This window comes from Herpailurus yagouaroundi, unplaced genomic scaffold (genome assembly GCF_014898765.1).
Source record: "Herpailurus yagouaroundi ecotype Mexico unplaced genomic scaffold, PumYag 28, whole genome shotgun sequence".
Classification (NCBI taxonomy): domain Eukaryota; kingdom Metazoa; phylum Chordata; class Mammalia; order Carnivora; family Felidae; genus Herpailurus; species Herpailurus yagouaroundi.
This window is the reverse complement of record NW_024412376.1, coordinates 138,017,735-138,161,913: the sequence shown is the minus strand read 5'-3', so window position 1 is coordinate 138,161,913 and position 144,179 is coordinate 138,017,735.

Below are 144,179 nucleotides of genomic sequence, written 5' to 3'. Positions count from 1 at the left end.
TAAACATTTTTAAAAATTGCAATCTGCCATCATTGAATACAGGAGAAAACTCCTATAGCCTAGCCACTTAATTCATGACTGTTACAATAATTCGAAATCACCACTAAAATAATTGTTCTAAGTCATTGCCCTATAGCTCCATTTTCTTTGAGAACATTTACTTAAGTTTTATTGAGTGACTATTAGATGCCAAGAACTATTCTAGCAATGAAAATCAGCAGTAAACTAAACAGACAAACTCTCCATCTTCATGGAGTAAATGTTCCAGTGCATTTAAAAAATATACATAGATTTGGGATGCCTGGGTCACTCAGTAGGTTAAGCTACCAACTTCATCTCAGGTCATGATCTCATAGCTCGTGAGATCAAGCCCCATGTTGGGCAGTATGCTGACAGCTCAAAGCATGGAGCCTGCTTTGGATTCTTTGTCTCCCCCCCCCCCCACCCCTCCACCTCTCTGACCCTCCTTAACTTGTACTCTCTCTCTCTCTCTCTCTCTCTCAAAAATAAATAAATATTAAAACTTTTTTTAAAAAATTAAAAAATATATTTACATAAGTTCAAACTGGAGACATAGGAAGCTTTGAACTCACCTCCTCCACAGACACGATGAATCTACACCTACACGTAAAGCAAACTCTCCTGAAGAACTGAGTGCTGACTAAACAGCTTCTGAACAACAAAGGATAGATAGAGGGATCACGTAGAGAATGGCAGGAGAGACAGAGACATGGTAATGAATCTTAAAAGCAGTGAGAGAAACAGAAAGTTACCTGCAAAAGAAAATCTGTAAGGCTATTAGTTGATTTTTTAGCAGAAATTTCGCCAGCCGGAAGGAAGTGGCATGATATATTCAAAGTGCTGAAAGAAAAACTTACAACCAAAAACAATCTACCTGGCAAGGCTATCATTCAGAACTGAAGGAGTGATAAAGGAGTTTCCAGACCCACATATGAGTGAAAACATATAATATCTTTGACTGATTTATATCACTCAGACAAACAAAAAATTAAGAGTTTATCACCACTAAACCGGCCTTATAAGAAATGTTAAAGAGTAAAGAAAAAAGAAAAAAAAAACCAAGAGGTCTTAATTAGAAGAAAAATATGAAAGGAAAAAAAAATTCAGAAGTACAAACACACAATAAAAGTAATAGATCAACCACTTATAAAGCTAGTATGAATGTTAAAAGACAGAATTAGTAAAATAAATTATATCTAAAAAATTAGTGAAGGGAGTTACAAAATAAAAAGACATAAAATATGACATCAGATACATAAAACAAGGATGGGGAAAGTAAAAATATGGTGCTCTTAGAATGTGTTCAAACTTAAGTGACCATCAACTTAATATAGACTGCTATAAATTTAGGATAATACATATGAACCTCATGGTAACCACAAACCAAAAACATAATACATAAAAAAATAAAGGAATCCAAGCATAACACTAAAGGAAGTCATCAATCACAAGGGATATGATTAAAAGAAGAAAGGAACAGAGAAGTTCTACAAAAAAAAAATTAATAAAATGGCAATAAGTACATAGCTATCAATAATTACTTGAAAAGTAAATGGTCTAAATGCTCTAATTAATTGATATAGGGCCAATGAATGAGTTAAAAAAAAAAGACACATCTATATGCTGCTTACAAGAGATTCACTTCAGACCTAAAAACACATAGAGACTAAGAATACAGAAATAGATAAAACATATACCATGAAAATGAAAGTGCAAAAAATAAAGCGAGTGTGGCAATATTTACATTAAACAAAGAAGACTTTAAAATAAAGACTGTCGGGGTGGCTGGGTGGGTCAGTCAGTTAAGCAGATGATGGCTGACTTTGGCTCAGCTGCCAAACAAATTGGACAACCTAGAAGAAATGGATAAATTTCCTAGAAAGATACAATCTTCCAAAACAGAATCAGGAAGAAATAGAGAGCTTGAACAGATTGCTAGTAATGCAGTTGAACTGGGAATCAAAAAAAAAAAAAAATTCCCATTAAATAAAAGTCCAGAACCAAATGGCTTCACAGTGAATTCTACCAAACATTTAGAGTTAATACGTAGTCTTCTCAAACTATTCCAAAAGTAGAAAAGGAAGGAGAACTTTCAAATTCATTCAATGAGAACAGCATTATCCTGATACCAAAACTAGACAAAGACACTACATAAAAAGAAAACTATAGGCCATCCCTGATGACTTGATGCAAAAATCTTCAACAAAATACTAGCAAACCAATTTCAACGATACATTAAAAGCATCATCTACCACAGTCAAATGAGATTTATTCTAACAGTACAAGGATTGTTCATTATCCACAACAATCAACATGATACAGCACATTAACAAAATGAAGGACAGAAACCATATAATTATTTTAATAGATGTAGGCAAAGCATTTGACAAAATTCAACATCCATTTATGATAAAAACTCTCAACAAAGTGGGTTTAGATGAAACATGCCTAAACATAGTAAAGGCTATATATGACAAACCTACAGTTAACATCATATTAGTGAAAACTCAAATATTTTTCTCTGAGATAAAGAACAAGACAAAAATATCCACTCTCACCACTTTAAAAAAATTTTTTTTAATTGTATTTTTGAGAGAGACAGAATGTAAGTTGGGAAGGGATGTAGAGAGAGGAGACACAGGATCTGAAGCAGGCTCCACTCTCTGAGCTGTTGCTACAGAGCCTGATGCAGGGCTTGAACTCAGGGACTGTGAGATCATGACCTGAGCTGAAGTCAGACACTTAACCCACTGAGCCACCCAGGTGCCCCTGATTCTCATCACTTTTCTTTAACATACTACTGGAATTCCAAACCATAGCAATCAGTCAAGGAAAGAAAAAAGCATCCAAATTCATAAGGAACTCTCACTATTTGCAGATAAAATAATATTATCTTTAGAAAACCCTAAAGATTTCACCAAAAAACCCTATTAGAACTAACACATGAATTCAGTAAAGTTTCAGGATACAAAATATACAGAAATCTGTGACATTTCTATGGACTAATAATGAACTAGCAGAAAGAGAAATAAAGAAAGCAATACTCATTCACAATTACACCAAAAAGAATAAAATACTTAGGAATGAGCTTAACCAAGTAGGTGAAAGACTTATACCCTGAAAACTACAAAATACTGATGAAAAAAATCAGAGATGACATAAATGGAAAAATATACCATGCTCATTACCTTTAAGAATTAACATTTTTAAAATGTCCATACTACCCAAAGCAATCTACAAATTCAATGTAATATTTATCAAAATAGCAATAGCATTTTTCACACAAGTAGAAGTAATCTTAAATTTGTATGGAACCACAAAAGACTCTAAATAGAACAATCTTGAGAATGAAAATAAAGCTGGAAGTATCACAATCCCAGATTTCAAAATATCCTACAAAGCTATAGCAACCAAAACAGTATGGTACTAGAACAAAAACAGACATGTAGGTCAATGGAACAAGATAGTTCAGAAATACACCCACACTTACGTGATCAATTAATCTACAACAAAAGAGGTAAAAATATATAGGGGAAAAGACACCCTCTTTAATAAAGGGTGCTGGGAAAATCGGATTGCTACATGCAAAAGAATAAAACTGGATCACTTTCCTATACCATACAAAAAAAAAAAAAACTCAAAATACATTAAATCCTAAATATGAGACCTGAAATCATATAAATCCTAAAGGTAAACATAGGCAATAATCTCTTGCACATTAGCAACATATTTATAGATATGTATCCTCAGGCAAGGGAAAAAAAAGCCAAAATAAACTATTTGGATTATACCGAAACAAAAATCTTTCTCACAACAAAAGAAACCATCAACAAAATAGAAAGGCATCCTTCTAAATGGGGAGTATATTTGCAAATTATATGTTTAATAAGGGGTTAATATCTAAATAATATAAAGAACTCATAGAACACCAAAACCAAACACAATCTAGTTAGAAAATGGCTAGAAGATATGAATAGCCATTTCTCCAAAAAAACACATACAGATGGCCAACAGACACATGAAAAGTTGTACATTACTAGTTATCAGGGACATGCAAATCAAAACCACAATGAGATATCATCTCACACCAATCAGAATGGCTAGTATCAAAAAGACAAGAAATAACAAGAGTTGAAAGGATATGGTAAAAAGGGAACCCGTGTGCACTATTGGTCAGAATGACAACTGGTACAACTGCAATGGAAAACAGTTTGTAAGTTCATCAAAAAATTAAAAATAGAAATACCATACAATGCAGTAATTAATAATTAAGTTAAATATACTAATAAATAGAGTAATAAATAAAAATTTTGAAAACTAATTCAAAAAGACATATATACCTCTGTTTAATGCAACATTATTTGCAGTAGCCAAATATGGAAGCAACCCAAGTGTCCATCAAGAGATGAATGGATACAGATGTGATACCTATGCACACCCACACACTACAATGTAATATTACTCAGCTATAAAAAAGAATGAGATCTTGCTATTTGCAATGGCATAGATGGACCTAGAGGAGATTATGCTAAACGAAATGTCAGACTTCCAAAGACAAATACCATATGCTTTCATTCATATGTGGAAAAGAAGAAAGAAAACAAAAGGACAAGCAAATAAACAAACCAGAAACAAACTAATAAATACAGAAAATAAATAAATGGGTGGTTCCAGATGCGAGGGGACGAGGACTGGCAAAATAGGTGAAGGGGATTAAGAGGTATAAACTTCCACTTATTAAATAAATAAGTCATTGGAATGAAAAGTACAGCATAGGGAATATACTCAATAATATTGTTATAATGTTGTATAGTGACAGATGGTGACTACACTTAACTGTGGTAAGCACTGTGTAATGTATAAAATTGTTGAATTACTATGTTGTACACCTGAAACTAATACTGTATGCCAGCTCCAATAATAAAAATTTCATATATATAAAATAAAATATATGTGTATATGTATATATGTATATGTATATGATGTATATGTATATGTATATGTATATGTATATACAGCTGATTTAAGAAGATAAAGAGTTTTGGGGTGCCTGGGTAGTTCAGTCAGTTAACCATCTAACTTCCTATCAGGTCATGATCCTGTGGTTCTTGGGTTCGAGCCCTGCATTGAGCTCTGTGCTGACAGCTCAGAGCCTGGAGCCTGCTTCAGATTCTGTGTCTCCTTCTCTCTCTGCCCTTCCCCTGCTCATTCTCTCTCTCTCTGTCTCTCTCTCTCTCTCTCTCTCTCTCTCTCTCTCTTTCTCTCAAAAATAAATAAAACATTAAAAAGATTTTTTAAAAAGAAGGTAAAGAGTTTAATACATTTTACCTGTTATCACAAATATCTTGAATTTTACTTTGGTTATTAAAAATTTTAAGTTGCTTATTTTCTACCTAAGATATTAAGGATATGCTTGATTTCTTCTAGGAATTTAGCACAGTTTAAGTTAGTAGCATAAATGACTTAAATAAATTTAAGAACTAAATTTATATAATGTTTGAAGAGATTTACAATAGCAAAGAAACATTTTGTTTAAGCCAGTCATGCAAATACAGGTAGGCAAAAGCAAATTTTTTGATGAATTATTCCTTCGACCTACTCAGTCTTACTCCTAAAACACTGCCCCCACAATCATGTGCATTGATTTTTTTCCATAATAAAACTCCGTATTACTAGTTCTTAAAAGTTCTTTGCTTTCTAATTATATTACATTTGCCAATCCCTAGAAATAGAAGTAGTGTTAGACATATATTCTTCTTTATAAGTGTTTATTTTGCTTTAAGATGCTATCAATGTAAGAGAAAATTTTTGAAATGTAGCGAACATTTCAGCATTTTCACTTTTTAACACAAAAGCAATTTGTCAGTGACTCAATACCATGGTCCCTAAAGCATTACCTGTAATGACAATCTTTTCTACTGCCAGAAAACAGACTTGAAAATATGGTTGAAAATGGAACAGCAGAGATTTCAGCAAGGCCTAAATCTCTTGTGTCCACTAAATACTAATGCTTCATTTTGAAAATTACTTACTATAAGATGCTTGTGTTACCCCCACCAATTTCATATGTTGAAGCCCTAATCCTCAAGGTGATGGCACTTGGAGGTAGGCGTTTTGGAGGCCATTGGGTCATGAAGATGGAACCCTCATAAATGGCAATTGCCCCTTATCAAAAAAAGGAAATCATCCACTGTCTGTCATGGTAAGATACATCAAGAAAATGTATTATCTCTAAACCAGGAAGAGAACTCTTTCACTAGACCCCAACCCAACCATGTTAGTATCTTTTTTTTTTTTTTTATTAAAATTTTTTTTTTAACGTTTATTTATTTTTTGGGGACAGAGAGAGACAGAGCATGAACGGGGGAGGGGCAGAGAGAGAGGGAGACACAGAATCAGAAACAGGGTCCAGGCTCTGAGCTATCAGCCCAGAGCCCGACGCGGGGCTCGAACTCACGGACCGCGAGATCGTGACCTGGCTGAAGTCGGACGCTTAACTGACTGCGCCACCCAGGCGCCCCCCAACCATGTTAGTATCTTTATCTGAAGCTTCCAGCCTCCAAAACTGTAAAAATATAAAATTCTATTTTAAGCCACCCAGTCTATGGTATTTTGTTAAAGCAGCCCAAACTGACTGAGACAAGCTACTTTCCACTGTTCATATGGTTCTTATTACCAAACCCGTATTTCAGAAGCATGCTCAAAAAGATATGTGCTAAAACTCCTAGTCAGACACTCAATTTGTGGGTTTTTTTTCCCTTCCCTGAATTACTAGATGTATGCACCCATGGGTTGTGGGCCAAATCATGTTCCCTCCCATTACCCCCAAATTTATATGTTGAATTCCTAAATCCTACTACCTGAGAATGTAACTGTATTTGGAGATACAATCTTTAAAGAGGTACTTAAGCTAAAATAAGGTCATTAGGATGGATCAGTATCCACATGACTGATGTCTTTATAAAAAGAGAAAAATCTGGACACAAAGATGTACAGAGGGAAGACCATGTGAGAACACAGGGAGAAGATGATTATCTATAAGCCAAGGAAATAGTTCTCAGACAAACAAACAAACAAACAAACAAACAAAAACTGACCCCACCTACACCTTGATCTCGGATTTCTAATCTCCAGGATTTTGAAAAAAAATAATTCTGTTGTTTAAGCCACCCAGGATGTGCCACTTCATTATGGCAGCCTTACCAATATAATATGCTATCCTTATGTTGTGTGGGCCAGTTTGACAGGTGGGTTAGTTGATTCTCCTACTCGACTTTTTCTACAACCATGACTATGATGTCATTTCCTCTCATTTCCACCTAGAAAATTGCTAATCGGTTCTATGTTTTTTCCTCATCTTTACTTTCTACTCATCTCTTCCTTTCAATTTGTTTAATTTTTTCTACCACCATAGTTGGATTCTTTCTTTCATTTTTTTCCTCATTTCCCCCACTTTTTGGAAGAATAAACTCTACGTGATAACTTTCTCATCTCCTATATACCTATCACCTCAATATAGTCAGAATAATACAACAACCCTGTATTTGGTTTAGTCTTTTGTGGTCTTCAGTGAGCTAACGGCTAAATCCAGTGGGTATTCTTTAGTCTTTAACTTATTTTATACTTTTACAGTTTAGCACTCTCTCCTTAAAACTTTCCACTGGTGACCATACTTCCTTTTCAATCTTTGACCAAGTAACCTATTCTCCTTCACAAACTCTTCAACTCTTCAGTCTTCATATTACACAAGTTTCTTTCTTTGGCCCACCTTCTCCACCCTTTGATACTACATTCCAGGTAACCTCAGTCATTCTGATGATTTAATTGATAGCCAAGACCATCAATATGTTTATGACTCTTCCCTATTATCTTCCCTCACCTCTGCCTAATCTGTTCATTTGTCTGTTGTGTGCCTTGTGCTTGAGGTAGGAATTCCTCAATTTTTCTTTTTTCTCTTAAATCGCTGCCTGTCCCAGTATTCTATCAAGTAGTGATTCTACCATCCCATTAATTGTCTAAATTAGAATACTGGTAGACAGCTTCAGTTAAAATAAGAAACAACAGTGTTTGCTCATTGGTGAGCACATAGTAAATAGTATGTCCTTTACAACGTGTATTGTCTCACTAGCACCTGGTGCAAAGCTTTAAATGTAGACGTTTTTCAGTAAAATCTCATTAGCTATACGTTTTCTTTCCTAAGTCTTTGGGAACATCCTACCAAATGTGAGCAGAGTAAGATAAAGTTAAGATGGAAAGATGATGGAACATAAAAAAATAAGCATTCAGATAATTGTGTTACATACATACAGACAGGATTTTTAAATTTTTCAAACATGAAATTTCAAGAAATTGAATTTTTTTCTGCTACTTTAGCAATCAGACATCCTGAATATTGTGAATAATAAATGACTTCCCTTTCAATTTCGGAATATAAGAGGTAGAGAAAAAAACCTTTAAATCCTTCAAATAATTATACTGAGTAAATGTAGGTAAGTGTTCTCATTTATAGTGTTATAACAGTAAGAAAGGCCAAAGTAGCAGTACAATGTAATGCCACAATGCGAGGACAAAGTCTTGACTTTTAAACTTTATGACACATGTCTTAATATAAATGCTAAATTCCTGGCAAATATATAAACCTTCAAGTATATGTTTGTTTAAAATAAAGATATTTAGCAACTGTTTAATAACATCTAAATATGCTCCAGGTTAATCTGTTTGTAGTGCATCAAATACACTTCCATAGCCTTTATGAAACTTACTCCTCTTGGGAAGTTCCATAGTTATTAAACCATGAAACTGTGAGTTGGTTAAGCACTACAGTTCACCAAATTCACTGTTTTATAGGCATCTGTAATCTAGATTATGCTAGATGATACCAAGTAACTTTCTGGGGAATACATCTTTATACACTGAAGCTTAATATGCTAAATCACCATTTAGAATTTATAATATTTTAATTTATTTTCTGACTTCTGCACTCTACCTCACTTCATTACCCACCCTCCCAATGGTACTAGAAAGGGCTGCCACATATAGTTGTCTAAATTTTGTACAGAAAAACTTTACACAGAAGGAAATACTTGAAAATGAAGGAAACCAGATGTGTCACCCCCAAATATGCCATAAAATTACTTTGAGCTGAAGGAAATTAAAAAGCAGTCAATGTAGAAAAAGCTCCCTTCTTTCTGTGAAATATATTCTTCCTTTACTGGGAATAGACTCTTAGTCCAGAGGTGGCATGAGGGGAATCTGTAAACAAGCCTTGTTAACCCTACTTAAGGAAGAAAAAGACTACCTAGCCCTGGTTAAACATCCCCTAACCCAAACCTCTTTGCCTTGTCAATTCTTCATAAATTATTGTTTCTTTATTTAAAAGGTATAAAAGTTTCTTGCTCAGGGCACTTCTTCAGTTATTCACTCTTTTTGAATGCTCCTCATACATGTAAAAATTCAATAACATTTGCATGTTTTTTCTCTTGTCTTTGTCAGTTTAATATTAAGGGTGAGGACCCAAAAAGGGTGGAGGAAAACTTGTCCCCTACATTTTTTTTATACATATACAGAATGATCTTTAAAGCATGGACATTGGAAAAAAGTGGAACAAGTCCAAGAACTGGATCTAGAATGCATTTATTGTATTATTGATGCCAGGTACATAAACTCTTTAAGTTTATTTCATCATTTGATAAATGGATATATTAATAGCACCTCTTTTACAGATGGGTTTGTAAAATAAACATAGTGATACCTATTATCATTTTTGTATGAAGCACCAATCTGAGAGAAGGTTTAGTTTCATGACAAAACATGGATAATGTGGGGAAAATCTTCCCCGCAGTAAGAAGACTCAAGAACAAATTTAGTTTTGGTGCTTGAGGAGTCTAATGAATAGCAAAGCTTTCTTCCATATGAATTGATTTATGGACAAAGAACTTTAACAGATAGCAAGCAGTAGTCAGATTTATGACTCCTAGAGATTTTGAATTGCATGTTGTGCAGCAAAGTGGGGTTTTGACTACTTAGCTCTAGAATTAGCCAGCCTCTGCTAGACTCTTACATGCTTCCTTTGTAACATATATGACATAAAGGAGCAAAGAAGATCTGGGATTCCCGGGCAGGCTGACTTCACAAAGAACAGGAGCTGAGCTTTCTTGGCACAGTTCTTTTCTGGGGTTTTTTCTTTTGTTTTTTGTTTTTTGGGTTTTTTTTATGTTTATTTATTGTTGAGAGACAGAGAGAGAGAGAGTCAGCAAGCATGAGTGGGGGAGAGGCAGAGAAAGGAGACACAGAATCCAAAGCAGGCTCCAGGCTCCAAGCTGTCAGCACAGAGCCTGACTTGGGGCTTGAACCCACGAGCCAGCCATGAGATCATGACTTAAGCTGAAGTCAGATGCTCAATCTACTGAGCCACCCAGGTGCCCAGCACAGTTTTTTCTTCTAACTTCCCATACAGCTAAGCCACTTCTCTTTCTAAAGGAGAAAGTAAATGATCATATGTAAGAAAGTCCAGGGTATTACTCTAAAGGAAAGTCTCTCATATGAACAATCAAGAGTGAGCAATAACTAGGATATTCTAATCTGTAACTACAGAGCATTGACATCTTACTAGAGACTAGAACATGGAGGCATTCTAACCCAGTGTGATTCACAAAAGGGATTAGACTTTGGTTTAAAGAATTTTTGTTAAGAAGTGGAATGGAGAATATAACTTTATAAGTCTCTTGCTTTGCCACCAAGAAACATGTACTTTCACTTTCATGATAGTGTGGCATCCTGTCATCGTAGAAAAAGCTTAGAAGTTCTTACAATCAGACCTTCAGTTGGAATTCTGAATCAACCACTTAATAACAGGATAAATTTGGGAAAATTGTTTAATGCCATGGAAACACAATGTCTTCATCTGTGAACAAAGGACAATAGCTCCAGAATGGGTATTATAAAGATTAAAAGAGATATATAACAAACATAAAGTTGTATTTGATTCTTACTTCACCCCCCTCCAAATATGTCACCTGTCCTAACAAAATCTAATGTAATTATCATAGCACCTACTAACATAGATAAGAGGACAAAAAAGAAAATATCCAAAAGTTCAGAAAACCAAAGAAGTCTGCATAACCTTTTCTTGTTTCCCTACTATGCTTGGAAAACTTCTTTACACTTACTTATTCACCCATTATAAAGGATGGCAGTAGCAATTTTGATCTCAAGTACCTTCCACTTGGGAATGCAATTGCTAATTCTCATATAAAAACTGTATTAAAATTGAATATAATGAATTAAAATCAAGAAGTACACTGTAAAAAGTTTCTGTTGTCTTTAAGTAATAGACATTTCCTTTGGCCACTTTACATAAAAATGAAATTTGTTAGACAGCTATAAAAGCTTTCTCTTAATTATAGAAAGGAGCTAAAGAACAAATCTGAGAGAAGGCAAGATCCTTGGAATTATGGGCGCCAGTACCAGGAATTCATGAGTTTTGACCTGGAGAGCAGCTATTAATATGATTCAGCTATAACAGTTCTCTCTCTTGTGACAGGCTTGTCCTGAGTGCCTAACCATCTTCAGTCAACTTATGGCTCTGACGATCTCATCACACTGCCCTGGCTATCCTCATGAGAACAACAAGATTGGGAAAGAAGGCAATACCCAGAGAAATAAAATGAGAAAAAGGAAAAACAAGCTTAATCCAACCAAGCAAGAAAATTGAGGGTAAAGGGAAAAAAGCAGAAAATATGATACAAATAGGAAACCCATACAAAGATTAAATAAAAATATCAACAATCACAACAAAGGTAAATAGACCAAACCATTTGGTTTTAATACAATTATTGTCTGATTTCATTAAAAAATTATTCCAGGAATAAGTTGATTAAATGAGAGAAACATAAACCATGAAGTCTTAGAAAGTTTGAAAATCAAAAGGTATAAAATTATATCAAGCAATAATAATGAAAAGAAAGCTAATAGCTACTATTATTCAAAATAGACTTTATGCACAAAAGCGTTGCTAAAGATACAGCGGGTCACAACATAACACTAAAAGTTCCAGTTGACCAGGATGATAAGCTGGTTGAAATTTTGCACTTATAACTTCAACACATATAAAACAAAGATTGACAAATACACTATCATAAAAGGTGATTATAACACCCTTAGAAGTTGATAAATCAAGCAGATAAAACAATGACGTTATAAAATATTTGAACAGCATTATTAATAAGTTTTATAAACAAATAGACCTAATGTTATATCTGACTTTGGAACTGACTTAGATGAAATGGTAAATTGATAGTCAAAGACCTAAAATTAAGAGGAGAAAAAGAATTCTAATATTTTAGGACTACATTGAAAGCATTAGAATTTATTATAAATGAACACTGTTCATTAAAGGAATCAGTGTAACTGATGATAGTTTGTAGGATGGCAGTTGTTGTCTAGGCTTTAGTGATTTCCTTCTTTTTCATCCTTCAACTCACTGAGAGTCATTTCTAGTAAATTCTAAATGGCTTCCTAATGATCAGACTCAATTCTTTAACTTCCTTGAAAAAAAATGGTCAGATGCCTAAGAGGTATATGTACAGCAAAGCCACCACCATCATAACAGCATCACCCAAGCCAATGATTTTCTATTCTGTTTGACACTGAAATTGTCTAAAGAGATCTAAAAGAATATGTGTTTCTACATCCCAATAAGATAATCTGATTTAACTCCGCTGGTTTGAAGACCAAATCTTAATGTCTTTTTAAAGTAGCAAAGGTAAATTTAGCATGTATTTAGGATAGCCACTGTTCCAAATTAGCAATAATCCACACAATTTTAATGAAGACTGAGCGCTTATAAGTTGCAACAAATTGAAATAGTTACAAGTGAAATGAAATGTTTTGTCATCTTAAAACATGGTCCCTTATGGTTCGTACTAACTCATCACAGTATCATTTTTGAAATTATAATTTTAAAATAGACAATTCAATACCAGGTGTTATCCTTGGCAGGTAAAAAATATAAAAAAAAAAATATACACAACTCACATAAAACTTGAGACAACAATTTGGATCTATTCACTGCAAACAATGATGGAATGGCCAAACCATGTGCCACACAGAAAATACATAATTGGCAATGTTGTCTTGAAGACAGTTCAGGATAGGATGTGCTTAAATTCAGTTTTCTTTACTGCTTTTATTTTTCCAGTTCAATTTTTATCTAATTTTTCTCCCAAAAGAAATAACTGGAATTATTTATTTAAATTTTTAAGACTTTATTTTTTCAATTTTATGGAAGAATTGACAAATGTAATTGTATGTATTTAAAGTACATGACATGATGATATGGTATACATATGCATTATATAATGATTACCAAGATTGAGACAGTTAACACATACTTTACCTGATATAATTTACATAGTTAATGTGTGTATGTCTGTGTGAATGTGTATATGGTAAGAATTTAAAGGTCTACTACTTTTAAATTTGACCCTTCAGTTTAAAAGGAAGGGTCTGGTTCCTGGAACATGGAATGCTTTACTGTGACTGCTTTCTGTGGGAGAATTTGGGGCTTCATAGCATTCAAAACCAGATCTGCTCTTGTGAAACATGCAATGATTTGCTGTGAGAAGGTCATCATTTGTCCATCTTAAGCTTACTTGGTAGAGAGCTAAAATCGAATTCTTATAAAAAAGATATGGTTTCTTTTAAATGGCTTCTCCAACTCTTCTGTTTGTTTTTACATTAAAATTGATCTTAAATGAATTAAAACATTATCAGCTTATATTAAGAGTAATGTGAAAGGCAGATACCAGAGGAATGCTGTCAGTATGAACAAATTACTTTAAAAGAATATTTCTTTGGAGATACAGGTGTGATATGTGTGTGTGTATATGTGTGTATAAGCATTTAGACATGGCTATTTTAACTGATAAATATAAAATGAAGCTCAAACAAGGAGATAAATGAAGGATAAGGTCAGTATAATCCAGTGAGATACATACATTTGTCGTCATATGTTACATGAAGTGGTCAGAGGTCAAATGAAGGCCAAGAAATGTATTTCTATCCCATTCTATACCAACCACCAATGAGCTAAGGCAAATTATAAACTTGTATAGAGGGCAGCTGACTGCTTGTCAATAACAGACACTTTGAATGGAACATAGTTGATTTCTATATTCAAGATCCAGGAAGTGATGAGGTAAAAGAATGATTAGAAATTTAATGAGGGGTGCCTGAGTGGCTCAGTTGGTTAAACGTCCAACTTCGGCTCAGGTCATGATCTCACAGTTTGTGGGTTCGAGCCCTGCATCAGGCTCTGTGCTAACAGCTCAGGGCCTGGAGCCTGCTTCAGATCCTGTGTCTCCCTGTCTCTCTTCCCCTCCCCCACTCGCACTCTGTCTCCCTCTCTCAAAAATAAACTCATATTAAAAAAAGAAATTTAAAGAAATTTAATGAAACTCTAAAATTCTAGTAAAGGTGACTTATAGTAATAAGGCATATTGCATGATTGAATCTTTGAAAAATATCAATTAAACTGTACTAGTATTAATATTTTCAGGTAGCCCCAGTTTTAAAATTTAAAATTTTAACATATTTAGTTAAGTATGGGTTATATCTTAATATTCAGAGAGGACATGATTATTTCTGTTTAGGCTATCCTGTACCTTTACCTACTGAGAGCAAAAGAAAGCTTTTAGCATGGTATCCAAATTGTAATTATAATTGTCTAGCTATAGACAGTTAACTGTTATTTTGGTCTAAGGCTCCAACCCCTAAAGGAAATTCATCTATTTGTCAGAAGTAGTAAAACATTTGAAAGATGCAATTAAGGCAACTACGTCCTCAAATAGGAGGATTTTTTTAAACTATCAGTTTGAAGAAAATGGGGGTAGTAAAAAGCTGTTACTAGAAGATTGGTATTTGAAAAAAAAAAGGTAGAAAGCATTGCCTTAAAGTGACTTCAAAGTTGTGTTAGCTGAGATTTTAGATGGTTCAATACATAGCACTCTCTTCTATTTAGTTCTGAAAAGTTAGAGAGAGATCAAGAGGTGGAAAGAAAAAATATCATCTTTGTTAACAATAAATGCTACACTGGAGAAGATTCTTTTATGTCTGAGATTGAAGTGGATTCATTAATACTGTATCTCATATCAAGGAACATTTACATCTCAGTCTCAGGCAGCATTAAACAACAGAGGCACCCATGTGAGAGCTGGCCCCTATAAAGCCATGGAATGGAAGACCAGAGAGGAACACTATTTGCAGGTAGGCAGCATCCCAAAAGGTGGAAAAGAAGGGCATAAGATACACATCTTCACTTCCTCTTACAATCTAAGTGATAAAAATAAGCTATTCCTATACCTCTGAGGCATGGAAGTATACATGCAGAGAGACCAAGGGTGTTACATAATTAATGCAGCTGCATTAACACAGGAGAAAGGTGGCCTCTCCTCCTCACATGTCAGTACTTTGGTATATTCTGGTATATATAGTCACTAGGCAATATTTTGGGGTTTTATTTGCCTAGTTTAAAATGCTATAATGAAAAGATGGAGGAATAGGAGGATTCCAAGCTCACCTTGTCCCATGGATACAACTAGATAACACCCACATCAGTGTAAATAACTGAGAAAATGACCTGAAAACTGACAGAACAGACTCCTCCCCACAGCTAAATATAGAAACGAGTCCAAACTAAAAAGGGTGGAAAAGGCAGAGATGGAGTTGGGAGCCAAATGGACCCATAGGACTGTCCACAGAAGGGAGGAATGCCATGGGTACAGATTGGGGAGAAGAGTAAACCTCATGTAGGTCACTTGAGGCTTGGGGGACCCACATGGAGAAGATGAATCCCTATAACATTTGGCTTTGAAAACCAGAGAGACCTAAAAATCAGTGGAACTTAACACCTCAAACTTTAAAAATCAGCAGGCCTTGTTCTGGGAGAGCTGAAAGGGCGGAGTCCCTGCCCTTAAAGAGACAATACAACAAATAGCCCAGCTGAGATACAGCATAAAAGAAGCAGGTTGAAAAATGCCTAATCTCACAGCCTGTGCTGGAGGGGTAGGGATCTTTGGGTAACTTCTCCAAGAACAAAAGAGCTGGTGGGTTCCATTTCCCTCTCCTGTCCCCTACCCCAAACACACAGATACCTGTGGGAGCCAGCATGCAATAGGAACACTTTCCACCCAGCTTGCTCTCTGCTTCCATCTCTCCATCCAAGCCTGGGCAGGAACTTTCCCCCAAGCAGCTGTATACCCTCTCCAAGAGTAGACCAGGGCAGACCTTGCTGGCACCACCTGCCCCACCCCTGTGTTCTCTTATGGACCTGACCCATCTAATACACTCTTGGTCGCAGCTCATCCATAGAGATGCCACAAGACTGGCAGGGTACAAATAACCATAATAGGGGCCAGCAACACTCCAAAGTGACTCCTGCCCTAGGGAGAGGGGAAGATAACCACACATACAGGTCTGAGACATCAGGTCTGATTGCAGGCCCCACCCACCAACAAAGGCATCTCAAGGCACAAAAAGGGGAATGCATCTTGCAGTTTGGTGCTACTGCATCTCTGGCAAATGCCTAGTCTGATTCGATTTAAGCCCAAGGCAAGCCCAATCTCATCCACTAATAATACAAGAACCAAACCCTGCCCACAACAGGCAAAGACAGTCATTGCAGATGACTGGACTGAAGGCAAATGTAACTCAGTCACAACAGTAGGGTGCATGCAACACACATAGGAAACAACCTTGAAGGGCCAGGTTCTGGTGAACAAGGGACAATGCACTGCAGGCCACCACTGGATCTTCTCTCCTTAAGGCTATTACCTTCAAGAGCAGAGGATGTATCTAACTTTCCTAATACATAAAAACAGGCATAGAAAGTTAGGCAAAATGAGGAAACAGAGGAAAATGTCCCAAATGATAGAACAGGACAAAATGACAGCAGGAAAGCTAAATGAAAAGGGGATAAGTGAGGCACCTGTGTGGCTCAGTCGGTTAAGCCACCAACTTCAGCTCAGGCCATGATCTCCTGGTCTGTGAGTTTGAGCCCCGCATGGGGCTCTATGCTGACAGCTCAGAGCCTGGAGTCTGCTTCAGGTTCTCTCTCTCTGCCCTTCCCACACTCATGCTCATGCTCTGTCTCTCTTGCTCTCAAAAATAAACAAACATTAAAAAAAATTAAAAATAATAAAAAATAATAATAAAAAAAAAGAAAAAGAAAGGGGGATAAGTAACATGCCTGACAGAGGATTTAAGGTAATTGTCATAAGGGCGCCTGGGTGGCTCAGTCTGTTAAGCGTCCTACTCTTGGTTTTGGCTCAGGTCATAATCTCATGGCTTCATGGGTTTGGGCTCTGTGCTAAAAGCATGGAGCCTGCTTGGTATTCTCCCCCTCTCTCTGTGCCCCTCCCTGACTTGTAGTGTCTTTGTGTCTCTAAAAATAAATAAATAAATAATAAATAAATAAATAAATAAATAAATAAATAAATAAATAAATTTTTAAAAAAGGTGATGGTCATAAAGTTACTCACTGGACTTGAGAAAGGAGTGGAGGACTTCTGTGAGACTCTCCTCAAAGAGATAGACAACATAAAAAAGACCCAATCAGAGATGAAGAACTCAATAACTAAAATTAATAATACACTAGATAGAATAAACAGTCGACTAGAGGAAGCAGAATAGATCAGTGGCCTTGATGACTGAGCAATGGGAAGTAATCAAGCAGAACAGGAGAGAAAAATAATAATAAAAATGAAAATAGGCTATTTAATTCAGTGACGCCATTCAGCATAAAAACATTGTTATTATAGGGATCCAAGAAGGAGAAGAGAGAAAAAAAAGGGGGGAACAGAAATCTTATTTGAAGAAACCATAGGTGAAAATTTCCCAAGTCTGGGAAAGGAAATCAAAATCTAGACTGAGGAGGTACAGAGTCTCCAACAAAATTTACCCAAGGAGGTCCGCATCAAGACACATAGTAATTAAAATGGCAAAAAGTAATGATAAAGAGAGAATTTTAAAAGCATTGAGAGAAAGGGATATCAGCTGATTTGTCAGCAGAAGCATTGCAAGCCAGAAGAGAGGGGCATTATATATTCAAAATGCTGAAAAAAAATACTTGCAACCAAGAATACTCTATTCAGCAAGTCTGTCATTCAGAACAGAATAAGAAATGAAGAGTTTCCTAGACAAATAAAAGTTAAAGGAGTTCATCACCATTAAACTAGCCCTATGAGAAATGTTAAAAGGGACTCTGAGTGAAAAAGAAAGGTCATAAGTAGGAGTAAGAAAGGTGGGAAGCACAAAGTAGTAAAATTAAATATACCTATAAAAATCACAAAACAAATCACAAAACAAGGAAATCACAAAACAAAAGGACATAAAGTATGACACCATATACCTAAAACATAGATGAGAGGGAAGAGGAGTAAAGAATGGGTTCAAACATAAGTAACCATCAACTTAACATAGACTGTTTTGTGCACAGATGTTATATACAAACTTAATGGTAACCACAAATCAAAAACCAGTAACAGATATACAAAAATTAAAGAGAAAGGAATCCAAAGAAAGCCAGCAAACCATGCCAGAAGAGAGCAAGAGAAGAAAGGAACACAAAATAACTACAAAAACAACCATAAGACAACAAAATGGCAATAAGTACATACCTATCAGTAATTATTTTGAATGTAAATGGACTAAACACTCCAAAAGACATAGGGTGATATAATGGATTAAAAATCAAGACTTATAGATGTTCTGCCTACAAGAGTCTCATCTCAGACCTGAAGACACCTGTAGATATTACATGAAGAAATAGTAAAATGTTTATCATGCAAATAGAAGTGAAAAGGAAGCTGGGGTAGCAATATTTATATTGGACAACACAGACTTTAAATCAAAGACTGTAATGAGATACAAAGAAGTACACTATATAATCATAAAAAAAAAAATCCAAGAAGATAGAATTGTAAATATACACCCAACATGAAAGCACCCAAATACATAAAGCAGCTAAAAACAAACATAAAGCAAGTAATTGATAGTAACAAAACAGTAGGGGACTTTAACACCCCTACTTATACCAATGGATAGATCATCTAAATAGAAAATCAATAAGGAAATAATGGCTTTGAATGACACATTGGACCAGATGGTTCTAACAGATATATTCAGAACATCCCACCTTAAAACATTGGAACACAAATTATTTTCAAGTGTGCGTGAGACATTCTCTATAATAGATGACATGCTATGCCACATCACATATCTCAATAAATTAAAAAAAAAAACTGAACTCATAACATGCATCTGATCCCAATGCTATGAAACTAGAAATCAACCACAAGAAAAAGTCAGGAAAAAAACACAAATACATGAAGGCTAAATAAAATTCTACTAAACAATGAATATGTCACCAAAAAAAAAAATCAAAGAAGAAATTAAAAATACGTGAAGACAAATGAAAATGAAACCACAATAGTCCAAAATGTTTGGGATGAAGCAAAAGTTGTGGGGAGAAGAATGTTTATAGTAATACAGACCTACCTCAGGATGCAAGGACAATCTCAAATAAACAACCTAACTCTATAACTAAAGGAGCTAGGAAAAAAAGATGACCAAACAAAACAAAAAATCAGTACAAAGAAGGAAATAATAAATGTTGGAATAAAATAAACAAAACAGAAATGAAAAAACAATAGAACCGATTAATGAAACCAGAAGCTGGTTCTTTGAAAAGATAAACAAAATTTATAAACCTTCAGCTAGGCTCATCAAAAGAGAGAGAGACAGACAGACAGACAGAGAGACAGAGAGAGAAAGATAGAGACAGGAAGGAAGAAAAGGGAAGAGAGAATACTCAAAATCGTAAATGAAATTGACACCACAGAAATGCAAAGGATTATAAAAGAATATTATGAAAAATTATATGACAACAAATTGGACAACTTAGAAGAAATGGATAAATTCCTAGAAACATATAATCTCCCAAAAGTGAATCAGGAAGAAGTAGAACATTTGAACAGAGCATTTACCAGCAATGAAATAGAATCAAAAAACTTCCAACAAAAGTCCAGAACCAGACAGCTTTGCAGGTGAATCCTACCAGATACTTAAAGAAGAGTTAATACTTATTCTTCTCAAACTATTCCAAAAATTAGAAGAGGAAGGAGAGCTTCCAAATTCATTTCATGAGACCAGAATTACCCACATACTAAAACTAGATGGATACTACAGAGAGAGAGAGAGAGAATTATAGACCATTATATCTTATGAACACAGATATGAAAAATCCTCAACAAAATATTAGCAATCAAAAAATCATTTACCCCAATCAAGTGATATTTATTCCTGGGAGGCAAAGGTGGCTCAATATTTATCAATCAGCAGGATGCCTCACATCAACAAGAGAAAGGATAAAATCCATATGATCATTTCAATGGCTTCAGAAATAGCATATGGCAAAGTACAACAACCATTCATGATAAAAACCCTGAACAAAGTAGGTTTAGAGGGAACATGCCTCAACAAAACAAAGACCATATATGAAGAAACTGTAACTAACATCATACTCAGTGATGAAAAACTGAGAGCTTTTCCCCTAATATCAGGAATAAAACAAAAATGTCCACTCTCACCAAATTTATTTAGCATAACATTTGAAGTCCTAGCCACAGCAATCAGACAAGAAAAAGAAATGAAAGACATCCAAATTAGTAAGAAAGAAGTAAAACTTTCAGTATTTGCAGATAACATACTATATATAGAAAACCCTAAGGACTCCACCAAAAAACTACTAGAACTGATAAATAAATTCAGTAAAGTAACAGGATAAAAAATCAATATACAGAAATCTGTTGCATTTCTATGTACTAATAATGAAATAGCAGGAAGAGAAATTAAAGAATTGGTTCCAATTACAATTGTACCAAAAAGAATAAAATAATTAGGAATAAACTTAACCAAGGAAGTGAGAGACCTATATTCTGAAAACTGTAAAATATCGATGATACAAGTGGAACACAACACAAAAAAATGGAAAGATATTCCATGCCCCAGATTGGAAGAACAAATATTCTTAAAATGCCCAAACTACGAAATGCAATCTCTGGATTTAATGCAAGCCCTATCAAAATACCAACAGATTTTTCACTGAACTAGAACAAATAATCTTAAAATTTGTATTGAACCACAAAAGACACTGAATAGCCAAAGCAATCTTGAAAAAGAACAAAACTATCGCAACCCTGGATTTCAAGATACACCAACAACCTGTAGTAATCAAAACAGTCTGGCACTGGAACAAAAATAGACACACAGATGAATAGAGAAACCCAGGATAAACTCATAATTATATGGACAATTAAACTTTGGCAAAAGAGGAAAGACTATGCAATGCAGAAAAGACAATCTTTTCAACAAATGGAGTTGGGAAAACTGATCAACTACATGTTGAAGAATGAAACTGGACTACTTTCTAACATCATACACAAAAACAAACTCAAAATGAATGCATAAATGTGAGGCCTGAAACCATAAAATTCTATAAGAGAGTGCAAACAGTAATTTCTCTGACGTTAGCCAATAACAATATTTTTCTAGATATATTTCCTGAGGCAAGGGAAACAAGCAAAAATAAACTACTGGGATTACATAAAATTAAAAGCTTCTTCACAGTGAAGGAAATAATCAACAAAACAAAAAGGCAACCTACTTAATAGAAGATAATTGCAAATGACATATCTGCTAAGGGTTAGTATCCAAGATGTATAAAAATCTTATACAACTCACCACCCATAAAACAAGCAGCAATCCAACTTAAAAATGGGAAGAAGACATGAACAGACATTTCTCCAGACATACAGACAGCCAACAGACATATGAAAAGATGCATAACAGCAATAATCATCAGAGAAACGCAAATCAAAATCACAATGAAATACCACATCACACCTGTCAGAATGGCTAAACTAAAAAATAAGAAACAACAAGCGTTGGCAAGGATTGGGAGAAAAAAGAACCCTCACACGTTGTTGGTGAGAATGCAAACTGGTGCAGCCACCGTGGAAAACAGTATGGAAGTTCCTCAAAACATTAAAAATAGAACTATCATATAATACAATAATTCCACTCCTGGGTATTTACCCAAAGATACAAAAACATTAATTAAAAAAGATATATGCACCTCTATATCATTGCAACATTACTTATAACAGCCAAAGAAGGAAGCAGCCCAAATGTCTATCTATCAACTGACGAATGGATAAAGAAGAGGTGGAATATATACACAATGGAATATTACTCAGCCATAAAAAGAATGACATCTTGCCATTTGCAACAACATGGATGGATCTAGAGGGTATAATGCTAAGTGAAATAAGTCAATTAGAAAAAAACAAATATGGAAAAAGAAAAAAAAATTGAAAAGAAAACAAATAAAGTCTCTTAACTATAGAGAACAGATAGTGACCAGAGGGGTTGGGGGTGGGAGGATGGGTGAAATAGAAGAGGATTAATAGTATATTTATCACAATGAGCACTGAATAATGTACAGAATTGCTGAATCAGTATATTGTATACCTGAAACTAATATAACACTATATAACTAATATAATACTGCTGGGCTGTGACTCCATAAGTTCTGAAACTTTATTTGCAAAATTCTTTTAGTCCCTATTTGCTTATTGACATCTGGCCAATTCTTTAATGTTATGCCATGAAATACGCTTTCTTTTCTCTTGTCCCTGAGAATCATGTTCTCAGCAGAACAAATGCCTATAGCATTGACAAGGGCATGAAATGAGAGGTAGTGAACAAACTCTGGAGTTCATTGTCCAATATGACTCTAAATCCTGGCTCTGATACTCATTAGGTATGAAAATTTGGGTGTATGAATTACATTGTCTAAGCCTTAGCGTCCATATCTATAAAATGGGGCTGTATTGGTTTTCTATTGATGCTAGAAAAAATTACCACAAATGTGATGACTTAAGACCATGCAAATTTATTATATTAACAATTCCGAAGACTATAATGTTAAAATGGGTTTCACAGGAAAAGAAGTGAAAATGTGGAAAGAGTTTCATTCCTTCTCAAGACTCTACAAGAGAATCTATTTCTTTGACTTTTCCAGTTTCTAGAAGCCATCTGCATTCCTTGACTCATGGCCCCTTTCTCCTTCAAAGTTCATTATTTTAACCCTGCTTCTTTTGTGACATCTTCTTTGTGACTGTGACCTTCCCTCTTATAAGGACCTTAAGATTACATTTGGACCCATTTGGAAATCCAGGATAATCTTCTCATTTTAAGACCCTTACATTAATACTATTTCTTAACATATTCACAGGTTTTGGTGATTTACATGTGGACATATTTGGGAGGCTAATAGCTTAGCACAAATGCTATAATGGTATCATCTCTTAGGATTAAATGAAATAATACACAAAAATATTTATAACATAGTAAGTGCCCAACTAATATTACTTTTTTAGAGTCCTGCTTAAAGACTGCTGCTGCTGGAAACCCTAGAAAACATATAATCTACACCACATAATTCAGCATTTTATACCATAACATAAGGGCAATTGTATTTAATTTGCTTTAGTGTTGTCTAATGATTAATACTCATTCCTCTTGAATGCTACTCCAAACCTTTAAACACTCTTCCAGTATTGGGGGATTTCCTCCCTTTGTGAATTTCCACTACAGAAGTCAGATACTGGTATTCCCAGACCTTCTTTCAGCTAAGGTGCAGGTAGTGGCCTGGGCCAATCAGATGTATCTGTGCTGAATTCTGAATTAGAAGATGATAAAGCCAAAATGCAGCTTCTTTGTAAGAACCATTTAAGTGATGGCGGTGGCATCTCTACCGCCAATTGGTGGCAGCTCCAATTGGTTTCCAGAGGAACAATTGAAGACATTCAGGCAGGAAGAATCTAGAGCCCATCATCCAAAGGGCTCTAGTCACCAGCCCCAGTGTTTGGCTCCAATGGCAGCATTACCAAATCCCTTTGAGCAGTACTTCAGTGTGATTTAGGGAACTGTTTCTGGTTTCACAGCGTCCAACCTTGGCTTCCCAGGAAAATATGTAGACTATCTGATATCTTGATTAAAATAGATATTTTTTTTGTTTTTTTTTTTTGTTTTTTGTTTTTGTGTGTGTTTTTGTTTGTTTGGTTTGTTTGTTTGTTTTTTTTGCCACTACAAATCCAGATGCTTTTATCTTGACTCTACCATTAAATTGTTTTCTGAGGACAGAAACTCTACATTTTCCTTTATATCTTCAAAGTAGCCTAAAGCATGATTATATAGAGTATGCATGGAAATCAAACACTGGAAGCTTGAAAATGGACACTATGAAATTGTGTTCTCTATTAGCACAAATAAACAAATGTAACCAAAATTATAACAAAGAAATTTTCTAGACACCAATATCAGAATATCACCAAGAGAAGTTAAAATCAGTATGACTACACAATCATCAACCAAAGCCTCAAAGCTCAATACAATTTTCCTATTTCTAGACTTACAGTGAAGAAATGGGTTTCAAAGAGGCAAAGTAAAAGGGCCCCATTAGGGAAAAGATATTAGTACTAAGATGTGGGTTTCTCTAAAGTCAGAGCTTTCTCTCTCTCTAGCAATCAAACTGCTCCAGCTGAAGTAGCAGACGTACTGTTGAGTGCTTTGGACGAAGTGGGTCCACTTGTGCTATTCTGAGAAATAATCAGCTAAGTGTCATTTCTTATGATGTTACAAGTTAAGAGGTTCAAGATATTGATTTGGGGTAGTTCAAATTGCACAAAATGAAAGCAAGAAAAATTTTGCCATTTTCCCAGAGCAACATTTTTAAAAATGTCATTTTAAGATGAAATTACCAAAGTGCCTACTTCCTACTTTGTTGAATGGATAACATTGAAGTTTCAAAAATATATTTGATTGAATGTCTGCTTAGGCTTTTATCTTACAGATGTATGAAAATACTTATTTATTTATTTATTTATTTACACCACATCATCCAGATCTTCACTACTCTCATCTAACTCTGGCCTCTGGTTAGCAAACATACATCAACTTTAGAAGAGAATTGAGATTACAGTCTGTACACTGATTAGAAAGAAATATGCACAGACTTTGAGACAAAAGACCTCTTATAGAGAATTATGTAGTAACTGTGCCTTATTAAAATGACCTACCGTTAAGCCACAATTTTTTTCTATAAATAGACAAATGAAATTAGCTTTAATTGTCAACTTCTCCTTAACCGTAGTGTTGAGTAGAATGTTTTCAAATACGTGACTTTGTTAATGGTCTAATTCTGATGTTTTCAGTTTTTATTCATATATTTTCCATCTCTTTTTTTCCCCCTATTGTTGTCTTCTGTGAATGTGCATTAGGGGAGGAAGGGGGAAAATAGTAATGAGACCTTTCACATTGTTTCTGTACTGATCTGTACTTAATAGTTGCTATTTTATAATATAAAGGCTTTAATCAAATTCCTGGGTAAGAAAGGTTTAAACAACTACTCAGAGACTTTATTGAAGGAAAAGACACAGGTCTTCTTAGGAGCTGAGAGATTCACACTCATAAGAGAATGAGTAAATAGAACTGTTACCCCACATCTGATAAAGACTTAGTATCCAAAATCTGTAAAGAGCTTATAAAACTCAACACCCCAAAAATAAATAATCCAGTTAAAAAATGGCCAGAAGACATGAACAGACATTACTCTAAAGAAGACATACAAATGGCTGACAGACACATGAAGGAATGCTTAACATCACTCATCATTGGGATACCACCTCACATCAGTCAGAATGGCTAAAATTAACACAAGAAACAACAGATGTTGGCAAGGATGAGGAAAAAGGAGAACTCTCTTACACTGTTGGTGGGAATGCTATTATAAAAATACTGACTTGAAGGGGCACATGCACCTCAATGTTTATAATAGCATATCAATAATAGCTAAATTATGGAAAAAGCCCAAATATCCATCGACTGATGAATGGATAAAGAAGATGTGGAATAGTACTCAGACATCAAAAAGAATAAAATCTTGCCATTTCCAATGGCATGGATGGAGATAAGTGTATTATGCTAAGTGAAATAAGTCAGCCAGAGAAAGACAAATACACATGTGGAATTTAACAAAATAAAACAAAACAGATGAATGTAGGGGAAGGGAAAAAAGAGAGATAAGCAAATCACATGAGACTCAGAACTATAGAGAACAAACTGAAGGTTGATAGAAGGAGGTGGGCAGAGGATGGGCTAAATAGGTGATGGATATTACGGAGGGTACTTGTGATGAGCACTGGGTGTTATATGTAAGTGATGAATCACTAAATTCTATTCCTCAAACCAATATTACCTTATATGTCAACTAACTAGAATTTAAACAAAAACTTGAAACAATAACAAGAAAAAAATAGAACTGCCATCCAAGAAAAAAGTGATAAGGTTCAGGAAAGATAGCCCCAAAATATACACTTTGCCATATTGAATATTTTGAATTAAAATTACTTAAGAAACAGCCAGTGCAAGAAAAACATTCTGACTGTCCTTTGTCCCCTGAAAGTGGGAAATAAATCTTCCATGTGAAAGGTAATTTCCCTGTACTAGGAAGAAAAGAGACATCCTCACCAACAGAGATAGCGAATTTAGAACCTACAAAGCCGTATAAACCAATTTTGTGACTTCTTCACTAATTTACTACCCAAGCCCCAACTTGTCTTATAAATTCTTCACAAATTTTTTGTTTCTTTGTTTAATAATGTATAAAACTTGCTTGCTTCGATCACATTTTAAGTCTTATATTTCTATGAACTGCCCGAATTAAAATTTCTTTCACCTGTTAATCTGTCTATGTCAATTTAGTTATTAGACCAGCCAAAGAACCTAAAATGGAAGAAGGGAAAGCTTTCCTCCCCTACAAAGGCATATCAGGGTATTGAGCAAATGCCTTGGGATTATTTGCATGCCCATCTGAGGGAGATGAGGCTGAAGAAAGGAGTTAATTATGGGAGCCCTGGTATTAGAATTCTTCTCCCTCCCCCCTCTCCTTTTCTCAACCAGAAGATTAGGTTAAAGAAGAAGAAATAGGAGAGATAGAATGCATGATAGACCGTGGGACTTTAGTATGCATGAAATCAAAGTATTGAGGGCTCCAAACTCAGAAAAGGCTGGGTTAAAATGTTAGATATACCACTCCCTAGTTAAGAAACCTAGGATAAATAATGCCATTTCTCTGTGCCACACTTTTAATATCTACAAACTAGGTATGGAAACAGTAACTGCCTTTTAGTTTACTTAATGATAATTAACTTTTTTAAAATAAATATATGGAAGATACCATCTTGCTAAAGAAGTTAAAAGGGTGAAAGTCACTCCAGTGTGAGCAAATGATGTTGGAACACCTCCTAGTATATCTTTTATTTTAGTAATCTAGTTTTGTTCTTTTCCTTCCCCAGCAGCCCTTCTGCAATAAAAGCAAGGCCATGAGGCTTATTGCTTTAAAAAGGAGCAGCATTGTAGAACACAGAGCAGAGGACTGTACTACATTCAGAAATATTCAGTCACCACAAAAAGGAAGTTGAAAGCCTTTCCTCTGATTATAGACACTGACTGAGAGAGGAGTTGTATAGTTTTTAAAAAAGACACTAGGTAACTGATTTCTCTTTTTGAGTAGAAGGTTGGAACTCCTGAAGGTATATAAACTTAGATGCTTTGGGGGAGACAAAACCCCAATGTAAGAGGCTATCCATCTATCTGCTGGGGGATATTTCTCTGCAAAATGCTAAGCCCTCAAAGAAACCACATAGCATGGTGTCATATCTAAAGAGACAGAGGGAAGTATATTAGAAATGGTTGAGGGAAATATACACAGAGATGTTGAGCTCCAACCTCCTCAGAACCTGCATAAACAAAGGGGATCCAAAAGTTCCTGAGTGTGCCCAACAAGGACACAGGATATGGCTGAGGGTGCAGGCTGGCAAACTCGTAGGAGATAACCATCATGAGGGGTGACGTGACCCCAAAGTAGAGGTCTTCAGGGTAGATTTCCCAAATTTGGGATTACAAGAGAGTAATGCCCATAACTTGGGACATATAATTAGTAAGAACAAAGGTAGGGTGCCTGGTCAGAAGGAGATGGCTAACCCCTAGAACTGCCATGTCTTTCCTTTATCAAAGAGAATAAAATGACCATGACTTAAACAATCCATGGAGAGTTCAGCAGAAAAAGAATTGAGATTGATGCTAAACCAGAGTCATGTTGGAGGACTCTAATTAGGTAGAGGCAGATGAAACACAGTCATCAGCCCAGTACCCAAACGCCATAAGGTTATCCCCCTTTCTTCCTATACTCAGACATGATCTTGGAAATGAGAACAAAATAGGACAGCCCCTTAAATGGAAAGTAAATTTGATGAGAACTTTGAATCTTGAAAGGACTATTTACCTATAAGAAATTTTTAAACTGGACCTGGTGGAGGCATCTTTACTGAGAAATTGCTGTGTTGGAGCACCTGGACGGCTCAGTTGGTTAAGTGTCCAACTCTTGATTTCAGCTCAGGTCATGATCTCATTTGTGAGATCAAGCCCTGCATCAGGCTCTTCACTGACAGCACAGAGCCTTTTTGGGATTCTCTCTCTTTCCTTGTCTGTGCTCCTCCCCTGTTCATGTGTGCACACATGCACACAAACTCTCTCTCAAAATAAATAAATATTTTACAAAATGAAATTGTTGTGTTTGTTTAATTAGTAATTGTAATAGTTCTTCCATAAGAGAATTAGTACTCTAGAGCAAAAGGAGATAGGTGATGCAAAGTCAAGAAAATATTGTTTTTTTCTAGTTTACCTCATTCATTTTGAGACTAATGGAACTCTATGCTTTTAAAAATATGTCGAAAGAGGAAGCCATTGGTTAAGGTACTCAGAGTATAGCAGGGTGGTATGAAATTCACAGAAGACTAGTCTGGCTCTCCAGTCAGTAGGGACAGAGCGCCACTCAGGAGGAACAAGAATCTCTGGGTGCTTCCACTGCATGTCTCATGTGGTAGTAATGAAGTTTCTTGAAGAAATCTAGTTCCCAAAGATGAGGACTATATTTCCTCTAATAGAAAAGTGAGAATTTCCGACCTAGCAAAGACTTCTCTGCTGGCGGTAAAATGGACATGTGCCAGGAGTCAGTCAACAATCAAGTACTCACTATTTTTTTGGAGGAAGTAGATGTGCAAGGATCTAAGACATATAGTCCAATTGTTTGATTTTGATCTCACTTCCCTCTCTCCTTGACTTGGTTAATGTATGTCATATATATTTTTTATTTTTATTCCTAATATTGATATGTTCAACTAAGAAAACTGGGAATATAATAAAAATAGGAAACAGATAAAAACACCTGGTATGATGCATTACTCTCACCCCATAAATACTGTTTTACATAGGTTGAGATCATAATTTTGTGAATTCTTTTGCCCTTTTTAAATCCCATTATATATATATTATATATATATTATATATATTATATACCCCCTTACTATATTATAAACATTTTGTTTCTTTCATTTCATTTTCTTTCAGGGTTTGCCCTTAACAGAACTTTTAGGAAGCATTGAAAGACAAGATTTTCTGAGCACATTAGTGCATGGCTTTTCTCTAGAATTTCAGAATTATCTAATTAATAAACCTGAGAACATGCTGACTTAAAAATACATGCTCCATGTTAGTTTGGGTCAGACATCAAAGTTGGATTAACACACAAGGATTATATCAAAGAGAGATGCTTTTGCAAATAAATAAATAAATAAATAAATAAATAAATAAATAAATAACAGAGGGAGGGAGGGAGGGAGAGAGGGAGGGAAGGAGCAATTTGAGAAAGACTGGAAGAGCCACACGACCAAGATGCTAGTCTGACATTGGAAAAGGAAATAGAAGGTTGGGGGAAATTTTATGCCCCTGCTGTAGAAGGGAGTCATTGAGGTATAAAGGGAACCCTGGTCTTCCTAGCATCTCTCCCTACCCTTCACCTCCCACCTCATGGTCTGGTAACAGTCCCATGAGAAGGATGGCCTCTGTTTAAAACACACAATGAATTTCAAATCTTAGGATTTGGAGCCTTTGGTCAATTTGTGGTGTTGTATTCAGTTCTTCCAGGGATATTCTTACAATAGTCACCTGGTTTTTCACAGCTAGAAAGTTTCTCACAGATAATAAATGATGGTGTGGTTGTGGAGAAAAGCCCTTGTGAACTGTCGGTGGGAATATAAATTGGTACAGCCACTACGGATAACAGTATGATTCTAACCAATAAAAAAAAAAAAAAAAAAAAAGAAGAAGGAACTACCATATTACCATATGATCCAGCAATTACACTTATGGGAATATATATCCAAAGGAAATGAAAACACTAACTTGGAATGTTACCTGCACCCCAATGTTCTATTTATGATAGCCAGGACATGGAAACAACCTATGTGTCCATATGTGAACAAATGAAGAAGTTGTGGTATATATATGCAATAGAATATCATTCTATTGTAGAGAAAAAAGATCCTATCATTTGTCAAACATGAATGGAACGTGAAGACATTATGCTAAGTGAGAAAGGCCAAAGAAAGACAAATACTGTATGACATCACTTCTATGTATAATCTTAAAAAAACCACAACGCATAGAAAAAGAAATCATACTTGTGGTTACCAGAGGCAGAGTATGGGGGGAGAGAAATTGGAGGCAGGTGGTCAAAAGGTACAAACCTCCAGTTATAAGATAAGTACTAGGGCTGTAAGGTGTAACATGATGACTCCAGCTAACACTGTGAATGATATATAGGAAAGTTAAGAGAATAAATCCTATGAGTTTTCATCACAGGCAGCACCTTTTTTTCCCTTTTTTTCTTTTTATTGTATCTATATGAGAATATGGATGTTGGCTGAACCCATTGTAATCATTTCACTCAATGTATATATAAATCAAACCATCATACTGTGCACCTGAACTTACGGTCTGTTATTTCTCAGTGAAACTGAAAAAACAAAATTGTTTTAAGTTTCTCACAGATTTCTATTTACAGAAGTGGTACTAATTCATTCTTGGGCCAAACTTCCTTTACTTTAGGAAAATGACCAGAACAAACCTTTAATGTTGGTTGAAGCCACTATTTAAAAACATAATATTTGGCATCCTGGAAAAAAATCGAACGAAGTTGAGTCAGAGCTTACTTCGAATTCAACGTTGATAGAAAGGTGAGTCTGAAGTCCAATTCTCTCTCTCCCTTTGTCTTCCCATTTCAAAACTTGGTGTACACTTTTAAACACGGTCAATTACTTTTGCTTTCCTTCTACAACCTTGTCTCCGACATCATCATTCTTTCCTACCTATTTTGTCTACTTTGGGGCAGTTTGCTCCCTCGCATTTATGTATAATTGTAGCTCTTACCTGAAAGCACCTTTCTGGGTCTGTAAAATGTTCTGTGCTTCTGATGCAGTAGAAGTCTATTGTTAAGCCATCCAGTGCTACAAAGCAAAGCTCTGGGAGCTGGACGCTGAAAGGCATTACACACTGAATTCTTTTGTGCAGGGGTGATTTGCTGCTCTTTCAACAGAAGTTTTCTAGTGGAACTAATTTTTTGAAGCTAAAGAAAGGTCATTTAAATTTCTCACAGATTTCTGTTTATGGGAGTAGTAGTACCAATTTATCATTGGACCAATCTTCTTTTCTTTGGGACAGTCATTAAAATGAGTCTCTTATTTATGGAAATGTTAAAGAAACAATGTCCCATTCTTCCTTAAAAGAATTATAAAGCCCAGACTAACCTGAAAACAGAGCGTTGACTGAAAATACTGAGCGTTTGCTTCAGACATTTAAATATGATGTATTTTAAGATTATAGCATTATTTTTATTTATTCTTTATATTTTGTATTTATTCTCCTAAACTTGAACTTTTTCTGCTTTGTTAGACTTAAGGAGATATTTCTTTTTTTTTTTTTTAATTTTTTTTTCAACGTTTATTTATTTTTGGGACAGAGAGAGACAGAGCATGAACGGGGGAGGGGCAGAGAGAGAGGGAGACACAGAATCAGAAACAGGCTCCAGGCTCTGAGCCATCAGCCCAGACCCCGACGCGGGGCTCGAACTCACGGACTGCGAGATCGTGACCTGGCTGAAGTCGGACGCTTAACCGACTGCGCCACCCAGGCGCCCCAAGGAGATATTTATTCATATATAAGTGCTAAATTCTTCAAATGATTTGGGCAAAAACAAGCCTAAACTTGTGTTTAGACTTAAATCTTTCTGATTCCGTTTGTTATTTTTTTGGTGAAGTGACTGCTGTTTTAATCCAGTTATTTTCTCAAAGGGAGTTTGTGAACAGAATTTTCCTGGGAGTATGTATAGGACTGATGTCTCATGCCTCAGGTCAGAGGAAGGACTCAGGAAGCAGCTGGACCAAAATGCCAGAGTCTTATGATGCTCTTTTTGAGTGAATCTCTCACAATTTAGGAATCGCTCTGTCATCCATTTTGATTTTCCTCTCTCAACCACCTTTCTGTTTCCAAAGGAAAAAAGAGTGTATTTCCCACTGCCAGTCACTCTGTAGTGTGAAATTAAGTGGCTCTTGAAAGTGGGAGGCAACAACTTTCCTCTAGATCTAGTACCATTGTGGAACTCAGTTAGGATGGAGCTTTCTGGGGTTCCCCTTTGGTGAGGTTTCCATCGTCTGGAAATCTGAATATTAGCCTTTCTAGTTACAACTATAAACTTTTTCCAGTATTCCATTCTCTATAAACTTTCAGCAAAGCACCATACAGAAGACTGCTGTTCCACAAAGAAATCTGTATGAACCATGCTACTAATTTTCTCATTTTAAAACACTTCTGACAGTTATAAGAGCTCTGATTTTGTGGCTTTGACAATAATGAACGTGGTTTGTGTGGAGCTGTGTGTGTATGCATGCACTTGTGTATGTATACACGTTGCCTAATATGTGTCTATAACAAGTATATCACCCAATATAGAAGTTGGTTTTGTATGCTGGGTTTAGGTTTATAGGCTCTTCAACTTACCACCTTTTCTCCCCTTTATATATTGATATTTTGATGCACATATAACAAGTGGCCAGATTAGATTATCATAAAAAGGTGCTAGTTAATGGTAATACAAACAACATAAATTACATAATAGAACCTCTATCATAAGTGCAAGATCGAAAGTACAGATTCATTTCCATAGATGTAATAATTTGAATTGAGATCATTGTACCAGATTCAGAACTCCGTGTATATCATTAAAGTTGGTTGCTACAAAAGGCCATATTTCATTCTTTCTCATTGCCAAGTAGTATTCCATTGTATATATAAACCACAACTTCTTTATCCATTCATCAGTTGATGGGCATTTAGGCTCTTTCCATAATTTGGCTATTGTTGAAAGTGCTGTTGTAAACATTGGGGTATAAGTGCCCCTATGCATCAGCACTCCTGTATCCCTTGGGTACATTTTTAGTAGTGCTTTTGCTGGGTCATAGGGTAGATCTATTTATAATTTTTTGAGGAACCTCCACACTATTTTCCAGAGCGGCTGCACCAGTTTGCATTCCCACCAACAGTGCAAGAGGGTTCCCATTTCTCCACATTCTCTCCAGCATCTATAGTCTCCTGCTTTGTTCATTTTAGCCACTCTGACTGGTGTGAGGTGATATCCTAATGTAGTTTTGATTTGTATTTCCCTGATGAGGAGTGACATTGAGCATCTTTTCATGTGCCTATTGGCCATCTGGATGTGATGAGAATGAAAAATGAAGAATGAAATATGGCCTTTTGTAGCAACGTGGATGGAACTGGAGACTGTTATGCTCAGTGAAATAAGTCATACAAAGAAAGACATATACCATATGTTTCACTCTTATGTGGATCCTGAGAAACTTAACAGAAGATCATGGGGGAGGGAAGGGGAAAAAAAAGTTACAGACAGGGAAGGAGTCAAACCATAAGAGACTCTTAAAAAATGAGAATAAACTGAGGGTTGATGGGAGGGGAGGTGATGGGCATTGAGGAGGGCACCTGTTGGGATGAGCACTGGGTGTTGTATGGAAACCAATTTGACAATAAATTTCATGTAAACAAATAAATAATAAATAAAGCTGCTGTGTAAGGGGAATTGGTGTGGTAGAGATTGGGGTGGCAGTTTCCTGAAGACTATCATGTAGTAGGTCCAACTAGGGGGATTTTTTTTTGCCCCCTTGAAGACATTTAGTAATGTCTGGAAACATGTAATTGACACAGCTGGATTGGGGAAGCATTGCTACTGGCATCTATTGGATAGAGGTGGGGGGGTACTGCTAGGTGTCCTAAAATGTGCAGGATATTCCCCCCACAGCATCCTCCCACAGCCGTGGTAATTGTGCTGCATCTGGGGAAACCCTGTGGTAGTGCAGCATGCCCTGGGGCAGAAGGGGGGGAAGGGGAAGCACGGCCAGGTGCTGAGGAACATCCAAGGTATTCCTGAATATTCACACAGTCAGAAGGGCGGGGCTTGGATGCTTGGTAGGAATGTTCTAATTTCTCTCATCTGTTTATAGATTATACAAAGTTGTTTTCCAAAAACTTCATGATAGTTATCTACAATAGGAGAGAAGTCTTAGTGCTGAGGGATCAGATGAATGTCTCAAGGAGTGTTATCTGGCATATGTTTTTTACATTCCCATAATTACTTACCTAGTACTGTTTCTCTTAGGTTTTATCTGATATAAATTAAATTTGAAATGTTAATAAAAATTAAACGGAGATTATAGTCAAATATCCAAAGAATCTGAGCCCATTTTATACTTTTTGAATGTAAACAAATGAAGTAATATTTTTTTAATGGGAAAAGATTTTTATCACTGAGAGAATAGTTTCATTAATTGCCATTGATGAATCACAGATTATTTTTTAATTCTTAATTTAAGATGTGGCAATGGTCAATTTCACTTTCTCTGAGGCGTGTGATTGTAAATTGCCTGAGTCTACATATGGTAAGTTGGCAATCACGATGATAAATCTGCAATACAAACAACCTGCTAAATTCAATTAAAAGGTAGTCCTGTCAGGAACACCTGGGTGGCTCAGTCAGTTAAGCATCTGACTTCAGGTCAGGTCATGATCTCATGGTTTGCGGGTTCAAGTCCCACATTGGTCTCTGTGCTGACAGCTCACTCAGAGCCTGCTTTGGCTTCTGTGTCTTCCTCTCGCTCTGTCCCTTCCCCACTCATCCTTCTCTCTTTCTCCCTCTCTCTCTCTTTCTCTCTCTAAAAAATAAACATTAAAAAAAAGGTAGCCCTGTCAGTGAAAACCTCAATCTGGATATTTGACAACAGGCAGAATGATGTCCAAATGACAAACATTTATTGAAATGCCTGATTTGTTTTGACATTTTTTTAAATGTTTATTTATTTTTGAGACAGAGAGAGACAGAGCATGAGTGCAGGAGGGTCAGAGACAGAGGGAGACACAGAATCAGAAGCAGGCTCCAGGCTCTGAGCTGTCAGCACAGAGCTAGATGCGGGGCTCAAACTCACAGACCGTGAGATCATGACCTGAGCTGAAGTCAGACGCTCAACTGACTGAGCCACCCAGGCGCCCTGTTTTGAAATTTTGATGACACAGGCTATATTTACAATTTTCCTTTAAGATTAGCTCTTATGTTTGGTTTGTATTCTTCTACTCCAGAATGAAATCAACAATGATGTCAACAGGAATGGTGATTTTTATTACATTTATTTATTCTGATATAGGAAAGAGTATTCTTGTTTTCATTTGTTTTTTTGTTTAAAAAAAATTCTATTTAGTTAACAGTGTGATATTAGTTTCAGGTGTAGAGTTTAGCGATTCATCATCACTTCCATACAACACCCGCCGCTCATCACAAGTACCCTCATTAGTACCCATCACTCGCTTCATTCACTTTTTTAATGGTGGAGTCTCCCATATATTCGTCATCATTAAATCAGAGATTAAAAGCATTAAGGGAATCATCACACTTGTTTTTCACCAAATCATTTAAAGAATTTAGCACCCATATCTGAAGAAATGTCCGTTTATGCCCAACACAACAGAAAAAGTTCAAGTTAACAAGATTAAAGGAGAGACAATTTAGTTTGCTTCTTATTGGTGTCAACTACTGTTCAATTATCATGTCATCTGTGCCAGCCATTGATTATTTTATACAACTAGGATTATAGTAACATTTATTACTGTCCATGTGTCAGATATTGATCATATTGGTCTACATGTAGTATGCTATTTAATTTTTATAAGTCACTTAAATGAAAATCACCATTGTATAGTTGAGAAAACTAAAGCACAAGTGTTTAAATAATGTTCCCACCTTACAATAGAAATAAACACCGAAGCTTTGGTAAATATGGCATAAATGAATGAGACCCTGCTACTATCCTATAAAAACTTTCAGGATAATAAGAATTTAAGATGCATCCCATGACAGTTTTTTCATTACCCTTTGCACTAGCAGAATTTGGATTCATGAAATAGAAATGCTGATCTGACTCTGCCATTTAGAGGCTGCTTTATTCTAAGTGTGTTACATTTTCTAAACATATTTCCTACTGGGTGAAACTACCTATTCCACAGGACTACTGTGAGAGAAAGGTGGCATAGTGGTTGTGCAGTGCTGAAAACTGAAGTTGTTATTGCCAGCTCCAATAGTCATGATGACACTCCAGTTTTTAATTATTGTGACCTCAAACTGATGAAATGATTAACTTAATTCCTATTTTACTTCCAATATTTAAACCACTGGGGAGTGGTGAAAGACACACTTTTTTTTTTTTAATTTTTTTTCAACTTTTTTTTATTTTATTTTTGGGACAGAGACAGACAGAACATGAACGGGGGAGGGGCAGAGAGAGAGGGAGACACAGAATCGGAAACAGGCTCCAGGCTCCGAGCCATCAGCCCAGAGCCCGACGCGGGGCTCGAACTCGCGAACCGCGAGATCGTGACCTGGCTGAAGTCGGACGCTTAACCGACTGCGCCACCCAGGCGCCCCCACACTTCATTTTTGAGAGAGAGAGAGAGAGAGAGAGAGAGAGAGAGAGAGAGAGAGGAAATGAGTGGCTGAGGGGCAGATAGAGAAGGAGACAGAGGATCTGAAGCAGACTCTGGACTGAAAGCAGAGAGTCCAATGCGGGGCTGGAACTCACCAACCACAAGATCTAGACCTGAGCCAAAGTCGGATGTTTAACCAACTGAGCCACCCAGGAGCATTTATTAGGTAAATAAAACTACCCTGTGATATTCCTCTCCCCCACTCCTTCCCTCTTTCCTTAAGTTCAAATCTCTTGTATTATTAGCTATTGCTGGGTAACAACCACCCCAATGCTTAGTGGCTTGAAACAACCACCGTTTATTATTTATCATGAGTTGAAGGGGTGATTGATACAGCATTCTGCTGATCTCAGTCAGGATTGGCTGGGGGCTGGGTGGTCTAGAGTGTCTTCAGTAAGAATGACTTAGCACTGGATTCAGTCACTTCTCATCTTCCAGAAGCTTAGCCCAGAATTGTGCTTTAGGCAGTGATAGACTTTTGAGAGACAGTGAAATGTCCACAAGGTGTCTCAGGGTCAACACTTGAAACTGGCACATCATCACTTCTGGACACCCTATTAATCAAAGCAAGTCACAAGGCCAGCTCAGATTCAAGGGAGTAGATTAAGAGACTTCTCCTTTTAAGAAAGAGCATTGCAAAGTTGCATTGCAAAGGGCGGGAACACAGAGAGGTATGGAGAACAGAGACCATTTTTGCAAATGATCTCTCAGGCTTCCCATGTTTAGTGCCTACAAATTGGTAAATTCTCTTTCATGTCTTTAATCCTTAACGTACTTAATAGTCTTTGGCTAAGGTATCCTTCAGTTTCAGGAAAACTTCTGTTTCCTTATACATTTACTTATCTGAATCCACTAGTTTTTCTTTGTTGTTTTATGGCCTGTAGTGGATATATTATTATTTATGTCCCCTTCCAGGTTTTTATCCACCACTCTTGACCTCAGAGTGTCTGCACAGACTGGTCTTTGCTGCTTCCAGTGCTCCATGTGGTGGCTTTCAGGGCTAGGGTTCTCTGGAATCAATCTAGCAGGGATTTGGCCTGAAAAATTCATCCCCTCCTGCTGGACACCAGGAACCATTACATTATTACTTGCTTTTATAGACTTTAATTAAAACAAGAATTATGGGTTTATGACTCATTGAAGCCTACGAGCTGGAGAGATAGTGCCTTTGTCATATCTATCAGTCTAGTAATCTTAATTCCCCTGATTATATCCTTCCTATTAGATCTCTAAACCTGTCTGCCCAGCCAAAGTGGTTTTTTGAGTCAGAAGGGAATGTTAGAACTTTCCTTCTTTCAATGTCATGCTCAATTTGGGACAGTACAAAACTGCCTGAATCCCAAGAGTTATAAATATTTGAAAACACGGTTCTTCTTATTTACCCATTCAACCATTTCCCACCTAGACTGATTTAGAGTAAGCCAACTGGGACATGCTAGTCAACATCCGTGACTACACCTAGACCCAAAAGCCTGGTATTGATGCCGAGGCAGGGATAGGCATGTCAAATCTTATCCTCTTTCATGGTGACATTAAAAACTTTTTCAAGAATTAGGCACCAAATATGTGTGGGCCAAAAAAGTCTGTCATGCCTTATTTCCTTACCTCAGCAGACATGTAACCACTGTTACAAGTTTCTTGCATATTCCTCCAAATTTTTTTATACAAATACCAAGAAGTTATAAATATATACAGTTGATTCTTGAACAACAGGAGTTTGAACTGTGTAGTTTCACTTAGATGCAGATTTTTGATTATTCAGTACAGTACTGTAAATGCAGTTTCTCTTCCTAATGATTTTCTTAATAACATTTTCTTTTCTCTAGCTTACTTTGTTATAAGAATATACTATGTAATATATATAATAGGTGTCACTCAACTATTTATGTTATTGATAAGGCTTTTGGTCAACAGTTCACAATTGGCCCGTTTTAGGGAGTCAAAAGTTGTACACAGATTATTCCTGCATTGCTCAAGGATCAACTATAGTTTTATTGTCTCCTCTTTTTATGACAGATATAGCATTCATACTTCTGTGCAGGTTTTTTTTTTTTTACTTATTATATCTTGAACATTTTTTTCATCCCAGTCTATAGCTCATTTTCTTTTACACTTGCAAAGTACTCTATTGTATAGGCACATTTTAATTTAATTCCCCCATTGATAGAAAAATTGGTTATTTTCAGTCTATTGATATGATACATAATGTGTTATGTCTTCAATAAACATTGTTTCACATATGTGCAATTATATCTATAGGAAAAACTAACTACTTGAATTGTGATCACTGAATTAGAGAGTCTATACCTTTGCAAATTTTATATATAAGCATACCTCATTTTATTCCACTTCACTATATATGTTGTGCTTCACAGATGCTGTATTTATTTTTAAAAATTTTTAAGTTTATTTATTTATTTTGAGAGAGAGATAGAGAGAGCAGGGAGGGGCAGAGAGAGAGAAAATCTCAAGCAGGCTCTGCACTACCAGCACAGAGCCTGATGTGCGGCTTGAGCCTGATGTGCGGCTTGAGATCATGACTTGAGCCAAAACCAAGAGTCAGTCGCTTAACCAATTGAGCCACTCAAGACACCCCCAGATGCTGCATGTTTTATAAATTGAAGGTTTGTGCAACAAGCAAGTCTATCAGTGCTATTTTTCCAACAGCATTAGCTCGCTTTGTGTCTGTCACATTTGGGTAATCCTCACAATATCTCAAACTTTTTCATTACCATTATATTTGTTATGGTGCTTTGTGATCAGGGATCTTTGATGTTACTATTGTAATTGCTTTGGGTGCCATGAGCCATGCCCATGTAAGATGGCAAACTTAATGAATCTCGTGGGTCTTCTGACTGTTCGTTCTATCAAGAGACTATTCCCATCTTTCCCTTCTCCTCTGGCCTCTCTTTTCCCTGAGACACAACAATACTGAAATTAGGCCACTCAGAAATCCTACAATGGACTCTAAGTTTTCAAGTGAAAGGAAGAGTCAGTAAATGCTACAAACTTCACTGTTGTCTTATTTTTAAGTAATTGCCACAGCCACCCTAGTCTTCAACAAACACCACCCTCATCAGCCAGCAGCCATCAACATCAAGGCAAGACCCTCCACCAGCAAAAACATTAGGACTCACTCACTGAAAGCTCGGAAGATGGTAAGCATTTTTTAGTAATAAAGTACTTTTTTAAAATTAAGGTATGTACTTGGGTTTTTTTAGACATGATGATACTATACACTTAAGAAACTATAGTATAATATAAATATACCTTTCATGTGCTCTGGGAAAACAAAATATTTATGTGACTCACTATATCATTATATTCACTTTATTGCAGGTGGTCTAGAACCAAACCCACAATATCACTGAGGATGTATGCCTATATTTCCAAATATAGAAATTGTACAAACCTACATTAGTGCCATCAGTGAATGGGAGTATCTAGTTCACCAAACCTTAGCAATAAGGCTCACTCTCGAGCATTTTATTTCATTTTTCCCAAATTGATGCATAGAAAGCAACATCTCAGTGTAATATTAATTTGTGCCTTCTCTTCTTGGGAATAAAGTTGAATACTATTTATATGTTTAAGAACAATTTGTGTTTCACTCTCTTTTACTCGTCCATTCATATTCTTTGGATTATTGATACTTAGGGATTTCTAAGAGTTCTTTACATATTAGCCTATGTTTGACTGTATTTTAAGTATTTTTTTTCAACTTATCTTTCATCTTGTTATTTTGAAAATAGTGTTTTTCTTTTAGGTTTTGCAATATGGAAGTTGCATACACAGTCAAATTCATCAATCATTCTTTTTATAATTTCTAGGCTTTGAGTAGTGGTAAGAAAGACTTTCCCCAACACAAGGTTTCAAGATATTTTCCAATGTTTTATTATTTAATTTAAAAATTTGAAGTATCTGAGCCATTTGAGGTGTATTCTGGTGCATGTTGTAAACTACAGACCAGAGTTACTTTTTCTAAATGCTAATCCAGTTGTTCCAACACCGTTTATTGCACCCTTCCTTTCCAAATGGAAGAACCCCCATGTATTCCTGCCTTGCTTCATTTTTATCATTAATGAGCATTAAATTTAATCTAATTCTTTTCCTGCATCAATTGTTATAATCAAATAATTTTCCTCTATAGTGAGTTAATATGGTGATGGTGCTGATTGATTTTCTAATGATTTTCAGGTTTTCTGAAGAAACTCTTGTTTTCCTGACTGCCATAGAGGCAGTGTTTAGCCTGCCTCCTCTATTCTCTGATTCTAACCACATCCAGAATTAGTTTTTGCCACTAGCACTGTCATCCCCAAGTCTCTCAACAACCTCAGTAAAGGGACACAATCTATGTTTCTCAAGGTCAATCCCGGAGTTTAAAGTCACGCATGTATGACTTGTGGTGTTTGGGATGTCTACTAATAGTAGGCTTTCTTCATATACTGTGTGCTTCCTCCTGTCCTCCCTCATACCTGCTTCTCCTCCATCTCATTATTACTCACCCCAGCTCTTGTTACAGCTCTCAGAGTAAACCTTTCATAGCTAATAGCCAAAAAGTATATTCTGGGATCATTTTCTAAGATATTTTGTCTCTAGGAACCCTGGACATTCCTCTCCTTTTTCTGCTGTGACTTGACCTGTCTTGGCTATTTTTTAGTTTTAAAACATGAAACTTGCATAATTTGGCTTATTGGGTTTTTTAGGTTGCTATTATTGTTTTGTTTTATTCACAGATGGAGAGAGAGATACTGAAATATGCCACAAGTATTCATACCATAGAATTTTTCTGGAGAGTTTTCTCAGAAACCACAGCTGTTTTTCCCACAATATGGATTCAAGCCACACTGATTAAAGGGACATGTTGGATTTTTTTTTAAATAGTCTAGATTTTGAATAGAAAAAAGTGGGATCTTAATTCTAGTTCCACTTCAACAAGAGTCTTTTCCACCCTTAGGAAAATTCAAATACTATAGATTTAAGAATAAATGTGGCAGAACACAATTGCCAAATTCTGACTCAAATGCAAATATGTCAATACCCAGTTTCCACCAAATGTCAAGCCCTACTACACTAAAAAACATCAAACACACCTTTTAAGACACATTATTAAGCACACATTAGCCAATCAAAATGAGGTGACGTTTCTAACTGGTCTAGATATCACCTTATAGAGAAATGTGATATAATTTTCAAGCTGAGAATAATCATGTTTATTATTTTGCTTGTCACTGCTGAAAACTATAAACACTTTAGGAGGGAGTCAATATGGCAGAGAAGTAGGAGGACCCGAAGTTCCCTCATCCCTCAAACACAGCAGTATTGAGGCCAGAAGACTTGGAATTCTAGGAATCCAAGCTGTGGAGTGACAGAAACATCTCCAGAGGCCCCAGGGACAACTTGGTGGGCCACAGATGCATGATTGCAAAGGGAGACATAAAATGGGCAGCATAGGCATGGAGGGGAGGGATCCCCTTCTGTGGAAAGACAAAAGGAAGAGAAAGACTGTGGAAGTGTAGGATTGTATTTGGACAAGAGGAAAACCTCTCCAGACCACAGACCAGACTGGGGAATGGAAAAAAATGGAGAAAGAAGTAATTTCTAACTTGCAAATAGCATTAAGAGTGAGGATCAAGGGTTGTGGGTCTTCCTCCGGACTGGGGCCAGGCGCCCTGTGCACATGCCTGGGGAGGAGGGGAGGCAAGCCCCAGGCTCAGTAGCCAGCTTATAGGCACAGTTGGAGAGAGCAGTCCCCTCCCTCGAGTGCTGTGGGAAGTAGATATATACATACCTCTCCAAGGACAAAAGACCCTGCAGGTTCCCACCAGCCAGAGGCTCTTTGTCAGCTGGGTGGAGTGGCACTACCCCAAAACCAGGGTGCACATGATCCTTTAAGACATCTGAGTTTGAATCCCAACTAAGTGCCTGGGAGGTGCGGGAAACTGTGGAGCCAGACAAATCTGCCTGCGGGTGCCTGTGTGGCACTGTGAGGACAGCCTGAACAGAGTGGTTTGAGACACCCATCTTGGGGGGTGGGGGGGTTGGGGATAGACTGAGGTGTGGCCATTTTTCTCCCCATCACCAACAAAGTGGGGCTTCAGGGAGGGGACAACTGGGCCCACAGTGGAGGCGGGATCCGTTTACACCAAATCCCGCCCCTTTGTGCCTGGTAACTGCTTATCTACCAGAGCAAAATTGACACTGACCAACCAGACAGTCCCTCCTCCAGACCAGCACAGCCACTGGTTCCAAGGCACCGTCAGATATCAGTCCAACATTTTTGCATTTTCTAATTATTGGTCAATTCTTATTTTTTTTCTTTACTTTATTCCTCTTATTTCTTCCCTTCTCTATTCTGGTTGTTGGTTTGTTTAAGCAGATATTTTTAGTCTATTCTTTTCACACCTCTTCTGTAACTCCTTCTCTATTTTCCCCTCTCTCTCTCTCTCTCTCTCGATTAAGCAGTATAGTTTCTCTGAATCTCTGCCTGGTCAGTTTCTTTATTTCTTTCTTTTTTTAATTTTTCTTCTCTTGTTCACCACCCATTTCTCTCTTTATATGGGATAAGGCTTCTTCCACCACTCTCCCCTTTTTAAATTTTTTCCAAGTTTACTTCAATGAACAAATCAAAGCACATCTGGTGGAAGGTCCAAACCACAATGACAAGTAGGGAGACAAAGCAACCAGAATCACAAAAACAGAGAGCATGCAACACACTCCAATAACACCTCTTGAAAGGTCAGGCCCTGGACAGTGTATGACCCCTTTTTAATATAGTAGTGCTCACAGCTGCAGGACACATAACAAGCTATTAAAACATGTAAAAGACAGAAAGCTAGCCAAAATGATGAAACAGAAGAATTCTCCTCAAAAGAAATTACAGGAAGAAATGATACCTAGAAAATTGCTCAAAACAGATATAAACAATATATATAATCAAGAATTTAGAACAATAGTCATAAGATTAATAGCTGGGCTTGAAAAAAGCATAGAAGACAGCAGGGAATCTATTGCTGCAGAGATCAAAGAACTAAGAAATAGTCACAACGAATTAAGAAATGTTGTAAATGAGGTGCAAAATAAACCAGATGTAGTGACAGCAAGAATTGAAAGAAGCAGAGGGGAGACTAAGCGAAATAGAAGATAAAATTATGGAAAATGGAGGGGCACCTGGGTGGCTCAGTTGGTTGAGTGTCTGACTTCAGCTCAGGTCATGATCTCACGGTTCGTGAGTTTGAGCCCCGCGTTGGACTCTGTGCTGACAGCTCAGAGCCTGGAGCCTACTTCAGATTCTGTGTCCCATTCTCTCTCCACCCCACCCCTGCTTGTGCTCTATCTCTGTCTTTCAAAAATGAATAAACATAAAAAAAAGAAAAAAATTATGGAAAATGGAGAAGCTGAGAAAAAGAGAGATAAGAAAATCCTAGACCACAAGGGAAGAATTAGAGAACTAAGTGATTCAATGAAACATAGTAATATTTGTATTATAGGAGTTCCAGAAGAAGAACAGAGAGAGAAAGGGGCAGAGGTTTATTTGAACAAATAGTTGAGAATTCCCCTAATCTGGGGAAAGAAGTGGACATCCAAATCCAGGAGGAAAAGAAAACTCCCTTCAGACTCAACAATAGGTCTTCTGCATGGCATATCATAGTGAAACTGGCAAAATACAAAGATAAAGAGAGAATTCTGAAAGCAGGTAGGGACAAATGGGCCTTAACCTACAAGGGTAGACACATGAGGGTAGTTGCAGACCTGTCCACAGAAATGTGGCAGACCAGAAGGGAGTGTCAGGAAATATTCAGTGTGAATAGGAAAGATATGCAGCCAAGAATTTTTTATCCAGCAAGGTTGTCATTCAGAATAGAAGGAGAAATCAAGGCTTTCCCACACAAACAAAAACTGAAGGAGTTCATGACCACTAAACCAGCTCTGTGAGAGATCCTGAGGAGGACTCTGTGAGTAAAATGCTGCAAAGACTACAAAGGACCAGAGACCTCACCACAAGCATGAAACCTACAGAAACACAATGACACTAAATCCATATCTTTCAATAACTCTGAATATAAATGGACTAAATTTCCCAATCAAAAGATATAGGATATCAGAATGGATTAAAAAAAATCCATCTATATGCTATCTACAAGAGACTCATTTTAGACCTGAGAACAACTTCAGATTGAAAGCAAAGGGATAGAAAACCATATGTCATGCCACTGGAAGTCAAAAGAAAGCTGGAGTAGCCACACTTGTATCATGCAAACTAGATTTAAAAAAATTTTTTTAATGTCTATTTATTTTTGACAGAGAGACAGAGAATGGGGGGGGATGGGCAGAGAGAGAGGGAGACACAGAATCTGAATCAGGTTCCAGGCTCTGAGCTGTCAGCACAGAGCCTGATGTGGGGCTCAAACTCACAAACCATGAGATCATGACCAGAGCCAAAGTCAGACGCTCAACTGACTGAGCAACCCAGCACCCCCCTTTTTTTTTTAATTTTTTTTAATGTTTACATACAAACTAGATTTTAAACTAAAGGCTGTAATGAGATATAAAGAAGGGCATTATATCATAATTATGGGATCTATGCATCAAGAAGATCTAACAGTTATAAATGTTTATGCACCCAATTCATAGCACCAAAATATACAAATCAAATCAATTAATCACAAACATAAACAATCTTATTGATAAGAATACAGTATTGTAGGGGACTTAAATACTCCAGTTACAACAATGGACAGATCATATAGGCAGAGAATCAATAAAGAAACAATGGCCTTTAATAATACACTGGACCAGATGGACTTGACAGATATTCAGAACTTTTTATACAAAAGCAGAGTACACATTCTTCTCAAGTGCACATGGAACATAATCCAAGATAGATAACATACTGGCTCACAAAACGGCCCTCAATAAATATAAAAGAACTGAGATCATACCATGCATATTTTCAGATCACAACACTATGAAACTTGAAATCAACCACAAGAAAAATTTTGGAAAGCTTCCAAATGCATGGAGGCTAAAGAACATCCTACTAAAGAGTGAATGGGTCAACCAGGCAATTAGGGAAGACATTAAAACATATATGGAAGAAAATGAAAATGAAAACACAGCAGTCCAAACTCTCTGGGATGCAGCAAAGGCAGTCAAAAAAAGAAAATACATTTCAATCCAGGCCTATCTCAAGAAACAAGAAAAATCCCAAATATGAAACTAACTGCACACCTTAAGGAACTAGAAGCAGAAGACCAAAGAAACCCCAAAGCCAATAGAAGAGAAATGATAAAGATTAGAACAGAAATAAACAGTATAGAATCCAAAAAAAATCCCCACAGTAGAACAGATCACAGAGCTGAATCTAAGAGCTGTTTAAAAAAAATAAATAAATAAACAAAATAAACCCCTAGCCAGACTTCTCAAAAAGAAAAGAGTAAACAAATAGATAAAATCACAAATGAAAGAGGACAGACCACAACAAACACCACAGAAATACAAACTATTAGAGACTACTATGAAAAATTATATGCCAAAAAACCGGACACTGTGGAAGAAATGGAAAAATTCATAGACACCCACACACTACCAAAACTCAAATGGGAAGAAACAGAAAATTTGAACAGACCCATAACCAGTGAAGAAATTAAGTAAGTTATCAAAAATCCCCCAACAAGTAAGAGTCCTGGACCAGATGGGTTCTCTGGGGAATTCTACCAGACATTTAAAGCAGAGTTAATACCTATTCTTCTCAACCTGTTCCAAAAAATAGAAATGCAAGGAAAGCATTACCTTGATTCCCAACTTAGAGATACCACTAAAAAGGAGAATTACAGGCCAATATCCCTTATGAACATGGATGCAAATATTTTCAACAAGGTATTAGCAAATCTAATTCAATAGTATATTAAAAGAATTATTCACCATGATCAAGTGGGATTCATTCCTGGCCTGCAGGGCTGGCTCAATATTTGCTAATCAATCAGTGTGATACATCACATTAATAGAAGAAAGGATAAGAACCATATGATCCTGTCAGTAGATGCAGAAAAAGTATTTGAAAAAATACAACATTCTTTCTTAATAAAAACCCTCAAAAAAGTCGGGATAGAAGAAACATACTTAAACATCATAAAAGCCAAATATGGAAAGCCCCCAGCTAATATCACCCTCAATGGGGAAAAACTGAAAGCTTTCCTCATGAGATCAGAAACACAACAGGGATGTCCACTCTCACCACTGTTGTTCAACATAGTGTTGGAAGTCCTAGCCTCAGCAATCAGACAACAAAATGAAATAAAGGCATCCAAATTAGCAAAGAAGAAGTCAAATTTTCACTTTTCACAGATGACATGATACTCTACATGAAAAACCCAAAAGACTCCACGAAAAAGCTTCTAGAACTGATACATGAATTCAGCAAAGTCACAGGATACAAACTCTATGTACAGAAATTGTTTGCATTTCTATACACCAATAATGAAGCAACAGAAAGAGAAATCAAGAAATGAATCCCATTTACAATTGCACTGAAAACCATAAAATATCTAGGAATAACCCTAACCAAAGATGTAAAAGATCTGTAGACTGAAAATTATAGAAAACTTATGAAGGGAATTGAAGAAGACACAAAGAAACAGAAAAAAATATCCCATGTTCATGGATTAGAAGAACAAATATTGTCAAAATGTCAATACTACCCAAAGTAATCTACACATTCAGTGCAATCCCAATCAAAAATTACACCAGCATGCTTCTCAGAAGTAAAACTAACAATCCTAAAATTTGTATGAAACCACAAAAGACCCCAAATAGCCAAAGTAATATTGAAAAAGAAAATCAAAGTGGGAGGCATCACAATCCCAAACTTAGCATTTAATACAAAGCTGTAATCATTAAGACAGTATGGTATTGACACAGAAACAGACAATGGAATAGAATAGAGAATCCACAATTGGATCCACAAATTTATGGCCAACTAATCTTTGACAAAGCAGGAAAGTGTATCCAATGGAAAAAAGACAGTCTTTTTGGCACACGGTGCTGGAAGAACTGGATAGCAACAAGCAGAATAATGAACTGGATCACTTTCTTTAAAATTTTTTTAATGTTTATTTATTTTTGAGACAGAGAGAGACAGAGCATGAGCAGAGGAGGGTAGAAAGAGAGAGGGAGACCCAGAATCTGAAGCAGGCTCCAGGCTCTGAGCTGTCAGCACAGAGCCCGACACGGGGCTCGAACTCATGAGCTGTGAAATCATGACCTGAGCTGAAGTTGGACACCCAACTGACTGAGCCACTCAGGTGCCCTGGATCACTTTCTTACACCATACAAAAAAATAAACTCAAAATGTATGAAAGACTCAATGTGAGACAGGAAACTACCAAAATCCTGGAGGAGAAAACAGGCAACAACCTCTTTGACCTCAGTCACAGAAACTTCTTTCTTGACATGTCTCCAAAGGCAAGGGAAAGAAAAGCAAAAGTGAACTTTTGGGACCTCATAAAGATAAAAATCTTCTGAACTGCAAAGGAAACTATCAACAAAACTAAAAGGCAACTGATGGAATGGGAAAAGATATTTGCAAATAACATATTGAATAGAGGGTTAGTATCCAAAATCTATAATGAACTTACTCAAAACCCAAGAAACAAATAATCCAGTGAAGAAATGGGTGGAAGACATGAATAGACACTTTTCCAAAGAAGATATCCAGATGTCCAACAGACACATGAAATGATGCTCAACACCTCTCATCATCAGGGAAATACAAATCAAAACCACACTGAGATATCACCTCACACTGGTCAAAGTGGCTAAAATTAACAACTCAGGAAACAAGAGATGTTGGTGAGGATGTGGAGAAATGGGAACCCTCTTGCACTGTTGGTGGGAATGCAAACTGGTGCAACCATTCTGGAAAACAGTGTGGAGGTTGCTCAAAAAATTGAAAATAGAATTACCCTATGACCAGCAATAGCACTACTAGGAATTTATCCAAAGGTTGCAGGCGTGCTGATTCATAGGGGTACATGTTCCCCACTGGTTACAGCAATGCTTTCAACAATAGCCAAATTATGGAAAGAGTCCAAATGTCCATCAACTGATTAATGGGTAAAGATGTGGTTTATATATACAATGGAATACTACTTGGCAATGAGGAAGCATGAAATCTTGCCATTTGCAACAACATGGATGGAACTAGAGGGTATTATGCTAAGTGAAATAAGTCAGTCAGAGAAAGATAGATATTATATGTTTTCACTCATATGTAGAATTTGAGAAACTTAACAGAAGGCCATGGGGGGACGGGAAAGGGAAAAAATAGTTTCAGAGAGGTAGGCAAACCATAAGAGACTCTTAAGTACCGAAAACAAACTGAGGGTCGATAGGGGGTGCGAGGGAGAAGGGAAAATGGGTGATGGGCATTGAAGAGGGCATTTGTTGTGATGAGCACTGGGTGTTGTATGTAAGCGATGAGTCACTGGAATCTACTCCTTAAGCCAAGCACACACTGTAAACACTGCATGTTAACTAACTTGACAATAAATTATATTAAAAAAATTATAGACACTTTAGGAAAGTGTTAGAGTAGGAGGATCTTAGCTCACCTTCTTCCACATACATACTGAAGCAACAACTACGTGTAATGCAATTCACTCTGAAAATGACCTGAGACTGGCAGAGCAAATCTCCCATACCTAAAGGCATTAAAAAAAAAAAAAAAAAAAAAAAGCCTACACCGAGAAGGGCAGGAAGGGAAGAGATGTGACAGGGACCCAAACCCCCAGTGTGGCAACAGCCTACAAGTAGGAGGGATATCACAGGCATGAGTACTCCCTGAGAAGGACATCAAGCTGCAAATCCCAGGGCACTCTGGCCCTAGGAGCCTGTACTAGGAAGACAATCCCCCACAAAGTCTCACTTTGAAAACTGTTTGGGTTTAGCTCAGACACCTTTGAAAATTGGTAAGACTTAACTGTAGGAGAGCCAGAAGGTTAAAGGAAACTGAATCTCTGCTCTAAAGGGCAAGTATGCTATATCCCTTGGACCAAGTTCCAGTGTGGAAGCAGCAGTTTGAAAAGCACCTGTGAAGGAGAATGACTATTTTTAGAACATGTCCCTCCAGAGGGACAGGGATCTGCAGAAGTTTTCTCTGGGAATGGAGGTGCTGGTGGGCACCACTTTTCTAGCCTTCTTTCAACCTAGCTACCCAGACACTTGCAGAGTTCTGACACTCTCCATCTACCTTGCTAGCACAGATTGCCCAGTCCAGGTATTCCACCATTGACCTACCCTACTGAACCCATCTTCCCTCCAGCATTGCCCCTCCATCTGGTCACACTCAGCAGGCAATCTCAGTTGGGACTAGCATCCCCCTAGAGTGACTAGTGCCCTGACACATCTGCTAAGCAGCCCTGGCCAGACATGGCACATACCCAGATCAACTTCTGCTTTGGACGGTTGGGAAGCTAGCCCTGTGCAGCAGCCCACCTGCAGTAGCCACAGGTGGGCCTCTCACTCAGCAGCAGCAAGAGATAGACCTAGCAGTGCAACTGTAGGAGCTACTGTGGAGCCTTTTAGTCCACCTTGCCAGGGGCAAACCCTGTCCACTACTGTGCCTACAGTAGTCAAGGCTGATCATTGCAGGCAACTAAACTGAGCACTGGCCCTGCCCACCAGAATTCATGTAGCAGTTTCCAGCTCAGCCACACAGTAGAGCACACATAGTACACATAGGGGACACCTCTGGAATATCTGGTTCTCATGACCAGGGTTATCACACTACTGGGCACCAAAGGACATCTTATACATAAGACTACTACTTTCTAGACCAGGGATGTAGCTGACCTACCAAATACATAGTAACAAGCACAGAGAGTCAAACAAAATGAGGAGACTGAGAAATATCCAAATGAAAGAACAAGACAAAAGCCCAGAAAAAGAACAAAGCACAATGGAAATAAGCAATCTATCTGATAAAGAGTTTAAAGAAGTGGTCATAAAGATACTCACTAAACTTAAGAGAAAAGTAGATAAAACCAGTGATAACTTAGAAAATATAAAAAGTGGGGCGCCTGGGTGGCTCAGTCGGTTAAGCGGCCAACTTCGGCTCAGGTCATGATCTCGTGGTTCATGAATTCAAGCCCCACGTCGGGCTCTGTGCTGACAGCTCAGAGCCTGGAGCCTGTTTCAGATTCTGTGTCTCTCTCTCTCTCTCTCTGACCCTCCCCTGTTCATGCTCTGTCTCTCTCTCTGTCTCAAAAATAAATAAAACATTAAAAAAAAATTAAAAAAAAAGAAAATATAAAAAGAACCATCCAAAACTGAAGAATACAATAACTAAAGTGAAATATACATTAACAGGAATCAATAGCAAATTAAAGGATATGAAAGAGTGAATTAGCAATCTGGAAGGATAATCACATATTAGATCATAAAACAAGTCTCAATAAAATGACTGAAATCATACCATGAATTTTTCTTACCACATCCTGAAACCAGGAATTATGAGATAAATACAAGATAAAAAATATAAAAAAATAAGCATGTGGAAACTAAGAAGTTAATTCACCAACAAAAAACAAAAACAAAAGCAAAAGCAAAACAAAACAAAACAACCAAAGCAGAAAAGAAAAAAAAAATACATGGAGCCAAATGAAAACATAACAGTCCAAAACCTTTTGGATGCAGTGAAAATAGTTCTAAGAGGGAAGTTTATAGCAATACAGGCTGACCTCAAGAGGCAAGAAAAATCTCAAGTAAATAATTTAGCCTTACACCAAAAGGAACTAGAAAAAGAAGAACAAAGCCCAAAACTAATAGAAGAAAGGAGATAATAAAGATCAGAATGGAAGTAAATAAAATACAGACAAAACAAAGTAAAAAAAATAGAAAAGATCAATGAAACTGAGAGCTTACTCTTTGAAATAAATAAATAAAATTGATAAGCCTTTAGCGAGACTTATTAGAAAAAAGAGATGATTTTTTTTTAATTTTTTTTTCAACGTTTATTTATTTTTGGGACAGAGAGAGACAGAGCATGAACGGGGGAGGGGCAGAGAGAGAGGGAGACACAGAATCGGAAACAGGCTCCAGGCTCCGAGCCATCAGCCCAGAGCCCGACGCGGGGCTCGAACTCACGGACCGCGAGATCGTGACCTGGCTGAAGTCGGACGCTTAACCGACTACGCCACCCAGGCGCCCCAGAAAAAAGAGATGATTTAAATAGATAAAAAATTAGAGGTTACAACCAATACCACAGAAATTCAATAGATTATAAGGAATTGCTATGAAAAATAATATGCCAACAAACAGACGACCTAAAAGAAATGGATAAATTCCTGGAAACATACAGTGTTCCAAGCCTGAATCAAGGAAACACAGAATATCTGAATAAATTACGAGTAACAAAATTGAATTGGTAATTTGAAAAAAACAATTATTAAAAGTCTGGGACCAGGGGCGCCTGGGTGGCGCAGTCGGTTAAGCGTCCGACTTCAGCCAGGTCACGATCTCGCAGTCCGTGAGTTCGAGCCCCGCGTCGGGCTCTGGGCTGATGGCTCAGAGCCTGGAGCCTGTTTCCGATTCTGTGTCTCCCTCTCTCTCTGCCCCTCCCCTGTTCATGCTCTGTCTCTCTCTGTCCCAAAAATAAATAAACGTTGAAAAAAAAATTAAAAAAAAAACAAAAAGTCTGGGACCAGATACCTTCATGGGTGAATTTGACCAAATACTTGAAGAAGAGTTAATACATATCCTTTTCAAACTAGTCTAAAAAATAGAAGAGGAAACAATTCCTCCCTTTCATTTAGGAGGCTAGTGTTACCCTGATGCCAAAACCAAACAAAGATACCACAAAGAAAATTATAGAGCAATATCCCTGATGAACATAGATGCAAAAATCCTCAACTACATATTGACCAATTACAGAATACACTGAAGGATCATTCATTACAATCAAGTAAGATTTATTCCAGAGATACAAGGATGATTCAAAATTCATAAAAAATAATAATAATATACCACATAACAAAATGAGGGATAAAAATCATAACTCAATAGATGCAGAAACGCATTTGACAAAATTCAACATCCATTCATGATAAAAACTCTGAACAAAGTGGGTATAGTGGGAACATACCTCATAATAAAGGCCACATATGACAACCCCACAGCTAACATCTACTCAATGGTGAAAATCTGCACATAGGTCAATGGAACAGGACAAAGAGCCCAGAAATAAACTTACATTTATATAGTCTATTACTATACAAGAAAGGAAACAAAAATATATTATGTGGAAAAGAGTCTCTTCAATAAATGGTGTTGGGAAAACTGGACAGTTACTTGCAAAAGAATAAAAGTAAACTAGCTTCTTACACTATAAACAAATATAAACTCAAAATGGATTAGACACCTAAAATAAGGCCTGAAACCATAAAATCATTAAAAGAAAACATATAGCATCTCTTGGACATCAGCCTTAGCAATATTTTCTGGATATGTCTCCAAGGAAAAAAAGAAAAAAAGAAAAGAGAATTAAACAATTGGAACTACATCAAACTAAAAAAAAATATTTGCACAGTGAATAAAATCACCAACAAAAGGGAGAAAATATTTACAAATGATATATTTGATGATGAGTTAATATCCAAAATATATTTTAAAAACTTACAAAACTCAACACCCAAAAAACAATCCGATTAAAAAATGCACAGAGGACCTGGATAGAATTTTTTCAAAGTAAACATACAGCGAACAGACATATGAAAAGATGCTCAACATCACTAATCATCAGGGAAATGCAAATCAAATCCCAAATGAGATATCATTTCCTACCAGTCAGAATGGCTAGTACCAAAAACACAGGAATAACAAGAATTGGTGAGAATATGGAAGAAAGGGAAGCCTCATATACTGTTGGTGGGATTGTAAATTGGCACAGCCATTATGGAACACAATGTGGAGCCTCCTCAAAAAATTAAAAATCGAAATTCCATATGACCCAGTAATTACACTTTTGGGCATTTACCTGAAGAAAATGAAAACACTAATTTGGAAAGATAAATGTATCCCATCTTACTGCAGCCTTATTTACAATAGCCAAGATATGAAAGCAACATAGAAGTCCATTGATAGATGAATATAGAAAATGTATATGTCAGAATGGAATGTTACTCAGCCATAAAAAGGAATGAAATCTTATTATTCACAACAACATGGATGGACCTAGTGGGCATTATGCTAAGTGAAATGAGTCAGAGAAAGACAAATACCTTATGATTTCACTTATATGTAGAATCTAAGAAAGAAAGTGGAAAAAAAATGAAACAGACTTATAAATACAGAAAACAAATTGGTTGTTGCTGGAGGAGAAAGGGTAAGGGAACAAGAAAAATAAGTGAAGGCTTAAAAGATATAAACTTCCAGTTATAAAATAAATAAGTCAACGGGATGATAAGTATAGCATAGCAAATATAGTAAATAATATTGTAATAATCTTTTATGGTGACAGATGATTATCATGGCAAGCATTTTGTAAAGTATATAATTATCAAGTCACTATGTTGTACACAAGAAACTAACATGTCAACTATTTTTCAATTAAAAACAAAACACTGTAAACATTATTCTTTTCAATATTAACCTAATCTCTATTTTATCAGTATATTTTCACATCAATTAAGGAAAACACTGGTCATAACATTTTCTTTGTTGCTTTTACCCATTTTCAAAACATGCCTTGTCTCTCCAGTTCCCTTTTGGCTTTTTTGATACAAACAATCTCCAATAATCCTTATACACATAATGCAAATTAATTTGGATTTAGCCTAATACATCCTAGAAAGAGATTTATCTTCATCCATTTTTGTAATTGATTTGAAACCATAGTGGTTGGAAGGTACATAGTGATACTATTTTTAGTTTAATAGCTATTGAGTTCTTAGTGGGGAGAGAAGAGTAATCTATGTAAACATCTTATGAAAAGAGTAATCATTTTTATTGGCTAATGAGGTTTAAAAACTCTTCTGAATCAAATAGTTCATTTTAAGGGACATGGATTAACAGTCTATTTGACAAAGTAAAAATTCTATGACTTCCAAAAATTATATTTTATATGTGGAATTTTGCCATTTCAATCCAACTCAACAAATAAGCACTGAACTCTGTCTCTGATCAGAGTTATGCTTAAAATATAAACTTCCCAACAGTGAATACTTTGGGTATATGCTTATCATATAATTTTGAGAAACAGAGTAGATTGTAAAAAGTAACACAGGAAGCCACATGCAAATGAATGAAAATGGACCATCATCTTATACCTTATGCAAACATTAACTCTAAGTTAATAAGAAAAACTTGAATGTAAGTTCCAAAACCATAAAACTCATAGAAGAAAACAAAGGTGGTCTTGAGATTCATCTTGATGACTATTTTGGGGCAGTGGGGAGATTTGGTGTCAAAAGCCAAAACAACAACTAAAAGCCAACAAGTGGGACTATATCAAACTAAAAAACTGTGCAGCAAAGGAAATCATCAACAAAATGGAAAATCAACCTACTAAATGGGAGAAAATATTTTCAAATAATATATCTGATTAGGAGTTAATATCCAAAACATGTAAAGAATTCACACAATTCAGTAACAAAACAAACAATCCAATTACAAAATGGGCAGAGCATCTGAATGGACATCTTTTCAAAGACAACATACAGATGGCCAACAGGTATATGAAAAGATGCTCAAAATCACTAATCATCATGGAAATGCAAATCAAAATTGCAATGAGAGATCACCTCCTACCTGTTAGAATGGCTAGTATCAAAAAGACAAGAAATAACAAAAGTTGGTAAGAATGTGAAGAAAAGGGAACTTTTGTGCACTGTTGGTGGGAATGTAAATTGGTACAGCCACTATAGAAAACAGTATGGAGGTTCTTCAGAGAGTTAAAAATAGAATTACCATAAGATCCATCAATTTCACTCCTAGAAATTTACCTGAAAAAAGGAAACACTAACTCAAAATGATAAGTATACCTCCGTGTTTGTTGTAGCATATTTACAGTAGCCTATATATGGGACAACGTAAGTGTCCATTAATGGATAAATGGGTAAAGAGAATATGGTGTGTGTGTGTGTGTGTGTGTGTGTGTGTGTGTGTATGTGTATGTGTGTGTGTGTATATATATATATGAATGACATGTGTGTATACATATATACATATATATACATATATGTGTATATGTATGTGTATATGTGTAATGTACACATACATACATATATACACATACATACATGTAATATGTGTGTGTATATACATATATATATATATATATATTAATGTTATCTAGCCATTATAAAAGAATGAAATCTTGCCATTTGTGACAACATGTATGGACCTACAGGGCATTGTAGTAGGTGAAATAAGTCAGAGATAGACAAATACTGTATGATCTTACTTATATGTAGAATCTTTAAACAAAAAATCAATCAAAACAAGTTCATAGATACAGAGCTACAGAGCATATTGAAGGTTGCCAGAGGGAGGGTGTGTGGGTGGGTAGTGGGTGAAATGGGTGAAGGGGGTCAAAAGGTACAAAATTCCAGTTATATGAGATGAATAAATTTTGGAGATGTAATATACAGCATGGTGATTATAGTTAACAATACAGTATTGCATATTTGAAAGTTGCTAAGACAATAGATCTTAAAAGTTTTCCAGGTAAAAATTTCTGTAACTATGTATAGTAATAAATGTTAACTAGACTTGTTATGGTGATCATTTCATAGTATATGCAAATACTGAATCACTACATTGTACACCAGAAGGTAATATAATTTTATATGTCAGTCATATTTGAGTTTTTTAAAAAGTGACAGAGTCTTGAAAAATTACACAAGCTAGTAACAAAATAAATCTTTACAGTTTTGAAAGAGAATCCAAGTTTGTATGGAGAAACAGAAAGTTTTAATGAATTAGGTAATATTTCAGTGTCAAATGAAAATAAGTATTTTTACCATTTCCCCCTTTTTAATAGGGGAAAAGAAACAACATGATTTTAAGTGGAAAGAAGAAAAAACATATAAAGTCACGGAGAAAGCAAAGTCAGATATCCATTTAGAGATATAGTAAGTTATATAGTAAGATATACTAAACTTTATAGTAAGATCTACTAAGCTATATAGTATAGTAAGATATACAATATATTGTATTAAAGTATAGAGTATAGAGTACCTGGAGAATTATATTCAGAAATGATACTCGTAATTTTGGACCTATGGTTTTAAATAAGCTGTTTCCATATAAAAAAAATTATTTGTTGATGGTTTTGAGAAAGGTAATACAGACATTAGGAAGAATGAATTTGTCATTTTGGGAGCAAAATACTTGTATAATTAAGTCAGATGTATTACAACTAATTAGGATTGATTTTCTTGGAAGGGATTAGTAGGAAATGTCTTATAAGTATGGTAGGTTGACCACATATTTGTCATCATTCTTACAAGAACCTACAATTACAATTTAAGAAAAAAAAATGAATGTATGAGGACTTTAAGAGACAAAACAGATGAACCTAAGGGAAGGGAAAACAAAAATAATATAAAAACAGGGAGGGGGACAAAACAGAAGAGACTCATAAATATGAAGAATAAACTGAGGGTTTCTGGAGGGGTTGTGGGAGGGGGGATGGGCTAAAAGGGTAAGGGGCATTAAGGAATCTACTCCTGAAATCACTGTTTCACTATATGCTAACTAATTTGGATGTAAATTTTAAAAAGTAAAAAATAAAATAAAATAAATGAATGTAGTTATATAGTTGTATAGATGACAGAGAGAGAGAGAGAGAGAGAGAGAGAGAGAGAGAGAACACAAGAGAGATGCTTTTGTAAATGGGTAAATTGTGACATTATGAAATCAAAGAGTTTGAAGGAACCAGAGATGTTATCTAGAATACCTCACTACAGTTCAGTCTTAACAACTGGTTTCCAAGATCATGTTATAGGGCAATGCTAATTACCTAAAAGTTATTCCTTATATTAAATTGAATTCTATTTCTTAGAAACTTCTTTTTGTGCCTTCTGGTATGACATATACTAAGTGTAATTTCATTATCAATAATAGTACATGAAATACTTACAGGTGCTTTTTCTTTTTTAACTTAAAATTTCTTTTCTCCAGACTGACATCTGAAATTCATTTAATGATGCCCAAATACATGATATGAGCCCATTCTCTTCCTAATCACTCTCCTCTCAGTATCCTCCAAGTTGCTAGTAGTCTATATTTTAATATTTTGCTACACAGGCTAAAGAAAATTATATGAGTATGGTTGATTAGAGTAAGGTTATTTTATGTCTTTCCCCTGGAAATGTTTCTAAAACTGGAATGTGTCTACAGAGAGTAATGCTTAACCTTGGCCACTCTCTGTCACTGAAAATATTTTTAGAGATATGATCTTTTATTCTCGACTAACACACTAACAAGAGCTACATTCTTATGAAAACAGAGACTTTAATATTTTAAGTCCCTTGGGATAATAAATTATTTTATATGACAGGTCACCACTCCTAATTTTAATTTACTCTAATAACATGAATAAAATGAAGAAAAATGTTCCATAGATACTTCAATAATAAGAATTTGATTTTCTCCTTCAAGGTACCTCAACAAGTCCAATCAGAGGAGCACAACCTCTTCTAACAATTCTTTAAAGTCAAGTTGATTCCAATCAAACATACTATCAACCAGGCATTCAATCAATGCCTTCCATGATATCAGCAATGTACCAAACAGTGAGGAGAGGTTAAAAAGGAAGTAGAAGATAAAACTCCTGTCCTAAATATTGCCACAGATTTGGGAGAATACAAAGATAGAAATGTAACTATCAAAAACATAACATAGTATAACTTTTATATTACTAAATGTGTGAAGAATTCTCTAAAAGATACATGCCAATCATGTAGATTGGATTTAGTTTACATAAACTAAATTATGACTACCTACTCTGTGCCAGGCACTATCTTTGTGCCCTCAGTAATGTCACCTAATAAGTAAAAAGACATTCGTAGTAGATCCTGATGCATAGCTTGAGAGATGGTATTAACTAGAATCAAAATCTTGTCAAATGAAAGCAATTGATGCTTTTTGGTTAAACGCATTATTTTTTAATTTGGTTATCGACTTCATATTTAATTCAGACTCCGCATCTCCCTCTGGTCTTTTATAATTAAAGAAGAGTTTCAAAAGGCACTTAATGTTCTTCCTATTTAAATATTTAATAACTACATAACTCCTTTAATTTACTGTCCATAAATATATGTTCTTAAATTTGTATTGAGGTATCTTTGACTAATTTGGTGTGTTTGTTCATTCAGGGGACTGTGGACTGTTCATTTCTGTAAGTTTTAGGGTTTTTTCGCTTTACAATAAAAGTTCCCTAAAGATACTTTTTTTCTAGTGACTCTTAGAGAAAATACTTAAATTTGATTAAAATTATATCCTACTGGCTCATAGTGCAGATCTATATCAAATTACACTTGACAGGAAATTTCAACTTAAGTGTACTAGTCTCCTAATATTCCGTTTCCTTAGATGGTTATCAAACATTTAACAAATATGGTAACATTTGGATAAAAAAAATAAGACAACGGATTATACATATCTCCTTTAAGTTTAGCTAATTTGGAAGTCATTGCCTGTAATTCAGGGGTCACTGCTATATGTCAGGGGTGATTTTCCACAAATGTTAATCAAGAAAAAGGTATTTGTAGTCAATACTAATTAAGTACTGCCTATCAAGTTAATATCAGCTAACCATAAAAATTTACAACTCAATAAAATATAACAAAATAAGACATAACTATTATTAAAGTATATTACTTGGAAGCCATACTTACAAAGAAACTCATACATATTTGTGGGGTGCCTGGGTGGCTCAGTTGGTTAAGCGTCTAACTCTTGATTTTGGCTCAGGGTCATGATCTCATGGTTTATGAGATCGAGCCCTGCGTTGGGCTATGTGCTGACAGTAAGGAGCCTGCTTGGGATTTGCTCTCCCTTTCTCTCTGCCATTCCCCCATTTGCTCATGAACTCTCTCTCAAAATAAATAAATGAACATTTCTTAAAAACCCTCATAAATCTGTGAAACAAAATGGTATATCACATTTATTATTTTAATTTTTCAATGTATTAATTACTATTGTATAAAAACTTAGCAAACTTAGTGACTTAAAACAACAAATATTTCTTATCTCAGTTTCTGTGGCTTAGAAATCCAAGAGTAGTCTAGCTGGGTGATTCTAGTTTAGAGTTCCTTGTTAGGTTGTGGTCAAGCTCTCAAACAGGAACGCTATCATCTCATGGTTGGACTGAAGATTTACTTCCAAGCTGATTTACCTAAGTGTTAGCAAATCTAGAAAAGTCTGCTCCTGACTTCATTCATGTGGTTCTAGCAGGTTCACCATGTGGCCTTTTCTTTGGCTGCTTGAATGTCCTCACAACATGGCAGCCAGCACCCACGACCCCGAACCTTAAACTACCCAGAATATGGCAGCTGGTTTCCCTAGAGCATGTGACTTGAGACAGAACAAGAGAATACAGTTATGACAGAGACCACCATCTTTTTAAAATGTAATGTCAACAGTGACATCCTCTAACTTCTGCTGTATTCTGTTCCCTAGACGTAAGCTACTAAGTGGAGCCCACATTCAAAGAGAGATATTAAGCTTCACCTATCGAGGAGAGGAATGTCAAAGAAACTATGGACCTGCTTTAAAACAGCCACATTTGATTACAAACTATAATTTGGGAAATCTTATAGAATTCTTGCAGAAGAACTTCATAATAAGATCCCATACATTTTATAGATGTAGAATATATAAAGGGAAGTACCTTGGATATACATTACTGAAAAGTGTTCTCAGAGTCAGAAATCTACTTGGAATTCTTAGTTCGAAGAACCTACTTCAAAGTGTGAGTAGAAAGACATAAAAGAGTGACTTTTTTTTTTTCTTACTTCTGGCAACTAAAGCTTCTCTCCTGTTTTCTTTAAATCCAAGTTTGATTCCTTTGATGCCATCTTTTTTAAAACGTTTAGAAAACCAGTACTATAATTTTCAGAGAAAGTATGGTAGGGCATATCTTTCTTTGGTTTGTTAGTTTCTTTCTTCTTCAAATCCCAATGGATTTAGATATTTTTTGCTGAGATTCAAACTCATTTTAACTTTATAACCATCTTCCCCAGGGAAGACTAAGCAACTCTTCCATATTCTTCTCTTGTCTGGAGATTAATTTGCATTTTATCAACTATTTCTAAATAGGCTTTCTGAAGGAAAGAATATTTGGGGCACCTGGGTGGTTCAGTTAAGTGTCCGGCTTCAGCTCAGGTCATGATCTCACAAGTCTGTGAGTTCGAGCCCCATACCGGGCTCTGTGCTGACGGCTTGGAGCCTGGAGCCTGCTTTGGATTTTGTGTCTCCCTCTTTCTCTGCCCCTCCCCCACGCATGCTCTGTCTGTCTCTCTCTCTGTCAAAAATAAATAAACGTTAAAAAAATGACTTGAAGGAAAGAATAAAGGTATCAAAAGCTTTTTCTTTTCCTCCTAGGAACATACTAAATATTTTTTATTAGTAGGTATAACTTGAACATTGAACATGAAATTCCCCAATTCATGTTTAATAGATCAATTTAGGAAGTTATTTTCAAACACCCAAACAGCTATCTAAATTTATCTTATGATTAATGGCTAAACTATTTAATATTGGGGTAATATTCGATACCAGAGTATCAGTCAGTTTGGCACAACTACAAAATGTCTCTAATGAGATTGACAAAAGACACAATGGAAATTGAAAAGAAAAAAATCAGATTTCAATTTTAATAAGAAGCAGAAGAGTGAAATTTCTTAAAAAAAAAAAAACAGAAATATTGGTGATGTGGAGGATAATCACTGTTTAGTGATAAGGTTGGAATCCATCGCAGTGAACACATTTAGTCCAAAGCACCAAGAGGGATTACAGGCAAGCCCTGCAGCCTTGGACATACTGTAGGATCACAGGAGGAAAGCCCCTAAGGATGTAAATATGTATGTCCTGCCTTTGACTGCACTGTGGTCACAATAAAAGAAAATGTAATCAACTTTTGCTCCTACTCTCATTTTCACGTCCACATTTTTGGTCCTGACTTATACATACTGAAACTCTGGAGAATCAAAGAATGCTCCAGGAATCTTACTTTGAGTCCTAGAATTTGTCTTGACTGTATCCTGTTAAATGCTTTGTAAGCTTTCTGATCATGTCTTACTAATCTTGGTTATTTCCCCACAGAGATTATCACATGTTAGAACTTTACATGTATCAGTATGTTGTTTGTTGAAACAGATTTTTTTTTTAATTTACATACTTATTTTTAGAGAGAGTACATGTGCACACATGCACACGGGTAAGGGGCAGAGAGAGAGAGAGAATCCCAAGCAGGCTCTGTGCTGTCAGCACAGAGCCAGACTCAGGGTTCAACCCAACAAACCAAACCATAAGATCATGACCTGAGTGGAAATCGAGTCAGGTGTTTAACCAACTGAGCCACCCAGGTGCCCTGAAACAAATTTTTTAAGTGTTAGCAATGAGTTGAGTATGGGAAAAAGTCATCTAAAGCACCACACATAGGTGAACTGCAAGTTAGATTGATTTTTGAAAATCTTAAATAAAATTTAATTGTTATATAATTTGACAGCTAACTAAATTCCATGGAACATAGACATACCTATAGGACTATATAAAATTATGTTTTTTTTTCAGTGAATAACTAAAGAAGCACCCCTATATAATTACAGAGTATCTGTTTACACTAAATAATATAGAAAAGTTTTAATTATTTAATAATACATCTTTTACTGCTTAATTATGCACACGATCAATCAAGCCCATGGAGAACCTTTAACATCTGGTAAAATGAAGGGGCAGCAGTTGTTCTAATTAATCCAACTAATAAGCCACTAGTGACTTTATTGAAGGTGTTGCTTAATTAGGAAATGCAAGATATGCACAGTGTTTTTCTTAAATTCTAATGGAGCCACACAAAAGCCTTCTCTAAAAATTTAGGTGCAAAATGCTGTTTGTTTTTCTCCAACTTTTATGCCATCAGATTTATCAATTGAAAAGATAGAATTAACTAATGCTTTGTATGTTTGAAATTCTGAGAGTAATTTTAGAGAGATCTATAGGTACAATTACTCTTTTCTAATGTTTTATTCACCAACCTTTCCTAGCAGCCCTTGTTGCTTTCAGTCATTTTTACATTTTGAAACTCAGTCCTTACACAATTTCTAAGGTGTCATATTATTGATAATGAACCTGCCTTTCTCTTCTTTCTCCTCTTACCTCAATATTTACATTAGTCAGATAATATTAGGACAAAAAATAATCGCCACTAAGTACTGCTATCCGATCATTTAACACAAAAGGGAACATCAAGCAGCAAAGAGAAAGATCATGATCTCAAAGTAAAGGACAATTGGCAATTTTGCACTATGTTAGAAAAATAGAAATTATATTAAAACATGCTTAATGTAGGTAAATACAAAATATTTTCTCTACTATATATATATATAACTAATATGTTTCAGTGCTTGTTATGTACCAAACACCATGATGAGTACTTTAGAATATTATTTATCAGTCTCCTATGAGAGCACCATTATTAACCTGTGGTAGGGTCCCCGCCCTAAGGAATTAAAAAAAAAAAAAAAAAAACCTCAAGGCAACCTGGCTGAATGCCTATGTGACAGCATCCCTCATGACCTTGTAACATAAGACCACTTAATCAGACTGTATGTTTGTGTGTTACCATACAGGAGACAAAGAAAGAAAAAAATGTATAAAAAAACTATAGCATGTAGTGTTCGGGGCTCAGGTCTTTGGGTATGAACCCAACTGAGCCATGCCAACACGAATAAAGTTGCTTCCTGGAAAGAAAAGCCTCAGTGTCAGGACCCTCTGTGTGAGAATCCTGCTGCAAACCATACCTTATAAAGGAAACATTTAAACAGTAAGTGATAAAGCAAGGTTTATAGAAATCATTTTGTCTAATTCCAGAGCCTAAACTGACAAATTTAGAATGTATATATTACTTTTATTTGGTCCTCTTTGGTCAAGTTGGAGATATTTCCAAGAACATACCACGGGGCTTAACTCCAACAACTTATTTTCTAATTTTGACTATGATTTTTCTAAAAATAAAGTTTTTTTATAAGTAGATGAGTCACAACTCTGTTTTTGTTGCATTCCTCCCCAGTGAATTGGAAGAAGCTCATGCCAATAATTTCCCCACTTCTCTTATTTCCTTACAGGATTTGGGGAAAGAAAATTGGAGAAAAAGGCAAGGTGTCTGCTTTTGAAACTTTCAAGAGGAGAGCTTTCAACTTTTCAGCCCCTTATATCTTTGGGAGATCTTTATACCCATAGCTCTGGTAGATCAAATAGAAGAGTTAGGACCTTCTAATAAGGGTCCATGATGCAGGGGAAACCATATCTCAAAAACACTGAATTGCACAATGCTAAAAATTTAATTTAAATCCATAATTCCATGCTTATATAACTCATTCAGATATCTGTTTTTGCAAACATGAATTTAAACATGAATTTAAATTATCCAGTGAATAGAGCATTCCACTCCTTGAGGATTACTGATTAGCATAAAGAGAAAAGTTGGTAAGTCTTGGCCTCTAGAATTTGTCCAGTTTCTTTAATACTTGTATTAATATGAAGTTATTCTTAGCTTTCATATTTAGTATCTGTTATATATGTATTTATGTCTTCTTTTAAACTTCTATTATTGCCTACTTGTGACTTCTCTCCCATTTTCTTGATCAACCTTCATATATTTTCAAAGAATCAAATTCTGGCTTTTGAATGCTTTTTATCTTTTGAATGCTTTTATCTATTCTTATTTTTATTACCTTTTTGTTTTTACTTCCTTTGGGATGATTCTTTATTCCCATTCTAATTTCTTCAGTTAGATGCTTATTATTAGATATTTTATAAACTTCCTTTTCTTTCAATGTAAGTATTCAAAACTAAATTCCCTCAAAAGCGTCATAACCACTTCATCCTCTAAAGTTATGTCATGTTCATTTCTACATATACTTCCCATTATGATTTCTTCTTTGATCTTAAAAATATTTGAACATAGGTCTTAATATTTTCTACCATATAAGGCTATTAGATTTATCATTTTGTTATTATTTTACAACTAAATTACATTATGTTTAGATACTTTAAAATATTTTAAAGTTTTAGATTCTCTTTATGGCCTACTATGTTTAGGTAGGTTTTATAAATATTCAGTGTGTACTTGAAAACAATGTACATTCTTAATTCTTGGGTGCAGACTTTAATATATGTCAATTAAATAGAGTTTCATAATTGTATTGTTCAAATATTGCATACCTTGTCCAACTTTTTATCTATTGTCTATTTGTCTTAACAAATATGGAAAGAAAAGGTTTGAAAATTTCCCAGGATAATAAATGTTTTGCCAATTTCTCTTATCAGATCTAACAATTTTGACTTTCTATATTTTAAGGCTATTTTAATATGTACATACAAGTTTAAATTTACATATTTTTTGTTAATTGATCTATTATTAAATAGGACTTTGTTTCTAAAATAATGTGTCCTTTAAAGACCCTTTTATACTAAAATTGCTAATACAGATTTTCTTCTGATATTTTCAAACTTTAGTGTCCTCATAGCTTCAGTTTATTTCTTGTAAATAGAGTATAATTAGGCCATTTTCCATCTAACATTATAATACTGATCTGTTAGTGGCTAAATATAGCATACTTATAATTATTTTGTTATTACTGTTGTATATTTAACTCATGTCTACAATCTTACTTTATACTTTCTATTTGGCCTGTTTTTAGCTTTTCTTCTCTAACCTTTTTTTCACTTTTTAAAGTTTTTTTTTTAATTCCAGTAAACATACAGTGTAATATTAGTTTCAGATGTACAATTTAGTGATTCAACCCTTACATACACCTGGTGCTCATCACAAGTGCCCTCCTTAATCCCCATCTCCTATTTCACCCATCCCCCAACCTACCTCGCCTCTGGTAACCATCAGTTTGTTCTTTATAAGAGTTTGTTTCTTGGGTTGCCTCTCTCTTTTTATTTTTCCCTTTTTCTCGTTTGCTTTCTTAAATTCCACATGAGTGAAATCATATGGTATTTGTCCACAATGAAATATCATCTTACACCTGTCAGAATGGCAAAAATCAACAACACAAGAAACAACAGGTGTTGAGGAGGATATGGAAAAGGGGAACCCTCGTGCGTTGTTGGTGAGAATGCAAACTCGTGCAGCCGCTCTGGAAAACAGTATGAAGTTTCCTCAAAAACTTAAACATAGAACTACCCTATGATCTAGCAATTGCACTACTAGGTATTTACCCAAGGAATACAAAAATACTAATTTGAAGGGATATGTGTACTTGATGTTTATAGCAGCATTATAGCAACAGTATGGAAAGAGCCCAAATGTCCATCTACTGATGAATGGATTAAGAAAAGGTGGTATATAGGGGTGGCTGAGTAGGTGGCTCAGTTGGTTAAGTGCCCAACTTCAGCTCAGGTCATGATCTCACAGTTCATGAGTTACAACCCGACATCGGGCTTGCTGCTGTCAGTGCAGAGCCTGCTTCAGATCCTCTCTCTCCCTCTCTCTCTGTCCCTCCCCATTCTCTCTCTCCCAAAATAAACATTGCATATATATGTATGTGTATATATATATATACACATATATATAATATACAAAATATATAATATACATATAATGGGATATTACTAAGCCATAAAAAAGAATGAAATTGCGGGCACCTGGGTGGCTCAGTCAGTTGGGCATCTGACTTCGGCTCAGGTCATGATCTCATGGTCCATGGGTTCAAGCCCCACGTTGGGCCCTGTGCTGACAGCTCGGAGCCTGGAGCCTGCTTTGGATTCTGTGTCTCCCTCTCTCTGTCCCTACCCTGCTCATGCTCTGTCTCTGTCTCCAGGATAAATAAACATTAAAAATATTTTTAAAAAAATGAAATCTTGCTCTTCGCAACAATGTGGATGTAGCCACAGAGTTTCTTTAACTTTTTATTTTTTTTAATATATTATTTTTCAGAGAGAGACAAAGCGTGAGCAAGGGAGAGACAAAGAGAGGGAGACAGAATCTGAAGCAGGCTGCAGGTTCTGAGCTGTCAGCACAGAGCCTGACATGGGGCTCGAACTCACGAACCATAAGATCATGACCTGAGCCGAAATTGGACACTTAATTGACTGAGCCACCCAGGCGCCCCTCTTTGACTTTTAAAAACAGATTTTTTTCCATATAGATGAAGTCTGTAAATATATTTTCTGCTTACCAGCTTCTGTGCTCACTCTTGCAATCTAAACATCTACTTTGGAATAATTTTCCTTTTTTAAAAGTACATCTTTTTAAAAGTAAAAGTACATCCTTTAAAAATTATTTTAGTGACAGCCTGCTGGTAGCAAATTTAGCTTTTGTTTATCTGAAACATTTCTTCACTCTTATTCTTGAAAGGTAATTGTTGTGGGCACACAATTCTGGATCAACACTCCCTATCACAGCCTCTTTTCCTACCTCCCTAGCACTTTGACAATAACGATTTCTTTATCTACTTTTCCCATTGTTTCTATTAAGAAGTCACCTGCTAGAAGAATGGTAATTTACTCCTTATTCTCATATATTCCATTACCAATCTGTCAAGTTTCTTTTCACTGGTTAAGGTTTATCTAAATTCCTAGGAGTCCAGAACTGCATTTAAAAAAAGTTTTTTGTTTTTTAATTCTTTTATCTAGTATCTGTATGTTGCCAGGGACACTTTAAAATATCTGGTTTCTCTATTGTGGAAACTTGACATCCTTCAGCCTTCGCCTTTCAGGTAGTAGACTGTTTTCAGAACCTTGGGAGAGTTACTTTAATATCTCAGTAACCTGGGTTCCTTATCTGTGAACCAGTAGTAGTAACTGTGAATACCACAACACAGTTGGGTTTTTTAACGAATCAAACAGGCAAAAGAATGTAAAGGCATTAAAACATTGTCTGGCAAATTGTAGGCACCCAGTAAGGAACTGATGGTGTGGTCATGGCAGTGGTGGTAGTATGAGCAATAGAGGGTCCTTCTGATCTAGTAGTTTCTAAAGGGGTATTAAAGTAAAAAGTATAATCCATTAATCATGACACTACTAAATCTCTATCTCCGCACAATGGAAAAGTGGTATATACAAGTTTGTTTTTACAAGGAGTTTTAAAACTCATTGACAGCAACCCCCGTTATATTGAATTTGTATTCTCCACTGTGCCTTACACAGTGCTTAGTGCGTAACAGAGTCTAAGAAATCACCGCTAATTTTTTTCAACACTTTTATTTATCTAGCTTTATTCTACCCATACTTTCCCTGTTCTGTTTTGATAATTGGTTCCGTTCTAAGAACGTTCTTTTTTCTTGCCAAACTCATTTCCTTCAGGAATGAACTTAATGTTTATCTTGCCTATTGAGTTTTTATTAAGTAAATAAAAACTAAATGCTTTCTTTGCAAACACTAGAAACAATGGCTATAAAAAAAGAGATAGTGGAAAAGTTTAGTGCAGTAAGAGAAAAATAAACATAGAATTATACAGATTTAATTTATTTCTCAAGGTTTTTAAGATGTCCTTTTTGATTGTCCATGGAGCCATTGGCTGAATCCATTTTACTGATTACTGTTTTGTAGTCTTTATTCTAATCAAGTGGAATTGAGAGCCTTGGTGGTAGATTGGGGTGTGTAGAGATTTTCTTAAGATCTAGCTGTTCCCCTAATCCTCATCCCCCAACACACAGAATTTATGATGTGATTCAATCATCGCTTCCTCATTTTTGACATAATTGGTTAAACTTTGATTTGATGTGATAGATGTTGAATTTTCCTTATTTTTCTAATTGTGGTGTTTATATTTAACACTTGTTAATATGGAGAAAACACAATCATAACTTTTCTACGGCCCATTTAATGGAATAATACCTATAAAGCATACAACGTCCAATCTCTATTGCTCTTTCTTCTATATGATATCATGACTTGAAGAAGGCATAACTACTTGCCAGAAGTTAAATCTAGTTTTCTCTCCAGTGTATTATGCCCAACCCCCAGTGGGAAATAATGTTAGTTGTATCTTTTCTTCACCTGTCCAAGGTCTGCAAACAGTGTACAATCAGAAGGGCCATTTATCACTTCGGCAAAGTAGTTGGGAACCTTCCAGTTCATCTAGTCTATTATAAAATTTATTTTTATCTGTCAAAAAAGTCATACTGCTCAACAGTCAGAAATAAGGATGGACTACTTTGTAGCTAAAAAAAAAAAAGCCTTCACATTCTGTAGTCTTTAAAAAAACTTTTTTGCTGTAAAATGGCAAAAGCATATAGAAATTTTAAGTTCTCTCAACAGATCAGTTTTAACTGTATAATCATATATCTCTATTATGATGGTTGAAATAAGACCTTTCCTGATTTAGTTTTCAATCACTTTATGCAGCAATTATTATATTTAATTTTTAAGATCTTCCAGAATTTAGATAAATAAAATTTTATTTTATTTTACTGTATTTAATACTTATTAATATGGAGTAAATGCAATCATAACGTTCAAGATCTTGAGTCCTTCAAGATCTCTGAGTACAGTGATGTTGCCATAGCGTGAGCATTAAATGTATAGTTAGTGATGAAGTATTCATTTGAGTTTTTCCTTGACTGACTGCAGGATTGGGAATAATAATGCCAAATAATTATCTCTTCTGCACAAATGTACGCTACTTGAGCTGGACACAAAGAGCTTCCTAATAAAAATGAGTCTTCCTCTTCCAGATCCTTTTGCCCAGGTAGCCTGTATTTTCATTTTACGGATGAATTTGTGCTCTAATTAATTTTCTCCTATCTTTTAAAGGAGGCCTCTGGCCATGAAATGACAAGGACAAATTTGCCTTCCACTGTGTTCCATGGATACCAGGATTTAGATGACTGCATTAGCAAATACAGCTTGGCAACAGATTATCTGGAATCAATTCTAAGAATGACTCATCCTTCCTGACACTCTCTCCAAAGGCAAGCCCTTCTGCAAGAATAGCCCTTGCTCTCTTCTGAACACTGATACATATGCCCAGAACGTTGGAGGGGAAGTTTGTCTAGACAGAATAAAAAAATGCTCATCTCACTTTAACTACAATCTTCAAAGAGCAATTATATTACAGAAATATTAAAGCTCCTGGAATCTCTACCATATTTTTTCCCTAACTTAAAAAATTTTATTTATTTTTTTTTAACTGGGGCAAGAGGGAGGCATGTGGGGTCATCTCATGGTTGAGGGACTCGAACACAAGTGGAAGAAGTCCTCATCACTGGCAATATTCCTTTACTTTTAGAACCATCTTTTTGACCTTGCTATGTGACAAAGAAAGTTTATCTTAGCCATATACCTTTAGATTTATATAGCATTTTCATCTATGTATCATCATATATAGCATTTATATAGCATTTATAGCATATCATATATAGTATTTTCATCTATGACTTAGAGACCACGCTTCTTTGGTATAAGTAGTATGCCTATCTTAAAAGTATGTAATTCCAGAGGCACCTGGGTGGCTCAGTCAGTTGAGTGATTGACTCTTGATTTCGTCTCAGGTCATGATCCCAGCGTTGTGGGATTGAGCCCTATGCTGAATGTGGAGCCTACTTAAGATTCTCTCCCTCTGCTCCTCTCCTCAGATCGTGCTCACTCTCTAAAATAAAATTTTTAAAGAGTATGTAATGTTAGTTGAAGAAGTTTTCTGCCCCTTTTCAAACGTAAATAATAACAACTCTCAATGCTAATGTCAGAATAGGGCTTTAAAATTTATATTGATAAAAGTATGTTCATGGACTAGCACTGATCATATTCTCCACTAACCTAGTTGAATTTGCATTTATTATATAAAATGCATATTATGTGACCAAAGTCTAAGCTAAATTATTTCACATGATCTCATTTTGGTTTATTTCCTTCATTTTGCAGGGAAAAAAAATGTGAAGCTTCATGTAGCTGACCATACAAGTTCACATTGCCAGAAAATTATGGACCAGTAAAGCCAGCCCTAAATTGCTGTTTTTATGAAGTCCCACCGGTATTGAAAAATAATAATGGTATTTATTGAACACTTACTCTGAAATTATATGGGCCCAGGACTCTATAGGCTTTATTTCACCTAATACTTACAACACTAGACATAAATACTAGAATTACTCTCACTCTGAAGATGAAGAAATGAAAATTCATTAACTCACTGAACTAGAATGTATTCAGGGAGTGGGTTCTAGAGTGCACCCAGCTAACCATCATGCTGAAGTGCCCCTGAACATCTCCGTTAAAACAGGATGAAAAATTCTGTACAACATGGTCATTCCTTAAGTATTTTGCACCCAATTGTATGCTTTTCTGTGTAGACGTCACAGAATCACATTTCCACCACACGTTCTATCTTTCAGAATCTTGTTTACACACATGAATCAAACCTCATTTCTGCTTCCACAAACTTTTCCTTTGTAACAGAAATGATAGTAGAGACCAAGAGGCAAGTAAAACAAAGAGAAAATGAAAAACCAGCACGGAGCTAAGCCAAGATGATGATCGAGAAAGGGTGCAAGAAAATCTCAACACGCTTATGAACATGCTGGTAAGGATTTTTCTGCTTGCAATTTAAACTTCAAAATCCTGGGACGCCTGGGTGGCGCAGTTGGTTAAGCGTCCGACTTCAGCCAGGTCACGATCTCGCGGTCCGTGAGTTCGAGCCCCGCGTCAGGCTCTGGGCTGATGGCTCAGAGCCTGGAGCCTGTTTCCGATTCTGTGTCTCCCTCTCTCTCTGCCCCTCCCCCGTTCATGCTCTGTCTCTCTCTGTCCCAAAAAGAAAAAAAATAAACGTTGAAAAAAAAGAGAAAAAAAAATTAAAAAATAAAATAAAATAAAAAAAATAAACTTCAAAATCCTAATTAAAGTTCCTTATTTCCTAAAGGCCAGTCTGCTCGAAGTCTTTCGAGAGATAGCTTGAACAAGGCCTAAGACCCCTGCCTTATTGTTTTAGATGTTTTTATTTAAGTGCATTCGACCAACAGAAAAATCAAATAATCACGAATATGCAGCATGATACATTTGTACAAGCATCCACACCAAGAAACAGTATTCCGGACATCTCAGAGGTCATTGTCATCTCTGTTGCAGTTGCTGCTTTTAACAGTAAGCATTCTCTTGCCTTCCAATGGTATTGATTACTTTTGCAAGATGTACTTTATATAAATAGAAGATTATGTACTGGTCTCAAAATTATGTTTATGATTTCATATCATTGTAATTCATTGTAGAATGGTCATTCTCACTGTTGTATAGTATTCACTGTGTGATCTACAGTTATGTATTTATTTATTCTACTATTTGTGAGTATCTGGGTAGTTTTCATTTAGGGGCTCATGCAAATAGTGCTGTCCCTAGACTCTACTAACAGCATCTTTTGATGATTAAAAACCTTTATTTTGATATGGTACAGTTTTTATCATATTTTTACTTTTACTGTTAGTGTTTTGTATGTGCTGTTTAAGAAATCTACTCTATTCCAAAGTCATGAGAATATTCTCTTTAAGTTTTATTAATTTATTTTTGCATATAGATCTGCAATCCATACAGAATTGAGTTGTTTGTTGTTTTTTTTTTTTTACACCAAAGGGGTGAGATAAGCTTCAAGATAAATTGTTTCCACAGGGATACCCAATTGATCACTGTTTTTTCAGAAAAAAACTATCTTTCCTTGCTGTACTGTGACATCACAGATGTCACAGATATAAAACACTAGAGACCTTGGACTTCCAAAAAAAACTGTATTCTAAAGTTTCTCCCTTTCTCCATAAATAGTGGAAGGAAAAAGAATATAGGAATCTACAGGTGAGGAGGTAAATAGCAAACTAGTTGCCTCTGATGCCTATATAAGGTTAACATATTGAGAAGTTTCTATATAAAAATCTGAATTTTCAGATTCTCTTTAAAAATTAGTCGACCTAGGGGCACCTGGGTGGCGAAGTTGAATGTTGGACTTCAGCTCAGGTCGTGATCTCATGGTTCATGAGTTTGAGCCCCACATCCAGCTCACCGCTGTCAGCACAGAGCCCGCTTCTGATCTTCTGTCCCCTCTCTCTGCCCCTCTCCTCCCCCACTCATGCTCTCTGTCAAAAATGGATAAACATTTAAATTGTTTTTAATAAGATAATCCAGAAAGATTGAGCACAAATTTCTACAAAGCATCAACTGGCTGGGGAGAAATAATGGCCAAGCTCCTCTGATTGAATATGGTTTCGATGTAGGCACAATTGCCTTCCTTCCCCACAGGGTACATTCATTTATATTGTTTATTTTACCCTCCATTCCTATTTCTGATGCCAAAGATAATGGTAAAGAATTTCTCTATGGCATGTTACCTCATTTATCATCACTGAAAGATAGAGTACCTATGGATTTCAGCCCAATCCACATAGCTTTCTGGGCTCATTGACAGGTGCTTACAGTGAAGGGGATCCTCCTTGGATAACCAAAGGGAAATGAGATGGCTTGCATAAACTAAGTGCAATAGGCTTGGGCTTAGTCCCAGCAGTCAAATCATCCATCCAGGTGGAAATCCCATCCTCTCATTTGCCTTTTTGACAAATGTGTCCTAGGCTACCTGCATAGTGCAAATAAACTTCTACTTGTGTTATCCTAACATCCTAATTAAAAAAAAAAAATACTGTGCAAATGTTTTTATTTTGTATCTTTTTATTACAATATTTAATTCATTTTTTAATTTACATCCAAGTTAGTTAGCATATAGTGCAATAATGATTTCAGGAGTAGATTCCAGTGATCCATCCCCCATGTAGAATACCCAGTGCTCATCCCAACAACTGTCTTTCTTAATGCCCCTTATCCATGTAAACCATCCTCCCACCCACAACCCCTCCAGCAACCCTCTGTTTGCTCTCTATATTTAAGAGTCTCTTATGTTTTGTCCCCCTCCTTGTTTTTATACTATTTTTTGCTTCCCTTCCCTTATGTTCATATTTTGTATCTTAAATTCCTCATATGAGTGAAGTCATATGATATTTGTCTTTCTCTGACCAACTTCACTCAGCATAATACACTCTAGTTCCATCCATGCTGTTGCAAATAGCAAGATTTCATTTTTTCATTGCCAAATAATACTCCATTGTATATATACATCACATCTTCTTTATCCATTCATCTCTCGATGGATATCTGGTCTCTTTCCATACTTTGGCTATTGTCAATAGCACTGCTATAAACATTGAGGGGCCTGTGCCCCTTTGAAACAGCACACCTGTAACCCTTGGATAAATACCTAATAGTGCAATTGCTGGGTCATAGGGAAGTTCTATTTTTAATTTTTTGAGGAACCTGTATACTGTTTTCCAGAGTGGCTGCACCAATGTGCATTCCCAACCGCAGTGCAAAAGAGGTCCTCTGTCTCTGCATCCTCTCCAACATCTATTGTTGCCTGAGTTGCTAATTATAGCCATTCTTACTGGTGTGAGGTGATATCTTATTGTGGTTTTAATTTGTATTAAATGATGATGAATGATGGTGAGCATTTTTTCATATATCTGTTAGCATCTAGATGTCTTCTTTGGAGAAGTGTCTATTCATGTCTTTTGCCATTTGTTCACTGGATTATTTGCTTTTTGTGTGTTGAGTTTGATAAGTTCTTTATAGACTTTGGATACTAACCCTTTATCTTATAGTTCACTTGCAAATATCTTCTCCAATTCCATTGGTTGCCTTTTAGTTTTGCTGATCATTTCCTTTGCTGTACAGAAGCTTTTTATTTTGATGAATAATTCATTTTTACTTTTGTTTCCCTTGCCTCCAGAGATGTGTTGAGTAAGAAGTTGATGTGGCTGAAGCAAAGCGTTTTTGTTTTTTTGGTTTTTTTTGTTTGTTTGTTTGTTTGTTTTTTGCCTGCTTTCACTTCTTCCTGTCTTATGTTTAGGTCTTTGATCCATTTTGAGTTTATTTTTGTGTATGGTGTAAGAAAGTGGTCCAGGTTCATTTTTCTGCATGTCACTGTCCAGTTTTCCCAGCACTGCTTGCTGAAGAGACTGTCTTTATTCCTTCGGATATTCTTTCCTGCTTTATCAAAGATTAGTCGGCCATACGTTTGTGGTTCCATTTCTGGGTTCTCTATCTGTTCCATTGATCTGAGTCTGTTTTTGTGCCAGTATGATACTGTTTTGATGATTACAACGTTGTAATACATCTTGAAGTCCAGGATTGTGATGCCTCCAGCTTCGGTTTTCTTTTTCAGGATTGCTTTGGCTATTCAGGGTCTTTTGTGGTTCCATGCAAATTTTAGGATTGTTCTAGCTCTGTGAAGAATGCTGGTGTTATTTTGATAGGGATTGCATTGAATGTGTAGATTTCTTTGGTTAGTATTGACCTTTTAACAGTATTTGTTCTTTCAGGCCATGAACATGGAATATTTTTCCATTTGTTTGTGTCTTCTTCAATTTCTTTCATAAGCTTTCCATAGTTTTCAGTGTATAGATTTTTCACCTCTTTGGTTAGGTTTATTCCTAGGTGTTTTACGGTTTTTGGTGCAACTGTAAATGGGATCGATTCTTTGATTTCCCGTTCTGTTGTTTTATTTTTGGTGTAGAAGGATGCAACCAATTTCTGTGCATTGATTTTATATCCTGTGACTTTGCTGAATTCATTGATCAGATCTAGCAGGTTTTTGGTGGAATCTTTTAGGTTTTCCTTATTACTCTGCTCAATTTTTTTTTAATTTTTTTATTTTAAAAATTTTTTTAAATGTTTATTTTTGAGACAGAGAGAGACAGAGCATGAACGGGGGAGGGTCAGAGAGAGGGAGACACAGAATCTGAAACAGGCTCTGGGATCTGAGCTGTCAGCACAGAGCCTGACGCGGGGCTCCAACTCACGGACCGCGAGATCATGACCTGAGCCAAAGTCGGCCGCTTAACCGACTGAGCCACCCAGGTGCCCCATCTGCTCAATTTTTAATGCATATTAGCATTATTACAGTGTATTTGTGTAAGGGGAATTTTTTCAAAATGTTGCTTTCCTTACCCAAACCCCTCCCTACCAAATATTTTGTGTAACAAAACTTAGTGATTAAGTGAGCAAAAGAATTGAATATACATTTCATCAAAGAATATATAGAAATGGATCATAAGCAATAAAAACATGCTTAACAGGGAATGTATATTGCTGCGATCACTGTGGAAAACAGTATGGAGTTTCCTCAAAAAAAATTAAAAATAGAAATAACATGTGATCCAGCAACTCCACTATTGGCTATTTACTGGAGAACAACACAAATTCAAAAAGATACATGTACCTCGATGTTTATTGCAGCACAACTTAACAATGACCAGAATATGGAAGCAACCCAAGTGTTCATCAATAGATGACTGAAGATGTAGTGTGTATACATATTACATATATATAATACACACACACATTATATATATATACACACACACACACACAAAATGGAATATTGTCAGCCATAAAAAAGAATAAAATCTTGCCATTTGTGACAACACAGATATACCTAGAGGGTATTATGCTAAGTAAAATACATGAGACAGAGAAAGAAAACTACCATAGGATTTCACTTCTGTGTGGAATCTAAAAAACAAGTGAACAACCAAAGTAAAAAACAAACAAAAAAAACCAGACTCTCAAATACAGAGAACTTGTGGTTTCCAGAAGGGATGTGGGTGAGGGATGGGTGAAATAGGTGAAGGGGATTAATTGTTACAAACTTTTAGTTATAAAATAAATAAGTCATGGAGATGAATAATCCAGTATAGGGTTTACAGTCAATAATATTGTAATAACATTGCACAAGCACAGATGAGTACTATACTTATTGAGGTGAGGATTGAGTAATGTATAGAATTGTTGAATCTCTATGCTGTACATCTGAAACTAACATTGGATATCAACTGTACTTCAATATTTTTTAAAAATATGATTATCATTAATATTTAGAAAAATGCAAATCAAGCCAGAATGAGATAACACTTTCTACTCACAATAATGGTGATCAAAAAGAGATACCACACTAATAATAATTAGTACTCATAATCAGCTTATGACAAGAAATCCCTCTTCTGAACAAATGCATTCAAATTCTACATAATAGTATCATTTCTAAATATCTGTATATTCCCCCATAACCACCACCAACAGTAAGTCCTTTAGAGAAAGGGACTAAGTTTCATTATATCTCCACTTACAGTGCTGAGTACATTGGTACATATGCGTAATCGATAACTGCTAAACTAAATGCAAAAAGTATTGCTAAATGTGAATTTGTTGATTGAAATAGTTATTTCTTTTATAACTAACTTTTGCTTTCTGATTAAAAATAATAAATGCTTGGGATGCCTGGGTGACTCAATAGGTTGAGCATCCAACTCTCAATTTCAGCTCAGGTCATGATCTCATAGTTTCAGGAGTTTAAGCCCCACATCGAGTTCTGTGCACTGACCATGTGCATGGAGCCTGCTTGAGATTCTCTCCCTCTCTCCCTCTCTGCCCCCACCCAATTGCATAATCTCTCTCAAAATAAATAAACTTAAAAAAAAAGCCCATCTTCCTCCTTTACTCTCTAAAAATAAATAAAAATTAAGCAAAATAATGAATGCTTGAACATTATAAAGTGAATAAGAAAAAAAATCTATTATTTCACCATCTAAGTGAAACTATGAATGTTTGGTGCATTTACATTTTATGTACTATGGAGACTCTACTGTACATCTCCTAATTCTTTTCAGTAAGCTCAAGTCCTGTTGATAGCAATGAGGATTTAGAAGACCTATCAAGGCAACAATCAATCAACCAAAGTCAACTTACAAAATAATCTCACCATTGTACTTCTCAAGACAAATACTTGCTCCCATGCAGTAAAACAGATTGCTCCCAGTAAAACAGATATCTAATTGGATCTATACACTTTTGTTTCTTTTTAGCTACTGAAACCAAGTCATCAAGAAGTACAATAGGCACTTGAGAGGTTCCCAAGTCAGCAGGCTCAGCATGATCATCTTTATTTGTGAGTCAAGACTATTTCCTTGTGATCTCCTCCTATGCCTTCTGTGTGAATCCCTCCCAACCTCCTTTGCAAGCCTTCCACCACGTTGGGACTAGTTATACTATATGTTGTTACTCCTCTGATAACCACTGACTTCATTTCCGCATGGCTCTTCTCATAATATTACTAACATGAGAAGTATCATTATTAATATGAAAAAGACACTGTTATAAAAAGGCAACTGGAGGTGATATTAATTCATTTCAGACTTTGTTGGGATCTTCATCTACTTGACTACTCCTAATTTGTCTGTGTGGCTTAAGATTTGTTGTTTTAAGTATGAAAATATAATCTTCCTTCTTTTTAATGTAAAGCTGTTAGTCAACCATGCAGATTTTCCCTCTTTGTATAGGAGACGTGGCACTCTGTGTTTAGACTCCCAAAGATTTATGTTCTTGTGATGGTTATTTTTGAGAGCCTGAACTAAATATGATTATTTGTCATATGACTATCCATACATTTCACAATGTAGTACATTATTTTTTATGATACCATGAATTCCTACTTCAAAGGTACTATGATGTTTGTATATATAATGCGCTTGTAGCTAACAGTAACATTAATTCTAAATTTCAAGGTAGATTTGATTTTCTATTCCTTAGGGAAGAAGAGAAGAGTTTGGATGTATTATTTAATTTTTGTTGCTATATATCTTATTTTTTATTTTTTTTAATGTTTATTTATTTCTGAGAGAGAGACAGAGCATGAGTGGGGGAGGGGCAGAGAGAGAGGGGGACACAGAATCTGAAACAGGCTCCAGGCTCTGGGCTGTCAGCACAGAGCCTGATGTGGGGCTTGAACTCCATTCATCTATTGATATGAGATCATGACCTGAGCTGAAGTCAGATGCCCAACCAACTGAGCCACCCAGGCACCCCTGTTGCTATATATCTTGATTGGCCATTTTGATAGTAGAAAGCTAAGCCACAGAAAAAAATCTTGGGAAATGAAGGACTGAAATAGAGACAGTCCTAAATTTTCCTCTATAATAATTTAAAATTAAGTGCAAGCTTATTTATAAGAAAGGAAATAGGAGCAAAAGACATAGTGCTGTGGAGGAAGTGTGAGGCTGAGGGATAAAGGATGGTGAGGGAGAAATACCTGATGGCAAGAACAGGAAATTGGAACCAAAAGTAAGCATTAAAATCTAACACAAGAATTCCCAGAAATCATAAATAAGAGTTCAAGGCATTTTATATACAAATTAAAATAAAATGTTGGGGAAGATAATGACAGCTCTAACCTAAGGGTTTTTACATGGAACAGTTTCAGCATGTCCAGTCTCTCTCCTTACCTTGATGAAGGGAGTCTGGGAGAAGAAACTGAAGAAACTCAACTCAGCCCACACCCCCTGGTTTTTGGATCCACCAGCGTGTTGAGGGGATTCTTGGAGGGGCTGTCCTTCCAATCATATGGGCAGCTGAGCCAGACAGGCCAACAGTTGTCTGGTGCTACCTATAGCTTAATTGGTCTCACTCAAGAGTGAAGTCTTAACATGCTAATCTACCTTCATCCTCCAGTAACATTCTTATCCACAATAAGTTGGTATTTTGGCATTCAGCTCTCTATCTCCCACCTCGGTCTTTTAATTGGTTCTGAACTCAGGCAGGAAAGGAGATATTATTTGTTAAGTTCCTCAAAACTCAAGAAGTTTGTTTGACTGCAATAAACTTTGAAGAACAGATGAAAGTTAGAATTTCAAGACACTCCCTTCCCCAAGATAGAAGAAATCTGCAGAAAGCAGTTTCTGATATCCAGTAGATAGTTGTAGTACACAAGGACTACTCTATTTTAGTAAGTGAGGGATGATCATTTTTGACTGACTCTGGAGGGTCACTGGGTATTTATACAAAAGATCTTGAAGAGGTATTTATATCCCATGTTTATTGCAGCATTATTCACAATAGCCAAGATGTGGAAATAACCTAAATATCAATAGATGAATGGATAAAGGAAATGTGGTATGTATGTACAATAGAATATTTTTCAGCCTTTAAAAAGGACATCCTGCCCTATGCAGCAAAATGGATGAATCGGGAAGGTGTTATGCTAAGTGAAATAAGCCAGAAACAGAAGGACAAATACTACATGACTCCACTTGGATGATATGTCTAGTCAAACTCATAGAAGCAGGAAACAGAATGGTAGTTACCGGAGGCTGAGAGAGGGGAATGGAAAGTTGATGTTAAACAAGTATAAAGTTTTAGTTATACAAATGAATAGGCCCTAGAGATGCTCTTACAACATTATGCTCACAGTTAATACACTAATAATTTGTTAAGAGAGTAGGGCTCATGTAATCCGTATCATAATAAAACAAAAATAAAAAAAAGAGTAGAAATAAATGCACACTAGTTAAGACTGAGACTATTCAACCTTGAGAAAAATTGTGTCTCGAGGAACAAATATCAGGAATATTGGTCTTCACTAGCTCCTGAGGGCACAGCCTCCTGAAACTCCAAAAAAAGCCTCAGTAGGTGAAACAGCTGGTGAGATTCTCTGACTGTCACAGAGAAGCAAACTAGGAAACTCCTCCCTACAAGGCAGATTTCATAGGCCTAAGTGGCCCCATTACCACCATCACTGAGGCCAAACACTTACATGAGAAAATAAAGGTTCTGTTGGGAAAGAAACCAACACTCAGTTCATCACTAGGGCCCCAGACCACAAGTTCAAAAGAGTAACGACAATTTTGGGACTTTGGCTATGTGCCATGAAAAAGAATGGCGCCTTGAATAGGACCTGATGCCTGGAGGCCCCTGTACTGCCCATTACAGAAGTTTTGAGAAGACAGAACGTTTCAATTGCCATTCTTCAGAGACAGAAGACAGCAAGAAAAGGTGGATTTCCTTCTAGATATGGTAAAATACAATGCATAATTGACCTCTTATTGGGAGATTTCTCCAAAATGAATTTACTGCTTATGTACTCCAGATAACTAACTTAACTATTAAAATTAGGTAAGCTTGTTAAAGAAAAAAAATAACCAGTGTTAGTTTTTTCAAAGAGTGTCAGGGCTTTTATTTTATTCAGGGCTTTTGCAAATGGTGAGAAGATGATCTCACTGAGAGAGAGACAGAGACAGTGCTTAAATCTAAACACAACAAGGGTAAGTGGGGATTTATAATGAAGGAGCAAAGTGAAAGGGTTAGTGGATAGACCATTGCTAAGAGGAGACATCAAGGGCAGGGAGATTCTTGCTAAACTGACTTAACAGGATTCTTGCTCAAGGCAGACCAAGGTGATTATTAGGGCAAGGGATAAGGAACTGATCACATAGCAAGGGTAGAAGATTGTGTCTAAACTTACTTGGCAGGATTCTTTCTACAACTGGACTATTCAGGCTGAAGACAGAGTCCAAGAACAAGGTCTATACAAGAAGAGGGTTCAAAGAAGCCTAACTAAATTTTAGTCAAGAGAGTCTTTGTCAGGAAGAAAAAAAAAAAAGTTGTTCTCCCCACCTTTCTTTACTTAGCAACATTTTCAGCAGGCTATAATTCTTTACTGAGATGAAATCTGGAGATTAGCATATTTTAAATATTTGGTAGGTGTAAGTCTCAAGTTATGAACATTTGCTGTGTTCTCTTAGTTCTTTATGCTTTACAAAACAAGGACTCCCAGAAAATAAGTAAACACATGCACACATTCAATGATAGGGATAGGTCAAAGGGACACAGGAGCCAACTAAAAGAAGGACAATAGCCAAAGCTGAAACAATTTGAGCAACAAAATAATGTATTACTCTATTACAGCTTAAAGTATAAAATAAATATCCATGATTCCATATTGATATCAATAACTGAATAAATCAATGATTGAATGAATACAAAAAGAATGGACAAATCTCCCATGTAGAAAAATTCCAAATAATTTATGTAAGTATTTTCCAATCAAATAGAAGGAACATAACTCCCCACCCCTTAAGTGTGGGCTAGCCATAATGGGTTCCTTTCGAAGGTTATGCAGAACAGAAAGGAGGAAGAAAGTAGAGAAACCTGACAAACACTCCCTGGACCAGGTGATTGAGGCTACCAACAACAGTGATAAATCATACTGATAGCATATATTCTTGAGAGGATGAGGAGTTTGGAACTTTATCTTTGCAATCTTCCTCCCTAAAATTTATAACGTCTGTTTTACCATGGGAAAAAAAAATCACACAAATCCCAACTGAGAGAAAGTCTTCAATTACCTGACTAGTATACCTCAAAACTGTCAAGGTCATCAAAAATAAGGAAAATCTGAGAAAAGGCTACAGTCTGAAGAAGGCTAGGGAGACATGATTTCTAAATTTAATGGAGCAGGCTAGATGGGATTGCGGGGCCAAGGACGTTAGGTAAAAACTAAAGCATCTTGCCCATCCTCTGATGGGCACCCTGCTGCAGCACCACCCCTGTCTTGAAGCCCTTGTCCCTATCAGGTATCTACCAGCTGCACCTGTATCCCACCATGCCTCCAGCCTCAGAGCGCAGAGTTACACCCTGGGGCTGCCCACAGGGAAGGCGGCCTCTCCACATCAGCATCTCTGTTCCTTCAGCAGCTGTGCAGTTCCCTGTGCTGGATTTGGCCCTGCGAGGCTCCTGTAACAGGTGATTCTGTTACAGGAGTGATTCTCCCAGTGCAGCAAGGTGTGGGGGGACTGGTGGGAGCAACCAGGCCAAACTGCCCTCTCCAGGAAGTTGTGCCAGAGCTGGTCTCTACCCTAGGGGCAGCCTCCCTTGGCTCAGGTCCAGGGGTTCCGCAGCAGTTGTGCAGGTCCTCAATCTAGAGTCAGAGCATCAGAGTTGTTCACCCCAACATCCTACTGAAACATTTGGAAGAAGTCCTCATCAGAGAGAATTTTTAGGGCAGTAAAACTACTTGGTATGATGCTATAAGGCTGGATACATGCCATTTACATCTGTCCAGATCCACCAAATATACAACACCAAGAATGAACCCTCATGCAATCTATGGACTGGGGAGGAGTATGAGGTCATTGTAGATCCATCAGTTGTCATAAATGTGACCTCTGGTGGGGGATGTTGATTAATGGGGAGGCTATGCATATATGTTGGGAAAGGAAGCACACAGGAAATTTCTACCTTCTCCTCGATTTTGCTATGAACCTAAAACTGCTCTTTAAAAAGGCTATTAAAAATAATAAAGGAAAAAAAATGAAAAGGATTTCACGCGGCTCCTGGGCACTTAAACAAAGATCCTCATAGTGGGTCTCTGCAAGGTCTGTCACTTTCAAGCCAAAGTACCCTATTTTAGGGCAAATATTTTGTAATCAGATTGCAAAACCATGGAGCCTCCTTTAGTCCACTGCCCTTACTCCAGCCTCCATATTTCTCATGGAAAGACTTACTTCTTTATTCCTGTCAGACCTCATACTCTCTTTTGTATTTCACCGTATATCTTAAAAGCTTATTAAACTCCGCCCAGTTCATTAGATTCCTAAGAACTATTAATTTCCCTCTTAGGAGTAGAAGGCAAATATTTATATTCCATTTTTTTTTTCTGGTGCAAATAAACGTTAAAAAAAATCAGGTAAGTCTCAATAAAAATGCAAGGACATCCTTCCTTTCTCTCACACACTATTCAATCCCTAGAAGACTTATGAGGGCTTGGCTCAATACATAAACTGTATCTTAAATCTATATGCTTATTTCCAATAAGTGCCACTTTTTCTGCCATGGCCCTAATTGTTTATCGTTTTTTACTTGGATAAGTTATAGCCTCCAAACTGGACTCTTCAGTTTCTCTTGCTAGACCCATGGTATTTGTGAACACAAAGCAGCAGTATCCAAATGATGTTGAAGTGTTGGACCAAGGAAACTTTCCAGAAGCTGATGGTTGATTTGTGCTTTGAAGGATCACATTTTGGTCATACAGGAAATGGGTGGAGAGTATTCCAAAGAAAAAAAGGGTAAGAAAGATTCACAGGTAACAAGGCATAATAAGGTGACAGTGACCAGGTGGCGTTTCAAAGTCTAAGAGGATGGTGACTCACCTGGGATTCTTGGAGAAATATCACAAGCAGTGCAGACATTTGGTCTACATATGAAATTCAAGGGCACGTGAGTGCCTCAGTCAGCAAAGGGTCTGACTTTCGATTTCGGCTCAGGTCATGATCTTGCAGTTTGGGAGATCAAGCCCTGTGTCTGATTCTGTGCTGATAATATGAAGCCTGCTTGGGATTCTCTCTCTCTCCGCCCTTCCCCTGCTGGAGTACCCCTGCTCCCGCTCTCTTTCTCAAAGTCAATACAAATTTTAATAAATATGAGATATAATATTTTGAAGCACATTATCCTAGTTGGCATATTTCCTTCCATATTGTTTAGAATAAAGAAGTTCAATTTAAATAAGGTTGTTATCACCAGAAGTGTAACTTTCCCCACTTAGATTTACTTTCTATTTCTGCAAACTAAAATGCACAACCATTTCTTCTTCCCTTAATGAATCATTGGGCTTTTGAAAGACAAATGAAATTTACATTCCTGAAGAACAAGCAGCCTTCAATTCATTATATACCAGCTCTTGAGAAAGGGATATTCACCTTGACTTTAGCACTCTCTGTACTAAGAGTCACTTCAGAGAGTTAATTTGGTGCCATGGTGATAGAGAGGGAGAAAGGGGGGGAAAGGATCCTAACATTTCTCAGCAGAAAATATCTTCCTAAGTAATATATAATATCAAAAGTGCATCAGAATCTCTGACTGTTGCTGGAGTTCTTTACGCATTTAAAATTTAAGTGCGTAGAGGAAAAGAAAATAGTCCTTCTAAACCTGTGGCTCTCAATTATGGAGGATTTTACCCATCAGGGAACACTTGACTATGTCTAAAAACATTCTTAAAATTTTTTAAAAATGTTTATTATTTCGGAGACACAGAGAGACAGAGCATGAGTGGGGGAGGGGCAGAGAGAGAGGGAGACACAGAATCTGAAGCGGGCTCCAGGCTCTGAGCTGAAGGCACATAGCCTGACGCGGGGCTTGAACTCACAGACCAGGAGATCGTGACCTGAGCCGAAGTCAGTTGCTCAACCGACTGAGCCACCCAGGCACCCCTGTCTAAAAACATTCTTAATTATCCAGGAGGTGCTACTGGTTTGTAGTGGGTAGAAGACAGGGCTGCTGATAAACATGAGGACATGTGCAGGGCAGTCCCTCACAACGAGACTTAGGCAGCCCACCATGTTGAGAGTTGCATTTGAGAAGTTTTGTTCTAGACCGAGCCTCTCGTTTTATGAAAGATGAATCCAATGCCCAGAGAAAGAACATGCACAGCCCACAGTCTCACAGCTGGGGAGAAGTGTGATTTTTCCCACCTACCTCCTGTGCATCATAGGTTATGCCATGCAATTGAACTATTGGATCCAAAGTGCCAGAAAGACAAGGTTCTTCCAAGAATCCAGGTATCTACCAGCATGATCACGGTTTTCCTTTTATGGGGATGTTAAATCTCACTGCTTTCTCTTTGTGGAAGAAAAGCAATACCAAAAAAGTGGTCTAATTTCAGAAGGGAACAGCCAAGAGTCTTTAAGTTTCTTGCAGGAAACCAAAGAACTCTGAGAATATGGAGTTTTCTTTTGGGATATAAATAGAACTCATAAGAGCCTTGGAGAATTTGAATCACCCACTCTTTGGCACCTAAAATTTCATTTGGCCTAACAGCATCTGCAGTGTATTAAAAAAAAAAATATTCAGATTAGATCACTCCCCTGCTGAAAACTCACCAATGGCTTCTCATAGCAATTCCAATAAATCCCTGACTCTTTTATCAGTGAGTGCAAGACTCCACTCTTCTCATCATTCTGACCTTATTTTTTACTTCTCTCTCCTTTGTCTCTGCCTCACAACTTTGAAGTTATTCTTCTCTGTAAAAGAAATGCTATATCCCCCAGGGAATTCACATTTAGCTTCTTCTCATCATTCATTCAGTCCTTGGGGGGGAAAAAAAAATGTCAGCTCTTTAGAAAAGAAGATTATCCTATTTAAAGAAAGTTACCCCTACGATTACTGATTGTCACTGTTTAGTTCCTTCATAACACTAATAAAATCTAGGATTGCTTATGTGTTATTTACTTATTGGCTTTTCCTTTGACTAGAATTTCCAGGAAGGCAGGACTGTCTCTATCTGTCTCGTTCAGTGCCATATCTAGAGCATTTTCAGTCTACAGCACTCAGTAAAACTCAGTATGTTTGCTAAATGTATGAATGAATGAAGTCAGTGACAACAGTGAGAAAAGGGGGAGAGATTTTAATGTGAGACCTCAGGGGAAAAGACAAGGAAAGAAAGGGGGAGGGGATGCACAACAAATTCTATTTCCAGGAATAAGAATGATCAAAGGAGGGGTAAGAATGATTTTGTCAGGAGTGGCCTCAATAAGGAATCTGTCCCGAAACGGCAGTCTCAATTAAGTATGATCTAAATTTTAGCTAAAGAAACAAAAAAGCAAACAAAACAAAACAAAAAACAGTGAATATACAAATAAGAATAGGAGAGAGACTGTTTGAAGATACAAACTTGCAGCTAGTAGATAAAGAAGTCCTGGAGGTCTACTGCATAGTGTAGTGAATCTAGACGATATTGTATTATAGTCAACATTACTAAGAGACTAGGTCTTGATTATTCCTACCACAAAAAATATCAAATGACACTTAGGCGTCATGATAGAGGTGCTACCACTACAATGGCAATCAGATTACAATATATAAGTATATCAAACCAACATGTTATACACCTAACATTTATACAGTGTAAAAATAAAAACAAAGTGAAAACAATTTTTAATTTTTTTAATGTTTGTTTATTTTTGAGAGAGAGACAGAGACAGAGCATGAGCAGCTAAGGGGCAGAGCCTGACTCAGGGCTCGAACTATCTATGAGATCATGACCTGAACCAGTCACACACTCAACCAACTGAGCCACCCAGACACCCCAAAAACAATCTCTTCATTCTTTTAAGATTTCCTATTCTTCCGAAACTTTTATTTTACACTTTCCACCTCCCAATGACTTGGGTTCCTCCTCTGTAGTCTGAGACATCACAAATACTTCATAGAGAAGACAATCCCATAAAATCGTTGTTAGGATTAAATTGGATTTAAAATACAAGGGTATTATCACAAAGCCTAGCATCTAGAGTTTAACAATTATCATTACTGTCAGTAGGTGATAGGGTTTATTAATGGTTCATCGCTATGTGCTTTAATTTAATTACTATAAGTAACAAAACCACACAGAGAAAACAAAGAAATTTAAGAAACCCGGAAGGAACTGTGTGGATGTTTCAAAAACAGCAGCAAAGGGAGAAATTAGGGACTGGCACATTCTTCCAGAGCCCCAGTGGAATATAATACAGATGGAAGAGTTGATGTTGACAGCAGGTAGGCAAATCCCTGGGGCCTGTGGGAAGAAGAGGAAAGCACATTACAATGAACCGCTGGAGGTTATGGATGAAAAAGGAGAAGAGATACTGAAGTTAAGAAACTTTCCAGAGAAAGCAATAAGCAGAATTTGGAGTTAGCTCTATATTTGAAACAGAAAAAGTGGTGAGAAAAAAAAAAGGTAAAGCTTAAAATATTGCAAAGGTTGTAATATAGAAGTATCCCCATCTTTCTAATTCTTTCTTGAACTTTCCATTTTTTTTCAGTATATTTGCATCTCCAGAGCACATGTGCATTTTTCTCTCTTTGTATCTGTTTTATTTTCTTCTTCCCATTCCTTCTCCCTTCCCTCTGTCCCTTTCTATTTCTAGGTCTTTTTCATTCCTCATCTTTTTGACATTTTGAGTATGTTCTCAGATGGTTTCCATGGGGAATTACTAAAGAGAGCCACAGTTCCTTTCTAGAGGCGCTTCTAACATGAGCCTCATGGCTCCTTGTGATTAAAATAATTAATCTTCATTTGCTTCAAAACAGTCATGAGGCTTAAGTGTCTCCCACACTATTGTAAACAACTTAAAGTGAAAGCATGTGGCATTTGCTTTCCATTCCCAGTGCTGAGTATCATGCCTGCCTGGCATCTTGCCAGCATCTAATAAATGAAAATGTTAAAATGAATAAGTAGTATTTATTTATTTTCAAAGCAGCATCTACTAAAGGACCCAACACAAAATTTTGGCAAGAGAAACTATGGACATAATGAAAGGGAACCAAATGTATTCAATGGAATTCCTCTAGAGAATATCTTGAAAGGCACTTAAGGAAAAGAAAAAAAAAAAAAGGCGAGAGCTCAAAGAAACAACTATGGTCTCCAATCAATCATAGGAGAGAAATGAGAAGGAAATGGAGGGCAAGAGGGAGCATTGGTAGAAGCTGGGGTGGAGACGACAATTTTGTGTTCCACCTATGCAATATATCCTTTTCCTATGATCTTTACAAATCTACAGTAAATGAGCCAATGAAATGCCCAGGTTGTCTTTTGTGGAAGCCAGGAAAGAGCTAACAGGTGGAGGGTCTAGATGACATTTTCATTGCTCATTTATTAAGGCAAATAAAAAATGAAATGGCTACCAGACTTTGTGGAAATAAAAGATGAAAATCAAAACCAGAATAAGAATATTTTTCTAGTCAAGCAAAATTTAAAAACTATTATTGTTGATTACCTTTAGAGTATAGAAAGATTAACAGACTTATGTAGTATTGGAAATAAATATTGTTATTCTTTGGAAAAATAAGTAGACAAACCATATCGTGCTTTGAATATGTAAGTTATTGGACCATAAAAATATGCTGTTAGAGATTTACTCTAAGTAATTGAAAATTAATAAAAAATAGTCTTTCCACTTAAAATGTTAAAAATTGAAGATACCTAAATGTTTAACTTTACAAATATAAATATATTTGTGCATTCATTGATTTTATACAGCTATCATAAATGATGTAAGAGTACACTTATTACGATGACCATTGAGAAAGGTATTGAACTGTTCAATCACTCTATTGTACACCTGAAATAATATAACAATGTATTTTAACTTCACTGGAATTAAAATGTAAAAATCACTTAAAAATTGAAAAATGACAGGAAAGTGCATATTATTTAAAAGTACAAGGAAAAGAAAAATTGTATATTGAAAAATTGTATATTGATTTTTAGCCTATTTACATGTATATAAAAATGTGTACATATTTCTGTACTTTCTAAATTGTATACAAAAAGCAATAAAAGAAAACAAGGATCTAAAACTTTAAATAAATTCAACCCTAGCTGTCATCAGTTCATCCAAATTGTTAAGAAGTAAGTAGTGGCCCTAGTAAGCATACAGAATGACTAATGCCCACATCTTGGTGTCCAACAGCAGGAAATATGGCTCCTTGGGGAACTGGTTAACTAAGGACTGGAACAAAAAGTTAGCAAGGGGAGCCTGGAGCATCTAGCAGTGCCAAAAATTAAACTGCAAAAAATAAATAAATAAATAAACATAAATAAAAATATAAATAAATTTCTGGAGGTATATGAAAAGAACACAGGAATTAACTGAAAGCTGACTCAATAGCCAAAGCTGGAACAATTTGAGAAATAAAGTAGTATTGGATTATAGCCCAAAGTATATAAAATATTCACAAATTCACACTAATAGAAATAAATGATTGTATAAATAAATGAGGGAGATTAGATGAATCCCCCTTGAAGAATTCCAAATAATTTATATAGATATTCAGCCTTCATAAAGAATAGCATATACCCCCAGATCTTAAGTGTGAGTTGTGCAGAATGACTTCTTTCCAAAGAGGTCACTGTGGAAAGAGGAAAAAAATACTAACTTTCTAGTGAAGAAACTTGATAAATGCTACTTCTATAGGTGATTATGATCAAATACATTAACAATGAAAAATCCTGGGGATAGCACATATATCAATATGATGTGATGAAAATGTCACCTTTCCTTTATAGTCTACCTATCAAAAAACCATAACCTTAGTTGAATGAGGAGGAAAACATCAGACAAATTACAATTAGAGTGGAACTCTAAAAACTAGCTGACTAATACTATGAAAAACTATCAAGGTCATAAAAAGTAAGCAAAGTCTGAAAAACTGTCACAACCAAGAGGAGCAGAAGAAGATGTGACAAGTAAAGGCAATTTGGTAGCTTGGATGGACCCTGGAACAGAAAAAGGACATTAGGTAAATAATAAGGCAACCTAAATAAACTATGTATCTTCAATAGTACCATAGTCATTATAATAAATCAATATTGCCTTATTTTTAAGTACCATATTAATTAAGATGTTAGTAATGGGAGAAACTATACCTTGTTGCAACTCATTACACCAATAATGAAGAGTAGAAAGAAAAATTAGGAAAACGACCCTCTTTACAATTGCACCAAAAATAATAAGATACCAAGGAATAAGCCTAACAAAACAGATGAAAGACCTGTACTCTGAAAACTATAAAACACCAATGGAAGAAATTGAAGATGACACAAAGAGATGGGAAGACATTCCATACTGATTACTTGGAAGAACAACTATTGTTAAAATGTATGTACTACCCAAAGCAATCTACTCATTTAATGCAATCCCTATCAAAATACCAACATCATTTTTCACATAACTAGCACAAACCAACCTAAAATTTATATGGAACCACAAAAGACCCTGAATAGTCCAAGCAATCTTCAAAAAGAAAAGCAAAACTGGAGGCATTGCAATTCAGACCTGAAGTTACATTACAAAGGTAGAGTGATCAAAGTAGTATGATCCTGGCACAAAAATGGACACATAGATCAACAGAGCAGGATAGAAAACCCAGAAGTCAACCCACAACTGTATGGTCAACTTATCTTTGACAAAGCAGGAAAGAATAGTCAATGGAAAAAAAGACAGTCTGTTCAACAAATGGTGCTGGGAAAACTGGGCAGCAACATACAGAAGAATGAAACTAGACCACTTTATTCCACCATACACAAAAATAAATTAAAAATGGATTAAAAACCTCAATGTGAGAACTTAAACTGTAAAAATCCTAGAGGAGAACATAGGCAATAACCTCTTAGACATCAGCTGTAGCAATTTCTTTCTAGATAGGTCTCCTGAGGCAAGGGAAACAAAAGCAAAAATGCACTATTGAGACTTCATCAAGATAAAAAGCTTCTGTACAGCAAAGGAAACAATCAACAAAACTAAAAGGCAACATACGAAACAGAAGATTATTTGCAAATGACCTATCTGATAAAGGGTTAGTGTCTAAAATATACAGACATTATCAAACCCAACACCTGAATAATGAATAATCCAATTAAAAAAGATGGGCAGAAAACAAAAGATGCTCCACATCACTGATCATCAGGGAAATGTGAATCAAAACCACAATGAGATATCACCCCACACTGTCAGAAAAATCAACAATACCAGAAAAAAACAGGTGTTGGGGAGGATGTGGAGAAAGGGGACCCCTCTTGCACTGTTGGTAGGAATGCAAACTGGTACAGCCACACTGGAAAATAGTATGGAGTTTCCTCCGAGAGCACAATTGATAGGTTTGAACTAATATCTCTGGGTATATAAAGCCCTGCAACTGGCAGAAAATTTATTTTCATTTCAACTAGTCATAGAATTTTTCTCCAAAATAAGAGCATATTGGGATATACAAAAATTCTTGAAAATTACACAAAAAAAGCATCAAATATTATATAATCATATAAAATAAATTATAAAAAGATAACTATAAATCCCCTCTTATTTGGATAACTTAAGATCCTTTTAACAAAATCATGGGAAAAAAATGTAATGGAAATTTAACTATATTAAATTGGGTGAGATGAAGCTAAAACTACATAGGAGGGAAATCTTTATCCTTGAATGCTTATTACAGTAAAGAAATATTGAGAAATAAGAAATAAGCATCCAACAATTCAGATAAATGGAATATAGGAAAATACAAGCAGGATGTAAAGATCAGTAAAAATAGAAAAAAAACAGGCAAAGAGGAAACCTCAACAAAATCCAAGTTGATGATTTAAAAGATTAATAAATTAGACAAGATTCTGGTATTACTGTTCAGAGGAAGAAAAGAAGGCACCCACACAAGCACACATATAAACACAAAAATTGTTACCCACACATACACATACATCCCCAGGGTACCAGGAATAAAGAAAGGAAATTAACTGATATACTAAAGACTTGAAAATATCATATAATACTATAAATGATTTTATTGCATTAAAATTGAAAGTTTCGATGAAATGAAAATTTGTTAGAACAATATAATTTACCAAAACTCACTGAAGAACAAGTAGAAGAACTGAGTAGTCCTATAATGATTTAAGAGAATGAAGAATAGAAAAGAATCTACACATACATACAAATAAACCTATAGTGTGTGGGTGGGTAGATTTAGATCCAGGTGGTTTTATAAAGAAATTTTACCCAACTTCTAATATACAAATGATCCAAATTTTAAGCAAATTATTCCCCCAAAACAAACACAAAACAACTTAGTATAATCTTAATATTATACTTAATATTATAAATACAGTACAAGAAAGGAGTAGCTCAATATCACTTATGAACAAAATTTTACCTATGCAACATTTCAAAGAACATCTCAGCAAAATATGGTAATTTTTACCTACCCAGGCCTTCCACATGTCAACTCTGCCATATTCCAGCCTTGCCCATCACTAAATGGAAAACTTTGCCTAATTCTGAAGTTATAAATAAGCATACTGGCCTGATCCTATAAACTATGCTCTTTAACTTATCTTTAATAATAAAGATATTTTGACCTCCATCTTTACTCCTTTAGTTATCAAACTATACCTAATGTAATCAAAAGAAAGGCACGATTACTAAGGTGCTATTAGTGTCATTTAATACAGGTCACGAACTCACTTAAAATGTTTATACTTACAATTTTACAGTGTCAATAAGTGGTGCATTATTTTTAGCTGTATAAACTGAGGAACGTCAGAAGTTGAGTAACTTGTCTAAGATCCTACAGCTAGTAAGGGTAGAGTCAGGATTCCAATTCTGATGAAATGAATTAATTGGCTTTACATATATATGGCAAAAGGAAGGTATATTGACCAAATGCAGCTTTAATTATGCGGAAAATATTTCTTCATATAATACACTCAAGTCAACTTTTTTTTCCTATCGTTTTTTAAATTTTTTTTAATTCTATTTTTTATTTTTTAAAATTTGCATCCAAATTAGTTAGCATATAGTGAAACAATGATTTCAGGAGTAGATTCCTTAATTCCCCTTACCCATTTAGCCCATCCCCCCTCCCACAACCCCTCCAGTAACCCTCAGTTTGTTCTCCATATTTATGAGTCTCTTCTGTTTTGTCCCCCTCACTGTTTTTATATTATTTTTGATTCCTTTCCCTTATGTTTATCAGTTCTGTGTCTTAAAGTACTCATGAGTGAAGTCATATTTTTTTCTCTGACTAATTTCACTTAGCACAATACCCTCCAGTTCCATCCACGTAATTGCAAATGGCAAGATTTCATTCTTTTTGATTGCTGAGTAATACTCCATTGTGTGTGTCTGTGTATCCATCTTCTTTAGCCATTCATCCATCGATGGACATTTGGGCTCTTTCCATACTTTGGCTATTGTTGATAATGCGGCTATAAACATGGGGGTGCATATTTAGCACACCTGTATCCCGTGGATAAATGCCTAGTAATCCAATTGCTGGGTCATACTGTAGTTCTATTTTTAGTTTTTTGAGGAACCTCCATAATGTTTTCCAGAGTGGCTGCACCAGCTTGCATTGCCACCAATAATGCAAAAGAGATCCTCTTTCTCCACATCCTCGCCAACATCTTTTGTTGCCTGAGTTGTTAATGTTAGCCATTCTGACAGTCATAAGGGGATATCTCACTGAAAGCACCAACACATTCCACATAAGAAAACTCAAAATTTTAGAAAAGAAACATGATACTATATCTTTGTGGTAGGATAGAGAATATTCTCATACACATGAAGGAAAGGGTAAAATTTATAGAATATAGTTTGCCATATTAAATTGAAAACCTCTGTATGACAAGAGATCAGAAACAGAATAAGTCACAGACCGAAAGAAGATATTCATAACCCATATAACAGATAAAGAATTAGCAATTGGAAAATACAATGAACTTCTTCAAATCAATAAAAATCAAAAGGACGCAAACCCAATAAAAATAATCCAAGGATACAAATGGGCACTTCACAGGTGAGGAAATAAACATGAAGAATTAGAAGTCCAAGATCACTGGTAAAAAGTTAAATGCAAATGAAAATAACAGTAAGAATCCCTCTCACATTCAACTGGTTGTCAAAATTAATGAGAATAGGAACACTAGATATTGATGAAAATGTAACAGGGACTCTATTAGTAAAAGATAAAAATCATAGAGCCATTTTGGTTAGCAATTTGTTTAAGGTAGGCACATCCCAGGATCCTGAATTTTACTATATTTGATTACCCTGGAGACAGTGCCACACATGTTCAAGGAGACAGGTAGAAGAATGTTTCTGCAGCATTAATCATACCAAAAACAGATAAGATAAACTCTAAATGCCGCTTGGAAAAAGAGTAGAAAAATTAAATGGGGTGGATTAGTACAATGGGATACTTGGCAGTAGTTAAAGCAAAACAGAGTATATCTACATGTATCCACATGAAAATCCTCAAAATTAAAGTTGTCAACCACAAAGATTTTTTAAAGTACAAAATGAACCCATGTATATAAAATATGAACCCACAGAGATGAAGGGAGATTTAACATGGAGTTAAATGAACCTTAAGCTTTGGCAGCTTTCACTTGCATAGGCCTCTTTCCAGGGAAGATTTTTTTTTTTTCTGCATATTAACTCACAGTTAAACATAAAACTTTCAGTGTTAGGGTATTGAAGGGTAGCCAATACGGGAAGAAATTATCAATGATGCACATACTTGGTTAGTAAAATATTTACACTTATTTATTTTAATAAAGTAGAAAGTTAGTAAAGAAATAAGCATGCATTACTTTCTTGAGACAGGTCAGGCGTTCCCTCAGCCACAGCTGCTGCCCTCCAGCAAAGCTAGTGACCTCTACCAATGAGCGTTCCTTCCTTCTGAATCCCTACATATATTGAGCAAAAGCCTGTATCAGCATGATAAGAAGCATGAGTAGTAAGTTCAATACACTCCAGCTATCAATAATAAAAATAAATTGAGTTCATCCATGCTACAAGGCAAACAATTTTCTAATTGCTCCATAAAAATTATTAAGAAGTGGTATCATGGGAAGAGGGAATCAAAGACTATGTGGTCACAAATAAAGAAACATATATTATAGAGGTAGGTCAGACAACTTATCTTAAAATATTATGTTACTTTTGGGGAATGCGAAATGCTTGCGATATTTATCGGCTCTTCACATTTTTAAACATGTTGTATTTTTTTCCTCATTCTACAGAAGTATTCACTTTTGCATCTAACTATGCCTTGTAATCATGGTTTTTTTCCCCCATCAAATAAGGGCCCCAGAGTGCACACATAAAAAATTTATACAGTGAAACCTTGGTTTGTAAGCATAATTCGTTCCAGAAACATGCTTGTAATCCAAAGCACTTGTATATCAAAGCGAATTTCAAGAACCATTGGCTCAGTTGTGATCATGTGACACTAGGCATCACGTACTACAGTACTGTTTTTTTATATACATGATGACATACAGGGGAAAGATAAACAACTTTAAAGTAGTGGTGACTGGTGGGGAGGAAAGGAAACAGAGGGAGGAGTTAACTGAATCTGCATTATTTTTCATTTTCAAAGACAGATTCGATGCACATATGGCAAAATGTTAACATCTGTTTAATCTTGGAGGTGGGTACATAGGTGTCTATTATTTTTGCACATTTTTATGTGCTTGAAGTTAGGCTTGATTATGATTTCAATTCATGCTATTAATAGGAAACAATTTATTCATGTGAAAAGTTTAAGCTATTGCTATAATAGGTCACATATTTGACAAGGTGATTTTACCTTGTGCCATTTAGCCTAAGGTAAAAATAAAACACTTTACATACATAAAATATTTACTTTAATATTTATAATTTTAAACATATGACCAGGCAATGTGCTAAGCTCTAAAATAAGATAAAAACAGAGAGGGAGGCAAACCATAAGAGACTCTTTAATACTCACTTATTTTTGAGACAGAGACAGAGAGAGGGAGACAGAGGGTGAGAGGGGGATACAGAATCCGAAGTAGGCTCCAGGCTCTGAGATATCAGCACAGAGTGCTACCTCACAAACCATGAGATCAAGACCTGAGCCGAAGTCCGACACTTAACTGACTGAGCCACCCAGGTGCCCCAAGAGTCTGTTAAAGACAGAGAACAAACTGAGGGTTGCTGGAGTGGTGGTGGGGGGCGGGGAGTTGGGGTAAATGGGTGATGGGCACTAAGGAGGGCACTTGTTGGAATGAGCATTGGGTGTTATAGGGAAGTGATGAATCACGGGATTCTACTCCTGAAACCAATACTACACTGTAGGTTAACTAACTTGAATTTAAATAAATTTTAAAAATAAATAAATACAAGCATTTCTTTATTGTTATATTTCTTTTTTTTGTAGAAGTCCCATGCTTATATTTATATTATTGTTGTTTTGAAGAAAAAAATTCTTAAGAATTGTGACTGGTTGAATTTACAATGCAATGGTCTATAAAGTGCATGCATACAGTCATTCAAATATCTACTGAGCTCTAATCATGTTCTAAACTAGTACTAGATATAAAGACCCAGTCCCAAATTTTGCAGATCTTGCAGTTGATTGGAGAAGACAGGCAACAAATAGACAAGAATATAAATAAATATTGGTATACATTGTGTTAAATGTTCTGAAAGGAAGAGTCTGTCAGTAGAGAAAGTTGAGTCGGGGTGGGGGGAAGCTCCTTTAGGAATCTCTCTGGAAAGAACATTTTAGCACATTTTGTCACAGAGGCTGACAAAAATCCAGTGTTCGATGAATTGATCAATAATGAAAATAATGATCCCAAAGTTTTAAAGCTGAAAGGATTAGAGATATAAATGCCCTTGGCAAAATCAAAGAGATCAATTGTAAGAACCATTGTAAACGGTCAAGGGATATTACAAATTCAATTATTAGTATACTGATGTTGAGATGTTATTTAAAAAAAGCCACTTCTTGCGAATAATCTCAGGAAGGAAATAATATAATCAGCCAATGAAAAATAGATATAAGGTAAAATAAATTAACTGGATAAGTAAAAAAAAAAAAAAGAAGTCAGGAATATAATACTAATTGAAAGAGCAAATTGTGAAACATGATTTATGCAACATAAAACAATTTATACGAAGTATACACGTACAAAACAGTACTGCAAATTGGAGTTCATATATGTAAAGCATAAAATATACATGGAATATGCATATATTTTACAGGACATTGGTCATCTCTGATGACAGCTAAAAGGAAGTGGGATTCATGAGGAATTTAAATATATCTACAGTATTTTATTTTGTTGGTTATCAAAGTTTATTTTGCAAGAGATAGCACAAGTGAGACAGGGGTAGACAGCAAGGAAGAGAGAAAGAATCTCTAGCAGGCTCTACACTGCCAGCACAGAGTTCAACATGGGGCTCAAATTCACAAAACCACGAGATCATGACCTATGCCAAAATCAAGAGACACTCAACCGACTGACCCACCCAGGTGCCCCATATCTACAATATTTTAATTAAAAAACAAGATTTGAAGCAAATACACCCAAACGTCAATATTTGATCAATCTTACCGTGGATATCCTAAATTTATTACATTATTTTTCATAATTTGACTGAAATATTTCATAATTTTGAATAAACAAAAATTTTAAAAAGCAATAAAAATCAATGAAGTAATAGCATAAGTCTGTATTATACATTTTACTTTTGGTGGCCAGGCAAGGAAGCAACTAACTCAATGTCTCTGGTTTTAGCAAGATTTGATTATGTCAGGATTCAGTTGCAAATAATAGAAAGAAAGCTAGCAATAATTGACCCTTGAACAATGCAGGGGTTAGGAGTGCCAGTCCCCTCCACTCCAAGCAGTTTAAAATCCCCATATAACTTTTGACTCCCCCAAAACCTAACTACTAATAGCTTACAGTTGACCAGAAGCCTTATTGATAACAAAAATGGTTGAATAATTGATTCTGTATATGTATTATATACTGCATTCTGACAACAAAACAGGCTAAAGAAATTAAGAAATTCATAAGAAAAAAATGTATTTGCAGTACTGTCTCATAAAAAATGTAAAAGTGGATGTGCACAATTCAAACTTGTGTTGTTCAAGGGTCAACCGTATTTTACGCAGAATGACATTTAATAAAGAGAATTAAAAGCTTATGGAATCGCCGAAAGGCTCAGTAGCTAGTTCTCCAGCAATGAGGCACACACCAACAGAACAAAACTAGCCCACCAAGAGCACTGCCATGTTGTCTATAACAAAGAAATGAGAGAGTGGGAACTCACCTCCAGGAGCCACTAGCTCTGCAAATTCACAGCCTTAGCTTCCCTCCAGGAGTCAGGAAGTCAACATTGACTACTGCACCCTGCCTCTTCATTCTCACACCTAATGAAGCACAGCGAAACGTTTGGAGTGTCTCCCTGAGGAGACCATGACAGCCACGCTCCTTCCTTCTTCTGTGTTTGTCAGTAGCGCCGAGACTAAGAAGCTTAAATCTACATTTCCAACACCTGATGAGCGTTCACTGAAACTTCCAACACCTGATGAGTGTTCACTGAAACTTCCAACACCTGATAGTTCACAGTGGCTCCTGGAATTGATCTCTAGCTAAAGCAGGTGCAAAAACTCCCAGAGCCTTCCTGACCGAACTTTCCAGCAGTGATGGCAGCAGCCACAAAAGTATGGCTCGGCTTCCTCCCATGTTCCAACCTAATCAGATAAACTATATGAAATTAAGAACCCTCACTGCCAAAGGGTTTTGGAAATGTAGGTTCAAGCTTCTCAGTCTCCACATCACTGACAAACACAGAGGAAAGGAGAATGGCTGTCATGGACTTTTCCAGACCCTCCAAGCACTTTGTTGTATCTCATAGAAAGGCCAGGGAGCTTTTGACATTTCTTATTACAGTTAATCCAGGAGCCATGTACAGTATAAATAGGGGATAATATCTGGAATATTTAGAAAGAAGCACATACTCCTTCCAAACTCAAATGTCAGCAATAAGACCAGGTGGCTGCAGAATAGAGAATAGCAGCTGATCGGCATTGGTTAGTAGCCAGGCAAATGCAGGGTATCTGGGAAATAAAGAAACAGATTTTGTTTCTATACTCATTAGGAAATTCCATTTGGAGGTCTAGCAGCTGTTCACGGTGATAAGGAACCTTAAAATTGTTTTCTTTTAAAATCTATAATAATCTGAATTTATATAATCTACCTAAAAGACTTTCACTTGTTTAGCATGGGTGCTAAATTTTCATTGTCCAGAGGTCTTATTTTCTGGCTCATTTCCTTTGTCATTTCATTTTCACTTTTATCTCCTTATAACATTCCTGGGTGCAGGAGAACACTACTCTATACTTGTCATTAATAATGTCAGTTAATACTTCAAGTCATGAAGAAAAGAGCCAAAGGAAACTCACCTCCCTCCAAATTCCTGCAGAGAGAGAGGATAGGTAGGAGAGTATAAACAATATTCATTTTTGAAAGCACTAATAAGATCAAGAAATTCTTCTCCCATGGGGAATATAATGAGCAAATTATGTGTTACCAGATCCATGAATCCTATGGAAATGTGGACTATATCAAGCTGCAGGGCTATAAGGTAGCTAAAATACAACTCTGCAACACCCCTTGCAAAATGGCGCTAAGTTTTCACCTTTCCCTGTATTGAGACTCTTTGCCACATAACTTTGTTGTGCCCTTCTACACTGACTCTAGCCTCAGCCATGTGGCTTGCGTGGGTTGGCGGGAAGTCAGTAAGTGTGACCATGGTGAGTTTTGCAAGATACTTTTTCAAGTGGGCTTGCCTACTTTTGCATCTCTGTCATTGTTATAAGAACATGTCAAGACTAGACTGCTAGAGGGTAAAAGATACATGGATAAAAGATACAAGGCTCACTGACACCATCCCAGTCAAGGTCATCCTAGATCAGCCAACAGTCAACTCCCACATACGTCTACAAGCCCAGATAGTAACAGCAGAGCTGCCTAGATGAGGATGTATGCATGACCCTGGGCCAGATTAGCTAAATCATACAACCTCCTGAGCTAATTAATGTCTTTAATGAGTTGTCTGCTAGGTAGCATGAATGTGCCAATAGGTAATCAGGAAAATGACCAATGAATGAGGATTATATGATGGTGAACTGGTGATCATACATGAGCCTACAAGTTATCTAAGTTTCATTTAATTTCCTCAAAGTGACTTTAGGATACCAAGAGATCAGATCCATAAGAAAATGTTCAAATTTTTCAGTCAGTGAAATGTTTCTTTCTTGTATTTCAAAAGCATTCTATCAAGGGCCCTTGTCATGATCATGAGATCTTTCCAAAGTTCTGATGTTTAAAGGGAGCAGCTATATGTGCAATTAATTTTTAACACGTTTTGACTTCATGCATGGTTTTAGGCAACCAGATATTTACCAAAACTCTTCCTAAAATGGAGGTATAAGAAAATTTTGGTGGGGGGGTGGGAGGGGCAGATGTCCTGCAATACTGACTTTAGAAGAAAGAAGAAAGGCAAACTGGTTGGGTATAGCTTATTTTCAGCCTTGTTCTATCTAACTGCTCTTTGTGTCCTACCCCTCCCTTCCAAAGAACACCAAGGAAAACAACTTATTAGTATCCTGACAAACAAAGGAGGCTCTCATGTTCTGTATGTGTCCTCTTGTCTTGACCACCGTCATAACTTATCACTCTTGGGTCTTCATGGTCATTCTTTGACTTTTAAACTTTGCCTATGTACCGGATTTTTCATAAACCAGACTCCAAGTGTTGTGAAGCATTTCTATACTAAAGTTGCTTACTTTAAGAAACGAAGACTTTCCCCAAAAACATGAAATTACAATAACACAATGGGGAAAAAAACATTGTGAAGAGAGAATGATGGAAAAATAGTGAAATGATGCCAAAGTGTGTTGTGCACGAAAGATAAGCCTAAGAGACAAGTTTTATGCATAATGACTCAAAGTGGGAAATAAATTTCACAAAGTATACTAGTTGTCAGAAAAAAAAAAAGAGAAATATCATCCTTTATAAGGTTAGCATGATCCATAAAGAAAAGTACACTGGTTACTTAGGATAAATGCACTTCTTGAAAATGGTCAGGAAAACAAATCTTCCATGTATGTTTATTTGGTTAAGTGACCTCACAAATACCCTTATAATAAATAGAGATTACAGTAAGATAGCTTTAAAAAAAATTCCTACATGAATGCCATGTAAAAGCAATAATTTAAATGTTGGAAAACGTCATCAAGTTGTGCCACTTTCTGGCTGTCAGACTGGTGGAGAAACAAACAAGATTAGCTAAAGAGATGGATGACTTGCTTACCTTTCAAGAAATCCTTTATAAATATAGCTTCCCACAACATAACTCTCGGACCATAGACATTTTAAGGTTGTGTTTTCAGAGGCTGAAATAAATTCAACTGGTAAGAAAAGGTATTGTCATTCATCTCACTGAAAAAGTAGCACTATCTACTTCTTAATTGTTTATGCATTTGTGGCAGATATGATCACATTCAAAATGTGTGTGTGGGTAAAATAAAATTTGTAAAGTGAATTAAATATAATACAAGCATGTTGATGACATTTAACAGTTTGATTCTGTTTATGATTCAATTTTGTACTTATCCTGTTGGTTTGATTGGCAATAGAGTGCTAAGTGTACTCTCTAAAAGATCTGGGTTCTAGACAAGCCCTTCCAATTGTGAATTGTGGGATAATAGTCAATTTGCTTACTTCCTTAAAGCTAATTCTTTATTCAAAAGGGAGCAAAAGAATAATAACTAATTCAATAAGATGTTACAAGGATTAAATGAGTTGTTATATTCAAAATGCCTCACACGCAGTAGGCATTCAGACAAGCTATTAACGGCACTGGCTGTCATTTACATCAACTTTGGTAGGGTCACAGCACAGCCGCCATCACTGTCATCCTTGCCGTAGACTGCATTACTGAAGGGAGACACTCCCTTAGAAAGTTATGTGGTAAGTTTGTGACTGTATTCAGAAACTTACCCTTTAAGATTCTTTATTGCATTTCATATAACGGAGCACTCACCCTGGCCATCATATGATAAAGAAAATAGATAGCAATTATCAGGCCACGATTCCAAAATCATGTTAGATTAAAAAACAAAATCTAGGGGCGCCTGGGTGGTGCAGTCGGTTAAGCGTCCGACTTCAGCCAGGTCATGATCTCGCGGTCCGTGAGTTCGGGCCCCGCGTCGGGCTCTGGGCTGATGGCTCAGAGCCTGGAGTCTGTTTCCGATTCTGTGTCTCCCTCTCTCTCTGCCCCTCCCCCGTTCATGCTCTGTCTCTCTCTGTCCCAAAAATAAATAAACGTTGAAAAAAAAAAAAAATCTACGTAGGAAAAAAAAAAAACAGAGGTAAATTGGAGACTGTTAAGGATTAATAGGCAAGATTAATGGGGAAAATGTCTTAATGGGGAAAATGTCACCTTGATAACATTTTATTCATATATGTTGTGATTTGTATTACTTAGTAAGATTTTTTTTTTTTTTTCAACGTTTATCCACCTTTGGGACAGAGAGAGACAGAGCATGAATGGGCGAGGGGCAGAGAGAGAGGGAGACACAGAATCGGAAACAGGCTCCAGGCTCTGAGCCATCAGCCCAGAGCCCGACGCGGGGCCCGAACTCATGGACCGCGAGATCGTGACCTGGCTGAAGTCGGACGCTCAACCTACTGCGCCACCCAGGCGCCCCTACTTAGTAAGATTTTTATTTTCTGGAGTAATAGCTTCTTTTTCTAATGATTCTTCTCTGACAGTGTTTGTTCACTCATTCATTTATTTATTCAAACATCTCCTGATCATCAAATCCAGGTCAACAGGCACTAGGGATAAGAAAGTAAGGTAGGTCTTACCCACAAGGACTTCGGATGGGGGTACCGGAAAGATACGCCAGAGAACTGTACAGCTGTCCCTAATAGAAAGAGATGATTACTATGATAAAGGCTTGGAATGCTATTAACAAAAAGAGCACAAAAGAACAATTTATTATGGAAAAGGGTTGGGAGTCAAAGAATTTTTAGAACTCTGCACAATTTCTTCTAAAATTGTGTCTGGATCTGGGGGCACCTGGGTGGCTTGGTCAGTTGAATGTCTGACTCTTCATTTCAGCTCAGGTCATGATCCCAGGATTGTGGGGTCGAGTTCCATGTTGGGCTGAGCATTGAGCCTGCTTAAGATTCTCTCTCCCTCGGTCCCTTTCCCCTACTCATGTTCTGTCTTCTCTAAAACAAAACAATAAAAATTTAAAAAATGTGTGGATTCAATATCTGTAGTTAAACGGCTGCCTTTCTATATATTTGTAGCTCTTAAATGCAGGAATCTATTTTCCATCAATTACATTTTTTGTTTCCCAGGGAAGATAAAATATAATAAAATTGTAGAATTTCAAAGACAGGAATGACCTTAAAAAGAGCTTTAGCCCAGTATTACAACTGATAAAAACAAAAACAAAAACACAACTCTTTTCATTTGAGGATATACCCAATTTGGGGAAACACATTTGGTTGGTAGGCTGTAATCCATGTCTCCTGCTTCAACCCCAAGCCAGGCTGTGGTCTGTAGAATGGCTCTTCTTTTTCCTTTTTTCTTCCTCTTTTTTTTAACTCTTAAATCTGCATGTGTCTAGTAACATGCCAACATTCAGAGGATGTTTGTAGGAAATGCCTGTAAAATAATAACTAAACTTCTTCTGGCCAGAACAGAACAGAATTCAGCACAGCACCCCAGCACTTTATTAAAAATGTGTGGTTGTTCTGAAACCGTTAATATAGCTCCATGAATTCATACTTTATGCCTTCAGACTAATTTATGCACTGCCAAATCTTGTGTAAATCTCATTTCACAAACCATGCCTAAGGAATACTGAAATTGGTGCTATTCACAGGAAAATTTAGCAAATGTATTTTTCCTATGCTAAATATGTCTTTGTCATTATTATCTATGAGTGTGGTTTGGCTTATTACTGACAAGAAAGATTTACTTAAATATTTCCTATGGCCTTCAGATCTACAGAAGCCACAGAACAAATTTATCTTGCTTTTCATTAATGTATCCTCTATCTTGCCATTATATTGCCAGTTCCATTACTATAAATTTTGGTAACCATCCCAAGATGTCCATTAGGCCTAGATTAAAGAAGAGAAGAGAAGGAATTGACAGAGACAGTGAATCCCCCCAAAATTTCTTTTGTTTATAAATGTCTATTTAATAAAGTAAAAAGCTCTTGAATTCATTAGATGTGCCCGATAAAAGCTATCATCCTGTGAACTATATGCTTAAGCTATGTTCTAATAGTCTTTCTGGTTAAGCCACTCAACTGATTTCTTAGCTTTAGTAAATTAGTATTATTCTACATGCAAAGTTTCACAAGAAAATTGTTAATATTCACAAAATATACATAAACTTAACTGTCCTTCATTAGTTAAATATCTACACATTTAACATAAGCTTGAGAGACAATCACCTTTCTCTATATTTTGATGAAGAAGAGCTACTTTCTCTATTCCTATATTATTGCCAGGTTCAATATTCCTTTTTCATACTTCCAAAATAAGAAATTTACCTTACTATTAAGGAAACTGTAATTTACATGATTATCACTTGAAAGTCACAAAGAAATTGTATCTATTATTTCTGAAAATTATAACTGAAAATTAATTTTAAGAACAATTATATAAATAACTGTGTATGCTATATATGATTTGAGAGAACTCACAATTTTGTACATTGATCTGATAATATTGCTGGAATTCTAGAGAAGTTTAAAGCTATTATTCTAAGTGGAATCTGTTTTAATTTAGAACCATAATTCTTTGAGTACATCATTCTATCTTTATGACTTGTTCTTTAGCATGTCTGCTTGTATAATATCTGAACCTTACAGATGTTTATAATTCAGAGTTCTCATGCCCACGTTATTTTAATATTACCTTTTTCAAGAAGTATTCAAAGAGCTTTATAAATATTTCACTACATATTCTTATATCAAATCGCTATAATGAGAAACTCTCTTGGAATGTTTCAGCTGAAAGACATAAGTGCCACCCAACAATATCCAGTTTATGTCAAATGGAAATTTGGAGGCTTACACAACTGAAAACTCCAGGGTAGTTTTGACTTAAGATATGTCACATTCATGGTACAAAGTATGTCATCAGGTTTCTGTCTTCATCCTGGATGATCTTCATTCTCAGGAATGTTTTTCCTTTCTTGTCAAATATGATCCCTGTAAGCACTAGGGTTACTATTATTTCCAGAGAAAAGAATCCTACTTTTCTCCTAGTCCAGAAAAACAGTCCCAGGGATGACTCTCATTGGCTCAACTGGGGTCACAGGCCCCATCTTGAATCAATAACTGTGGCCAGGTTGTGAATGACTCTGCTGGACTGGGCTTGGGCCACATGTCCTGCATTGAATGAAGCCAGAGGAGTAATCGGCCTCAACAAAACCCCACGAGCTGAAAGGGGTTAAAGTCGTGATTTCTTAAAACAAAGTACTATGGGAGCACACAAACTCATTAGCTCAGCCTTACATAGCCACATATAACATTTATAGCTTCCTCTCTCTCTGTTTTTGGAGATTTAAAAAAGAAAATGTGATATCCCCAAGACATTCAATAAACCCATCGGCACACCTAACAAGAACCATATTATGACATTTACAACATTGTTGGAAATCTGTACTCCTTACCAGATTCTCTGAATCCTGCGAAAATGCCTGAATTTCAGCAGCAACATTTTCTATCTACTATCTATCTACAGCTAAGAGGAGTATAGAAGGAAACCTTGCATGAACTTTGTAACTGAGTTAGTTGTTTGCTATTTCTTTAGGTCATAGCTATACTTTCAGGAACTGAAGACTTCAATTAGGAAATAAAGCACATACAGTGGAAGACTAACTGTGGATATTCAGTTTTTGAATAATGATTGCCATTTTACAGCCAACCCAAGGGGCATGCTACCATTCAAAATCATAATGAACTCAATACATTTCTTTTCTCTCTCAAGGCAATACCTAAACAGTGTACAGGATCTCAGGGAGTCATATCAGTTGACTGAGGAACACACAATGCTTACAGAGAATGAAACAAGAAAAGGATGTCCATCTATTTAACAGTTACATACCGGTGCCTATTATGTGTTGAGCTCTGGGAATAGGTCAGTTAAACAAACAAAAATCCCTGTCCTTACAGACTTTACATTCAAATGGATCGAGACATATTGAGCATGTTGTTAAATTTCTTTCTCTCTTTTTTTTTTTTTTCAACGTTTATTTATTTTTGGGACAGAGAGAGACAGAGCATGAACGGGGGAGGGGCAGAGAGAGAGGGAGACACAGAATCGGAAACAGGCTCCAGGCTCTGAGCCATCAGCCCAGAGCCTGATGCGGGGCTCGAACTCACGGACCGCGAGATCGTGACCTGGCTGAAGTCGGACGCTTAACCGACTGCGCCACCCAGGCGCCCCTCTTTCTCTCTTTTGAAGTGGGAGTTTGCTCTAAGTTTTTCTCTAACATTGCACACTGGGCATTTTGGCTTGTTAAATTTATTACTACTGATAGAACAACTGATCTGGACATGATGCAGACTAACCTGAGAGATATTGACTTAAGCTATGATATCACAGAGAAAGGCTGAACTTGGATGACCACCCTCCTGTTTGTCAGGCTTTAGTATATTTCTACAAATAACAATTCTGTACAAATCATAGTTTGGAGTAGTGTTTAAGTTTTTGTAATTAGGGGTGCCTGGGTGGCTCAGTCGGTTAGGTGTCTGACTTTTGATCTCGGCTCAGATCATGATCTCACAGTTTGTGAGTTCGAGCCCCACATTGGGCTCTGCGCTGATGGTGCAGAGTTTGCTTGGGATTCTGTCTCTCCTTCTCCCTGCCCCTCCCTCGCTTGTGCTCTCTCACTCTCTCTCTTTCAAAATAAATAAATAAACATTAAAAAAAATTGTAGTTCTATGTAGGATATTTAAAATATATTAATGGTGACATTTTGATAATCTGTAAGAAAGAATGTGTATTGAGAATTGGTTGAAAGTAGACGTGGGAGTATGCTATCCAGCCAAACAGAGGACTGTCGTGGATAGTTTTCCTTCTGAGAAGTGCCTTTCTCATTCCATCAACATGGTTCCTACCAGGCTGCCATGTTCTTATACGACCCCAACTCTGGCCTTAGATTACCAGTTCAGACATATGTTTGCATGATCCAAACTAGGCAAATGGGTAAAATTCTTAGTAAAATTCCTGGTGTTTTTAAATTTTGGATTAAAATAATCATTTTTTTTTCTTATGCCTGAAGACATAATATTTAGGAGCTATTGGTTTCATGTTTTCAATCACAAAGTAAGAGGCAGCCTGCAAGATAAAGCCACTACAAGAGAAACAATGATGAGAGGAAGCAAGTTCTAATGGCATCTATGCCCCTATTGCAAGTACTTCTGATAAATTTCTCTGATTACTACAGATGGTTCAAGTTGGTTTTCTGTCATTGACAAATAAAATGTACCTAACTAATGCACAATTGTCATTAATGTCATTAAATGCCTTTAGACTTTGTCCTTATAGTGTTTTTTAGTTTCTTTTCTCTCTGTTAGTTTCACCTCTTGCTCTTTTTAGCTCCTTCCTGTTTAGTTGGGAAGCCAATTAGCCAATTCTGCCAAAATTGCATCTAAACTAGGGTTTCTAATTGCATCTAAACTAAGGTTTCTAATTGCATCTAAATGAGATTTAAATGCACTTTGTGATGGTATGGACAGTTCTCTTTTGATCCGAATGCCTGAGCATTTCTGAGTAGATTTTGTGACAGGTATTTTGATAACTTGAGGTCTTTTTGTTTTCTTTTACAAGGCGAAATTCACATATGTGAAGGTTGTTAGTGTGAACAATTGTCCCAGTTTGCTTGAGACCAAGGGGGCATCTGGGAAGCAGAATTTTTAATACTAAAACCAAAACCAACAAACAAAACGCAGGCAACCTGGGACAAGTTTGTCACACTGGTTCTAGAAGTGGTTTCACGAAAATGTGAGGCACCACTCTATACGTAAGGTAGGTACTTGGGCTTTGGAACCGGATGCTCTGGGTGAAAATTTTTGCCTCTGCTATTTAATGTGTCACTTTTCTCAAATTACTTAACATGTTTGTATGTTAGTTTTTTCCATCTGTAAAATTGGAGTAATAAAGATGCCTATTTCTTAGATATAACTTGAGCACGAAATTAGTTAATATATGTAGTCTGAATGTAATGCAAGGACTCAATTTTATCTGCTGTTGCTGTTTTTGTTATTATTGAGTTTCTAGTTGCTGTGGCTGAATCATTGACATGCAATTTAAAGGAAAGTTCAGTACCGTATTGCCAACAAGCCTTGAGTAGAACATATGTCCTAAAATGCTTCAAGTCTTTACTAGTATCCAAATTTTAGTTCTTCCATTAATTTTGCACGTCAGAAGAGGTTTATTTTTTTTTTCCTGGTTTGTTTCACTTTCCCTAATCTGCGCTATACCACTAGAGTTTATTCTGCATTTAATTTAAAATGAAGCGGGGCGCCTGCGTGGCGCAGTCGGTTAAGCTTCCGACTTCAGCCAGGTCACGATCTTGCAGTCCGTGAGTTCGAGCCCCGCGTCGGGCTCTGGGCTGATGGCTCAGAGCCTGGAGCCTGTTTCCGATTCTGTGTCTCCCTCTCTCTCTGCCCCTCCCCTGCTCATGCTCTGTCTCTCTCTGTCCCAAAAATAAATAAATGTTAAAAAAAAATAATTTAAAATGAAGCACTTCATTTGCCCCACAAAGTTCCCTACTCTTTCCTTTCCTTATGATCAGGCAAAAGGGAAATAAAGAAAAGGAACCAAAAGAAGAGGAAAAAAACAGTTATAAAATGTCACAATGGTCAGTTCTAATTAGAAAAGAATTTGGTATTTGCTTTGAATCTAAATCCAAGTGAGTTTACACGAATCTATATCCAATGATTTCCTTTATATTTATCCTTTTCTTAAAATAACTCTTTTAGAAGATCATTCCATACAACACAGCAGTTTTTAAATATTAAATAAAACATGACAGTGTCTTTTTGAGTGCAATAAAAGTTGATTTCACACACACAAATATAAATAATGGCTTTTACTTTTTATTGAGGGACTTGATGAGTCCAAAGACTGGATTAAAAGTATTTTGCATCCCATTTTTGCCTTTGCAGTGCTTTATGACTTAAGTACTCTTCTTACCCCTTTACGTGAAAGATACAACTGTGGATGAGTCTCAGCGCACATATAACTAGTATATGAATATGAAGTGTGTTTTATTTTGCTCAAGCTAAATTTTTTATTCTATTACGTATAACACTTTTTATTGAGTTCCAGTTCTAACATTATTCTAGGGTTGCCATAATTACAGTCACTTTCAGACGACACGAGCTGGCCCCTGTTTGCATATCCAGTGTCACCTAGATTTGGGTAACAGTTCTTTCGATCAAAGCAGGGGGGTTTCTAAGAAGCTATTTATTTGCCAGATAAGCTCTGCTTATCTGTCTTACCACTGATTCTACTCTGAAACTATATTGTGATTGCAGTAACTAACCCAATTTCCTGTGACTCCAAACCTAAGACCTTGCTAGCCACTCTGCTTTGTCTTTGACAAGATTTATGCTTCCACCCACACTGTTTGACTCTTTCAGCGACTAGGGTTAGCAAACTAAGGCCACCCAGCCAAATCTGGTTTACCACTTGTTTTTGTGAATAAAGTTTTCCTGGCATAGAGCCATGCCATTCATTTACAGGCTGTAAGGACAGAGGTGGTTAGATGCAAAAGACACTACATAGATGATAAAGCCTAAATTACTTATTATCCGGGCCTCAATATAAAGTTTGGCAGCTCTTAGTCAACTAGGCTATTTACCTCAAACCAGTTAGATTCCTCTGATGCAGTTTTCCATTCACCAGCTCCACACTTACTGTTTTGCACCTGTTAATTGAGAAGCCTTCATGCTGGCCCTCCTCCTCAAACCTCATGGTTAACTCTCCCATAATTATCTCCTTGTTCTGTCTATACTCAATGTCATGCTCACTGCATCTGGGCTATTGTAAAGCCTCACATGTATGACATGGTTCAGTGAAGCAACTCGGTGTTACCACTCACTAGTCTTCTTGTTCTAATCAGCTCAACAGGAAGATGAGATAAAATGTGTTGGCATCCTACAGATGGGACAGTGACACCACAGATAGGTTGACTTAGGGAAACGGGGCCATTTTTTTTCTCCCAACAACAAATGCCGTTGCCAACATATTTCAATAGTGCTTTTATTTCCTTGATTGGAAATGGCACTTAGGAAGGGAAAAACTATAGAAAAATTCTTTTATTTTTGACATGTTGTGACCTTTCTTTCTTAAAAGAATCCTGAATAATACTCCAATACACACATCTTTCCACAGGAGGACAGGACTTCATCAAGCAGGAAAGCGATTACAGGATAATCACTTTTTTATATCAAATTAGAGCATTTAAAAAAAATCACAGCCACAGCTGTAGAACTCCCACTGAAAAAGAGCTAAAATTAAAAATTCTCAGGTCCATAACTGTGACTCCCCATTGGTGGGCTGCACTTCAGATGCCTTGCCAACCCACTGAAGTTTGCATGACTGATCTCTGAGGCAAGAAATTTTCCCTTGTTTCTTAATCCTAATTGGGCTAGTTAGAACAGGGCAGGCTGCTGCTGATTAAGACAACTCCCTGGGGATTTGGAACCACATGACGCACCGTGCAACGGAGGTCTGGTGCTTACGGCCAGGATGTCTCAGGGACGTGGCTATTTCCAGAATAAGGAGCAGAGGCCTGCAAATTCTTAGATAAAGACTCTGCTTCAGTGACTTCCTTATAAATAATACCTTCGCTGGCACAGATTATTGGAAGAACAGTGTTCCCACTTGAACTTAGGGAGCCCTCTATTCACTATAGATTGGGAAAACAGGGGAAGAAGTTGCTTTATCATAAAGGATTCGTATACCCCTGTCATTGTTACCACAGAGAGTATGACCACATTTTGTTTCTGCTGTGATACGGAGCTCTCCTTGAGAAATTCGAGGCCGGGAACAGCACCTGTTGTACATAGGTGATCCCCCCCCCCCCCGACCCCCAGTAGATTTAAATTGCGGGCTTGATCCTCTGATTACCGAAAGCTGTTTCTCATCCATCTGTCATAACATATAACAAGATATTTAAAAGAATGTCTGACAACCAATATGAAGAGCTATTTAGTTCCTAGTCTCGCTTTTCCAAATGGCAGTACATTGATCAGTCAGGCAGTTTAATGAATCAGCCATCTTGCATCAGCCGTTCTTCTCTAAATTAAGTCATATTCCACATAAAAGCCTTATTGTTATTCAGGGCGCTTCCCAGCCACAGCTGTAAGATTCAATGAAATCAGTATGTTCCTATGAAGAACAGCTTGTTGGGGGAAGGCAGTGGGAAAATGCACAGGGCAACGAGAGGAGAGTGCAGGATTTTGTTTTACTAATAAAGTTTCAAGGTGGGTTCTCATCTTCTTGTAATGTCTCTTTTCAAAGTCTTTTCCTCTGCAGTCTGAAGTTTTATTGCCCTGAAATGATGTGTATAAGAGCTCTTTGAAAGGGAGAAGGTGAATTTCAGGAGATTGTTTTAGCTAAGAGCAGCATGATTGCACATGCAAGGCCTGGAGTTGTCAGGAAACTAAGCAAGTTACCCTCATCTATCCAATGACATTAATATAGAATGGAGAGTGAAAGCCAGGGCAGAGGGAGGGAGAGAGAAACGGAGAGAGGGAGAGAGGTATGGGCAGAAGGGGAGAGAGGGAGGGGCAAATGGAGAGAGAAAGAATGGGAGAGGAAATCTTAAGTGGGCTCCATGCTCGGCTCAGCACGAGTCTCCACACCGGGTTCTATCTCATGACTGTGAGATCATGGCCTGACCTAATATCAAGAGTTGGCTGCTTAACCAACTGAGCCACCCAGGCATCCCATGGATTCTGTCATTCTAATCCTGCCAAAATTTATAGGTAAATAAGGAAGTGGTATAGAAATTATTGCAAAAGAGGCCAACCTCTATTTAATTCCAGGCTTTCCTATTCACCAGGCTTGTGAACTAAGCTGTCAGTTAACCCTTCTATAAAATGAGTCACTACTTCCTTGTTTCACAACGCTGTCTCATTATAAATGTCTCATTTATTTTTGTATCTTCAGGGACTAGACCAGTGCCTGGCACATGGTGGGCACTCAAAACTTTTGAGGAATGAATTAAAACTCTGTGAAACCCTGTAAAGCTTCATGAACTAGTATTAATATAGCATATTTGAAACCATTGAATGTGGTCACTTGGATTATTGGTCCACATTCTTCAGCCTCCCCTGTCTCCTCACCCTCTTTGTCATGAGCTTCTGCAGTTCTACTCACCATTGACAGAGTATATCTCCTTATCCCTTGATTTCTGGCTTGGACATAGGACTGGTATTGACCAATGGAAAACAGGTAAAAATGGAAATGTCCTAATTAAGCCTAGACCAACTGCATATTTCAACTTGCTTTTTTGCCCTCTGCCATTGCCATGAGAACATGACTTAACTAACCCATTGATCCACAGTGGACAAGACTCATGTGAAACCTTCCCAAACTAAACCGGCAGGTGACAGCCTCTCAATCAAGTTCCAAATGGATTAGCTAAGTCCCTACTCAACTGTAAAATCAAGACCAAAATACGAGTTTATTGTTGCATGCCCCAGAAATTTTGTAGTTATTTGTTAAGGCCACAAGAATTAACTAGTACACTAGACAATTTAAATACTTAGTGATTGTGTATTGTGCAGTGACATACTCCTAGGGAAGGAAAGATGAAAAAGGACAAACATGGCATAGATGTAGCCTGACTCTCAAGAAGCTTTGAGGTTATTGTGGATACAGAAAATACCTGTGACCACTACGACACAACACTAGATAGAATGAAAAAAATACACCACAAAATTAAAGATGAAAAAGCAGTGGTAATGTGGAGGTCAGGGAAGACTTGGTCATTTATTCAATAAATATTTACATAATGCTTACGCTTATTATGTGCCGGGTACTGGTTTGCGAAGCAGATTCCGTACCTATATTTATAGTTTATCACTTAGTAAATGAAAAAGAGATAATTTTCTCAAAATAAATTAACTTTCAAGGGAGAGAGAGAGAGAACACATGCTACAGGGGAGGGGCAGAGTGAGAGCGAGAGAGAGGATCCCTAGCAGGCTCTGCACTGTCAGCACAGAGCCCAAAGTGGGGCTCCGAGTCATAAACTGTGAGATCATGACCTGAGCTGAAGCCAAAGTCAGACACTTAACTGACTTAGCCACTCGGGCATCCCAGAGACACATTATTTTCAAAGGAGAAATGATAGCACTGATAACTCTTCAACAGCAATGATAGAAATTAAATGAATACCATTTTTAAACTGCTAAAAGAAAAGAAATGTTAACCCAGAATTCTATTTCCACAAAAATATCTTTTAAAATAAATTTGAAAAAGACATTTTTTTTCAAAAATTGAGACAATTTGTTGCCAGCAGGTCTGCACTAGAAGAAATACTACAAAGAGTTCTTCAGGCCAAAGGAAAGTGATCTCCGGTAGAATCACAGATAGGCAGGAAAAAATAAAAAGCAAAGCAAAGATTAAACATGTAGTGAATTACAAATGAGTATTGACTGAACATAGCAATGATAGTAATGTCTTGTTAGGTATAAAATGCATGTGAATTAACATTTATTTATTTTTGAGAGACAGAGACAGAGCAGAAGCAGGGAAGGAGCAGAGAGAGAGGGAGACACAGAATCCTAAACAGACTGCAGGCTCTGAGCCTTGAGCACAGAGCCCAATGCAGGGCTCAAACCCACAGACTGCAAGATCGTGACCTGAGCCAAAGTCAGATGCTCAACTGACTGAGCCACCCAGGCACCCCAAAACACATGTGAATTAAAATAACTAACATCAATAACACAAAAAAATTAAAATGGAGGTAAACAGAAACTTAGTGTTCTAAGATCAGAGCATCTTCTGGGAAGTGACAAAAGTAAAGTTTATATTAGACTGTTCTACAGTATATGTAAGTTGTAATCTCTAGGAGAACCGCTAAAGGAATAATAATGGACTGTGTAAGAAGAAACAAATGTGTGTGGAAAGACAGAATAAAAACAAATGAATCTAAAAAGAAGGGAACAAAGAAGAAAAACAAAATAGAGTGTAGTAAGATAGTAAAGAAACAAAATTAATGAATAAATTACAAGACATGTTAAAAGGTGAGAGGGATAGAGAAAAATAAAGCAGCACACAGGAAGAGAACATTCTAAAGAGGTTTAATTTGCAATAGACTGGTCAAGAAAGCCCTCACTGAAATGTTGGCATTTCCTGAAAAAAATTAGGGAGCAGAACATGAGGCTATCAGGAAAGAAAGCATTCTGGGTAGAGAGAATGCAACAAGGCTGTTCAAGAGATGAATGAGAGTGGCTTAAATCAAGGTAGTGGCAGGAAAAGAGGTGAGAAATGGTCAGTGTTGAGTGCATGCTGAGAGTAGAGACGAAGGATTTGATCAACGATTGAATGTAGCCTGTGAGAAAGCAAGAGTCAAGGATCAGTTCAATGTGTCTGGCCTTAGTAGCTGAAAATACAAGGTTGCCAATTATTGAAATAGAGAAGACTGGGGTGATCTGCTTTCCTAGAGAGTATCAGGAATTTAATTTTAGAGATATTGTGTTTGAGATACTTATCTCTGAGTGGGGATGTAAAATCATCTGTCAAGTTTATTAGTCTAGAATTCAGAGAAGAGATATATGCTGTAGACATAAATTTGGGAGTTGTTGGCATGTTAGCAGAATTCAGGCCATGAAACTGGGTGAGATCACCAGATACGTAAGGGATGTAGGAAAGAGAAAATGTCTTAGGTCAGAGCCCTGGAAAGTCCTCATTTTAGAGGTCAGAGAGATTAGAGATAACCAACAAGGTAGACTACAAAGCAGATGTCTGTAGAGTAAAAGGAAACACTAATAGAGCGTGGTGTTCTGAAAGCCCAGAATCAGGCAATGATCAGTTGGGTCAAATGGTGGTAATAGACCAAAGTGAAATGGGCCAGTGGCATCAAGGGAGATGAAAGGTGTGATGGAGAAAAATAATGCTTAGCACATGGGCTTGCAGGAAGAGGACATTCTGAAGCGGTATCACGCTTGTACAATAAATGTTGATATAATACATGCTTGTACATTAGTGAAAAATACTTAGTAGAAAGAACAAATAGGATGCAGGAGAAGCAAAGGATAACTGCTAGAGCTATGTCCTTGAGTGGTCAAGAGGGGATGAGGCCTTGAGAGTTATTGCCTGTTGCCTGCATTCCATGGCCTGGAACGAGGCTAACTGGAGTTCAAATACTTGACAGACTAACTTCTCCTATGTGTTAAAAAAAATCAGGAAGATGATTGTTCCATAAAATCATGGAGAAGACCTGAATGCCAGTTGACCCATAAACTGAACCCAGGTGATCAGGAGCTTCTCATCACCTCCCCTTTCCTTGGAATGTGGGTTTCCTTTGTCATTCCTTTTCCCAGGGGCTGCTCCAAGGACATAGCATTTAGATAGTGATGTGGTGTTGAGAACCCCTGCATGGTAAACTTGACTGAACCCAGTTAAGGTCTCTCTATATATAAACTTTTAAGAGTCAGCAGGTGGATACAAACATTCTCTCATCTTGCTGCCACCCAAGACACGCCTCATAATGTAAATTCCCTTTGCTTATCAAAACTGCCACCTACCTGAATCAGCTAAGTATCCAACTCATGATTTCAGCTCAGGTCATGACCTCACAATTGTGAGATCGAGTCCCACATCAGGCTCTGTGCAGGGCACCTGATGTGGAAAATCACATCAACCTGCTTGTGAAGAAGTGTGGTGTGTGTGTCAGATGCTTATGGACCACCACATGAGTATTGAGGCACCCTGAAAATGCTGGCTGCTCAAAGTTTCACAATGCAACAAAGAAGAAAAATGGATGGCCTGCTGCGGTGGGCTGACCTGCCCTGTGGGCCATTCTGTTAGCCACTGATGACCAACCAGAGGCTAAAGGTCAGGATACAAAGTTAGAAGAGCTGATATAAGAGAAGGACATGGGAATATCCACTACTCTGCTAGCTACAGGGCTGGCAGACAAAATGGGAGAGCAGAATAATAAGTTAGAGACTAGCATGCTGTTCTGCAAAGCTGGAAGGGTGCCAGCTGCCACTGATTAAGGTCTGAGTGCTTGTGACAAAGATTAAGATGCTAAGAGATGGAAAATAAATAAAAAAGGGGGAGCGCCTGGGTGGCTCAGTCAGTTAAGCATCAGACTCTTGGTTTTAGCTCTGGTCATGATCTCACAGTTTTGTGGGTTCAAGCCCCGCATCCGGCTCTCTCCCTCTCTCTCTCTGCTCCCTCCCATTTGCTCTGTCTCTGTCTCTCTCAATAAGTAAACTTTAAATAAATAAATAAGTAAATAAATAAGATGCTACGAGATGGAATAAGTTAAAAAAATAATGAAAACGGAGAGGGCGATGTTATACTAATGGATGAGGAAACAGATGAAATGCCCCATGCCTTCTGATTTCTTTCTTTTTTTTATTTTTTATTTTTTAACATATGAAATTTATTGTCAAATTGGTTTCCATACAACATCCAGTGCTCATCCCAAAAGATGCCCTCTTCAATACCCATCACCTACCCTCCCCTCCCTCCCATCCTCCATCAACCCTCAGTTTGTTCTCAGTTTTTAAGAGTCTCTTATGCTTTGGCTCTCTCCCATGCCTTCTGATTTCTAATACAAAGACAAATTGTAAAGAGCAATTAACCCAAAGATTTTAGGAAAAAATCTTACATTCTCTCTGTGTCCCATGAAGTTGCAAATCTTATCATATCTTTCAGATGTAAACACCCAGGAGTTAACCTAAACATTGCCCACAGAGACTGAATTTTTTAAAAAGGGACTAGGGGAGGCTATTAAAACTACACACTACTGTAGTAGCTCCCTTGCCCCAAAATCTAATCCAAGGCCTCCATAAGATCACAGTGATCACTGAAAAGCTTTAACCACATGAATGAATACCTGATTCATGGCTAAGTTTTGGAAAAATACCTACATAGATGTAGGAAGTTGTAGAAAGGTTGTAAAGAAAAGAATATTGAGGGAAAAAATTTTATATAATCAAGCTAAGATTAAATGGATTTACATAAAAATAGAATTTTAATGTAAAAACTGGTGCAAAATTAGAATATGGTTTTCTCTTGGTTAAAAAGAGAAACATTTCCTAGATTATTGGTTTCCTCTTAATAAAAGAATATATATAAACAAAGGTTTTCCTTTACCTTTAATGTAATCTACCTAGAAAATGAAGACTGCATTTTGTCTTTACTAGGTCTTTGATCACTTAAAAACTGAGTCTTTTCTATGGAAAGAGCTAAGTTTTTTATAACAATCTAACTTTTTATACATATTAAACTTCATAGATAGCATTGTCAAATAAGAAATGCTAAACTTTCTTTACATTAGCATTATTTATATAAAATTGCTAAAATTTTCTTATATTTAGCATTATTTATATCAAATTGCTAAAAGTCTGATATGTCCTTGTATAATGTTATCAGTCATAATTTTAAAATGTATGAAACAGAAATAACCATATTGTATTATAATGTATTATATTGCATTACACATTGTATTATATGTGTTATAATTGCATTATAATGACTTTTCATCAGATCTTTGCGGTCATTTTTGAGGTTCTTGTCATTTATGGACAGTTATTATTTTCTGCTGATGTTCTGGCAGGAAAAAAGTGTTCCTGCAAAAGTGCTTCGTCTTCAAGGAAATTCATGGAAAAGACTTGACAAGTACAGGTTTCTGATAACTAAGATCAACGTGACTTCATGTGGGAGGGACAATAGTGAACGTTTGAAGTGCTCCACCAAGGCTATCTACATAGCTCTATAATATGTCATGGGATGGTAGCTGGGGACCTGTCCCTGTTCTCCTCCAAATAAGTAAAATGGACCCATTACAATGATGGAATGTTAACATATGAAGATCTGCGTCTTCTGTAGGACCTTCCACAGGCTTTGCTAAAGCATCTGTAAGGGAGAGGATGGCCAATGAATCCATGGAAAATTCAAAGCCCAGGCACCACTGTAAAGTTTTGGGAGTTGTTTAGTCAGGTAAAATGCATGCAATCCCAAAAGTTGTAATTCATAAAATGTAAACCTATCCAATCCCTAAGAATGTAAGAGATACAAGACTTTATAGGGATTTGGGGGTTTTAGAAGATGTTTATTTCCCACCTGACACTGTGTCTTTGTCTCTTATGTCATCTGGTAAAGAAAAGGCATCTATGAGACTGGTGATCAGAACAGCAAACCACCTTCGAGAAGGTAAACATACTAATAACGCAGATTAAATTTCTGGGCATCTCCCAAAAAACACTACCACTTGAGTTAGATGTGTCTGTGATGCCAAAATGTGTGGGTTGGGCACTAAGGCAGAAACAATGGAAGGAGAGTACTCCTAGGATTTTGTTCTCAGTTTTGGAAGGCGCAAAAGTCCCATATACCCTCATACAGCAACAGCTTCTAGTAGTGTATACAGCACTCATCCAAGTAGAGTCTCTCACTAAGGAATAGTGCATTGTGGTAAGAACTTCCCTATCTATCAAGGGGTTGGTTAAAACTATGTTCCATTGGTTGACGTTTGTTACAGCTCAAATTCCTACTTTGACTAAATGACATGCCTATTTGTAGAAGAGGAGCATCCTGTCCACCAATCCACTGTCTCTAGAAATATAAGTGCTATTAGACCCTAGAATATATAGATCATCCAGAAGCCCCCACTCCTGCTTCTGTGTCAGAGCCTGCAGCCTATAACGAAGTGATACACACACAAAAAAAATTCTCACTAATGACTGGTGTCAGACAAGTCTGACTGATAACAGACAAGTCTAGTTGAGGAAATCTATCCACGTTGACTACAGTCACTATTCAGCCCAACACTGACATAATCTACATAAAAACAAAAAGACACCATAAGCAGCCATTGTACTAAACTGAAAGAGGTCTGGCTGGTAATCACTCATGAGCCCTGGCTATTAACCCTTTCCACTGACAAGCTGTTCTAAGGAGATTAACCCTGTGGCTTGGACAATGGGCAGACATGGATAATCATAAATAAGTTCTTATGGGGGCAAGATATATGAAATATATTTGTGTCTCTCTGCAAGAACCTGAGGCAGTTATCACTGTTTTCCATGTCTCAGCTTATAAGTCACTGACACCTGCTGGCAATCAACAAGCTGATACCCTAGCTCAGGTATGAGCTCTAGCTACTGACCCTTCAGTAGATAAAGCAGACTACACAGCACATAAGGAATGTCCACCACAATGCCCAAGAGACACCATATATTGTCAAGGATGCCAGATTGTACAATTACTTGGCTAATGCTATAACAGCATGTCCTGTGTCTTCTAAAAAATGCCCAAGACACCTGTCAAAAGGATCTGCAGCAATCCACCATAAAGGATTGGCAAATTGACCATATTGGTCCCCTCCCATTTAATGAGTGCTCTAAGGATGTCTTGGTTTATATGAACACTGCATCTGGTCTAACCTAAGCTTTCCCTTGCCACCATGCAAAATAGGTTGCCACCATTAAGGGATTAAAATACTGAGTACTACTCATGATTGGTGGTCACATTTCTAAGGTTAAGGCAAAAGTACATGGCAGGTTTCATCTCCCCTATAACCCATAAACAAGGTGAAAGAAAAGAAATAATTTTTTTTTCTTTCTTTTTCTTTGCCCCATAATCCAGACTGGGGATCTCTGGAAGGCATCTAAAACTATACAGGTATGGAAGTCATGAGAGATAGCCATTACCCTAAATCTCACCATGGATCAATATTCTAGGCTGGTGAGAACACCAAGCCCTGATACACCCGGGAAAGAAGTTATCTATTAGCATTTGGAATGGGACTTCTCACCAGAATGGTGAGTTACTTTGCAACCCTGGGTGAGGGGAAACTACTCATTCTCCTTTGGAATCCCATTATCCTGCTACCAGCTGGACTTTTTAAAGTACATTATACTTGGAATAGAACACGTCCCATTAAAAGAGGCAAAAAATGGGATCCTGGTCTAGCATCTCCTGTCCCCAATTCACCTCCTCATGCCTGACGGTGCTGCCTCCCCTAGCCAATATATATGGTGGGTCAAGTTCCTAAAGCTGTTAACCTCCCTCTCCTCAAAGCCAGATAGGCACTGTTTCCCACGACCACAATCATTTTACCACCATCTTTGTTTCCTCCACTGGCCTGAAGGACATTATAGGACACATAGAAGCCACTTCTAAGTTCACCTAGAAAACCTTAAGCCTTAAACAAAGCTTGTCCTTACTGAACACTGAAATGACTCTAATGAGAAAAGCTGTCCTCTAAAATAAAATGGCCTTAGATATTATTACTGCCTTGCAAGGAGCCACCTATGCCATTATGCAAACAAAATGTTACATGTTCATACCTGATAAGTATGCTCATGTATAATTTTTTTATTAAATCACATAAAAGGGGTGCGTGGGTGGCTCAGTCAGTTAAACATCTGAATCTTGATTTCAGCTCAGGTCATGATATCATGGTCATGAGATTGAGCTCCATGTCAGGCTCTGCACTGAGTATAGAACCTGCTTGTGATTCTTTCTCTCCTTTCTCTCTGCCCGCCCCCCTTCCCCCCCCCCCCCCGCTCAAACTCATGCTCTCTCTCTCTCAAAATAAATAAGCATTTAAAAGTAGATAAATAAACAAATAAATCACATAAGAACACAAGTAAATGCCCGAGTGAGTCAGCTCCCAGCTTAGGAGATTTAATAAAGCAATGGTTCAAATTATGGGCATTTATAAGAAAGTTGTCACTAATTTTGGAAATTATTCTCTTAATCTGTATTTTATCTTATGTCTTATCTGTATTCCTGTGGAGTTTACCTCCAATGCAACCAGAAAGCCACCAAAAGAGCCACCTCAATTCTAATGAAACCCTTTGCTGACTGCCCAGAGCCCATTACAGAAGAGGGGCCATAAGAGATAGCAACACTGTTCACAAGAGAGGAAACACTGGGGAAGGACGTCAAGAAGATGTGACTGCCAGTTGATATAGAGCTGGACCTAGGAGATCAGAGATTCCTCATCCCCACCCCTGTCCTTGTAATGTGAGTGCTGCTTGTCTTTCCTGCTTGTAGAGGCTGCTCCCGAGACATAGACTTGAGATAGTGATATGATGTTGAAAACACCTGCACCGTATATGTGACTGAACCTAGTTAACGGCTCTTGATAAACTTATTTTAAGATTTGGTGGCAGATGTAGGGATCTACTCATCTAGCTGTCGCCTAAGACAAGCCTCCTATGTAAGTTCCCTTTGCTTACTAAAACTGCCACCAAACAACCTGGAGTGGCCTGCCTCTTTCTTGGGTCTCTCCCTGCTTTTCACATATGGGAGCTGGTTTTAGATTTCACTTGGAAGCTCCAGAGAGGGTTGCAAACCAACAAGAAGACTGAAAAAAAAGAACTCTTCAGGGGTGCCTTGTTGGCTCAGTCAGTTAAGCATTCAACTCTTGACTTTGGTTCCGGTCTTGATCTCATGGTTTGTGAATTCTTGGTTTTGGCACAGGTTAGTGGGTTTGAGCCCCATGTCAGGCTCCGCTCTGAAAGTACAGAGCCTGCTTGGGATTCTCTCTCTCTGCCCCTCCCCCACTCACACACGCATGCTCTCTCTCTCAAAATAAATAAACTGAAAAAAAAAAAAAACTCTGTGGAAAATAATTATCCATTCAATTCTACTGAAGTAACTACTTACCAGGTTTATGACAAATATGCTCAGTTTTCTTGAAATGTAGAGTTTTAAAACAGCATTGCACTTTCCCAGTATCAAGACAAATTCTCCTATGGAACATAATGTAATTCTAATGAAAATGATGCAATTCTCTAACTAGTTATTCATGATGCTATAAATATCTAAAGCTAATCACCATTATGTTGAGGACTGTTATACAAGTTGATGAATATTAATTGCTGATTAGTATGCATCTGGATTTCAGTGTTCACATGGAACATGCATATAAAAGGATAAAATGAAAATGCATACTAGAAATGGAATTAATGTTTTATTACCTAATTTCATCAAGCTCTAGGCCCACTATGATCCCTGTCTCAAATGTAGATTTTTGTCTTCATTTTGTTCCTATCTGAATGATCATATTGAAATGAAAAAGAATGTTATTGCTCTTTAAATAGCAATATTTCCCAAGATCATTAATAATCCCTAAATATATTCTTCCATAGCTTTTTGGCATCGGGAAAAATGAGGTTTTCCTTTCCATGTCTTGCCATCACTTAAATGATGACCCATTCTAATGAAATCTATAAAAACTTTTCAAAAGAAAAAGCACTACTAGATCTCTTACAGGTCTAGAATACTTTGTAGTTTTATTTTTTTTTTAATGTTTATTATTTATTTTTGACAGAGAGGCAGAGAGACAGAACACAAGCAGGGGAGGGACAGGAGAGAGGAAAACATAGAATCCAAAGTAGGCTCCAGGCTCTGAGCTGTCAGCACAGAGCCTGATGTGGGGCTCGAACCCACAAACTGTGAGATCATGACCTAAGCTGAAGTCGAACGCTTAACCGACTGAGCCACCCAGGTGCCCCCATTGTAGTTTTTAAATAAAGTAAATGAAAATAAAAGTCTTCTCAGTCAATCAGATCCTTATAACTGGGTCTTAGGAGCCAGCCAGAGAGGGTCTGAGGGCAGATGTTAGAGTCGGAGCCAAAGATTTGTCAACAGTGCCTGCTAGGGAATTATGCCCTGGGAGTGGCATTGCAGTTATAGGTTGTGGATAGTTGTGCTTTGCTAAAGCAGCAGTTGCATTAGAAGAAGTTGGGATGGGCTATCGATAAGAGTTGTCATAGACAGAGGGTTTCTGGAAAGGGAGAACCAGTGATGGACCCAGGGAGGTGTGAGTCATGAAGAAAGAAGCACAGATTCATATTTCCCACCTAGATTTTTAGAAGCAGAAAAGTCCTTGACCTAGTCTTAGAAGTTGCTTCTGATAGATGTAATAGGAAGTGATTGCTTTGTCTTATAAGGAGACTCAGAGATGCTAAACCAAGAGTTTATCATGTTACTACCGAAGTAACTGATATCAAACACTATTTGGTTTCCTGCAATTTCCCTCCTGACATACGGAGAATTATCTCCATAATTGGAGATGTTTTACCAATTTAAATTTTGGAAATTTTAAGCAAAAAAAAAAAAATGTTTTGAATACTGATTAAAAGCATTCAAAAGATCCCATTTTTATTAAATATAATGTTTATTTCTTTAAAAAAGAAAAAAACTTTGCAGGGCGCCTGGGTGGCTCAGTCGGTTGGGTGTCCAACTTCAGCTCAGGTCATGATCTCAGGGGTTCGAAACCCATGTCAGGCTCTGTGCTGACAGCTCGGAGCTTGGAGCCTGCTTTGGATTCTGTGTCCCCCTCTCTCTCTGCACCCCTTCCCCCCCACCCACCTGTGCTCACACCCTGTCTCTCCCTTAAAGAATAAATAAGCATTAAATTTTTTTTTTAATTAAAAAAAAAAGCCTTGGTCCTAAATATAAGTGGTTAAATGATATCTGTGAACTGATTCTATAATTTTAAAATGTCAGGCTTTTTTTAAGTTGCAAAAGGAAGAACACTAACATTTTGACTGCCCATCGTTAACTCAATTGGGATACTTTTTTTCCTGTGTATTATCTGAAGTGCTTGCAGATTTAGTTTCCCTCCCTCCCTACTCTCTCACAGTGTGATTTTAAGAATTATCTTGGATCCAAATTACCTGGATACACATTTCAAAAATGTGGTTCTATTGTAATATTACAGTCCTAGGAAATGAAATGAATTTGGCTTAGAGCTGGATTGGCTTCACAACTCTACCACTTTCCTGCACTGTGATTTGATCACATCTGAGTCTTCATTTATTCATCTATTAAGGAGTATAATAATACTTCCCTGGCATGTGCCTGTGAGTTTAATTTGTAACGGTTATAAAATTCTTAGCCTGGAAGCAGATACATAGATGCTCAATAACATGTTAGTTTTCTTTAAGCAAAACTGGGTCACAAATCCACTGTCTTCTACCAATAACCTAAGTGTTACAGTAACAGCTCAGATCAAGTTTCCAGAGGTCCTCCACCAACGGCATCTTTCCCACATGACGTCATAACGCTTATGTTCTCAGTCCACTTCAAATAGACTCATGTAATGCCTTGACCTCTGGCATTTCTCAAATTTAACAAAACCTACTACCACAATGCTTTTCCGTTTCCTCCCTGAAAAACAAAACAAAACAAAAATGTTCAAGTTACTAAAAGCATTGCTCATATTAGGCAACTTTCTGCGAAAATGTTCCCCAAGAGAGTCTAGCAAATTGCAGTGACTTAACTCACTTAATGACTCCAACACCTTGTTTGTAACTAAAATGTGTTCATAGTACTGTTTGTCATCTTAGCTATTTTCACTCATGAAATGTTTTGTTTCATACCTTAGGAACTGATTTTGGGTCAGGTTCTACTAATATATAATTTTGTATTCCTCATAGCAATTAGTAAATGCATTCCCCAAGATGAAGATTTAATAAATAGTCTTACTTAAATGATGTTACTTGGTGCCTTTTAAACTTATCTGAAGATATGAATCACCTGCTATCCTGGCTAAAATGAAAATTCCTAGGTCCCCAACCCAACCCAACCTAACCCAACTCAATGAATCCAAATTTCCAGGGAAGAGAGCATCCTAAATGATTCATCTCTTTAGGGAGGCTTGGTGAACTCTAATTCATTATGGAAAATAGCTCAGCTGCCCCAAAAGGGCTGGTTGAATTTATAAGAGGAGAAATAAAATCTTCTGAAATGCAGAGTGTGAGAAGCAAGAGAGAATACATGCTATGATCAATCTGTCTGTTGGGGGTATGGTAGGAAGTGCAGAATGTTAATGATTAAATGCCTTGATGCACTTTATTTTCTCTGAGATATAGGAATGTGCAATCATCTACTGAGGGAAGAAGCAAGGGAGCTATCAGGGGATTGAGGAGCATGGTGAAAGTTAGACATGTCTGTGGAGAATGAGACACAAGGCAGGTAAGAATCATGGAGAAGAGTTCAAAGTGACAATTCAGTACTCTTCTGAAATGGAATCCAAGAACTTGTGAGATTATGGCAAATTTATGGTTATTTGGTGACTGCGATACTTCCAATAACCTAAGTAGGTGAGAAATTTCCTAAATAGAGCTAACAGATATGGTAGACTGCCTCTGATATAACTTCCAATGACCTCAGCCTTCCGTCAAACATTCCCTTGTATTTTCTCCCGTGGTTTGTGAGCTGGAGTTATGGATTCACTTCTAATAAATACAAGATGGCAGAATTAATGGGATATCGCTTCCAATATTAGGTTATAAAAAGACTGTAACTTTCAACTTGAGTTGTTGTTGGTTTTTTGTTTGTTTGTTTGTTTGTTTGTTTGTTTTTTTAAGTAGGCTTTATACCCAACATGGGGGTCAAACTCATGATCCTGAGACCAAGAGTCATATGTATTACCAACTGAGCCATCCAGGTGCCCTTCAGTTTGAGTCTTTTCCTCACTCACTTTGGATTCTTCACCTTGGGAGAAACCAGTTGCAAGGAGGCTCTGTAGAAAGACCACATGAGTGAGATTAGAAATGGATCATCTGAGGCCTGCCAGCAGCCACATGGGTGAGTTGAGAAGTGGAGCTTTTGGCTTCTGCCAACAGTGTCTCCATGATCACGGAAATAAATCTTGAAATGACTGAAGCCCTGGTCAACAGCTTGACTGCAACCATGTGAGAGGTCTTGAGTCAGAATCAGCCAGCTAAGCCACACCTGATTTCATACCCACAGAAACTGGGACATAATACATGTTTGTTGTTCTAAGTCATTAAATTTTCAGTGATGAAGTAATTTAATTTGTAGATAACTAATACATAATATATACTAAGGTATATAAAAAGAGAATTGGGCAAAACAAAGAAATCGGCTAAAAATTAATCCTTAATATTGAATAACTTTTTATAATTATAATTCTATTTCTTTGTTTAAAAATATTTGTATGATTGATCAGTACTATTTTCTATTATGCACTAAGTGCGTAATTCAGTTTCTTATTTGTAAAGCATGTGACGTATCATTCTCTTGACTTTTTTTTCCCTTGGGTAAAGAAATTCTGACCTGGTATATCTACTTCATGGTCACACTCAGGTACCAGCCAAAGCAAACTGCCAGAAATAAAAGCAGAGGATAAAGGAAATAATATATTTTTGATAGGTTCTAGGTCTTCAGTCCCTTATCCATAACAAAATACTAAAGAATATAGTAGCACTTGGTGATGACTGTAATTATACAAATAGCATCTTTATAATATACAGATTTATCAATTTTTAGTATTCAGATTTTCTCACACTCCCAAATAGCTAAAATAGAAATATTTCCTCAGCTAACAAGTGAAAGAAAATTCACTTTATAGACATAGCTCTTCAATCTATCATGTACCTGATTTAGATAATGTGATTGAAATACTGATTAGATTGGCTTGAGGAAAAAGCAGTCTTTATAGAATTATAAATATTTATCCTCTAGCTTTTTGCATTACCATAATGAACTTACTTTTGCATGTCATGTGTTCATAGATCTTTGGAAATTATCCTTGACACTTGATTTATTAAATAATGAACACAGACGTCATAGGATATATTGTAATGGCACCCACACACACCCACACTCTTACACATTGTTTTGTATTCAAGAACCGTAATTTCTCTCTTGGTACAAAAGAATACAGGGAAACACTTGTGTATAATGGAAAATATGAAAAATGTATTTTTAAAAATTTAAGTATTAATTGTGTAAGCTACTAGGTAGAACTCTGAACAAGAGCAATTTATTTCCCACGTAGTAATGGCCAAAAAGAAAGCGGCAATTTCTGAAAATTATAACCTCAGCATTTTGAGCAACCAGCTAAAACAAGAAGGTATAAACTTACATTTAGAGTGTGGTTTGATTAATCAGCTAAAGGTGATTAAATTAAATAAGACCTTTAATAAAATTTAGTGAAAATTATTAGTAAGTAGGAAAAAACATCTATTCTAATTATATGAGTCTACTCTAGGGTACTAAAGCTGGTATATTTGTTTTATTAAATATCTACTTGAAACACATCATCATAATTTTATTTAAGTTAGGCATGCTCTATTCAGTTACATTATAAAACAGCATACTGAGCCTTGAACATAGTTTCAAAAATATTTCATGTTGGAATCACGTCTTTATGGTTACCTTGCAACAACATTTATGAATTTTAGATCTTAGGGGTGCCTGGGTGGCTCAGTCAGTTGAGCGTCTGACTTCGGCTCAGGTCATGATCTCACAGTTTGTGGGTTGGAGCCCCACATTGGGCTCTGTGCCGACAGCTCAGAGCCTGGAGCCTGCTTTGGATTCTGTGTCTCCCTCTCTTCCTGCCTCTCCCTCGCTTGCACCTTGTCTCTCTCACTTTCAAAAATAAAATAAACATTATAAAAAAAAAAAAGATCTTAGCCAAGTTAGTTTATCTAATAACTTGAGCTAGATCAACTGATTCTTGCATTTCATTTCAGGTAATTTTAGTTTGGAAGAAAAAGACCATACACATACCTACATGTGTACATATATGCACAGAAGTGCTATGAACACATAAGCCACACATGCACGCACACATAAACACATATACACATCCTACGCATGCCCACACAAAAAACAAGAGCAGATGACTGAAATGCCCAGCCCAGGGCATCAGACAATTGCCGGTGATTGCACCACGTTGAAGAAATTCAGATCCTGCTGGCACCAACTCTGTGTTTCTCAGGCTTACACCACCTTAACAGAAGAACTTAGACCACTCATCTATATTCACTGCCATATAAGGAAATGTTAATAACTGTATGGCTCTTCTTTTTTTAATATTTTATTTATTTAATTTTTTTTATTTTTTTTTTAATGTTTATTTATTTTTGAGAGACAGAGAGAGACAGACTGTGAGCAGGGGAGGGGCAGAGAGAGAGGGAGACACAGAATCCGAAGCAGGCTCCAGGCCCTGAGCTGTGGGCACAGAGCCCGATGCGGGGCTCGAACTCACAAGCGGTGAGATCATGACCTGAGCCAAAGTCAGACACTGACTGGACCACCAGGTGCCCCTGTAGGGCTCTTCTTTGAAACAAATTCAAGTCCACACTTTGGGTGGGGAGGAGAGAAAATAGTCAGGCTGTACTCTAGCCTTTCGGGGTCCTGTAAAAATCTCCTCTCGGTAACTCTTTTTATATCACTAATATCATCTAGGTCATTGTAAAGGGTTGATTATCATTTCTTTACTTCTTCTCTTTCTACTAAATATTCTGTTTTGAAATTTGTATCTAATGTCATAGAGACAACTAAAACCTTTTTTGGCTGATGTGTTACTAATGTGTAACCTCTACCCTAAATAAAAGGTCCACATTTCCTCCAGCTTTCTAGAACTCTTCATCTGGAAGTACATAAGAACAAGTGGTACAAAAAGACTAAAGCCAAATGCATTACCTTGTTCCCCTGCTCCCACTTGTCCCCCAAACTACCCTCTATTTCCATCTTGCCTGTATATGACCATTTTCTCAGTGGCAAAATCTTTGAGTCTTCATGGCTGTTTGAATCTGTATTTTCTTCTCTGGCCTCACTGACAATCTTTGTACATGTCTGTACTATTATTGTACTGGATATTGTATCGTTTATTACTCCAGCTATTTTAATCACTCCCAAGTGGGCTCCTTTCCCTCACAATAGTCCTTCCGCTTATCCTGTACATTACAAAACAAGACCATTTATCTCAAATGCAGATAGGAACATGACCTTCTTCTACTTGGAAAAGTCTTCAGTGTTCCATCGTTATTTTCAGAATAAAGTACAACAAATGATTTATTTTATGACCTTCTCCTTCTGTCTGCCCCCCATCTCGCCACAAAAACCAGTTGCTATTTTCCACATGCATTATGTGCCCTCACAGAGCTCTGGATTCACACACAGTGCTTAATTGCCTAGGTAACCACTCCCTTCCCCTCCCTTTTGGAAAAGTCGTATCTTGAGGATTCAGGAGTCATTTCAAACTCCTAATTCCTGTTGAGCAAGCAGAATTATGTGCATTTGTCTTTTAGGTCTGGAGAAGAGCTATAGGATCTTGAGGCCGTATTCTTTTTTAGTTAGCCCTCTATGTGATTTTCTTTAAAAAAAAAATGGCAGAAATTTACAAAAGCACAAAACTGAACCACATAAAAAGCAGAAATTTAAATACCATTAAGCCTCATGTTTGCATGCATGTGCTGTCACTCTTTCTCCATCTTTCTCTCTCCTTTCTTTCTCTCTCTCACCTTCTTTCCCACCTCAGAATAATCACTTCATTCTCTACTGCATAACAAGCTTTTTGCCCATGCTGAGAATGGGAACATGGTCTCACTATGTTAGATTGATGTATCATGGGCACTCAAGATCCAAAAAGCAAGAGATTGTTTTCCTCTAGTTCTAATTAGTAAAACTAGAGATAGTCATGTAGGTTATCTTGGGCCATGTGCTCACCTCTGGATCTGTCAGTGTGACCAGGAAGATTAGATACTAGAAGTGATAGTTCCTAATGCACATCCCCCTGGTGATGTGACCCATGATTTAGGATGACTTCTGTGCCAGTTCTTGGTAGAAACAAATGCTTGGCCTTCCCAGGTTACATACATACCATGTGACTGGAGTAAGGACAAGGACATTGGGTTCTGTCATCAGAATATGGGTTGGGTTGGGAGAGTCCCAGCTCACCAAAAACAAGAGTCACAATTGCCTCTAAATTCTGACTTTCTAAATCAGCCTGATTTAGAGTAATAGAGTCAGAATAGTAATAGTCTTAAAGCACAATTTTATTTATGCTAACCCTCTACCCTCACTTTTCAATTCGTCCAGATAGGTTGTTAAATAAAAGTCACATCCCTAGTAGGTCATTCAACCTACCCCTGCCACAAGCGAGATTGAAATGGGTTATAATTATCACTAACATTTTTATTTCTGAAACCCCTATTTGATTTCTCTAAACAAAGTGGGAAAAGTTTTTCTTACTGAAGAAAAGAATCCTTGATCTTCAAAGATAATACTGCTCCTAATAGGTACCATCTCACATCCTGAATTCAATGAAATGTTCTAACCCATATTCGATCCTGTGAAATTTTGAATACCGTCTATCTGGAGGGACAAAGGAGTTTGTCACACATTAGCAATGTTTTTTGTCTTTTGACAAAACACTGTTCATGCTTCCTTTACTTTATGTAAGATCTTACCTATTCAGGCCTATTAAGGTGATGAGGCATTAACATCGTTGACACCTGTTTTTGGAATGAAAAGAACTACTTCTTTTAATATAAGATATGATCTCAAAGCCAACAATTGTGTTGGGATATGTGTCTGCAAAACAGTAAGTATTTCCAACAGAGAACGACTTGAATGTCTCTGGGAATACCACTTATAAATAGAACAATTATATGAAGAATCAATTAGAACTACACAAAGAAAGATTTTTTTTTAACAAAAAAGGTAGCATGTAAAGACTTTATCCAAAGATCTGAAACATTTACACTAAATATATAATTATTCACTGTCCAGTGCTTTTTAAAAAGACCTAAGCTGCCTAAGGGAAGGGGACATCAAAACGGAGGGTATGTTCTCAATTTTAGGTAACAGATTTGTAGTTTTTCTTTTTCAAAGCATTAGAATATCTTTGTATTAGTGGACAGATTCAGAAAGGCAGCAATGATTTGAGGTTAAGAGTTTAGTCCTCAGAGTAAGAGTTACCTATCTTCAACTCCAAATTCAATATAAAACCCTCCTTTGTCCCTCAGAGTCAAAGGATCTGTTGCCAGTGTCATTTCCGCCTAGTTATAGAAGGATTCTTAGTATACTTTACCTTTCTGGGGTCAGTTGTTCTTTAGGGGTTGGCTTCCCCCAGTAAACTGTAGCAGATTAACCTGACAATTTTCATCTCAGATGAAAACATTTCCTCCCTCATTCCCCTGATGTTTGTGTCCACTCTATGATCCAGTCAATAACCAGTATCCGTACTTCAACCTAGACAGTGCTATTAGAATAGAGGCATTAAGGAAATAGGCCTTCTATTGTAGGGCCACAATGTGATTCTCTGTTCCCATTAGGAAAGAAAACTACGTTCCCATCCCTCATGTTGCCACATGGGAACATTACTTGTACTCTGAGCCATATTTTGTTAATTGTTCCCTAGAGGAGGAGGAGTGATTTTCTAATAGGAAAATATTTTACTTCTATGACTCCACTCTCTCCTTCCTGCCTGTGTGTGTGTATGTATGTGTGTGTAGTGTATGAGAAAGAGAGAGAGAGAGAGAGAGAGAGAGAGAGAATTTGCCACAGTTGCCTGTGTAAAGGCATAGTCTAGTCTGCTTTCTTAAAAAAGGATTAGCCTTATTGGAACAGACTCTGGCTGTATGGGACAGTCTTGGATATTTTTTCTTCCTGGGATGCGTGGGGATAAAACATGTAAACCACATTTCCCAATATGACTAATATCAGCAATAATTTCACATTTTTATCTTTATCTGCTAAACTCTTGTGCCTCGTAAACAGTTCATAATTCAGACACAGAACAAACCCAAGTTTTACTTGATAGACCCTCTAAAATACAAACATTGGAAAATTGGCTGGAAACTTTGAGAAAAGTTAAGAAGTAGATTTTGAGAGCCAAATAACTGGTACAAGCTGGTACTATCGCTCAAGGCATTAGCTTAAGTGAGGTCAGTATTGAGTGGTTTTAACCTTAGCAATTTGCGGTGTATCTATTGTCCAAGGAGGCTGATTTTTACAGGTGTGGAGATGAGTCATTACTTACACAACTGGACAGAAATGTAGAAATTTGGTAAATATGATTTGTGCGAAATTTTGAAATTGGCAGACTCCTACAGCTTTGACACTGTGGGTCTCAGGCTGCTGGTTGTTTGTATCTGGAATGGGCCCCAGCAAGTTCAGGCCATGGCATAGGACTCCATAGACCTAGATTCGAGGGTCTTGATGTGAAGTCTCTGCAGCTTAACCTTGACTTCTTCAGGTACCTGTGCCATCAGCACAGTGGCTGCAAGGATTATTCGAAAAGAGACTTTTAGTCCCAGGGAAATCTCACTATGCAGAAAGTAAATTCTTAACTACAGTTTTATTGGGGGTTTTGGCCATATGTGCATCAGGAGACTAGGACTTTAAACTTCAAAGGTGTCTAAAATCTATAAGTGCTATAGAACATTAGAGGTTGAGGCTTAAATTATTATTATCCAACAGAGATAAGTAATCCTAAATGACCTGCTTTGAATTCTGTTCCTCTTTAATGTTGTTTTTAATTACTTCAAGGCCAAGAGAAAGAACTGCTGTTTCTCCAGGTTCTTAAGGGCAATGTTGAACCAGACAGCCTCAAATGTGTTCATTAAGCTCAGAACTTGTCATGCTTTTATATTTAAGGGACTAGAAATTAAGGCTTTTACCAACAGAAGGTTAAGCAGAGAAATAACTCAAAGAAATGTTCCAGGGGAATGTTATCACCAAGATGGTTAATAGGAAATCCTAAACTCCCTTCTCCCCGGAGACACACCAATTCAATAGCAACAAATGGATCAATTCCATTTGTGAAAAATCCAGAAATTAGCTAAGAGGCTCCTGCACCCCAGACAAGGTGAAAGTAGCATCATAGAAACCAGTACTAAAAGCAGAGACATAATTTTACCAAAATCCCCACCCCTATCACAGTGCCCCATGACTGGGAGGGAGCCTCCAGGTCCCACATTCCCTCTCAGGAGTGAATGAGTTAGACTAAATATCTAGCATCCCAACTTGTCTAGATGCTACCCACAGGACTGACTTGTACCTTGCCTTCTTGGTGAGCTGATGGAGCCTGATATACACTAGTTCCCCAGGGTCTACAGAGAACAAGGTGGCTGTTAGAACTAGAATGCTCACCATGGCTCTTCTTTTTGGTTTAGCACAGAGTGAGTGGTGATACACTCACAGCTTCCCTGTGAGGAGCTACACATATAATGTGTGAACTACACATATAATGCCCCAACTTTTCCAGGTGCAACCTGAGGACTGTCTTTTATCTTGCTTGTTTCAGAGAGTTGGCAATCTCAGCTTCTGCTAGTTCCCAGGGGACTACAGAGAGCAAAGTAGCAATTTGAACTAGCAGGCAGGCACATGCCTCAGTTTCTCTCCTTGGTTTAGCACAAGTAGGCAATAAAGTCAATCTTCTAGCTTCTCTGTGAGGAGGGAAAGAGTTAGACTACAAATCCAGATTCCAACTTCTCTGGGAGCTACTTGAGTAGTAAAGCTACATACTTTAGATGCCTTGGGGCAGCAAAGAACGAGGATGGAAATTTGGAGTAGCACAAAGGTTTAAGAGGCCCACAGAAGCTCAGGCCACATTAATTGCTGAAGATTTTCTCCAGTATGAGGCCAATCTGGGGAAGATTGGGAGAAGTGGCAGTTTCTTGAATGTGTATATACCAACAAAGAGTCAAGAAAAATGAAGACCAGCTTCCCTCAATAAAGGAACAAAGTAAAACAAAGAAACCAACTGTAATGACTTGGGGATATATTTTACTGGTTAGAGAATTCAAATTACATAAAAATTATCAATGACTTCAAAAGAGTCATTTTGACATGAGTAAAGGCCGAAGGCAGAAATTTAACAAAAAGGAAATCTAGAAAAGAACCAAAAAGAAATTCTAGAGCTGATGAATATAATAAATTAACTAGAAAATTAAATAGAGGGGTTTAAAAGCAGACTAAAACAAACAGAAGAAAGAATCAGTGAATTCGAAAGTAGGTCACTTTAAAAAACCCAGTCAGAAAAACAAAATGAAACAAATACATAAAAAAGAGTGAAGGTAGCTCATGGGATTTTTAAGACTCCATCAAATAGATCAATAACATTATGGGAGTCTCAGAAGGAAAAGAGACAGAGAAAGGACTATAAAGCATATTCAAGTAATTAATGGCTGAAAACTTCCCAAATCTGAAGAGAAAATGTACATCAAAATCCAGAAAACTTTAGATTCCAAATAAGATGAATCAAAGAAATCGACACTGAGGAACATTATAATAAAATAGTGAAAAGTCAGAAAAAGATATTTTATTTTATTATTTTATTTTGTTATTTACTTTTTATTTTTATTTTTTATTAATTTTCAAGTTAGTTAACGTACAGTGTAGTCTTGGCTTCAGGAGTAGAAACCAGGGATTCATCTCTTACATATGACACCCAGTCCTCATCCTGGAAAGTGCCCTCATTATTGCCTGTCACCCATGTAACCTACATCCCTCCAGCAGCCCTCAATTTGTTCTCTGTATTTAAGAGTTCCTTATGGTTTGCCTCCCTCTCTGTTTTTATCTTATTTTTCTTTCCATTCCCCTTTGTTCATCTGTTGAGTTTCTCAAATTCCACGAGTGAAATCATATATCTATCTGTCTTTCTCTATTTCATTTAGCATAATACTGTCCAGTTCCATCCATGTTGTTGCAAATGGCAATATTTCATTGTTTTTCATTGCTGAGAAGTATTCCATTGCATGCATATATATATATATATATATGTACATACACACATATATATATACATACATATACATATATATATCATTTTTTTAATTTTTTTAAAACATTTATTTATTTTTGAGAGAGAGAGAGAGACAGAGCACAAGCAGGAGAGGGGCAGAGAGATAGAGGGAGACACAGAATCTAAAGGAAGCTCCAGGCTCCAAGCTGTCAGCATGGAACCCAATACAGGGCTCAAAATCATGAACTGTGAGATCATGAACTGAGCCGAAGTCAGATGCTTAACCGACTGAGCCACCCAGGCATCCCTATATACCACATCTTCTTAATCCATTTATTAGTTGATGGACATTTGGGCCCTTTCTATAAGTTGGCTATTGTTGACAATGGTGTTATAAAAATTGGGGTGCTATAAAATTGGGGTGCACATGCCCTTTTGAATCAGCATTTTTGTATCCTTTGGATAAATTCCTAGTAGGGCAATTGCTGGGTTATAGGGTAATTCTATTTTTAATTTTTGAGGAACCTCCATACTGTTTTCCATACTATTTTCCAGAGTGGTTGCAACAGTTTGCATTCCCACCAGCAGTGCAAAAGAGATCCTCTTTCTCTGCATCCTCACCAACATCTGTTGTTTCCTGAGTTGTTAATTTTAGCCATTCTTATTGCTGTGAGGTGGTATCTCATTTTGGCTTTGATTTGTATTGCCCTGATGAAGAGTGATATTGATCATTTTATCATGTGTCTGTTGGCCATCTGGATGTCTTCTTCAGAAAAGTGTCTATTCATATCTTCTGAACATTTCTTCACTGGATTATTTGTTTTGTGGATATCGAGTTTGGTAAGTTCTTTATAGATTTTGGACACTAACCCTTTATCTGATACGTCATTTGCAAATATCTTCTCCCATTCAGTCAGTTGCCTTTTACTTTTGTTGATTGTTTCCTTTGCTGTGCAAAAGCTTTTTATCTTGATGAGGGCCCAATAGTTCATTTTTGCTTTTATTTCCCTTGCCTCCAGAGACATGTCAAGTAAGAAGTTGCTGCTGTCAAGGTCAAAGAGGGTGCTTCCTGTTTCCTCCTGTAGGATTTTGATGTGTTCTGTCTCACATTGAGGTCTTTCATCTACTTAGAATTTATTTTTGTGTATGCCGTAAGAAAGTGGTCCAGTTTCATTCTTCTGCATGTTGCTGTTCAGTTCTCCCTGCACCATTTACTAAATAGACTGTCTTTTTCCATTGGATACTCTTTCCTGCTTTGTCGAAGACTAGTTGGCCTATATTTGTAGATCCATTCATTTCTGGGTTCTCTATTTTATTCATTGATCTATGTTTCTGTTTTATGTGCCAATACCATACTGTCTTGAAGATTATAGCTTTGTAATACACTTTGAAGGCCAAGATTGTGATGCCTCCAGCTTAGGTTTCTTTTTCAACATTACTTTGGCTATTCAGGGTCTTTTCTGGTTCCATACAAATTTTAGGATTATTTGCTCCAGCTCTGTGAAGAATGCTGGTGCTATTTTGATAGGGATTGCATTGAATGTGTAGATTGCTTTGGGTAGTATGGACATTTTAACAATATTTGTTCTCCCAATCTATGAACATGGAATGTTTTTCCATTTTTTTGTGCGTGTCTTCTTCAATTTCTTTCATAAGTTTTATATAGTTTCAGCATACAGATCTTCTACCTCTTTGGTTAGGTTTATTCCTAGATATTTTATGGGTTTTGGTGCAATTGTAAATGCGATTGATTCCTTGATATCTCTTTCTCTTGCATTATTGGTGTATAGAAATGTAACTAATTTCTGTACATTGATTTTATACCCTGTGACCTTGCTGAATTCATGTATAAGTTGTAGCAGTTTTCTAGTGGAGTCCTTTGGGTCTTCTATGTAGGGTTTCATGTGTTCTGTGAAGCATGAGTTTGGCTTCTTCTTTGCCAATTTGGATGCCTTTTATATCATTTTGTTGTCTGATTGCTGAGGCGAGGACTTCCAACACTATGTTGAACAATGGTGGTGAGAGTGGACATCTCTGTCGTGTTACTGATCTCAGGGGGAAAGCTCTCAGTTTTTCCCCATTGAGGGAAAACTGGGGCCTTTCATATATGGCTTTTATGATGTTAAGGCATGCTCCTTCTATCCCAACTTTTATCAGAAAGGAAGCTATATTTTGTCAAACGCTTTTTCTGCACATATTGACAGGATCATATGTGATAGATCATTTTAAAAGCAGCAAGAGAAGGGGTACCTGGGTGGCTCAGCTGGTTGAGCATCTGACTTCGGCTCAGGCCATGATCTTACAATTTGTGAATTCAAGCCCTGCAACAGGCTCACTATTGTCAGTGCATAGCCAGCTTCGGATCCTCTGTTTCCTTGTCTCTCTGCCCTCGTCTTCTTATGCTCTGTCTCTCAAAAATTAAAAAAAAAAAGTATCAAGAGAAAAGTGACTTATCACATATAAGGAAACTGCATAAGATTATCAGGGGTTTTTCTGCAGACACTTTCCAGGTCAGAAGGATGTGTGATGATATATTAAACATACTGAGAGGGGGGAAAATCTTCCAAACAAGAATACTATACCTGACAAAACAGTCCTTCAAAAATGAAGGAAAGATAAAGACTTCCCCAAACAAACAAAAGCCAAAGGAGTTTAGCAGCACCAAACCCGACTTAGAAAAAACACTAAAAGGGGTTCTTCCATTTGAAATGAAGTATAAAGAATATAAAACTCATTGATAAAGGTAAATATATTGATAAATACAAAATACTGCATTACTGGTGGGTAAATCACTTTTAGTTCTGGCATAAAAGTTAAAAGAAAAAGTATTAAAAATAACTATAAATGTAAATTGTGAAATCAATAACAAAGTTATTGGTGGGAGTAGGGGATAGAGATTTTATATGAAATACAAGTTATGTTGTTACCTGTTTAAAATAGACTGCCATAATTATAAGATATTTCATTTAAGCCTCATGGCTATTGGCTTTAAGTCATAGGAGACAAAGAAGAACACTAGATAATAATAAAAGACTCAATCCACTGGAAGTTATGTTAATTATAAAAAAAATGCACTCAACAAACAGAAAAACAGGCAGCAATTTGATAGTGATAGGAGACTTCAATACCCAATATCAATAATGGATAGGACAACCAGATAGGAAATAAACAAACAATGGGTTTTAATACTATAGATAAAATTGACCTCATGACATACAGAACATTCAACCAAATAGCAGCAGAAAATATATTCTTCACAAGCACACAAAGGACATTCTTTGTTAGTTCACAAAACAAGTCTTAGCAAATTTTAAAAGATTGAAATTATAGCAAGTATCTTCTTTGGCCACAATGGAATAAAACTAGAAATCAAGAGAAGTGAAAGTGGAAAATTCATAAATATATAGAAATAAAACAGTACACTTTTGAACACCCAGTGGATCACAAATGATATAAAAATAGAAATTAAAGAATATATTGATATAAATGAAAATACAACATACTAAAATTAACAGATTTTGGAAAAGCAGTTCCTAGAGGGAAGTTTATAGCAATAAATACCTATATTAAAAAATAAGGTAGATCTCAAATAAACAACCTAATTTCATTATCTCAAGGAACAAAAACAAAACAAAACAAAACAAAAGAAAAAAATGATAAGCAAGAATAAACTAAACCAAAACTTGGCAGAAGGAAATAATAAAGTTTAGAGCATACATATTATAGAATAGGAAAATAATTTTTAAAAACTCAATAAAACTAAGAGTTGTTTTTCAAAAGGATAAATAAAATGGACAAAACTTTACCTAGGAAAAAAAGAGGGTATAATCAAAATCAGAAATAAATTGGAGATATCTACAAGTAGTGCCATAAAAATAAAAAAGATCATAAGTGAATACTAGGAACAATTACATGCCAGAAAATGGAATAACCTAGAAGAAATGGATATATTCTTAGAAACATACAACCTACAAAGGTTGAATCATGAAGAAATAGAAATTCTGAACAGACCTGTAACTAGAATGGAGACTGTATCAGGAATGAAAAAAACCTCCTGATAAGGAAAAGTCCAGGATCAGATGGTGTTACTGGTGAATTCTACCAAACATTTAAGAAGAATTAAGGCCTATCCTTATCAAACATAAACATCTCAAATATATCTTGCATAAAGGTAGATATATAAAGTCAGATTATATAGACCACTGGAACAGAATCAAGAGCTCAGAAATAAATCTATGTGTATATAGTCAGCTCATCTTTGACAAGGGCACCAAGAATGCACAGTAGGAAAAGGATTATGTCTTCAACAATGGTGTTGGGAAAATTGGATAATCACATGCAAAAGTAGGAAATTTATCTTACATCATACACAAAAATCAAATAAAAATGGATTAAAGATGTAAATATAAGACTAAGAACTCTAAAACTCCTAGTAGGAAATACAGGGGAAACCTTCATGACATTAGTCTTAGCAATGGTTTTATGGTTATGATATTAAAAGTACAGGCAATAAAAACAAAAACAGACAAACAGGGCTACATCAAATTGAAAAGGCTTTGTACTGTATAGAAAACAATCAATAGAGTAAAAAGCAACTTATAGGATAGGAGACTATATTTGCAAACCATATGTCTGATAAGAGGCTAATTTCCAAAATCTGTAGAGAACAGCTGTAACTCAATAGCAAAATACAAATAATACAACTAGAAAACATGCTAAGGACTTGAATAAACATTTCTTCAAAGAAGACATACAAATAACCAACAGATATATGAAAAGATGCTCAGAGTCATTAATCATCAGAGAAATGCAAATCAAAATCACAATGAGCTAGCACTTCACATCTATTAGTACCTATTAGTTATCTATTTTATCATCAATAAAAACAAAAAAACAAATGTTCGTGACGATGTGAAGAAATTAGAACTCTAGTACACAGTTGGTAACAATGCAAAATAGTTCCGTTGCTACTGAAAACAGTATGAAGGGTCCTCAAAAAATTAAAAACAGAACTACATATAATCCAGTAGTCCCCCTTATGTCTCTTTATGCAAAAGAACATTAGTCAGAATCTCAAAGAGATATTAGCACTCCTGTGTTCATTGCAGCACTATTCACAAAAGTTAAAATGTGGAAACAACCTAAATGTCCATTCACACATGAATGGGTTAAAAAATGTGGTGTGTACACACAACTGAATATTATCGAGCCTTAAAAAAGAAGGAATTCCTGCCATATGCCACTATATAGATAAACCTGAGGGACATTATGCTAAGGGAAATATGCCAGTCACAGAAGAACAAATACTGTATGACTCCACTTTTGAGGTATGTAAAATAGTCCAACTCATAGAAGTAAAGAATAGAATTGTGTTTTCCAGGGTCTGGGGACAGGGGTAATGGGGAGTTGTGAATCAACAGGTATAAATTCTCAGTTATGCAGGATGAATATGTTATAGAGATCTGGTGTACAGCATTGTGTATAGATGTCAATACAATGTTGTATACTCAATGTTGTATACTCAATCTGATCTTGCCACAATAATTTTTTTCTTTAAAAGCCAAGTAAAAGTTAAAGTGTTTCAAATAAAAAAGTTAAGAAAGACAACTTAAAAGACTTATGTCTCTAGGAATCAGATACCTGCACAGAAAAACAAGGAGGGGCTGGAGTTTGGGGAAAAATAGATTTCACTGCTACTATAAGAGCAATAGAAGAATGCAAGTACAATAAAGGAAGACAGGCTGACTGAGCTGGAAAGAGAGATCTCCATAAGAAAAAATGTTGACATAGAGAACAGACAAGAGATGAAGTGGAAAACAAGAACTTGAATGTCTATATACACAGAAAACAGAAAAGAATTTGTGTCAGATTTCTGTATCTATCTTGAATTGATTTAGGACTCCAGCCTGGATGAAAAGGGAGTTATAATTTATTGAATAGCCCTACTTTTTCACATCCAAGCATTTGTTTCAGCTTACAAGATATTTTTACAAATATAGATGTCCTATTTTCTACACAAAATCCTTAGTAGCAAACTTAAGGTCCTTTCCAATCAGGATCTAGCCTGTCCTCCTAATCATATCCTCATTTGTTCAAACATTCATTTATTTAATAACATTTATTTGGGACTTACCAGTTGCCAGGCGCTATGGCACCACACAGGATACAATTTTAACAAGATATATGCAGTCTCCTGCAACATAGATTTACCATCTTGAAGGAAAGTTAAATATTGCAGGCAACTTTCAAAGTTTGTTTGTAGTTGGAATTTTAATGAGTAAAGGAGACATACAACTCTTCAATGTCATATAATCAAAGGATATAATCAAATATTTGATGTCAAAGAAGTGCCCTGAGGAAATGAGGGTTAGGTTCAGCTCTAAAGATGAGTAGGTATTAGAGGGAGTGAGGTCATTCTAAGTAGTATGAAAAGCAAGTAAGGACATCTTAAGGTAGTAAGGTGTAGGCACAGTCCCTTGAGGGTATAAAATGTGCTTACTGCCTTGAAGTTAGAACCCTAAAGAATCCTCAAGGATTGCCAAGTCAGGACTAAAGAGAACTATAGAAAGTTGAGTCATAATAGCTGTGTAGAGGTAGGTAAAAACATGGAAATTAGCAATTAGACCAAGTGGATTCCGTACCAAAGTCAATATATGCAGTGGTTGAAAGCATGTTACTAGGACTCCTAATATAAATGGAAATAAGAGATGAGGCTAGAAGTTTCTGGAGGGGCCAGGTCATGTAAGTATGGGGACAGTTCAAGGCTTTATTGGATCTCTATCAGTTTTTATTGAGAGCAATTGGAAACTATTGAAGGTTTCTAAGATGCGGAAGGACAGGATCATATTTGCAGTTTTTGAAAGATCAGCATGGCTACAACGTGAAGAATGGCATCCAGAGACAAGTGTGGATGAAGAAAGCATAGGTGGAGACTATTGCTCCCACTCGGCATTTCCTGAATGTACTTCGAGACTTCTCAACCCTGCATTGCTTGCTGCTCACTCTTTCTTCGATTTGAAATATGTTGCCTCTGCCAACCACTCTTCTCTTCCTATCTCAACTTTCAAAATTCCATGTGTCTATTGCCCAGCCACAATGCTGCTCAGTCATAAATCTAACCATCAACTAAACTCAAGATTGTTCTGAGAGATCATCTTAGCCTCCAAGAATTAATTCCTCTTACTTTCACTTGATCCATTCACACCTACAACATTTTTTTAAATGTTTATCTATTATTTTTGAGAGAGGGAGCACAAGCAGAAGAAGGGCAGAGAGAAGGGGACAGAAGATCTGAAGGGGGCTCCATGCCAACAGCAGCCAGCCTGATGTGGGACTCGAACTCACACACCATGAGATCATGACCCCAGCCAACGTCAGAGGCTCAGCCAACTAAGCCACCCAGGCATGACCACCTAGGACATTTTTATACCACTCTGTCATATTCAGACAGTTTAACTTCATTCGGTTTTAGCTGCAAGGATTTTTCTCATCCTCAATATTTTTAAGGACATTTATAATTTCTTATCCATCTACATTTATCCTTCTAACATCTAGGAGAGTGACTTACAAACAGCAGATGGTATTTTTTTTTAATTGCAGCCATCTATCACACAGAGACCCTTAATGCATGATTTTGAAGGAGGCTGGGTACTTAACAGAGAAATCCAGATGGGGAGTTCAGCAGAGAACCAGAACTGATTTCTGCAGAGATTAGTTCATTATTCCCTTTCCGGGCTGCCAATATCACCTGATCCACACCATAAGACCTGGTTTCTAGAGATATCCTCAATTAGTGTTTGCCTCTCTGATTAAGAAATAAATGCAACCTTTTAAATGTTTTACTGCTGGAGTTAGTAAACGCTGTTTGTATGGTTGATGGATGTGATTAATAAAATCCATTAGGACAAAAAAGAATATAAATAATTGCTTTGTGAAATGGAAAATGCTAATTGCTAGAGACAATCAACACGAATCGTTGTGCTTGGATAGGCAGCGCCAGACTATGTAATTGCTTAGTGCTCTCCCTTTGTTTTTACAGAAGTGACAACCAGTGATTTCTTGTTAGTCCGTAGTTTTATTTGTGCCATACACCTGCTGCTTTTGTATGTAATAATTAAATAGTTCAGTCTACAATTCTACACCTTCTTTAAAGCCATCATAAATCTGTTTCATTAAAAGGAATGAAAATGACAGCTTATAAAGTACCTGTTTTAAGTTGTCCTATTTAGTCACTGAGATAAATCTTTTAACTACCACCTGTAAAAACCATCTCGCTTCCCTTAACTACTTCTCCGAAGGGCAGCCTCTTTATGTACTTGTATCTTTTTCTCCAAACTATGTTATCTGACACCAAACATGGGCTTCACATTTCCAAGTAAAGTACAACATTTCTCCAGGTTTGTTGACATGCTTCCAATCCTGTGAGTGTCTCCCAGGCAACAGAATTTTAGGAGGACTAAACACAGTATATGAAAAACAGATGGAAATTGAGATGTTGATCAAGTAAGAAGTGAAAATGGAAACTAGAAAAATGACAGGCCTGACATAGATGCTTGTATCCTAATGATATTGCAGGAAGCAAGTAATGAAAATTGACAGCTGACATGTGTTCCTGTAATACGCAGAGATGGAGGTAAACTGCGGGATTGACTGCCTTGACTGATGTGATAGGCAGAATCATGCCCAACTGCCAAATATGGCTAATTCCCAGAGCCTGTGAATATGTTAGGTGACATGAAAAAGGGGAATTAAGGTTACTAATCAGTCAATTTTAAAATAAGGTTATCCTGGAGGTGCCCGGGTGGCTCAGTCGGTTAAGCGTCACGCTCTTGATTTCAGTTCAGGTCA